Genomic DNA, 144,179 nt, shown 5'->3' on the forward strand with positions numbered 1-144,179 from the left:
CTGAGTTTATAGTTTGAGCGTGGTACCTGCTGCAAATACAACGCAATAATGCTGCAATCGAAATTTGCACAAAGAAGCGGCACATGGTCGATTGTGGGGGAATCACAAAGAGCGTCCTGGAGGATGAGTTCTCTGGGTGAAGAGTGGTGAAATGTCATGCCAAGGAGAAGGGGTAATAAGGACGAAAGTGCAGAGACAAGCAAGAGTCACATCGTGTGGGGGCCTGCACCTGGCTCAGTAGGTCTGCTGCAGGGAGTGTGGCATATGGCAGCAGAAAAGCATGCTTGGGGGGACCATAAGGTGTGCATGGGGTAGGGGTGGGGGAGAAGGAGCAGCAGGAAAGGATGCAGAGTGGGCAAAGGGCCCAACTAGGAGAGTCTTCCAGGCCAGAAATTTTAACTTTTCCTAAAGCTGTTCAGGGCCATGGAAGAGGTTTTTTTGTTTGTTTCTGTTTTGGAAATTAAGTCATATAGACACATGGCACATAATTCAAAAGTACTAAAGGTTTACAATTAAAAAGAGAGTCTCTCTCCCCTCCTTCCCTTAGCCATGGAAATCACTGATATAAGTTTCCTGAGTGTCCTTCAGGAAAAATGCTTTACACACATATGCAATCTGTCTGTGCAACCCTGCTTTGTCCACCTGACACTGTAAGGTGTTGATCCTTGTGTGTTATTGTAGAGTTTTAAGTAGAGGAATAATATGGTCAGATTAGCATCTCATAAACACTACTATCACTGCAGCATGTGGAATAAATGGAGAGGGGAACGACGCAAGATATGACTCATGTCTGACATAACATACAAGCAACACACGGAGAGAAAATGAAGACTTTAAAACTAGCCATTGTAATGAAATAACAACTCTCCAATATTTATTTAGTACATCTCTCCTAAAGAGCTCAGGGCATCTTCATCCACTATCCCTCTATCCTCAAACTGTACTGTGGCCACCTGAGAAAAAATATTTGAGCTTACAGTTTGCAGATGGAAGAGACATGGTACATAGAGAGATAACTTTAGGATACCTTGATTCTGGGTCTAATATTCTCTCCCGTGGTTATGCTAACTCTAGACTGCTGGGGGCCCCAAGCCATCAGCACAGTAAATGGGCAGCCTTCACCAAGAACCATGAGAGCCAGTTACTATGTCAGAAGAGTAAATTCATGATCTAAGAGCTCCTAGAAAGTGGAGGAGGAATTTTTTTTCTGATGCTCACAAATCCTTTAGAGACCTTGGAGTAACATAAAGTATTATTAAGTTAGAAACATTTCAAATAAATATTTTCTGAAGCAAAAAGAGAAATTAGACATGGGACAGACTCCCTGCTAAAGGTTCTCTGGGGAATTACCTTGATTCTTCTTAATGTCATCCAAACCCAGTGCTCAGGTCACATGCAATAACCATGACAGATTTCCTTTTCCAGAGGTAGACAGGGAAAGCCTCAGTAGGCAGACTTCTCAGATGGCCCCCAGGGATCCCTTCTCCTGGTACTCCTGCCCCAGTGGAATTCCTTCCCCCTGAAGGTAGGCTGGACCTAGTGTCTTGCTTCTAATAAACAGAGTAAGGCAAAAGTAATAGGATGTCACTTCCATAATTAGGTTACAAAAGATTCTGACTCTCATCTTGTTAACACATTCTCTTTATTGCCTTTGTATTAGTCTGTTCAGGCTGCTATAACAGGATGCCATAGATTGGGTGGCTTATACACAACAGAAATTTATTCCTTACAGTTTTGGAGGCTGGAAATCCAAGATCAAGTCACCAGCAGATTCAGTGTCTGGTGAGGGGCTGCCTCTTGGTTCATAGACAGCCATCATCTCGCTGTGTCCTCACACAGGGAAAGAAAAAAAGCAGCTCTCTGAAGTCTTTTTTATTGGGTCACTAATTGCATGCATAAGGGTTCCACCCTCATAACCTAATCCCTTCCCAAAGGCCCCAAATCCTAATGCCATCACATTGGAAGTTAGGTTTCAACATGTAAATTTGAAACCATAAACATTCATTCTATAGTAGCCTTCCAGGCTTTCATATTGGATCAAGGAAGCTGCCATATTGGAGAGGCCCACACAGCACAGAACAGAGGGTGGCCTGCACCCAATGGCCAGCAGGGGACTGAAGCCCTCGATGCAATTCCCTGAGAGGAACTGAGTCCAGCCACCAACCATCTGGGCAGCTTTGGATGCTGATCCTTCCCCAGTCCAGGCTTCAGCTGAGAATGCAGCCCCTAGACTAACACCTCAATTGCAGCTTTGTGAGAAACTATGAAGCAGAAGACCCAGCTAAGCTGTGCTTGGATTCCTGAACCACAGAAACTGTGAGATAGTAAATGTGTGTTATTTTCAGCTATTTTGGCATAATTTGTTACCCAGCAATAAATAACTCATTTAAAGGCAATGCCAGTATATACAAAAATCAAATCCCTGTGATTTACATACATAGAACAATGTTGTGCTGTTACACATACCTGGTACAGTTTTCATGAACTCAACAGTATAACTTAATTAGAGAACAGACTTGATCAAGACTTAGATGTTCGTCGTTCTACAAATTCACAGTCCTCTCTCCACCGCTACTGCTTCCTGTGAGCATCCCTTGCATGTTTTTCAGGACTCTCCCCTTGATTTCTTTTGAAGAGTACACTGGAAAAGCTGGTATTACCCCTGTGGAATAAATAGAAAAGAGAAGATGCTAGACTGCATGCTTAAAGCACGTGACTCAAAGGCAGAGCTGTCAGCAACTCCGACATCACCGGATTTAACTTTGGGGCTCACGAGAACCTTAAGCAGCCCTACAAAGTCCCTAAATAGGAACAGGAATACTGAAGTTGGGGAATATACACAGTCAGTCCTGACAGATAATGTCTTGAAGGGATCCTAATTTATTTGGGACTTGAGATGAAATGCTATTAAGCTCAGAGATTTTCTCTTTTTTTACTTCCAGTGGTTTCAACTTGTCTTCACTTGAAGCTGATGACTTTATATTATTTAATGAGCATTGGCCTGGGGATTTGGGAAGATGATAAAGAAATAAAAAATCAAAGTTTCTCCTGTGAATGACATTCTATTGGTGAAAATAGAGTACATATGAAAAAGATCTACAAATAACCGAACAGTCCCAATTTCACAGAGGCAGTAAACATATAGTGCTCGATACATGTAATCAGTAAGGCTCTCAGTTCATAAACTCAGTTGTACAAGAAATCCCCATTTAAAACTTTTTCTTCATAGAACTAAATCTATCTGTGGCCTCTTTCTTGCCTGGCTAGTGGAAAATCTGGTAACAGACATTATTGGGGCTTTCTCTTTCAAGGATTGCTGCAAAATTGCAGCTGAAAGATGTGCAAAAGGCCTCTACCCTTGCGTGCAGCATAGCTGCCACTGATTCCTCACTGCCTGGCCTTCAGCGGCCCTTCCAGCATGGGGTGGGTTTACAGCAGACACAGAAATCTCGAGGCACCTCAACTAAGGCGCAGAAGACAGGAGTCCAGGCCTTCTGTGTCCATCACTTACAGCATTCTTTGAAAAAACTCCCTCACCCCCTTAAAGGCCCTGTTTCTCTGTCTATAAAATTGAAGGCAAGTGCCTTTGTATTCCAACTGCCTCATGAATAGTCAACTAGGTGGTTTTCTCTCACTTTCGTACTTTCCAAATTGAAAAAGTATGGAAAGTATACGTTTCAAAATGAGTTCTTATGTATTCCTCCTTAGAGGGAAGCTGGCCAGGAATTCTTGTGGCCATGTGATAGATGAGGCAATTAGGACATCACCATAAGAGATGCGTCCAGGCTGACGTGCAGAAGGTCCACAGCCCAGCCAGGGTTACAATGAAGAGTTCGTGATACTTAATCCAGTGTTCTTTCTACTGCACTGTGGCTGCCGGAACAGTTGTTGCCAATTGTTACACTCCAAGCAGATGTTAAACTGTGCATACAGAAACAGCACTGATTATGGGCTATTCTGTTATTTCAGGTGGACCATCTCTCGTTGGAGAAGAGCTATATGTCTAGGTAAGGAATTGGGATTAATGAGACAGCAGAGAGCAGAGGCAGGCATTTGTGCTTGGTCAATAGGGATGGCTTCTAGTGTACCTTTGTTTTTAATATTGGATCTTTCTCTGCAAATGTATGGATACAGCACAGAGACATCTATTACCTGTTTCTGAAACATCATCAAAAGCCCCATGGGCAGCAGAGTATAATGCAATGTGCCAACATGACAAGTGTGAAGTGTGTCAAGTCAGGCAACACCATAAATCCTCTATTCAATTCTCAAAGAATACGATACACAAATGTCCATTCATCTTGCTCTCTCACACTTCCACTGCTTTCCAAGGAGGCATCTGATAGGTTAGGGAGGGCTCCCTCTGTGCTGAGCTCCTGAGGGCAAGACTCATTAGCCATTCGGCTGTCTCTAAAATTATTACATCCAAACACTCAGGGAAAATGGGAACCTGCGGTAACACACCACACCTTGGTAATATCATTTGTCAAAAACTGGCACCAGGTAGAAATGACACAGGATAACAAGTCCAGAAGCATCTAGAACAAACAAGAATAATTCATCACTGAAGACAGGTTGAAAACACACCCCTATCCATCCTCATATCAATTATACTAGCCATGAAAATAAGTGCTGGCTCACATTCCCAGACACTGAAAAAAATCAGGTAGGCCTTAAGGAAATTAGATCATTGTTAAAGTAGAAACCAGATCTAAGAAAAAAGTTAATGTGTCATATTTGCCTCTATGTTTGCCCATCAATAGGTTTAGGTTTTTGAGAAAAAAATAAGTTTGTAAGGAGGGAAACTTGGTATGTGACTACAGAAAAATATATGCATCCTTCCCTCTAATTTGACAACATCAGAAGAGGTGACCAGAGGTGGCAGGGACATTCAAGAAAGGGGAAGGGGTCAGTCCAGCAAAGGCTGGAAAGCCGACCAAGAGGAAGAGGTGCTCCAAGCCTCAAGAATGGGCAAAATTTGAAAATAGTAGCTAAAATTTATGAAGAGCTCACCAGGTACAAGGCCTTACTAAATTTTTCCCAGGTATTATCTCAATTTAATCTCACCACAACTCTATATTGATGGTACTATTATTATTTCATTCATAGAGGAGAAAACTGAGACACAGGAAAGTTAAGTGATTTGAAGGTTAAATACTTGAATGTTTTAGGCACGGGGCTAAGTGTTAACAACAAAGCCAGCAGCTCTCAAACTTATTCTTGCATTGGAATTCTCTACAGGGCTTGTCAAAATCCAGATTGCTGGCCCAGCTTCCAGGTCCCTGATTCAATAAATGAGACCTGGGAATTGGCCTTCCTAACAAGTTCTTCTATGATGCAGGTGCTGCTGGGCCTGGGCCCACACTTTGAGGACCAGGGCATTAAGCTGTACTGTCCCTTTAACACATGTGCATTCTCATTGAGAGGAATAACATCAGCAAATGCATAGATTAACAAGAGAACAAGTCAGATAATAATACAGAAGCACATCTAACCACAGCAATCATGTTGGAGTCTCCATGTTTTTTTTAAATGTCACAGCCAAGACTTAAAAATCCTGGAGTGAATATTGCAGTACAAAGACAGAGATGCTATCCTTTTAATACATAAAAGACAAAACTTTGCGGACCTACAAATGAGGGAAGAACAAACAAATTTTATAGGTAAGGCAAGGCATATGGCTGAATTGCTAAAAGCTATTGACATGCATTAACCCTGAGTATGCTTGAGTCAAAAGGGAAAAGATGAAAAGAATACTTCGATGCATGTGTAGCCACAAAACCGCACGCTTTATCTACATATGTGTACCAGCCAGCTTACTAAAAAAAGCAAACAAAATCAAACAAAACAAAAAAACTAAAAAAAGCTAAGCAACATGGATAATTTTCTCCAACTTCATGTCAAAATTTGAGAATTTTATTTAAGAGTCTAGTGGAATCTGTTGTCTTTGGAATGTGTTCCAGGAGTTAATTGAGATCCTCAAAAAACATTTACTTTTGAACCACAAGAGGTACATTTAAACAGAGATGTTTTTTCTTAAAAATAAAAAAGATAATGCTAGTAAAAGATTTTAAAAAATACAAAGTGCTTTCTGTAGTAAGCAAAATGTCTCCCAATCCTGGATACCATGATATTTTTATTTCACTGGTAGTTTTGACATAGAAAAGCATGTGCAAAGTAAAATCCTTCTTTGGACACTCTCTCTGCCCAAGCTAAGAAGATACTAGGGCATTGTGACTGCCATGATGAGGCTTATAGCCTAATTAAAATGCTTTATATTTTATTTATGTGTATGAATATGTCTCTGTCATTCTCTCCCAGAATGTCTTAGCCAATCACGAATGTACCTGGAATCCAGAGGATGGGGCAAAACATTCCTTTACCTTTCCCATCGAACCCCCGATAGTCCTTGCAGAGCCTACTCTGGCGGTGGTCTGTGTCTTTTCTCTTAGATTGTGAGAGGGGACGAAAGATGTCAACGAAGGGAGAAGAAAATTTTGTACATATATAAGGTCAAACATGGTAAGTAGCATATACATTTTGAAGACAATAATAAGTACATATAAACTTAGAGGACAGAGACATCATTGGAAATCTCAGGAAACTTTCTGACAGGCTATGAGACTTCAGATTTAAAAGAAAGCTGAGAGATGACAATGGCACGGAACTTTCCAGGCAGGAGGGAGTTTCTGAACAGAAGCTCACCAGCAAGACTGTCAATCTACTATATGACATTATGAAGAAGACAGTGACGGCGAAGACCCAGGTAGGGAAGACACCAGGGACACGTATAGAAAAGTACTCTTGGGCAGATCATAGAGGGATTGGGTTGTCACATGAAGGGTGACCTTTAGAGACAGAGGGAAGCCATTAAAGAATTGCAGACAATAATAAATACATGTAAACTTAGAGTGATGTAAACAAAATAATGGTTTAAACAGGCAGAATGGCAGCATTGCATGGCCTATGTCCAAGGGTAAAACTTCAGCTAGGAGACTACTGCAACAGCACAGATGTGAAGCGACAAGGACCCGAACTAAAGTCAGGCCACTGGGAATGTAAAGGAAGAGACGACTGTGAGTCTCAAAAATAAAGAGAAATCCTTGTCTTGGCTACGACTGAGGTCAAAGGCAAAGGAATAGCCAAAGAATGATGTCGAGCTTCTCAGTCTCTATGTCTGGCCAGAAACAATAACTGAGGCCCGAATGGGTTAGATAACTTGACCAGGCTCATGCTTAGTCAGTGGCAAGGTTGCACTGGAATTTCAGTTCAGCCTTTCTTCTGGTACATTGTGCCACCTTATGCATATTTCATAGAGAGCTTTTGAGTCTTGACATCCCACTACACCACAGTAACTCAAAAGTCATGTGGCATGTTGTATAACAACAATAAAAAAAGCAATTTTTTTTCTATCTCCCAAGTTTTCATTGAAATGAACAGATTTTATAAGAAATATTTTATTTTTCAAATTCTTTTGATAATATGATTATTTATTTATAAGGTCATAATTAGAGTTCTTTTTTTCTAAGCAGAAATTCTGTGTGGTGCCCCGTTCCCTAGATAGAGTAATCTCTCTCAAGTCCTCATTCTTCATTGATTCAAAGGCTCTCAAAAGCAGGGTTTCTCAACCTTCACACTGTTGACATTTTGGACTGGATAACTCTTTGCTGTGGGGGCTGTCCTGTGCATTGTAGGATGTTTAGCAGCATTCCGGGGCCTCTACTCACTAGATACCAGTAGCACCCATCCCTCCATCCCCAGTTGTTATAACTCAAAATGTCTCCAGACCTTGCCAAATGTCCCTTAGGGGACAAAATCACTCCTAGTTGAGAATCACTGCCTTAGAGGTACTTTTCAAAGCTTATATTAACGAAGATATCATTTCCACTCAATATTGTTCCTGTTGGGAAAACCAAGTTCTGTCTCTGTAGGGTGGGTCTCTTGTGTGTGTGGTCGGGGGTAGGAGGCGGGGGAGTTGGAGGAGAGCTGGGAAGATAAGGCTGAATCACCAGTTACCAAGTTCCACTTCGCAGTTCCCCTTCAAGGGAAAATCACTGCATCAGAAGCCAAACAGAAGGGGATTTGCTCAAGTGAACCCCCGAAGTCTTCTCTGGCCTTTAGGAAACATGTGACAGCAAACTGCTTTCCAGGAACCCACTTTTCACCTAAAGTCCATCAAGTTATTTTTTAGCTATTTAGAAGGGGTCTTGTATTTCGGAACAAACAAAATTGCAACCATCTTCAGCAAATTTTAATGTCCAAGTTATAAGCCCTCCAAAGGAGGGAACTCAGTGGAGGGCAGAGCTGAGCTCTCTGTCCCTAATGACCCTGGTCCATTGGACAAGACCGAGGCAATGGCCCTTTCTCTGAGCAGGATGTGCCTCTTCCTGCACACTGATCATCTGCCTCAGACAGGCAGGTCCGGGAGGGAATAAGCTAGCTGATGAGACATAATGCACCGGCAACATCAAACTCTGTAACTTTATCTTTCAGATTCATCAGGAGTTGAGTAAAGAGAAAGGGCCCTGTTACGTTTAATCCTAAACTGACAAGACATTTGTATTTATGCGGCAAGAAGTTACATCTGCCAACCAGGCTCCTGTCTTCCTTAAGTAAAAGCTTCATGTCAGCTCTTCTGTTTACTCAATCGCGGGCTGCTTTCTGGTCTCACTTGCTTTACTATATATTTATATTGAAAGAATACATTCTCAGCAGCTTTTAGGCCCTTAAATGCATTTCAAGAGGAGACCAAGTCCAATCACTGTTACTTAATTAACACAATTGTGAAGACTTAAATCTAGCTACACAATAGCTTTCCTGACCTTGCAGAAGGAGGCAGGACTTCATTATTGAGTATATTGTTTCCTATAAACATATAAAACCCCTACAATAACAATCCCATCAGCCGAAATGAAGTTATCTGAGAACAGAATTAAACTCTAAATGACCTTTTGCTCTATTCCGTAGCCCCCTATTAATAATTTCTAATCTAATCAGTGTGGATAAATGCACTAAGGCTGGTCATGCCAGGCACAGGGCCAGCCCGGCCAATTGCCGTCCATCTGATGCATTCCAGTCCAGAGCTTGTCTGGAAAAGACGCATCCCTCGCCGAGAGGCCACTGCCTGATTTCCTCTTTTGTTATCTTTTCGCGGCAAAGTCATGTCCTTGTAACTGATAGACACGTTTCTTTGTAAATAACCCTGGAGTGACTGATAGAGCTTTTGCCAGACAAAGGCAGCAAATAGCAAGGCATTACTCATGCCAAGCTGGGGAACACTGTGTCACGGCTGACAAATTTATGGGAGATATGAGCTCACCTCTTGCACAAATATATACTTTCCTGGCAAATTCATCACATGCTTTAATGGCCCCATACTGCATTTGTCAGCTGTCTGTCCCTGTGCCTTGTTGTCTTTGGTTTCCTGTCAAGGATTGTTTGTTGAAATCATCTTACAGCCCCATTCTTCAGCAGTGAGACCCAAGAAAGATCAATGATGACACCTGTATTGATAATATTTTACATTCAACTATTTGGCTGATAAATCACTTTAACAATGCTGATATGTTTATTGAGTATCTGCCGGCATCACAATTATATGGAAAGCCATGCCAACTTAAATCTTTGCTTTGTTGGTCTGGCTTTTATTTCTTTCTTTTCATTTTCCCATAATTAAATGTCCCATAGTACAGGTTTCACTTCCCCATCTCCATAGAGAGCATGTGAACACAGGGGAAGGAGTGACCTTGCACTTTCACTTACTGGTTTGCTTTAAAAAAAGAAAAGAATGGCAGCCTCCTGGTTATCCTTGGTCAAGAAGGTAGTTATCAGAAGGGAGGACAAAGGTTTTTAGGGTTCTGGTAAGGTTCTGTTTTGTGGTTTGGGTGCAAAGATGTGTTCATTTGTAAAAATTCTTTGAGCTCTATGTTATAATATGTGTACTTTTTTGCATGCACATTATACTTCAGTAAAAAGTTAAACAAAAAATTAGCAAATATTAGTATGTTACACATATGCATGCACACACATACATATACAGACTCATAGTCAGTGTTTTCTACCTCGAAACTCTATATCACCAATAATCTCTTAGGCTTCTTCCTAGAAATATCATATCATATCACATGTCCAACATGGAAATTATGTCCAACAAGCATTTTTTTTTTCTTTTTTTTTGAGACAGAGTCTCACTCTGTTGCCTGGGCTAGAGTGAGTGCCGTGGCATCAGCCTAGCTCACAGCAACCTCAAACTCCTGGACTCAAGCAATTCTTCTGTCTCAGCCTCCCGAGTAGCTGGGACTACAGGCATGTGCCACCATGCCCGGCTAATTTTTTCTATATATATTTTTAGCTGTCCATATAATTTCTTTCTATTTTTAGTAGAGACAGGGTCTCGCTCATGCTCAGGCTGGTCTCGAACTCCTGAGCTCAAACAATCCGCCCACCTCGGCCTCCCAGAGGGCTAGGATTACAGGTGTGAGCCACCGCGCCCGGCCCCAACAAGCATTTCATAGGTGATCATTTCACCATCATTCCCACAGAATTTTAAAGAAAACCTTAGGGTTCTCAAATTCCTTAGTCTTTACATTCTCTCTAGGACACTTTTGACAGGGACTCCAGGGTCTCTATGAGAAAATGGAAGAGACAAAGTCATCAATAAAAAGAGAGAAAATTCTCTCTTGGTTTCTTACTCAAATTACCTTTGACTCAAGTCACATGTTCAGACTATATATCTATGGAAACATTCAGATAAATGTAAACATTCAAATGAAAAGTGAAAAATCCAACCACCTGAATTGATTAACATATTATTGGAAACACCTGGATGCGTGGGCTTTCCAGAAGCGCTCAATAGACATTCACTTTCGTGTCTTTGGGCAGAGCTTTATTGTATGCAGCTCTAGCTGCAAGGAAGTCTGAGAGAGAGCATAATCAACTTCATTCCAGCCTCTGTATTAGAGACAGGTAATGAAGTGGCACTTAGGAAAAGGCATTGAATTGGCCAAATCATGGTTCTAAACAGGTGAGCCAAAGCCAGAGCAGGCCAGGTGAAATGGATATATAGGGAAGTCCATGGCAGAGTTGTTTAAAATCAGTGGTTTCAACCTTGGATGCTCATTGTAATCACCTGGTTATCACCTCCAGTGCTTCTAATTTAATTGGTCTTGGGTGTGGTCTGGCATCAGGATCTTTAAAAGCTCCTGTAAGTAACTCTGATGCACAGCTAACATTGAGAGCTGCTGGCTTAAACAGATAACTATAAAGACTTGTATCCTCAAAGAAAATAGCAAAGGTATTAGATATATCACCAGCTATTATGTTTGTGGATTTATAGTTGAAGATTGAACAAAGGCTTAAAAAAGAGCTTATATTTGGAAAAAGAGTAAGAGGCTGGAAAAAATTCCTGGATTTTGCAAACTCTTGAGTGACAAATGGGCATTGATAGAATATGAAGAAGTGTGTTTTAAAAGTAGTATGTTGATTAATTAACACTCACTCAATTCGATCCTTGGAACTACTAGAATAAAAGGTAGGTGGTCTTATCTTCACAATTAACTGGGAAACTTTAGCAGCGTCATCCCAGCTCCACCACTTCCCAGCTGGGTTTTAACTATAGCAAAAGCTGTATTTCCTCCAAAGTATGAAAGGTCTTGGCCTGAGCAAGTCAAAGCAGAAAACTCATCCCATGCAAGCGGCAGCCCTAAGAGTCTGTGGGAACAATGAGTATCACGACGTTCAGGTTGTCCAGCCTGTACCTGGGACATTTCTAACAGGTTGTGGTCCAGGGTCAGGTCCATATCATCCCAGCTGATTTGGGGCTTTGCTCCCTTATTTCAGGCACTCTTTAAATAAGAGACCTTGTTAGTGGCTCTTCCATCTGGCAGAAAGTGGGTGCTCAATAAATATTCATTAAACGAGCCTGGTCATTCTGATGAAAAGAGACCTCTTTGTTCTTTGGGGCCATTGGGTTTACCATTTACTAAACGGCCTGTGGCTTCCTGGCCTGACAAATTTATAGCACCTGTTTATGTCTTTCTCACCCACAGGCTTCAACGGAATACCTGTGGCCGTACTTACAAAAGGTAAGCAGAAGGACCCATCCATTTTGGTAAGTACCTCTGGTCTGAAAGGTACAAATCAGAACTTTCAGCACATTCCATCTGGCACTCACTGGTGGCGCCAACACCTCAAAAGCCCTGCTGGAGCCATTTGTCACTACGTGGACACATGCAGACCACTGACGGAAGTGGAGTTTTTGAACCAGCTTGAATGACCTGACTATATGTACAGACAGCCACAGTCACTTTTTCTCCATAGGATTAGATGTACTGATTCCAATGTGGTTCACATTAGGCTGTTACTTTCTTTTAAAAGGGAAAAATATCTTTTGCCAACCTGGAAATTTCTCAAATGACTTCACATCCATTCACTCCTCTTACCTTCCAAAATAGCTGCTCAAAATCTGAATATGAGACAATACACAGTAAAAGAGAAAGTCTTTATTGCTATTATTGTTGGTTTTTCTTTAGAATCCCAAGAAATTCTCTACATAATTTAGAATGAGATAATAGAAGGAAATTATTATTTTCTCTGTGATTCTTCCTACAGAGGTATGGATGGAGAGTCCCTGCTCTATCTTTCCTGGAAATGGATGCTAGTCTTTGAGAATAGTGAATTTTCCTCAAACTCCATAAAACAATCACTATGACATCATCAGTAGCGGGAGTAAATGTATTATTATACTCTTGTCATTTTTTTTCCTAGTACATTTCCAGGTCTTTATCGGCAGAGTTGGGATTACTTTATCATTTTTTTCCTTTCTAGCATTTATGAAGGAAAAAAATATGGAATTTGCTGGTATTATTCCCAGGTGACAAATGTCCACCCAATACCCTACACTACAGAAAGGAGGAACCAGAAAATAATTAATTATTCCATTATAACTCCTGCCTGGAAAACATCTGGTGCTTGACATCACATTATGCCCTGTGTGGAGTGTTGTGAGTCATCTTTCTTATGTACAAATCTTGTCTCCTCACTTAGAAAATAAGCCCTCTGAGGGGCAGGAAACCACTATTTACTGAGGGGAAAAAAAAACATAGCCCATTGTATATTTTATTCTATCTATTACCAACAGCCTTGTGAGGTCTTTACAGACAAGGAGCATGGGAGGTTTGAGTCATTCTTCCACAAGTACACACAACCACAGTGTGACACTTGCCTCCGCCCTCAACTTGGGCTTGTGATGAAGGTTTGCTAAGCAACAGAGACTAGTGTCAATAATGGGTGATTATGAGATTAGTCTTATGAGCTGCTACCACGAGACTGTCTATTCCGTGAGTACTACTGAGACTTCTGGAGTCAACTTTAAGAATAGCCTTAGCTTGAAATATCAATGATGGCTCGAGCCTCCATCAAACATATTTTGAGAAACCTGTTGTTCTTCACCCACACCTTACTATTCATTTACTCATTTAAACTCAACATATAGTGAGTGCCTTTGTGTGCCAGGCATTGTTCTATTTGCTTGGGAGAGAGTGCCAAACAGGACAGAGAAAGTCTGTCCTCCCATGGAGCTTACATTCCAGGGGAGGAGAGTGATAGTCATCTATTGCTGCATAATAAATTACCCCCAAAGTTAGCGACTTAAAATAAGAAACATTTACTATCTTATAGTTTCTAATAGCTCAGGATCTGGGTGTAGGTTAGCAAGGGGCAGTGGAGGGGAGACTCTGACTCAGGGTCGTAAGGCTCCAAGGTGTCAGATGGAGCTGTGGTCATCGTAAGGCCCACCTGGGAGAGGATGTGCTTCCACACTCACGCGTGAGGCTGTTGGCCAGAGACTTCCCTTCCTTGACACATGGGCTTCTCCATAGGTTACTCACAGCAGTGCAGCTTGCTTCTCCCAGAGCAAGGACTCCCAGGGAGTGAGAGGGCCAGAGGAGGCAAGGTGCAAGTCACTCTTTTTGTAAGCCAATCCTCTCACATTTGCTGAATTCTATTCATGAAGAAGGAGTCACTAGGTTCAGCCCATACTCAAGATGGTAGGGGTTTGCACAAGGGCACAAATACCAGAAGACAGAGACCACTAGAGCCATTCTATAGCAAACAGTAAGTAAGTAAATAGATAAACAAATAAATAAGAGTCAAAGGTGATGATAAGTGCTATGAAGAAAAATGAAGCAGAGTGAAGAACAGAGATTAAGGGGTTGAGGGACTAGTGTTCTAAATACCATGGTCGAAGGAGCATGGTGTGTAGGAGAAATGGCAAGAAGGCTAGTGTGGGTAGATGAGTGGGGTGGTGGAGCGTGGGAGAGACAAGGCCAAGGAACAACTGTGAGCGACGCTGTATAGGCTTTGTCAACTGAGGCAGAGGATCTGGACTTTATCCTAAAAGGACCAGGAAGCCATTATGATCAGATTTACATTTTTATATGATCATCCCAGTTGCCATTGTGGAGAATGGATTGTAGCAGGGCAAGAGAGGGAATAGAGAGACCAGTTGAGAGATTATCACAGCAACCCCTATGAGATGTGGGGGTGACTTGGACAACAGTAGAGGAGTCTTAGGGACTTACTTGTCTGCCAGTGCCCTTCTGCTCTGATATTCCACTTTGAATTCTGACTCTCTACCCATTGTCTCATCTCTTGTGACAATCTTCTCACCACTTAGGTTGACCCAATGTGGACTGAAGCCCCATATCCTTTTATTTATTCTGCCAAATAATCACCAACACAAGGAGGTGTACGTAATATAGACTCTACTCAAGTTCATGGTGCTCCAGGGGGCTTTGGTTCCAGCACAGAGCAGTGCAACAATTTAAAACATAATACTGAACTTTGTAATCATAAAAACACCCCTCACCCATACTCCCACCATTGCCTCTACCCATCATGTTGTATGCCACCCTCTCTCTTGATCTTCTTGTAGCTCCATGCTTCTGATTCTTTTGGGTCCCTCATCCCCTCTACCTCCCAGGCTCTTCACAGAAAGACATTTCCATTTCTTCTCCTGTAAGAGCAATTCGTGCCCCATTATTTTGTCTCATTCCTCTGGATCTTGACTTGGGACTTAATTTCTCATAACCAAAATGCTCCAGCAAGGTGTTCTGGCAAACAATATCAATAGAAAATATATTTTCCTAAGCAAGACACTTGGATGTTTTCACATTACTCTGATATTTGGATGGAAGATTAGAAGGAAAGGGGAGGGATGGGCTGGAAAGGACTCCAGAAGCAGAATTAGAACTTACATCATTCCTTGGAAATGGAGAAATGGATCAAAGAAGGTGAATGAAAAATAGTTCCAGCAACAATGTCTCCTTGTCAATATAAACTTTGAGTGTATGGCTTCAAAGTTATCATCCCAGAGAACACAAATGCCCCTGTGGACACCAAAGTCATAATTTCACACTTCTCATCCCCCTCACACCCATTGGCAGCCTCATATATTCTAGCCACTAAAGTTAACTCTCCAGAAATTTTCAAGAAAATTAATTTACCCTCTTTGGCTGTTTGTATTCATTTTGGCTTATTATATTAAGAGCCTGGCTACTCATAGAATGTTCAGACCCTGCTAATGATGTTACACTTCAGAAGTACAGGAATGATTGAGGAAGAATTGACTTCTGATTCATGTAGCAATGAATTAAGGCATGTTGACTTGAGCATTATTTTTGCCAAGAAGTTTTGCTGCTGGATTTTATTGACAGAATGTCATCATTTCCCAAAACATTATTGTTTCCTTTTTCAGATCATGTATTCTGTATTCTGACTAGAGCAGGTAATTTGGGGAGGATTTGCACGTAATGATAGCCTGAATCCCTTAATTTATAAAATTGCATAGTAGTTGGCCCATTAATGGCTATTGAAAATGCTAATCTAGCAAAATCAGAAGACGAGCTTTCACCTGGTGAATTTAGTTGTTGAAACCAAGTTGGACTGTTTCCCAACCATTATCTTGAGACAAAACATTGGTCCTGGTGCTAGTTGTTCCTCAAGCCTGATGTCGGGAAGGCACTGCCCTGACTGGATGGGTGATCAAGTTTATGAACTTATGTCTCAGACTCGACCTCACCCTCAGGACTTGGCGTCTGTTCACTCAAGTCCATTTGGGCAATTAAGAATTCCATTGAGGATATTGACAAGATTCCAAAAAAACAATAAAAGTACATAATGTAATCATGGTTTAGAGGATTTCAGCATCTGTCAATGCCCCAGTGATGACGCTGGACTTGCATTCTGAAGTGCATAGTAAAGTTGTGAGCTGGACATAAAAGACTAAGGATGCCAAGTAAGTGTTTCCCCACAATTGCAGATGTCAGTAGCCATCTACTTTGTGTTGTTCTCCCACCCACCGCAGGCCCTCATTTAGACCTGGTGGAAGAGGTACTCCAAATTGCGTAGAAGAATGCAGAAGGGATGCTGCTAATATACGTGATTTCTATCCCTAAAGTTTGAGGAAGAGCAGGCTCAGGTTCAGGGGATGAGGAGACACTGTTGTGGCCTAGACTGGACCTCCATTCCCTGTTGATAATCATGCATTTCTGTGTTTGTGTTTGTGTGTGTGCGTGCGCGCAGGCACACACGTGTGTGTGTGTGTGTGTGTGTGTGTGTGTGTGTGTGTGTGTGAAGAGTCCTCAAGTTATTTCCAACAATGATGTGGTCCCCAAACTAGAATGATCATCAAAATCACTTGAGGAGCTGTTAGAAGATACCTGGTACCTGGACTAACTCATCCTGAGGCCCAGGAGTCTGTGCTTGTGAAGCAGGTGCCCATCCAGGTGACTCTGATTGTGAGCCAGGTTTAGGACCACTGTTAACTACCCATTCTTCACCTTACCCTCACCATTTCTCTGCCAGCTATCTTCCAGTGATTCAGCTTCTCAGTCTTTCTGTTCTCTTGTTTCCTTTCTATTTTGACCTGTGTTTGGTCCATACAAACTGATTCTTTCTCATCTTTCCATGTGGAGGTATTATTCTTCCAACTTCTAAAAATTTGCAATAATGGGGCATTCAACTCCATATTTTATTGTATCCCCCAATCTCTTGAAGTACTAGTATGTCCTCATGAAAGAATAGAACCATTGATCTATGCGCAACTAAATAAATGCATGTTCTATAGCTCTTAGGGAAACCTCAACTACGTACTGGTCAAGCACTGACCAATGACTCAATGATATGTTCACGAATCTATCCATATGAATTCTGAAGCAAGCATGGGAGGCAGAGTTTGGTGCAATACACTGACGTTCATGTCTATGGCTCCAGCATCTTGAAACAAACCAATATTTGATTTTCAGGTAAAGTTTGGCAAAGAATTTTTCCTTGTTTAAAGAAGAGAAAGGGCTTAAAATGTATTACATATAACCTTAAAGTATGTGTTCTTACAAAACAATAGCTTCCTGAGCTAATTCTAAATAAGTTAGTTATAAATGAATCAGAAACATATGGTTGCAACTTTTCTCTAAATACAATGGAGACTAAAAATTCAGGGAAAGGTGCCAGAGACAAACATGAAGTAGATTTTCCAAAGGCGTAGACAATAGTTTAAAACACTTTTCAAAAACTCAAGGCTATCAGGTTAAATCAGCTCGATTTTTTAGTTGAGTTATCTGAACCTAAAGATAGCTACGAAGAATCAGTGTTAAATGAAAGTTTCTAACAAATTTCAAACGAGAAGTAGTTTTCAAATTACAATCTAATTATAGAAATTCACTGAGGACAGGATGCGAAATAGATAGGGACACACTCAAAACCCCAAAACTGGGGATCCCACAACTTTTAAGTAATTTTTAATAAAGAGAGAGAGAGTACTTGGAATTGAATGATAGTTGAACTAATCAATTGTTGCTGAAGAATTTTTCCCTAATTAAGTCCTGATGGCTTTACAATGCAGAAAAGAATGTACTGGGCCTTTGACAACTTCTTCCATTCCCAGTGAAAAAGGAAGCCAGCCCAGAAAATCACTTAGGAAGATCCGGACAACAGATGGTACACCAAAACTGAACAATGATCTCAGCAAGTGGGACCTCAGAGACATGAAGGTACATTCCACAGCTGGATGTTGTAAAATTTGGGTACCAGCGGTGCGCTGGTCTGAGCAGTAAAACTACATTCTTCTTGAGCCACAGGCCAGTGTGTGTGACTGGTTAAAGCCCAATTACAAGCTGGATGAAGTTATAGAAAGCACCTGGGGCCTGGGAGGAAGCAAACTTCCTTAGGTTTGCTGTATACAGTATGGCTGGTGCCTTAAGCAAGTTAAAATCTCTGTCTCAATTCCCTGTGGAACGAGGGCAACACCATCTATTCCACCTACCCTCACACAAGGATCTAAAATGAAAAAAACAAGTTGCTTTTAAAATGTAAATATGCTATAGTAAATAAGCTGGTATTTTATAAAAAGAAACAGATACATTTTGAGCTTGTATTTTAACCCATTCTTCTAGATCAAAGATGGATTCAAATTTTTTGGCCCCCTTCCTATTGAGAAGAGGTGTCTGTGACCTCTGCTCTTGAACCTGGGCAGGCTCAGTGACTCCTTAACCAATCAAATATGGTGGAAGAAATGCTGCTAATTTCTAGGTTCAGGGCTTTAAGGATGAGTTTCACTGTCTTCCACTTGAAATAGTCTTGAAATCCAGCCTCCATGCAATGAGGAAGCTCAAGTAGCCCCACCACAAGACTTCATGTAAAAAGAAACTGAGGACTCCAGCCAATAGCCTTGGTTGCACTCCCAGGTAATTACTAGCACTGCCTTACTTGCCATGTAGGGGAACCATCTTGGAAGAGGATCCTCCAGTCTCCACTTGAGATGCCCCAGCTGATGCCACTGAGCCTTGCCCAAATTGCAGATCCATGAGCAAAATAAATGGTTGTTATTGTTTTAAGTCATTAAATCTTGGGGTGGTTGATTAGGTAACAATAGATGACCAGAACACTCACTATCTTGTATAATAATTATGTACTATAATATTATCTAATAATATGTCAATAATGATAATTATTAACAGGAATAATCATTTATATAATAAATTATGTTATGGGCTTCACCTGCATACTTCTACTAATTTCTAATTATAAATTTATTTGTTGATCTATTCATTGCCTGTCTTATTCAGTAGATTGTAAGCACCAAGAAGGAAGGGACTGTGTTTTATTTACCACAATATACCTAATGCCTAGCACAATGTCTAATGTATAAATAGACATGTCAGATAAATTATTCTGTTGGATTTTTTTGTACTAAAATTTTTATCAGATTACTCTTTCATGACAAAGGAATCACCACAAACCTTGAAAAGGTCAGGACAAGCAAAGGATCTAGAGATTGAGAGAACAAGTAAGGGCTCAATCCAACAACTCAGGGGAACACCGTGGCATTTATAAGAAGTCTCTGGAAAGCTCTGCAGGCTGTGTCTAAATCAAGTGGTTAAATTTGCCTTAATCATTTGCTACCTGGTTTTTAGTGACTGATTAAAATAATCTAACCACTTATGCACATGGGCATAATCAAAAAGAGAAGGAAACATCAGGGAAAGTTGGATGGCTTTCATTTAATGAGAGGGAGAAAAAGAAACATAGTGGCTGTGTTACTGGGTGCTTACCCTTCTGGGCACCAAATCTTGCTGCACTTGAAATAGATCACACCAGTCAAGTGACACTGTTTGGTCCTTCACCCTCCCTCCAGGTGCTGAAGTGACAGCCAAGGGAAGGGTATGATTTGTACTAGACTTAAGGGTGGGATGGGATTTATCAGTCAGGGGCTTGGCATTCATTACCACAAACTGAATGGTTGCTCAATTGTCAATTGATAATACCGAAATAATCAATTTCAGATAATTGATCAGAACAGCTGGAGGTAACAGTCTTCTCAAAAGCATTTGCCACCAACTGGAGTGATTTAAGTATCCTGGAAGGGACCTTAACTTCCCATTTGTGATATTGAGGAGAAAACAGTCAGGTTGTCCGGCAGTTGCAAGGGGTAAGAGGATGGAATGACAGCTATCATTGCCAAAAGGACCTGAGGTCACTGATGTCTGGGCTAGCACAGTTGCTAAAGGTGAAGCTGATGTAAAAATCAATATTTTCAACCATGAAAGATAGATAATAAATTGGAGATAAACAATAGATCAAATAGAACTAAACCTTCAAATGGTTTGGGTTGTATCGATAGTGCTTACATTGCACGGACCCTCATGTGCCTCGAGGCTTTGGGAAGTAGGAGGCCTAAGATGACAGAGGAAGAGGGGCACAGAAGTCATTTTCAGAGGAAAGTGTATTACATCTTGAAACTGCCATCCTCCAGCTCAATTCCCTGACGGACATGGTCAAGGATCTTCTGGCTGCAGATCCATCTGGTAGATATAATGTGCCACCAGAGGGCATGGCCAGTGACACGCAGGGACCCCACCCAATCCACACCCTTCAAAGGACTCTATAGGGCAAACAGTTAGAGTGCTGCTGCTCTGGATATTTTGCCAAAAGAAACATTCAGATGTCAACACTGGTGGCGAATATGAATGAGTAAAGCAAAACATGCAAGGATGGCCTGTGGTAAGGCCAAAGAAAAATCCCCATTCTGTCCATTGGGCTGGACAAGGCCATAAATGCTCCACTGAGGACTGGGTTACACCAGAAAGAATATACAGACTGGTTCAGGTTTGGAGGTATATTTTCCTGGATGACCTCGGATAAATGTTAAAAGAGGCAGCTAATGAAAGGCTGTACATACAATGTACATCAATTTCCATTATTTTGATAAACCCACATTGTGCAGCTGGTAGATCATAAATCTCCAGTTTACACTGCTCTCTTATTTAATTAGGCCAATGCTTCATGACTGATGGTATTTTTTTCATTTAAATGATTCTTTCTTTTTCTCACATCTAATTGGTAAATCACTGCTCATCACAGTTATGGTCTCTTTATTGTACCGCCGTCTAGCCGCTGTCCAAGGTGATGTGAACTCCAGGCTGTTGACTTGCCTCACTCGTCAATGGAAGCTGTCATGGAGAATTGAGTTTTTGACAAATCAACAGCCTGTGCACAGGGCTTTTTCCTGGGTGGAACATCAAGGAATTTGGGAACTGTCTCTGGTTTTGGCCTGGAGTCACACTGCAGCTTGAGACCTTGTCACTTACATCAAGCTTGAAAATCTACATCTTAATAAACTGCAGTATTTCTCAGACTTTGATGGTATCTGTGAGCATGATGAAAAGGGTTTTCACCACCAGATTTGAAATGTTCGGCTTTTTCTTCTAATCATAGACTTCTTTTCTCTAAAACAAGTTCAGACAGTAGGAAGGAGTGAAGAGAGTTCAGATTTATTCAACATGGTATTTTAAGAAGCAATTATTAGGCCATCTCCGTTAGGCCCATGCAAATGAAAAGATCAGAGTTAATTAATCTTGTCCTGAGTAAGAGAAGTGATGAATAGCAATTAAATACTTCGTGTTCCTCAAGGAATTTGCTTACTTACTCTTTATTTCTCAAGGGAGTGAGTTACTCTCATATTATAATATGGAAAATGCTTGGTGGAGAGGGTGAAAGCTCGTGACTCATATCCTGTGGATCTTTCTAGAGCATAGCACAGTAGAAATAATGGGAACTTCTGGAGTCACACAGCCCTTGCTTAAAGCAGCACTAATAGGGCCAAACATCCTCACAGCAAAAGCAAGGCAGCCACTTTTTTTCTCCATGGGGTAGATCTAGTGTCAAAAAAAGGCTCCTAGCAGAGTGCAACTTAAACCCAAAGAGGTGTATTCAAGAACAATGAGACCAGAAATTATATTTCTGACATCATATTGCCTGTACTCTATGCACTTTATTTTATAGAGTACTTTAAGGCTATGTCTATATTGCAGAATGTTTGAATTTATTCAGAGTAACAAAACTATATGGAATAATAATGCAAAAATGATGATAATAATAATGGATGTTAGTCTGATGGAAAATAGAGGAAGAAAGTACCTTTTTTGGTTAAGTGGCCTCAAGTCACTGGCTGGTTGCCTTTTTCAATATCCAGTTGCTCTTTGAGGCACCATTAGACTTAACAGCCAATGTCTTTATCAAGGAAAATAATCAGCAAGTATATTAATTAGGGCATTGCTTACACTTTTACTGCAAGTCTAATGATTTGTTGATTTTAAGTTAGATGTCTGTCTTCATTAAAGTCATTAATACTCTAAGTGGATTTGTGCTTAAAATTCCATACGTATTTAGGAATTACACACATTTTGCTTTTTACTGTGGGACCCTTAGGCTATGAGCATTTCCCTACTGCAGACATATACTATTACAAATAGGGCTCTTTAGGTATATTAACAAATGCTTCGCCTTCACAACTGGAAATGCGAATTAAATACAGAAGTGTAAGGGACAGAATCATCAACAAAGCCCCATGGATTTACTTCTCTTTGCTGTTGGTACCTGTAAATGTCTTCTGCAGCTGGCCACAAATTAGCACAGCTGGTGTCTAAGGCATGATTGGCCTTGACATTCACTGTTCAGTCTTCCCCAGAATACCAGAACTCAGGGGACCCATCCTTCCCCGGCCTCTCTGTCGAATGAGTACCACTGTATCACCTTCATAACAACAGTGCATAGCTTGAGTCTCTGAGCCCCACACAGGGTCTTCTTCCAAATTATTTCTCTTAGGCATCCTGGAAATGGTGTGGTGGTGATGAGCACAGCTTCGTTCTGACGCCCACTGCTCTTGTGACATTTGGCTCTGTGGACCACTGATGGACCCAGGCTACTGTCTGTGAAACTGCTGACCTTCCCTTTGATGTTTGACCTCTAGAGAGCTTCTGCCACTATACCCCACAGGAAAGCCCCTTTACCTCCTTGTGATCAGCTTTATCATGGGAGTTTCTGACAGCAGAACTGTCTAGATGTTATCAGGAGGGGAGAAGGAAAGAGGGCACCGCAGAGGTCAGGGAGATGCAGCTTCACCCAATGCCTAGATAGAACTGCGCTCTCTCTTGCACCCCCTTTACGTGGACTCCCCAGCCCTCTTAACACCCGGCCTTTCCTTTGGCAGAGCAAGTGCTCCATTGTTTTATCTCCTACCCTGACAGCCCCTTCAGCAGCTACTAGAGCATCACAAAAGTCAGTAGGACTGATTTAAAATTCACCTGTTCCTTGAAACCTTCTCCAATTTCTCTAGCCCACATTGATCTCCCTGTTCTCTGTCCATGTAATTGATATCAAAATCGCAGAAGCTCATTGTTTTCTAATCTCATATGCATCAGTGGCTTTAGTTTTCCAACTAAATTGTAAATCCACTGAGGGTAGGTTCTATGTCCTTTATGTATTCTTGTATCCACACAGTATACATGGTATACTCTGTTGGTCACAAAGGCACAACAATAAATCAAATTAAATTAAAAAATACTGTCTGTTTTGTTGGTTCATCTGCTGCTATGTATAAAGCTGTGGTAGGCACTACAGGCTATATGAAAGTGGGGTGTGATATGGTCCCTGCCCTCAAGTAGCTCCCAATTTCATAGAGAAGGCAAGAAATACAAGAAGAAATAATTTGACTCTAGGGAAATAAATGCTTGGTGCAGGGAGGTGTTTCTTTGGCAGCCAGGAAGGGAGTAGTACAAGGTTAACTGAAATTAAGTAGAAATACTTTATAGCTATAAAAAATTAGTAATTGGCCTCAAAAAAATTATAAAAGTTGACGAGGCAGACAAAAAAGCAGGGTGGTTTTATTTTACAAAAACATGTACGTGAATGTTTATAGAAGCTTTATCCGCCCTGGCCCCAAACTGGAAATAGCCCAGGAGTCCTTCCCTGAATCAATGGTTAAACAAACTGTGGTACATTCACACCACAAAGTACTAATCAACAATAAAAGGAAAGAACAATATTGACACTTGCAGAAACCTGAATGAGTTGCCAGGGAATTATGCTGAGTGTAGAAAATCAACCCCAAAAGGTTACATACTTTAGTACTTCCTTTATATGACATTTTTGAAATGACAAAAATTTAGAAATGGAGACAAGATTATCGGTTGCCAAGGATTCCTCGGCAGAATAGAGATGGGTATGGCTAGAGAAAGGCAACCCAGGGATCCCTGTGGGGATAGAACTGGTCAGCATCTTCATGGTAGGTACTCAAACCTACACGTGCGATGAACTTATACAGAACTGATCACACACACATATGCACAAATACAAGTAAACCTGGGGACATCTGACTAAGACCTAGGAATTGTATCAATGTCAATCTACTGGCTGTGCTACTATACTACAGTTTTAAAAAATATTACTGTTGTAGGAAACTGGATAAAGGGTACAAAGCATCTCTCTGTATTATTTCTTACAACTGCATATGAATCTACAATTACTGCAATAAAACTTTTCAATTAAAGAAAAGCCACAAAATATCATTTCAGATGTTAGGTAGAGCATAAACCAAACAATGAAACTTAGGTCAGGTCTGAGATCAAGTTTCAGAAGACTTGGTTTTGTAAATATTTCTTACCCTGCTGAGCTACTTTGCTTCAATTTACAAATCAAAAATTTATGAATAGAAAGTAGTATGATATGGTCAGGAAAAATTAAATAAGATATTCAAATATCCAAAGAAGATGATTTCATGTCATCAGCTTATACTGATTCCAACTTGGGGAGAACTCCCCATTTCACTGAAAGGGTCAGAGGATGCAGGGCATGAGATGGTGTCTTGCAATGAAGACTGTACACCCTAACTCTCAAAACCTCCTCCCCAGTATCCAAAGAGTCTAAGGGTTCTTAAACAATGATATGCATAAAATTCATCTCGAGATGTGAAAAATATAGATTACTAGGCCCACACCTAGAGATTCACATTCAGTGGGGTTGCATAGAGTTCTGGTGTTTTCATATCTAATACGCAACAGGTGATTCTAATTTGACTGGAATAAGAAATTAGAGTCAACAAGGATGATTATTAAAAATGCAAATTCTTTTGAGACCCCCTATTTTGGTCACACCAGTCTGTTTTAACTTTATTTTGATGACTCAATGGAATTTACAGAAAGAAGTTTGGGTACTTAAAAGTCTGGGTCACGTTCCTGTATGGCTGGGGGTGGAGAGAGAAGAGGAAGCTGTCAAAGTATAAAACCTTCCCGGCCCTCCTCTTCCAATCACAACTCATCAGAGAGCATTTTGCACAGGGAGATCAAAGCCCCTTGCTGAGGAGAAGTTGAAAGACTTTGCTGTTGTAATTCTGGGGCAGAGGTGCTTGGATATAAATGAGTCCTAACTGTGGGTTTGGGGGACCCTGAGACGTAGAAATGTAAACACAGATGTCAGGCCTTTCATCCTCACTGTGTAAACATACCAGCTGCCAGGGGAAGAAGGAGAAACCCTTCAGAATTAGCTGCATTTTTTGCCATCTAGAGCATAAAAATTGGCTTCACGCTTGAATTTCCACCAGCAACGCACAGCACTGTTGACCGGAGTGGGGCTAACAATAGAACGAGACGTCCCCTGGCCTAGTGGCTCTTCCCTCCAGGAGACGTTCAGTTCTCGCCATTCTCTAACACAGGAGTGGCTGTCCCACAAGAAGAGGATGAGAAGAGAGGATAACACTCTTTCACAAAATCACTGGACCCATAGGGAGGGACTGTTAAAAAAAATATGTGGCCATTTTGGTCCCAGGATTCTGTAAACCAAGAGTCCGACTGAGATTTATACTTCCGATTGAACCAGATTTAGGGAAAATGGAAGAAACAAACTCTCGTGAGTTTTTGTGAGAAAAGCTGAATGGCTTTCAGTAAAAGAGGATATGATTGCTCCAATACATGAATGTTTGAAGGGCCACAACTGGTTTAGCCATAACCAAACCACAACAAACCTCCTCTCACACTATTAAATAATTTTTTAAAAAAGGAAACGATGAAAGAGACCAATTCTGAAAAAGAAAAAGAACTAAATGTGCAAAAAAGAATAATGGGAAATGCATTTCTAAACAAAACACTTCAATCCATGGAGAAATGTGTATTCAATTACATCTCCAACTAGCATGCCAGCTTGCATATGTGCGTACAGCTCGTGTTTTCTACAGAGCCTCAGTTCTGAGGAACCTGAAGCACATGAAGAGTGTATTTTCATTGGAACAGGGATGGGTATTTTCCCGAAAGCATACGATAATCAAATACCTACTGGCAATAGACATACTGGTTGTTACATTATTAACAATATATATCAACCCAAGGTGATTTAAAAAAGAATCTAAAATGAATCTGCAACCCACACATGTGAACTCAGAGGATGGAGGCGATTGTGGTTTAGGACGCATTAGTTTTAATGAAATTTATTCCTTTACAAATGATCCATCAGAGTGTTGTAAAGGGATTATTACAGTGGGAATTTTAAATGACCTTGTTTAAAATGGGTTGCTCATGCCAGCTATATGTAGAAGAACCAATCAATTCAGAATAAATGCTTCATAGGTATTAACCACAAATTTTATCCTGTTGGTGTTTAGCTTTGCTATTTTCCGTAGTCAGGTTAGGGACTGCAACTAAACTCAAGTCTATGTAGACAATATCTTCTACTTAGAAGTAATTAGTTTAGGATGATTATTCATAAATCCATTTGTTTCTAAGTTCAAAAAGTCACAAACAATCCATTTGTGCATCCTTTTGTTTTTACAAGAAAGTTCTAGATATTGATTATATTGCTTCTGTCTCTTCTGATTTACTTTAAAAACTCATGTATGTGTGTGTGTGAGTGTGTGCATGTGTGTTATGTATTGATGTGTATGTACTTATGTATCCAAGAAAGCACTTCAAACATAGTAGGCACACTAGAACATCTTGAAATTGCAGACTTAAAATGGCTGTGAATGATAGCCTGTGGGTGCAGTCAGGGTTGACTTTTCTTTACTAGAATCATGAAAGTTTGTTAGGTTGCATAAGTAATGTAGGTCATGTAATTCTCAATTTATGTTACGTGGAAAAAATATGCATAATGACTTGGTCTCAGCGTAACTCCACAGGCTGTTCTCTTGCTCATTCTATGCATTCAGATGGGTTCATTTTGTTGTTTTAGTTACCCCAAAGCATCATTTTTCCCTCTTCAATCAATAGTTTTTTATTGATTACCTACTGTATGCTAGGTATGGTTTTAAGTTTAGGGGATACAGCAGTGAATCAAAAATACACAATTCCCTGCCTTCTAGGAACTTATGTTCTAGCTGGGGGAAGACAGAAAATAAACAAACATGTAAAATACATGTATAGTATGTCAAATAGTGGTAAGTACTGTGCAACACTAGTGGGGAAGATGAGGCGGGTAGGAAAGGCCAAACTTAGAGAGGATGTTTGAGCAAAAACCTGAAGGGGTTGAGGAAGTGAGCCAAGTAGGTACCTGTGGAAATTACATTTCAGGCAGAGGGAATAGCCAGTGCAAAACCCTGGGAAAGTAATAATAGCATTCTTGACCTGTTAACAGCAAGGAGGTCAACATGTCAGGAGAGGAACAATGGGGGGGAGAGGGGGAAGGAGAGGTGGGCAGGAGGCAAGAAGTTGTGCAGATCATGTGAGGCTCTACTGAAAATGTAGCTTTTACTTTGAGCCACATGAAAAGCCACAAAAGGCAGAGGTGGGAGATAGGATAAAGTGGGGAGTGGGAAAAATGGTAGTGATAGGGGCAAGATGACGTAGAGGGTAATGTAGAAGTCATAAGAAGTGGGTAAATTCTGCACATATTTTGAAAGTAGAGCCAGCAGGATTAAATATGGGGCATGAGAAAGGAAAGTCAAGGCAGAATCCAAGGTACTTGCCTGCTTTTGCCTGAGCAACTGGAAGGATGAAGTCGTTTACTGCGGAAGGACAGGCTGCAGAAGCAGCAGGACTTTAGGTGGGAGTTGGGTGCAGATATCAGGAGTTTGGGTTTGGACAGGCTAAGATTGAAATGTCTATTAGATATCTGAATGGACATAGCAAAAAAGCAGTTGGACACATGAGTCTGTTGTATAGGGAGAGGTATAAATTGCAGAAAAAATTTGAAAGTCATCAGGATATAGAAGAATTTTAAAGATGAAAAATGGAAATGCCAAGAGAATGAATGTTGATGGAAAAGAGAAGAGGTTCGAAGATTGAACCTTGGTTCATGGAACTGATGACACTGGACCTTAGCACATGGTGTCCACTGGGCTTGGCATGCTCCTAGCCCAGCCCTACTATCTTTGTACAAAATTATTGTCCATGTTTTTCTTATTTTTCTGCACTTTTTTTCTTTTCTAACATCATAATGATTTTTGTGTTTAAAAATGTTTTTTCTCTCTCTAGACATACACGAATATAAAATGAATATAGCCAAAGCACTAATTTTGTACTATTTTGCATTTCCACCAGCAATGAGTGAGAATTCCTACTGCCAGAATTTGGTGTTGTCAGCGTTCTGGATTTTGACCATTCCGATACCTGTAAAATGAATGGTATCTCATTGTTGTTTTAATTTGCAATTCCCTGATGACATATGATGGGAAGCATCTTTTCATATGCTTATTTGACATCTGTATATCTTCTTTGGTGAGGTGTGTGTTAAGGTCTTTGGCCTGTTTTCTAAATTGTGTTGTTTTCTTTCCTTTTTTTTCTTTTTATTTTTTGAGACAGGGTCTCACTCTGTTGCCCAGGCTGGAGCACAGTGGCACAATCATAGCTCACTGTAATCTCGAAATCTTGGGCTCAAGCCATCTCCTGCCTCAGCCTACTGAGTAGCTGGGACTATAGGTGCACACTACCATGCTAGGCTAATTTTAATTTTTTTTTGGTGGAGATATGAGTCTCACTATGTTTCCCAGGCTGGTCTTGAACTCAAGAGACCTGGCCTCAAGCAATTTTCCCACCTCAGTCTCCCAACGTGCTGGGATTACAGGAGTGAGCCACTGCACCCAGCCTCATTGTTTGTTTTCTTATTGCTGAGTTTTAAGAGTCTTTTGTATTCTGGGATAACTCAAATGTGTATTTTGCAAACATTGTCTTTCAGGCTGTGGCTTATCTTTTCACTCTCTTGAGAGCCTTTCATAGAGCACAAGTTTTTAATTTTAATGAAGGCAAATTTGTCAATTCTTTTCTTTGTGCATTGTGCTTTTGGTGTTGCATCTAAAATGTCATTGCCAAACATAGGTTTATCTAAATTTTCTGCTATGTCATCTTCTGGGATTTTTATATTTTGCATTTTACATTTAGGTCTGTGATCCATTTTGAGTTCATTTTGGGGAAGGGTGTAAAGTCTATGTCTAGATTCATTTTTTTTTTTTTTCCGCATGTGGATTTCCAGTTGTTCCAGCATCATTTGTTGAAAAGATTTTCTTTGCTCCTTTGTATTGCCTTTGCTCCTTTGTCCAGATCATTTAACTATATTCATGTGGGTCTATTTCTGGGCTCTCTATTCTATTCCATTGATCTGTTTGTCTATTCTTTCACCAATGCCACACAATCTTGATTGCAGCAACTTTATATTATGTCTTAAAGTCAGGTAGCATCAGTCTTTCAAATTTGTTCTCCTCCTTGAATATTGTGTTGGCTTCTCTGGGTCTTTTGCCTCTTCATATAAATCTTAGAATCTACAATCCTAATCTTAAGAATCCTAATCCTAATACTAATCCCTGAATAGGGCTGAACCTATAGATCAAGTTGGGAAGAACTAATACCTTGACAATATTGAGTCTTTCTATCCATGAACATGGAATATTTCTTCATATATTTAGTTCTTTGATTACTTTCATCACAGTTTTATAGTTTTCCTTATGTAAACATTGTACATATTTTGTTGGGTTTATATCTAGGCATTTCATTTTTTGTGGGTGCTAATGTAAATGATATTGTATTTTTAATTTAAATTCCATCTCCTCATTTCTGGTATGTAGAAAAGCAATTGACTTTGTGTTTTAACCTGTATCCCTCATTGACTATGAAATTCGTTTTAGGTTCTCTGTAGATATTCTTTATCTGGTTAAAGACGTTTCCTTCTATTCCTAGGTTGATGAGAGTCTTTTTTAAAAAATCACAAATATATGTGGAATTTTATCAAACCATTTTCTGTATCTATTGAGCTGTTCATATGATTTTTCTTCTTCAATTTATTAATGTTATAAACTATATTAATTGGTTTTGTAGGGTGAAATCACTTTATATTCTTGGAGTAAATTTATTTGTGATATACTTTAATTCTATTAATAATATATTGCTGGATTTTTATCACTATTATTTCATTAGGATTGTTGTAGCTATAATCACAGGTAATTTTACTTTTTAGACTCATCACCATCAGTTTTGGTATAAAAATTATGCTAACTTTACCTATACTTTGTAACAGATTATGAAAAATTACAATTTATGTTTTCCTGAATATTTGATAGAGCTTACCTATTAAAAACTAGCTTGGCCCTGCATTTTTATGTGCATAGATATTCTGTATTCCAAAGTTTTTAATTATATGCTGTTATTTTCTTGACAATTATTTGAAATATTATCTCCTTTTTATTAATGTTATGTTTGTGCCTGTTTTTCTTTTTTCCCTTGGTTAATTTTTCCAGAGTCTTCTCAAATTAATTAATCTTTCATAGAACCAATATTTGACTGTTACTCATTTTTATTATACCTTTACTTTATACTTCATTAATTAATGCTTTTAGATTTATTACTTTTTGCTTTTGTTTTCTTCGAGTTTTATCTTCTCAAGTTAAATGATTAACATAATTAGTTTCAAACCTTGTTTTAAAATATCAGTTTTAAAGGCTATAAATTTTTCTACAGTACTGCTTTAGCTATATCCCCACAAGTTTTGATGTTGTAGTATTTTGGCCATAGTTCATTTCTAAATTTTGGGTGAAACCTTATGAAATTGCCATTTTTGTAGATTAAAAATTATTTAATGTCAGCGAGTCTGTAGTTAAATTTAATATAGTCTAATTTTCACTGTGATTTCTTCATTTACCCAAAATTTATGTAGAAATTTCTAAATTTCCAAACATATGAGGCTTTTTTCCAGTTAGCTGTTTGTTCTTAATCTCTAAGAATTTCATTGTGGTCAGAGAATGTAGCCAATGGGACAATTCATTTGAAACTTTTATTAATTAGCTTTATGGCCCATTATATGTATTCCATTTTAGTAAATGTTCTGTTTGCACTTGAAAAGAATTTTTATTCTGTATTTATTGATTGCATTGTTCTATATAAGGCCAGCAGATAAAGTTACTAATCATGTTGACCAAATTTTCTGCATCCATTGTGATTATTGTCTGCTTGCTCTTTCAATTTCTGAAAGAAGTATGTTACTTATCCTACCATGTGGATGGATTTTTAAATTTCTCCCTGTAATGCTGTTAATTGTTTTGGCTTTATATATTCTGATTCTGTGTTTTTAGTTGTTATAAGGGTGGAATTGTTATATAGTCCTAGTTAACTGCGTCACTTATATATATGCAATTATATATATTATATTATATACATCATATATATTATATAATGATCCCCTTAATCCCTACTAACACCTGTTGTTTTCCATTCTATTTTAACATGTATTTTATTATACATAAAATAATATATATTATTACTGCATATTTGTATATAATATTTTACATAGAATTTGCCTTGGCATATTTTTTTCCCATTTGATTACTTTCAACCATTATCTGACCTATAGGTTTGCTCTATCTCTTATAAACTGTATATAGCTGTATTTTGGATATTTATCAGGACTAACAATATTTTTCCTAAATGGGATTTTATTTTATTTACATTTATTGTAGCTACTGATATATTTGAATTCATTTTTAAACATCTAATTATGGGCTATTTGTTCTACATGTAAAACATATTTTTTTTCTCTCTTTTCTTGCCCTTGTTTGTGTCATTTGGCTATTTTTTCTTGTTACTTTATCTGCCTTCCTAATTTAGAGTAATACACTTTATTTTGGTTCTAGAAATTTATTTTATTTTATTTTATTTTATTTTTTTTTTGAGACAGAGTCTTGCTCTGTTGCCCGGGCTACAGTGAGTGCCGTGGCATCAGCCTAGCTCACAGCAACCTCAAACTCCTGGGCTTAAGCGATCCTACTGCCTCAGCCTCCCGAGTAGCTGGGTCTACAGGCATGTGCCACCATGCCCAGCTAACTTTTTCTATATATATTTTTAGTTGGCCAGATAATTTCTTTCTAATTTTAGTAGAGACGGGGTCTCGATCTTGCTCAGGCTGGTCTTGAACTCCTGACTTCGAGCGATCCAGCCGCCTCGGCTTCCCAGAGTGCTAGGATTGCAGGTATGAGCCACCGCACCTGGCCGGTTCTAGAAATTTTAATATGCCTGTTTAACTTATCAAAGTTTAAATTTATTCAATATCTTTACTCTCCTTCCCTCAAATACAAGAGACTCAATATTTCAACACCAATCCCCAGCTTTTGACTCAATTTTATTGTTTTAATGTAGTATAGTTTTATTATTTTTAGCCAACTAAGATATATTATTATTATCATTTCATATAATTGATACTTTTTTGTTCTTCCCATTCATTCTCAGACTTTCCATCTGGAATCACTTTCCTTCTGCTTGAAGTATATCTTTTAGCATTTCCTCAGTGAAGTTCCTTTGGGGAAAAATGTTTAGTATTTGTCTAAAACTGTTTTTATATTGCCCTTATTCTTGAAAGAAATTTTTAGACATTCGTAAGTAAGGTGATCTCATCTCTCTGAATATCTTTTCAACATATTAATTTATTGTCTTGTAATTTAATTGTTACTGTTGAGCAGTCAGTGCTCAGTTGAAATATCTCTCCTTTGAAGGTAAACTGGCATTTGTCTTCAGTTACTTTTAAGATCTTCTTCTTGTCTTTAATGTTATGCAGTTGTTCTATGATGCCCCTTAGTATGGATTTCCGCCCCCTCACCACCACCACTTGCCATTTGTTTGGATTTCTAAATAGGAGGATTGGATCTCTCATTTATTCTAGAAAATTATCTGCCATTATCTTTAAAAATTGCCTCTAATTCATGTCTATTGAGTTGGTAATGACCTAAACATGAAGGTTCAGCACAATAGAACTTTATTATTTTCTCCTAACTGTCATGAAGAGGTGCATAATTAGGCAGGGCTAATCTCCTCCATGTGGTCGTTCAGGGAACCAGCTGATGAAAGCACTACCTCTCTTCATCGTATGGCTTTCCAAACTCATCGCCATCTAAGCCAGTCACAAGGAAAACATAACATGGGGGAACACAGATAAAATGTGTTTTATGAACTGAGCCTAGAAAAGGCACACATACTTTTTTATGTCAGTTGGCTGTAATCTAGTCATACGGCCACCGTAATGCCAAGTAAGGAGAGGAAGTACTGTCTACATGCCCAGGAAATAAAGAATTTGGATTTTGCTGAGTGGTTAGCACTTTCTGACACACCATTCTTTTTCTCTTCTTCTTCTAGATGTATGCTGTATCATTTTACTTTATCATCTGATATTCTATATCTCTCATAATTTTCATGAATTTTGTCCCTTTTTCTGTGCTGCATTCTGTTTATTTTTTCAGATACATTCTTTTTTCATTAATTCTGTCTTCAGCTGAGGCTACTCTGCTATCTACTGGAATTTTAATTTCAATTGTTCCAATTTTTTTTATTTTTTTTATTATTTATTTTTATTTCAGCTCATCATGGGGGTACATAAGTTCAGGTTATATACATTGACCATGTCCCGCCCATCCCCCGAGTCAGAGCCTCAAGTGTGTCCATTCTCCAGACAGTGCGCCTGGCACTCACCATGTAGTCATACCTCCATCCCCTCCCCCCACCCTCCACCTCCCCGGGTCAGCACCTTCAAGCATGACCATTCTGGTAGAAATTTTATTTGGTACCTATTCAAATCTGTAAGGTCACTGTTTACAGTTTCTGCATCCAAAACCTATTTTCAGTCTTGTCCTATTTATTTTAACATGGTAATTGTAGTTGTTTTAAATAATTTCAATATATGAACATTTTGGGGATCTAATTATACTCTTTTGTTTCTGCTGGCTTTCACTCATGGTGCCTTGTTTCTTTGTGTAGTGTATATTATAGGTTATAAGTGAATTCCCCCAGGTGGTATTTGTGTTTGCTCCTGCTAGGAGTCTGAGAGCCCTATCAACCTGAAACCACTTTAAGCTAGCATTTTGTCTTAAGGATTATTTTGCTTTTGTGTTTGGATCACTTAAGTTGTGGGCATTCAGGATTCTAAGGTTTTGGGGACTGGCTTCAGATTATTATTTCTCAAGGGAATCTTTTTCTCTTTCACTAAGAGCTAAGATTCAAAACAGTAGCTTTATTTGCAGTCTTCTGAAGGAAAGAGACAAGAGGTAAGGTATGTTTATTTCTAGCTCACCTATATACCATTGGTAAGACCTAGCTTAATCCCAGCTTAATCCTTATGGTTGACATATTAGACTCTCCAAACCTACACCAGGATGTTTTCTGTTTCCTGCACACTATGAGTCCATTAAAACGAAAGCTCAGGTTCACCCTGTTTGGCAAATGCACTTAGGGCAAAAACTAGCTTCAGTGATCTGCTTATCTGTTTAAGTTCTGACTTTTGCCTTGTTTGGGGGCTTACCTTCTTGTCTACTCACTGATACATGTAAAAAGTAAAAAAAATTTTAAAATAGTCTATCCAACATTTTTGGCTGTTTTCAGTGAGTGGGTCAGTCAGATATTTTAGCCATTATTCTGCTGGAAAAGGTGGTTCCCTCCTACTAGTTCTGTTGGTATCTGCTTATATAAAATTTCCTCTCAGAAGCTTATCTTATCCCCCTTTCCTGAATGTTCCAGAGCCTTTAACGCATACCCTTATCTTAGTATGTACCACACAGGATTGTAATTTCTAGTTTGTCCATATTCCTTGGGCACTGTAAATTTTGAGAGACCAAGAGTCATGACCTTCTTGTTATCCATTATTTTCCAGTGATAATCAAAGTGGTTTCTGATACTTAGAAAGCAGTGAATATTCATTGAATTAATGAATACATACATGAGTTAACTTCTTTCTTCCACCTGCCTTATCTTCCATTGTGTGGCTCCTGGACATTTCCTGGGATTTTCTAAGATTAACCATAAGTTTCACCATGGTTTGGGCTTTAGGCAATATGGTGGCATAACAGGAAATACAATGATCTTGGTAAATATCAAGTAAGTAAATACATACTAAATATGTACTTTTGAAATCAACAGTTTGCCCCGAAATGTGGTATAACTACTGATTAAATGATTTTAGAATAGTCTTCAAAAGATTTTATAAATATTAAGACAGTCAGTTAACCAATGCTTAAATGATATAGTTAAATATTAGACTTTAGAGGAAGGAGCCTAGAAAAAATCAGGAAGTGACTTACTTGCCCTAAATCTCAATTTTATTATGTCATGGAGATTCCAGGAACCATGTTCCCAAGCTAGGATGGTCATAACCCTTCCCCGTGGCTAACTGTCCATTCAGAAGCATATACTCCTCCTCATCAGCGGCTACTGATCAGGCTTATTGCCATTTTTATCTCTTCTATGATTTGTTCCTGTTCACCTTCCTTTCTAGGGCACCAGCTTCCTCTCTAGTCCTCTGAGTACAGGAGGTTGTGAGTAAAGTTCCACCCAGTCATTTCATTCATCCTCTGGTGAATGCTGTTTTCAGAGGATTAAAGACCAGAATGTCCTGATTAAACACTTAATTAGACATAATAAAAAATATTGCCAGTTTTAAATAATTGATTCACTCATTAGTTTAATATGCTAATGACAGAGCCCTGAGAAAAGGAAATGGAATAAAATTTACCCTCTGAGAAAATGGGTTGAAATTAGATTTTTACACTAAGAGTTTTCAGAGTAAATTACCAGCTCCCAATAGATAGGAACTGTCTAACTAGTATTTCATTCACTGCTTGGACCTCTAATGGCTAAACTTTTTGCAAATGAGAGCACTCAGGCTTGGTCTTTTGGGTTATTTACTGTTAGAAACTGCCGTAGACCATGAATCTAAGACTGCATGAAAATGCAGTCTTCGTCTGTTAAGATGAAAACTGCAATTATTTTTGTCCTAGACAAATTTTTATCTCTGATAACACCTTTCATTGTGCCTACTGAGTACTAGGCACTCAGTATATGTTTACTGAATGAATAAAACAAGAGAATTACATTGGGTGATACTTCAAGTACCTTTCAACTCTAAAATTCCATTATTTCCTCTGATAGTCACCTTCTTACAACTTTTGTCCCAAACTTCCAAGCAAAATGACTTTTGGGGCCTGTGCAACAATGATAGATAGATAGATGGATAGATAGATATAAAATTCTGATTAAGTACCAAATGTGGTCTGTACTTGTGGGAAATGATTTCTTAATTGTTTTCATCATCTGGGATATTACATGAGAAAACTTTAAGAGTGCCCACTTAGATCACAGGTCTTATTCTTTTCCATCATCCAGCATAAGAGATGCAAGAAAATGAGGAACAACTAAATAACAAGATAGAGAGGACTGTGTTAGATGTCTGTGTATTAATGTGTTTCATGAAATATTGTTACATAAATAAAGTTGCAGAGAATAGCCTATAATATAATCCCATTTTTATAAGAAGTATAAAGAATTTTCAGTATACGTGCCTACTGTATAAATCTGGTGGGGGAAGTGTAAGTTTGTATAAGCTTAGACAAAAGCTTAATTGACTAGTTAACAAATAGTTAACATCTATTTCCAGGGTGGGGTGGAGGTATGGAAGGAAAGAGATTGTTGGGTTTTTCTTTGTCCACTTATGTGTTCTTTGGCTTGTTTTTAAATTATAGTTTGCATTGAATTACATTTGTAAACTAAAAAGTGCATAACACATAGTCAATACCTGAATTTAACTTGTTCTGCTGGCTTTCCAATTAATTGATAATTCAGACAAAGTCCATAGACTGGCCTTCAATGCCTTCCACATTCTGGCCCCTCATTGCCTCTGGGTCCTCATCTTCTTTGAATGCCTCATTCACTCTTTTCTATTGATAGCCACCTGATTCTGACATTCCTCAAACATGCTAAGCCTGCTCCACCATGGGCCCTTTGCACCTGCAGCTTTCTCTTCCTGGAGTGCTCGTCCTCCAGATGTCCACATGGACTTTTCCTTCATGTCTTTCAGATTTCTGTGTTCAAATGTCATCTTTTAAACCACTATATATTATATTTCTCTTTCCTGGCACTCTTTAGCCTGTTTTATTATACTTTCTTTTTCTCCATGGCACTTATTACTATCTGAGAAACTATATATTTACTTGTCTATTTGCTTACTGTCTGATTTATATACACTACAATGTTTCCCAGTACCCATAATGATGTCTGGCATACAGAAGACACCAATCAATATAATTAATAAATCCAAAGGCAAATAAGACAAATGTAGTCCATCCTTGGAGCATCATATTGCCATTTGGGGCATGCATGCTGACCTACACAGCTGACATGAGTTTTTCCATGTAAGGAACAGAAACAAAGAGTGCTTAACCCAGATTTTCTTCTGCTCCTAGCTTTCAACCTCTAGTGACATTGTGCTCCCAATAACTAGTGACATCGTGCTCCCAATAACTAGTGACATCACACAGGTTACTTTGCAGATCTTGAAGTATCACCTCTACCCTTTTACTTGGTACTACTATATTTCCTGGGTCAACCAGACAGAATCAGTCTCAGCAAAATCATGCCTTTAGGTCTGTCTAATCACCTAACAAGTATATTCATTTGATGTCTCCAATTAGGTCTCCTCAATATTGTCTTAACACATCTGATATGAGGCATAGACCAATTCAAGAGGCAAAGTGAACAGTGTAATTTCACCTTTATATTCTTCATTGAAACATTATATCCCCAGCATTTCCTTGTCAATAGGTAAGAATGCGCTATTTGTACTGAGATGCTCTTAGTTGCAAATGAAATAAAACACAACCCATTAGGCTTAAACAATAAAGGAGATTTATTGGCCCTCAGAACTGAACAGTCTCAAGGAAAGGCAAATTCATGGTTGATTGATCCAGCATCTCAGTCATGTCTCCAAAGACCCAATTTCTTTCCATCTTTCTGCTGAGCAATCCTCAGTATGATCTCCATCCTGACATCTGCTCTCCTTGTGGTAGTAAGATAACGGCCTGACAAAGTTAAGGATGCAAAAATTTTTGTTTAAGTCTTGCAGAAGAGATTCCTGTTGCCCACTGACATATATACACTGACTGGGCCCGCATGGGGCATACGTCCTCCCCAGAACCAACGGCCATAACTGGTGGAATGTACTGATTAGGTTAAACCAATCCAGGCCCACCCCTAGAGCTGGGGGTGGGGTCAGCTTACTCTAGACTGTTGGTAGAACAGAGGTGAGGAGAAGAGAATCCACCAATGAAATTCAGGATCTTCTGAGGACAACAAATGTCCACTACAGATACTACCACAGGGAGGGGTGCAAGTGCTGAACAGAAATTGCTCGCCTCAACTTTCCCTGGGCTTCAGAAGCCATAGCCATGGCTGTTTGATTTGGATTCCAAATGTCCAAAGTCTCTCTAAAGCATATTTATTGCTTGGAAATCACATAGACTCCAGAGGAATTAAGTCTGAGTTTAAAGGCTCTGACTTATCAGTATAGAGGGGTTTTTCTGTCAGGAACTTGTCTCTACAAAAAGACCAAAATGACTGCTGGAAAAATTTAGATTGTTTTTTTTTCTCTCTCTTGATCTCAGCTTTGAAACTGGAGAAAAATCCATTAATACAATAAAATTTATACTTCCTTTTCTTAGAAATTCTTCCCCTATTTCAGCATTAGTAACACCTTCTACCCAAGGGGCAACAGTATCTGTATCCCATTCTTTTACGTATAGGCTAAACTGTCATTTGAGGAAGTGCTAATAAAGCTCCAAGAATCAAAGACAATGTTTAAAGTACATTGACAGCATTTAAAATTATTTTTTTTTCTTATTGTGGAGAATTTAAAGCACAAAATAATACAATGAACTGCAATGTACCCATCACCCAGTTTCAGCAATAATCATTTCATGGCCAATCTTGGTTTCAGCCACTTCCCCCTCCTATATTATTTTGAAGAGAATATCACTTCATATGTAAATATTTCAGTATGTATCTCATGTATCTCTAAAAGATAATGAATCTTAAGAAAAACGTAATATCATTATCACAGCTTAAAAAATTAACAATAGATCATAAACAATTATCAAATATTTAGTCAGCATTCATAATTATCTCATAAATGTCATAACTTCTGAATCTGTTTCTTGACTTAGGATGCAAATGATATCCACATAATGCAATTCCATCTTTCTGCTGAGCAATCCTCAATATGATCTCCTCCTTATTCATTCATAAGTATTTAAAGTCTCTTTTAATCTAATGCATTTCATCTAATTTCTTTTTTCTTTCTTATAACATTTTTTATTGAAGTAACCAGGTAATATGCCCTATAGATTTTTCCACAGTCTGGATTTGCTGATTGTATTCCCACGGTATGGTTTGACATGTTTCTCTCTCCTGTAAATTGGTATCTGGATCTAGAAGTTTCATCAGATTCAGGTGTGGATGGCATTTTGAACTGTCAGTCAAGGAAATGTATTCATGTATTTTCCCATGTCTTAGAGAGATATATACTCAAAAGTGTCTGGGAAATTCTAACCTGCAGAGAGGTACCATTTTGTTTACAAATGAAGTGAGTTCACATGGCAGTGTGTTATTTTAAAACTCACACAAGCTAACATTTCCAAGTTGGAGAAAATAAGCCGCACAAGCGTGGGTCTGCAAGTGCAGACACTGTGCTCTCATTTGTACGGATGCAGTCAGATTTCTGGGTGCTTCATTGATGAACATACTTTATCGGGAATATTTTCATACTCCCGAAAATCCCACATGAAGAAAGCAGGCTAAAAATGGGATTCTCCTTCCCAAGTCTCTGTTTTCTTCACTCCCTATCTTCTGGGACCCTCATCTTTTTCATGCTTGTCACAGCTGACATAGCTCCTCTATGAGCAGCAAACTCAACTACAAACAGTCTTGAAAGAAACACCGCTTGAACCAAATTTGATGCAAATCTATATATATATTACAAAATGGAGATATTGGAAAAGACGGTCTCTGTTTGGAGGAGTTCTCTGCTGCCATCTGGGCTGAAGTCACAGAAGTTATACTGACACCATGCTGTCAAATCTCGAGCAATGGTGTGCCAAAGTCCAGAATAGGCCACAGAATATTAAAGCTTGCTCAGAAATTATTTGATCTGTTTCTCTTATTTTTTCAAAAGCTCAGAGAAGTTAGTAACTTACAATTTAAAGGCATGGTCAGGTCTAAAATCCCCAATTGGTGGCTTTCGGCACCATTTCTCTACTAAAAGATTAAAGATAGCACAACTCACCAGCCCAAAATTCAGCTTCACAAGCTGGACCGTAAGGAGCAATCTCTCTGGGACTAGGTGGTGGATGATCTTCCACCGTCCTGCTCTTGTTATTCACTGGGCCTACTGCTCACTCATGCTACCTCGGGATGGTGCAAAGGCAAATCCTTTCACTTCCCCTGAGGCTCCAGTACAAGTGAAAATGTCATCCTCTCACTCTTTGCCTCTTATACAATTACAGGTCTAAGCAGTTACCTCCACATGTCATTCATTTTTCCCCTTCTTCACTCAGTCCCCTGCTCAGATCTAGATTATTCTATCCATGAGTATGGGAACCTCTTCTTGCTCACGTCTTATTGCCACTAAAACAATCCTTTACATTGTGTGCTTGTATGGAGGGCCTACCTCAGTTATTCAAAATCTTCTAAGGACACTTGTCACCTGTTCAGTTCAACTGCAAAGTCTTGATCCTTCTTTTCAATTCTGTTCTTCGGTCCAGCCAGCTCTCCCACACTAGCCCCACTTGCTCTTTGCACTCCTGCTTCACCCCGCTGATTTCACTCTACGTCTTCCTCATAGCATTTTTGTCCAACCCTCCTAACAGACTTTGCTGAGCCTACATGCAGAGAACTAGACCAAGTTTATGAACTAGACCAAGTCCTCTTTTTTTCCTGAGAAATCTTCTCCACTTAATATGAATTCAGACTTCCTTGACACACACCCTTCTGCCAGGCACTCATGAACATCCCTGGTCTCTAGTGCATACATATGGTTTGGTCTCTACATACACGCTTATCTGGCTAAATTAACACCACTTACAGGAAAATTTTTGCCATGAGCAAATTCTGCAACTTTCCTATAAAATTGTACTCTATTGATAAATATTTTTTGAATATTTATCAAATACTATGTGTAAGGCACTACTCTAAATAATATATTTATACCAATGTACAAAACACGATCTTTACCTTTAACATTGTTATAGTCTAGTTGATACGACAAAATATGCACATTTGTAAAGATGGCTAAAAACCAAAAAGAAATAATTGCAAATGAAAAATTATTAATAGTCAGACAGTAACTACTATGGGGAATTCAGAAGGTAGAGTTTTTAATGGCAGAGAGGGAATGCCAGGGTGTGACCATAGAGTGCAAATTATTAGCAGATATGGACCACTTTCAATCTTTAGTGTACGATTTAGTCCATTTGGGCTGATATTACAAAAATGCCTTAAACTGAGTGGTTTATAAACAGCAGAAATTTATTTTTCACAGTTGGAGGCTGGGAAGTCCAAGATGTCTGGTGAAGGGACACTTCTGGTTCATGATGATGCCTTCTTGCTGTGTCCTTATATGGCAAAAGGGGAGAACTAGGTCTCTGGAGTCTCTTTCATTAAGGACACTAATCCCATTTATGAGGGCTCTATTCTCATGACCTAATCACCTCCCAAAAGCCCTGCCTCCTATTACCAACACCTAAGGGTTAGGATTTCCATATATAAATTTTGCAGGGAACATAAACATTCAGTTCACTATAGTAGACATCTAAAAAGAACCACAACTGCTGACTACAAACATGATGAAGATGATGATAACGATGGTGCTAATGATGATAATGTGAGGCAGGTGAGGATATTGGTGGTGCTGACAAATGACAGTGATGACTCTACAACAGTGAAATATGCTTTACAAAACAAGCCTTTTTAAAAAAGAAAAAACAACCAGCCTGGCTTGTTTTGTGTTTGTCAGTGTAAAATATTCTCTCATTTCAATCTACCATCCCAATACTAACTTTGACAGCAATGTTGTGGTTGATTATTTTTTCTTGCTTTATATCGATGGCTTAATGAGTTCATTTTTTCAGTGGAACAACAGCAAAGCTTATAGATTGATGTTAATTTGATCTTGCTAGAGTCTTGTTAATATACTTCGGTTTGGTGAAGGGTAGTTCATGGAGTACAGAGGCCAAGTACAAATAATTGAGTGCTTTCAATGGAGTTTGTTTTCCTTTAGTTGCCGTTGCCCCAATTTCACTCCCATAAGCTTGGCTTCTAGACTGATGAAAATACAAGGTAAGATAATGACTTTACCTTCAATTGAAAAAACAGTGTGCATATATATGCAACCAGCATTAAGATTATATGACAATGCATTTATACATCTTACCTCACAAGAGCATACACACACACACACACACACACACACACACACAAAACACACACACACCAACACTACACTTACTTTATGAAATACCCTGCCATTTTACTCTCAAGCTCGGGAAAATTGAAGACACAAAGGCAAGCATGTTCTCAGTTCCACTCGGTAGAGGCTCGAGCCAAAATCACGCCTGGAAAGCAAATGCGGTGACCTTTAAAGGAATCGAGAAGAAGCTATTTCCAGCACATTACTAAATGCTATATTTTAAAGGTTCTAACCTTATTTGCTACAAGTGTATAATACCAGGAAACCCTTGTGAGGAAAGTGTCTGCATTCATCACATGGCACAAGTCACTTACAGAAGAGATGGGGAAAGTTATTACTTTCTAACTTGTAGACACCAAAGTTCAGCCTGGCTCCTTTTGTGGTTTGCTGTATTAAATAAGGTTCAGGGATCACTTGAAGAATTATAGGCTTCTTGACCTAACAAAAATATAAAGTTTTCTGCAAATAACAACAGCTATATCATCATGCAGAACAATTTATCACACACACACACACACACACACACACACACACACACACACACACACACACCACCTTTTACAGATCATGCCAGCTGGCAAAAATTGCCCTTGATGTGTCCATGACATTAACTTTATTTAGTCCTCTAGTTTATTAATAGTAGCAGTTGATCTATAAGACCCAGCATCAAAATAAAGAATGGGTAGATTGGAGAAAATTTCTCATTGAAAAAAACTCTAAGTGAAAAAAAAAAAAACAACTCTAAAATACAGTGTTTGAAGCTGAAGTTGGTCTCCGTGATGAAGAGCTGGAGGGCTAGTTGAAAAAAAATAGAGTCATAACACTGATTATTTTAACATTTACCAGAATCCTCAGGTTTAGAATGTCAGATAGATCAATAGATTAATAGATGGATCGATTGTGATAATACTTGTAATATTGTTTTACATTTGTCTACTGCTTTACAAAACATTGGCTTTTGGCCATACTTCTGTATTCTCAACCACATTATGTTTTATAGATCGAAAGTAAAGATTTCCAGCAGGTCAGCTTCAGTGAATCCTTTTCCTACTGTGATTGCATACATAGCCCACATCTATAAAGGAATGAGTTGCCGATTATAGATACAGGATTTATAAGTCAGCCAAGCAAATAAAACATCATGTGGGGGCCTATGTGGTCACATTTATGCTATCCAGTTCACCTTTATGCTAAACAGAGTGGTCAAAACATTAGTAAATAACCCTGGTTACCTAAGAATTTGCTGGCTTCTATGATGTTCTGACTGATTTTTGATTTTTAACGGTGGACTACAGAATCCATTTCAACCTAGTTAGCATAAAATCGTTTGTTGCTGTTTATTGGTTTCTATACTTAGAGTTAAAAGACTGAGCCTACAAGCAGAAAACAACTACGGAGGCCCATGACATCATGAGTTTTCAGGCTAGAGAGAGTTCAGGATTCTATCCTGGCCAGAAAACAATTGTGTGTGGGTTTTGAAATTTCTTATAAACAAAAGCCCCAGGCAAAAGAAACCTATAAGTGTATTGAGCAATAAACAAAGTCAGACAAGGAAAGGAAACCAGATAGTTAAATGTGGCATGTTAACTGCACTCAGAAATAGGTTCAGTTTCACAAATAGAGATAGGAAAAGCTGAGAAACCCAGCAATAAGACGTTAAATCAATAAGTTACTTAACCCTAAAGATCTTATCAACAGTTCCCTTGTGACCTGGGCCACCTCTGCTCCTAAATGCCCTAGACCTAGGATCTAAGGTCTGTTGTCAGGGGCTGACTTACAACACAACACGCTCACCAAAGTGTGTTTTAGGCCACTGCTGTTGATATTCTGCAGAATGAAACAAAAGTATGCAGATCCCCATATTACTGTAAATCAAAAGTATTTCTGCAAAAAAATTCCTGTAGCCTGAGACATAACACAATAAATCTGGGGAAGCTCAGGCCTGTGAAGTCCCCCACCCTGGTCCATCCTGGATTATCTTGGGTTGTTCAGTCTGGGCATTGTTTAGGCTGCACCACTCTTTGTTCTGCCATCATCTCTAGAGGAAACTCCATGCATAAGGTGGTTTTATTTAATACAAACTCAATAAAGGTAATCAAACCTGACTGTATTAAGAAGACACATGACAAATGCTAGGCTTTCCCTCCTATCCAGCTTTGGCAAAATTGGTCATTGCATTTGCCAAGAGAGACGGGAATGTGGTGTTTTCAGTTGAAACTTTCAGTTCCTAAAACTTTAGTGGAAGGATATGTTTGTTTCTCTATCTGTAAACATGCTGTATATTAGCAGGCAGGGCTGTCCAGCAAATACACCATTTCTAGGCTTCAGGTGGATCTCACCCTGACACCCCCACCCTCTCTCTGTTCTGTTATCTTTTATAATAACAATGGTCACTTTTACTGAGTACTTCTAATATGGCAGGCACTGTTCTAAACACCTGGGATAAGAGCACTCATTTAATGTTCCAAATAATCCTTGGCAGTGAGTGCTGTTATTATTCCCATTTTTCACAGTAGGAAAACCAAAGTACAGAGAGGCTAAAGGACTTGCCAAGGTCAGCCAGCCCGCAAGTGATAGAGCTGGAACTTGAATCCAGTTTATCCATTCTAGGGTATTCCCAACCTCACAAAGTTTTGCAATTATTTTAACATTTATCAAATAAATGTTAGCTATTATTTTTTATTATTTAGACTCATATTTTATTGTTACAGGTTGAGCATCCCTAATCCAAAAATCTGAAATCTGAAATGTTCCAAAACCCAAAACTTTTTGACAGCCAACATGACACTCAAAGGAAATGCTCATTGGAGCATTTCAGATTTGGGATATTCAGATTAGGGATGCTGAACCAGTCAGTATAGATACTGCAAATAACCCAAAATCAGAAAAAAATTCAAAATTCAAACACTTCTGGTCCCAAGCATTTTAAATAAGGGACACTCAACCTGTATTATGCTCTTTTTTATTAACCAGGTTTTTATATAGTATCTTAAAGATCCTGACTTAAATATTCATTTGACTCCTTTCTTGGCCTATCTTATCAAAATGCTTTGGAATTTGACACGATGCAAATGTATAGTATTTAATCTAGCTGAAGAGTAAGCTGCTGTGATGGCTAACTTCATGTGTCGACGTGGCTGGGCCATAGTGCTCTGATATGTGGGCAAACGTTATTCTGGATGTTTCTGCAAGGGTGTTTTTTAGATGAGATTAACATTTAAATCAGTGGGCTTTGAGTAAAGCAGATTGGGTAGGTCTCATCTGATCAATCTAAGGTCTTAATAGGAATACAGACTGACCTCCCTGAGAAAGAAGGAATTCTGCCAGCAGTTGGCCTTTGGACTTGAAATGCAACACCAGCTTCTCCCAGGGTCCCCACCAGCCCACCCTGCAGATTTTGGACTCAACTAGCCTTCATAATCACATGAGGTATTTCTTTAAATTAAATCTCTCTACATATTTATACATATCTTATTTGTTCTGTTTGTCTGAAGAGCCCTGACACACTCACTAACTGAAATGTCAAATACTAGACTGGCCCAGAGGCAATATCACCAGCCTGCACCAATTTTATCATCTCCTCCATTCTTCCTGGAACTATGACAGTTACACAATCCTCCAGTTTTTCCCAAAGGGGCAGACCTCTGAATTCTCCTTTGTTTGCTCTCACTCCGTTAGGGGTTCACTTTGCCTGCAGAGAACTTCATTCAGGCTGCACGCTAAACACACATGGAAACATCAGCAGTGTGACCAGACTGCTCAAGGGACAACCCTGGTGCTCCTGGGAACAGGCCCACACAGCGGGTGAGGAGGGCAGCTTAGCCTGGTCTCCTTCCCCACAGCTGACGGCAGCCCTCCCATCTGAAAACCAAGATGTGATGGATTAAATATCATGCCAGAGATTTTATGCCTAATTATTTAAATTCTCTAAGGCTAATCTTTAAGAAAACTGTAGAAAAATAGTATCAATAGCTTGCAAAAGATAACTCTCACCCCATCAAAAGCAAGTGTAGCATTTCACCCAGTTCTACTTATTAATGCCCTAGTGAGAACTTCCTTTTTGTATGTTAAAGACTTCTCATAGTCTGGAATAAGGTGTTGTGTGATAAACAGCTGGTGGGTGGTTTAATATAGTCAAAGGTGAGTGGATCCCCCCTTCCATTTTCTCACTATTGTCATGTTAAAAAAACAAACAAAAAAAACTACACCCTCCAGAAAGCCCAAGATATATATAAACCAATATGTTTGCCTTTCAATTAAAGGCCTCAGGCTCTCAGCTTGAGTATAACACTCAGACATCAATGAGAAGATTTTTCTAAGAACTGTGAAATGTGAGACTGTGGTTGAGAGATTCATACAACTAAGTGATTCACCGAGTGTTTCTTATAGGAATCCTGTTAATGAGTTTTAATGTCCCTGACAGCTCAGATGGTTCTGGGCTGAAGCTCAGTCTACACGTTGTCACCTTGAGCGTATCTTTTTTTTCCTGAAATCTTAATCCACCAAGACATATTTGAGGTTTAACAATCAAAATATTCACATGGATTCAAATGTTCCTTTAAAAAAAAAGTCCTGGCCAACATAACTATGAAAATGGCACCCCAGATATAGTCCAAACTTCTTTTTTGACATACCTGTTTGAAAAATAAAAGGATAAGTATTATAACTCACTTCAGGGAGAAAGGAAATGTTAATTGTTTATTAAAATGCATTTGTGGAACAAAAGCTACACATTTACTAGGTGTGGTGGGCAGATTGGGGAGGTGGCCTTGAAAGAACACCAAAGAGTTACAAAAATATTATAATCTTTAATCTGATTTAATCTGGCTTAATCATTCAATGTTAAATATTGTATAAAATTGAGAATTTTGAGCATATTAGAGGCACTGCTGAAATCTAAGCCATTATTTGACAATTTCAGATTTTCCATAGCAACTTCTTTCATCCAAGACCTCAAATGATTCTGTTGACTGCTCCAACACATTAAGACAGAATAACATGGGCCCTCATCCTCAGAAGTAAAATGAAGCTGAGTAGCTATGAAAAGAATAGCTTCCTGGCGTGGTATATTCTCACGTATAAGTTCTACCTATGTTGTGCTCTTGCCCAGAGCACACACAAAGACATCGTTAAGAAAATGAATTTGCTGCTCAACTAGTTGTTTGCATCACATAATTCAACCTAATTGTTTCTATCAAACCAACCAGTCATTTCTGAACTATTTCTGTATCTCCAAATAATGTCAACTCCAGGAGGGCATCAATAGTTTCTTGTGTTAGTTCCTGGATCATGATCCTCAGTAAAGACTTGCTGAGTATTTGCCCATTTGGTTTTTTTTTCTAACAAATAGGAACTATACCCAAGTCACAGGGTGGCTATACCTGCTGCCATATTATTAATGTAACCAACACAAAAGATCTGAGAATCATCCATTGCTAATAATTCCCAACTCTCCTCAGCTATGATGACCTATGTTTCATTGGTTGATTTATCAGGGCAAAAGCTAGATTGTGCACAGCCCAACCCCAGGGGATGCCCTTCTTACAGATGGTGATGACAATGGGAACTGTGGCCCCTGGAGTTAGGTATGGTGGCAGCCCTGCCTGGTTTCACTGATCATCATCAACAATCCTTGAAAAATGCTGTGTGACCAGTGTTTACATCTAAATTAAAGAGAATTGAGATGAATTGTTCTTGGAATGTGCTTTGAGAATTTTACATACTATCTAATTAACTAATTGAAGGTACCTTGGGGTACTGCAATTCTGAGAACCCCTGCTATTTGCTTCTCTCAGATGGGAATAAAAATCCTGCCTAGGCTTCCTCACTGGTGCTCTGTGCATCTCTGGCCTCTGTTTTCTTATCTGTAAGCTCTGCAGGGCTAAACCCAGAGACCTCTATGGACCTCTCTCAGTTCTGACATTGTATAAATTTGTAATAGAATCCTCAGAACTCAGGCTCAGGTTATGATTATCATGTTTAGCATCACAGGCCCAACTCACACTGTAAATAAAATTTTGTGTATCATTCAACAAATGTTTAGAGAATACCTTTTATGCCACTAGTCACCGGGAAGGGGATAGATATGTCTGATCATCCCCATCAATAATAATTGACAATTATTACTTAAGGTAGTGTCAACAGTACTTTCTTTGCACCAGCCACTCTTCTAAGATATTATATATCTTATTAAACTTCACAACAATTCAATAAGGTAGGTACAGACAAGGAAACTGAGGCACAGAGAAGGTACACCCGCCACCAGTAAGTGGAGGAGCTGGGATTCAAATACATGCAGTACGACTCCAGAGTCCTATCTCTTAACCACTATACCATAACAAAGGATTGCAAACGAATTACAAAAGAAAACAAAGAATGTGAAGAGTTTCTTAGAGCCTTCATTGCCTACATGGATTTAACTTGTGCACAGAAGCAAAGTCATTATCTACATAATCTAAAGTAGGTTTGGTGGCAGGAATTGGGATTAAAAACAACAACAATGACAAAAACCAAGACCTCCATCTCTTTATATATTCATTTGTTCTAATATTATTTTGTTGGTTTAAAGGGAACAGATTGAGGAATTTAACCTTGAGCCAGTGTGAGGCACTTATGATGTGGGGTCGCTCCCAATAACCCAAATAAAGGCCCAAGTTCCGCTTCCTTCCTTCTTGTATTAAGTGGGAGAAGTCCGCTCTAACCCTCACAGTACACTCCAACTGTATTGACTTTGTGCCCTACAGAGGTTGGCACTCCGGAGAGATGCTGTAGCATTGTGGTTGTGCCACTGAGCTCTGGAGCGAGCGCCTCCAGCTGTGAACTCAGGGAGAATTATGTGTGGATCCTGGCTCTCCTGGAAGAGTGGTCTTGCTAAGATGCTCAGTTGCACCAATAGCAGGTTCCTCATCTGAGTCATGGGGAGAAAAATAACAACTCCCCTAATAGGATTGTTATAAGGGCATGTATATGAGATGATACATGTAAAGATGACACTAAGCCTCAGCACGTAGCAAACACTCAAAAAACTGATTGGCTATCAGCATTATATATTGCCACTCCATACTAGTCAATAATGTCTCCTAATTAGGCTGTATGCCTAAAGGGAGGGGTTCTGAGGTTCCACTTTTCAGTCTTCACCTTTGTGCTTAGTTTGTAGGATTCTCAGTAACTACATATAGACTGACTGATTGGCAAATCAGGCAAAAGCTGAGAGCTAATTTCTCTACATATAACCTCCCTACCCACCCACCCCCTGCCAAAAAAGAAAAAAATAAAGAGAGAAAGAAAGAAAATGAGTAGATTACCATTTGGTCTTTTGATCATTCTATTGCCATCCATGTGATTAGATTTCTTCTCTTTTGTAAATCACAGGAATAACTTCAGGAAGTCTCAGACATCCTCATCTAAGGTTAAATATTTAAAACAGAGCTGTGTAGAAGCACTGAAAATATCCAGACAAACATATGTTGAAAGCCTTTCATGAAGCCCCACCACAGTACAATGAGCCAAGGATGGCTGGAGCAGTCCTCCAGCTGTGTGCGCGGGGCATACGCACCCATTTGTCAGGGGCTGTCCATCTTGCACACAGCTTGCAGGCCTCTTCCCAGGAATGAGGTCACCACAGAGCCCACATGGGCAGGCAGGCGGCAGAATAGGATATGTCTGGGTGCAGATGTGGGAGGAATTAGGACTAACAGCCATAATGGAAACAGGAAATGAGAGTTAGGTCAGCCCAACTGCACAGTTGTTGAAAAAGCAAAACTTCGCCATGTGGTATAATTTTCATGCTCTGTAATGTTTATCACCTATCAGCCAACTATACCAATAGGTTGGACTGTCATTATGAAACAAAAATTCCTCAAAGGTGTCCAGCGGTTCCCTATTCCACCCCAGACAGCCTTCCTAAGTTTCTTCCTGTTCTCTGAGTCAACATATCATTAGATCTAAAAGGTTATCTCATTCAAATCCTTCAATTACGAAATCTTACTTTTTTCCCCTACTGTGTAGAGTCATTACAATGAACTTCACAAGGCCTTTGAAGACTAGAAGGGCCTCACTGATACATAAAACAGGAAAGAAAAAAAGTGAATTCAGTGGTAATAAAAAAGCAAGCCCCTTTCCCTACGGTACAAACAGACACGTATGTTCATAGTAAGCACACATTCACAAGCTCACACATACACATGCCTGAGCACAACACATGCTTAGTGTTTCTGCCCTTTAAGTGTGAAGTTATTTTGGGAAAATTGTTGCTAAGTCTCTGGGCTAGGAGAGCAGCAAATCATTAATCTCTCAAGATGGTTAGCTTATGCTTGCTGCTGCGATGCTATTGACTTCACCCTCCAAGACCACATCCAAGGCTGTCTGCTGACCTGAAAACTTTGTTTGAACACTGCCACGCTACCCTTGACCTCACAGGGACCTTGATGTCTCTTTGGCTGATGATAAAAGTGATGCACAGCTAAGACATGTGGTCTGACGAAATTACCAGCGCCAAGCCCTGCTAAGTTTTTAAAAAGCTATCTATAACATTACACTTTTCCTAAAAAAATCTTTAAAAATCCATTATTTTACTCTTTAATATACACCAGCATGTTTAAAGCTTGAGAAGAATCCTACACAAAACTTTTTTTTAATCCTGCAAACTCTCTGTGATCATTCCACTTTCTGAAAGCTTTAGAGTCTATGCGTCATTTCACCTAATTGTAAAACGTCTACTTTTCTCTCATTGTTTCACATACATTAGGCCTGTTTTCCTAAATGAAGGGGGCCCTGAAAGAGGTGAAACTTAGGGAAAATGTTTAGGAGAAAAGCTATTTTTTCTTAATTTGCTATCTTAAAATAAGTTTGGGAAGGAAGACAGGGCCTGCAAAGTTGATTACCTGGTAATTAACTGGTTATACATTAATGAGTATCAGAATTAAGTAGAATGTTCCAGATTTCATCTTATCTTTCAAAGAGACAGATATTCAGACTAGAAAGGAGAGTATGGTCAAGCTTAGGTAAGGAAAAGCAGAGCCTAAGCCAAGAGAGAAAAATATAAGACTAACAAGCTAGGAGGAATGAATTAAATCCTATGGGTCGGAAGAAATTATGCATTAAAGATAAAATTACCAAACTCTTTAGGAAACCATAATGCATAGAGGTTATCTTAGAAAAAAGAGGACTAAAGGGTTTATCTGACTACAAACCCAATACAGTCTATTATTCAATAATTCATTGACAAATACACATAAAGAACTTACTAGTGTCAGGAAGTATCTAGTATATGTCTGGAATTGTTTTAAGTATCGTTATGGAGAAAACAAGACACATAAAGTTTCTACTCTGATGGAGCTGACATTCTAGGGGTAGAGACAGAAATCAAACAGATGAACAAATAAACATATAGTGGCAGTTGGTGATAAGTGCCAGGAAGGAAAAGAAAGCAGAGTAAGAAAAGAGTGGAATGTGACTATGGAAAGATAAGGGGGGTGTGTTTTTGATAGAATCATCACGTATGGACTTTCTGAGTAGGTGACATCTGAGCATAAATGAATTGAGGGAACAACCAAGCAAGGATAGAGAGAACATTCCAGGCATAGCAAACAGCACGTACAAGAGCCTTGAGTAGGGAAGGACGTTGGTGTGTTCAAGAAAAAGAAAGATGATGGATATGGTCATTTGCTTCACTGGGGCAACCTTTTCACTATCTATATGTGTTCCATAGCATCATGTTATATACCGTAAATATGCACACTAAAAACATATTTAAAAAAAGAAGGAAGCCCCACGTGGCTGGAGCAGAGGAAAGAAGTGAAGAGTGAGGTGGGATAGGGAGGGAGAGACCAGATCATGGAGGGTCTTGAAGACAGGATTTTGTCTGAGTGTGAGCTGGAGGACCCTAAAGAGTTTTGAGTAGGAAAGTGTCATACTCTAATTTATAGTTTAAGAAGATTACTGTATCTGCTGTGTGGAAAATATGCTAAATAGGATTCCAGAGAGGAAATGCTGACACAAGCTCAGAGGCTATGCCATAAGCCCAGGAGCGAGACGAAGGTGATTTGGACTGGGCTGGTGTGGAGATGATGACACCATCTGAAGGAAGAGTAGATGGGACATGACGATGGATGGCTTAATGGCAAGGGGTCAAGACTGTTATTCAGGTGTTGGCTGAAGCAATCAGATGAATCATGGGGCTGTTTACTAAGATGGAAAAGATTGGTGGAGGAGCAAAACTGGGAGCAGGGTGGAGAATCAAAAGTTGCGTGAGAATTAAGACTAGTAACTAGGAAGTGCAATTCCTTAAAAAGCTAATCAGATTTTTTACTATATTAATGGAAGTATAATATTGAGATCATATGACACAATACACCCTCTTTACTGTATATTGTTTGTACCACATCCCAACCACTCTGCTCAGTACTAGCCAACCCTTTTTGACTAGGTATTCAGACCTAGCTAATAAGACTTTTTAAATAGTTGTTAGATTTTTAAAATTATTTTGTATTTTGTGTAGGAGTGGTGATAAGAAATCTGTTCTCTGCAACAAAAGCCCAGATCAACTCTTTCAGCCATTAATAATTGACAAAGAATCATGGTAACCAAAGACAGCACAGAACTCTAAGACGTCACTTGGTAAATCTTCTGCTCCTCAAAAAGACTGGACAGAGAAACCGCCTCATGGAGTAAGAAGAAGACAGACATCCCAGTTAGACACACTTGCCAGTGATCTCGAACAACTGCTTTTCAAATGATTGTTATAAGAATAAAATGAGATAGTTCATGTAAAACACCTAGCAGAGTGCCTGGACTTCGATAAATGGTTGCTGTTATTTTATCGCGCTAATTATTCATAGATGTTAAATCATTTCTCTGTGTTGTGCTATCTGATCTTTGGTGTAAGAGTCTCCAGGAAGATAGTGAGCAGGCTTTTCCAGAGCCTTCCTTTCATAATGTTTAGAGCACAGTGCTGAGGCTCCCTGAGGTACCATCTATAAAACAAGAAGGTAGGATGACCTTTAGACTCTTCCAGCTCTTGTAGCCAAAGTTTCTGTGAGATTTACCACTGCAGAGAATATTAAAAAAAAATGTGCTAAAGCTCAAAAATTGAAATTAATAAGAAATTTTAGTAAAAGTGGTTGACTGTGATATAAGCATGTGGAAATAAGTAACTTTTCTTTATGCTAGTTAGAAAATATCATGAAAAAATATGACATTTATAAAAGCAAAATACTTAAAAGTAATTCTAACAAGACCAGCAAGAGACCTATGTAAAGAAAACTTCAAATAGTTCCTGAAAATTATCAACTAATTATTGAATAATTGGAGACATAATGTTCTCAGATGGCAAAACTAAATGCTGTCATCATATTAATAATTGACAAATTGACTTGTTTGTTTAAAGCATATCCAATAAAACCCCCAACAATATTTTTCCTCTCTTTTGGCATGCTTGAAAAAAAAAGTTTCAAATGTTTCTATTCTCATATAAAAGAATAGTTAAATATGTCATGAAAGAAAATAAAAATGAGAAAAGACTGGATACAATGCCATAGACTTTGTATTTCACTATATGCACAAACTAAGTTCTCAATGTACCCAAGAGCTAAATGTAAAGTCCAAACTTTAAAAACTAGGAAAAAAGTAGGGGAGGGTATAAATGTCTATCATCTCTCTAGGAGAGAAGTACTTAAAAAAAAAGGAAGAAAGAAAGCAAACAAACCCATGGAATATGGATTATTTAAACAAGTAAAAGTTTACATTATTTGTCAATTAAAATAATATAAACTAAATTAAAATGTATAAACTAGAAGAATATTGGCAAGAATATGGCAGAAATTTAATATTCAAGATATAAAAAGCTCATATAAAACTTATCTTAGTCCAGGTGTCTAAGAAGCAGATGAAAAGACAGGATTACAAGAGGAAGAATTTTACGAGGTGTTATTCCTGGGGCTGCATAGCAAAGTATCACAAACTGAGCGACTTAAACAACAGCAATCTGTTATCTCACAGATCTGGAGGCCAGAAACCAGAAATCAAGGCGTGGGCAGAATTGTTTCCTCCTGGGGGCTGTGAGGGAGAATCTGTTTCATGCCTTTCCCCCCAGCTTCTGGTGGTCACTGTCTTTGTAGATGGTGCTGTCCCTGTATCTTCACTGGGTCTTCCCTTTGTAAGCATCCGTCTCTCCACACAGTGTTCTTCACTGTGTATGAGGACCTCTGTCATCATTGGATCAGGGGCACATCCTACTCCAGTGCGGCCTCATTTTAACTAATTACATCTGCAACAACCCTGTTTCCACATAGGGCCCCATTTTGAGGTACTGGGAGCAGAACTTCAATATATGGACTTTAAGGGGACACAATTCAACCGAAAACATTAGCGGAAACACCTATGAAGGAAACGCGGGATCCAGGAGAGCTGTCAGAACTGGGAAGGCTGCAGACTGTCTTACAGCCTAAGATGTGTCAGGAAGACAAAGTCGGCTGACAAAGAAGTTCTGTGTCTTCTAAGAATGGGCATGCTTTTGTGTCCCCACCACACTCAGTCATTGGTGGGGGACAGAGCGTCAGTGCTGATGCTTGGGCATAAACAGGGCAGTGGAGTTCAAGTGCTGCCGCTCCTGCAGCAGGCAGTCTGGGAGGTGCCTTCCCGTGGCTGCCACAATACTGTAAAAGACACATGGATAGAGAGTGATTTACAATAAAGGAAATATGAAAAGTGCAGCTTCACTGGCATTCACAAAAGTGCAATGTAAGACAACATACCCTATTTTGATTTATAAAATTATCAAAGTAAGAGTTCTTCTTTAAAAAGAAGTTATTCAACACTGGTGATGGTGAGGGCAATAAGATGTTATTAATGTAAATTGGTACAACCATTCTGGAATGCAAGTTGGTGAAAATGTGTCATAAAATAACTGTATGCTTGCACCTAATAATTAATTATTTAGGAACCTATCCTAGGAAATAGTCAGAAATGTATACAAAGAGATATACACAAAGATGACTGTTATAGTATTTATAATAAAATTGATGCAACTAAAAAGAAATCACAAGGAAATCTAAAATAAATGTTAATGCATTTACTTAATGGGGTAAGATAAAGCCATCAAAATTATACTTCTGAACAGATTATAATGTTAGGAAACACTTATGATAAAATAACTTAATGAAGATAATTTGTAATTTGAACTCAACTATGTGAAAAATATACAAACAGAGAAAAATAACTGGAAGGAACCGTGTCAACATATATAACAGTGATTATTCCTGGACTGCAGGGAGATTTTGCATGATTCATCTTTTCTTCTGTTTTCTTCACTGTATTTTCCAAAATGAGCCTGAGAATCAACTATTTATTCATGTTAAAAGGGCAGCTTTTCCACAGGTGGAAAAATGGTAAGAATGAGCCAATGGCGGGAGGTTCATGTGATCATGACAAAATGGAGGGAATCTGAACCTCCTACTTTCTCAATGATGTGGGAGTCAAAGTGAAAGGGGCAATACACCAGATAATTGAATGTGCCTTTGAGATTTCCCACTATTCATGCACTCCTTAGTCACTGTGCGCAAATAAAACCCCACCAGGTAGCTAAAGCAATCAGCTCAACCCTGTTCTCTACGACTACCTCCCACTTTACATCTAAACCAAAAGAAAGTGACAATCCACTTTCAATAAGTCACTCTGCATCCCAGAAGACAAAAGTGTCCTCTCACTAGAGAAAAAATGCCTAAATGCACTATGCCAAACCCCGAGACATCATTTCCTTTCCTGTCTCCCAGGGCTCATGTAACTATGTGATCCCCTCCTGCTCACCCACTTCCCTGTTCTCAACGAAAAGTGGGGGTACTGGGAAGTGAGCTATTGCTCACGTATCTCCTCCTTCCTAGTCCCTACACTTCAGACTTCATATCTACCCTCAAAGAAAGCCACACTTCTCATCCTTCCGAGGACATTCACAACACCAAAGCCATACCCTCAGTGAAGAAATAGCATGTCTGCTTAGCTTAGTGACTTTCCTTTTTAGTGGTTGATTAGCTATTGCCACAGTTTTAATAATCCAGCTTCTCAGAGTCCACAGTTCAAAGAAGATGCTGTATTTTGCAAATCAGGCAAATGGAGAGTGAAACTCAAACTCTTTCCTTTTTGTTTTTCTAACTGTCTTTGATTTGCCTAAGGAGTGAAACTCTTTTCTTTCCTTCCTTTTCTCAACGAAGAAGATCATTAGGAACAGATACAAGATCTTTCTTGCAAAATGTCCAGTCTAATTTTCAGCACAAATTGTTCAGAAGACTTTTCATGCATCTGACATGGAAGAACCTAATTTATGTTCAATTTTGGAGAAAAAAGAGTGGAAAGAGAAGGGGAAATTTACCATTCCATGAACAATAACTCGTAAACAAGTTTTAAAACTCTTGTACTGTTACGGTGGCTTGCCTCTGAAACTCCACTTTCAAATGCCTCCCGACCACAATACTCATCCAATTTCCCACCACATCCCTCCAACTCATTCCAGTTTGTCAAGACATCTCTGCTTTTAAGTAATTCCCTCTCCCTGGAGTGTCATTTCATTGTTCCTTGGATTTGACAATAGTACCTTAGTTTGTCCTATCAACCTTTTCCCTGGAAGGCAGTCAGCACATTTTAGCGGATGTTGCAGCATTAAAGAGGAAAAAAATCCCTTCCTGATGTCTGCTCTGAATCTGTCTGTGTTCTATTCCATGTACATCTCTCCTTTGTTCTGTCCTCTGAGTCAGACGGAAAGCAATCATCCTGCCTGAGATGTATCTATAGCCAAGGCTCCATGTAAATTACAGAGAGAGATGACAAATTTCATGGCCTGGTTATGGTAAAATTGGCAAATTTCACAGTATGTCATGGATTAATAGAAAGGGAAAACAAACACAAATGAAGTCATCCCAATTGTTAGAAATAATTCCAGAGTGACTATTTGATGAATTTAAACAATGGGATGGAATGCAGGCCGTTCAACACGCAACCCACGATTTTAAATTTAATAAAGGAACTTGTAGTTTCATACTCAAACACTCTCATGCTGAAGGTTGAATCCAGACACACTTGCACTTCAGCCTGAGCCCATAATGAGCAAGCCCCAAATCTCAAAAACCTGTTTCCCCTCCTTTGCAGAAAATTATAAAGTATCCATGAAATGTTTTCATGATGAACCATGGACTGCAGATTTTTAGGGTCATTGGTGACATCATGATAGATGAGAAGATTTATCTACATGTTTGAAAATGTTACACAGCTCAGTCGATCCACCTGGAAAATATCTTTAAAAGATTAAGGAACTGAACCCATCTTCATAGTTCATTCTCTTTAGTTCTCGTTTTAACTTTATTCCCTCTCTTTGCTCATTCTCAGTTACTACTGCAACCTTGTGAAAAACCTGTTGACCAGGGCTTCATTCACCATGGGATTTTGAATAGGGTCTTAAGAAAGAATTGGGTAATCCATCATCATCTCTTTAAACTCAGATTCTGTAGCCAGTGCTTTAAGCCTAGCATTCCTGCGGCTTTGGTAACTGTTTCTCCACATTGTCTAAAATCCTTCAAAAGAATTCCTCATTGTTTCAGAGCCTGAGCAGTGTTTTTGCACTGTGCCTCATTTCTGTGTCTGTATTTTGCTTATGACCCATGTATTCCTTATGTCTTTATATCACATTCATGTCTAGGGTATGAATGAAACAAATTATGAGATTATAGCAGAATTACATATAGCCAGATGATTCATTAGAGCTGATATTTTCAAATTGCCTGATACTTGTCAATCCAATCAAGTTGACTGTAAAAATGTAGTGTGAATAATTCCTTTAACCACTTTGGCTTCTTCTACAAAAATGAAGACCCTCTAAGGAGAATATAGATACTAACATATGTGCAGGAAAGTAGAGATAGGAAGATAAAATAACTGGTGACATGAGATGACTTCAAGCACAAAAGATTTAAGGACTGTCCAAAACTCTGTGGTGGAATAGGCACAGAGCATTCTGAGAGGGTTACATAAGAGAAGTTCCATTCTAATTCCCTAACAAAGAAGCCATATTTCATTTTTCCTCTTTGTATCATAATATAGAATACTATATCAGAAGCTATCATATTTGGTTTGCTGTCAGCATTGAAAATCATGACTAATTCATCTGGAAATTTAAAATAAACAGCAAAGGGTGGTGCAATAATAATGCCTCTTTTTTTTACTCTAGGGGGGGATTTTTAAGTATATGGAAAGAAAGACAACAAAGTGACTTTTACTTTCCCTTCAACCCCTTCAATGCTTACATAACAGTCTGCCCCACGCTCTCATCTTGTTTATATGTCACCTTGTAATGTTCCTGTGTGAATATCTTACTTACACAACTAGACTGTAAGTTCCTTTAGGGTAGAGCCTTTATCTTCTTTTAATCCAGCCCAGGAGGACTGAGAGCAATTCAGGAACATAAGTTCTAGCTGGCTTGAGAGACACTCCTAAAGCCCACATCAAGTCCATTAGCTGCACAGCTTGCTAATTTAACTATAGTCATTTGCAACAGGTCTTCCTAAATCATTGCTAAGGACTCAAGTCTCCAGAGCTCCATGGAACATCCCCACTTAATATTCTCAGCACTGCCATAGAAAACAGTTTCATATGCAAATATAGCCACTCAGCTTTCTGATCATAGAAGCTCCGCATTAAGGAAAGGCTGCTGGAACATCTGGTGTCCCATCAAGTTCCAAATATCACCGTCAGTAAAGAGTGAGCTCAACTTGGAGTGCGAGGATGAGGGCACTAGCCTCTGGCTGTGCCCCTGCTCCATGTTACTGATGGAATCTGAAGAGTATAGTCATTTGCTCTTAGTCTGTAACAAATGATAGAAGTTCTGGCAAATAAGGCAGAACTTAAATCTGAACCTGTTTCAAGGCCACAGAGTTTTATAAGTTTAGCGGTACTTGGAAAAAGATACAGCATAGATTCTAATCTGAATTCCATCTTCCATCTTTCCTCATTGTTTGTCTTTCCCAAAATATTGTCTTAATCCTCATTCCCCCAAAAATAAGATTGCAATTTTCTGCTGGGAGAGAGGGTTAGGGGAGGGGAAGAAATACCGTGAAGCCAGTCTAGCAGAAGAAAGTTTTTTTCCAAAAATCTGAGACTGACAAAAGCTGAGAGTTGGGTGAAAAGCTGAAACCTAAGGAACCCAAAGCCATCCCCAAGGCAGTGGCTAAAGCCAAGGGAGCCAGTGCAGAAATGGAAAACAGAGCTAGCCTGATGGATTGAAAGTGATAAATCTAATACCAATGGGCTATAATCTGAACAATGATCATTTATATTAATATTTGTTTGCTCTCATATAGCAGTTTAAACCAGAGGCTTAAAGTAATAAAGTTTAAAGAACAAAGGAAAAAATGTACATTGCCTCTTCTTTATGTTTCCTTCATCTCATGGAAAAATGTTAGTGCCTCCTAAACTTACACAGTGGAAAATTCAGACCCAGTCTGGGTATTCTTGAGGTGGGGGGCTGGCTTCCTTGATACTCTTCAGTGCACCAAGTTTAGGACACAGCCTTATGTCTTTTTCACCTACATCCTTGGGGCCCTCTTTTGGGGTTTCATGGCTGCATGAGGGGCAGGGCTCAGTGTTACTAGGCAGAGTGCAGGTGGGAGTGGCAAAGATGTGGTTGACAACCTTAAATGGAGGTTATTAAAATTAAAAGTTGATACTTACAGACTGAGAAAATAGCCAGAGGTCTCTTACAGTTCCTTCCTCTTCTGCCTGACACCTGCCAGGGGAATCTCATCTCACATTGCTCTTCAGTTGGTGGATCTTCTTAACTGACCTAAAACGTCTCTAGGTATTCTGCTGCCAGAGCCACGGTGGCAGTCAGAGCACTGGTTAGCGGTTGACAGCATAAGCTATGAGGTTAAATTAGTTTACCTATAGTAGGGCAGACCTGGGTTTGCCATTTACTAGCTGTGGTGCTTCGAGCAAACTATTTAATCTCTTTAAGGCTAAGGCTCCTAATTTGGCAAATGGGTATTCTTTAAGATGTGTATATTAGTCAGGTAATTAAGCCTGGCTGCTATGATGATGAAGATGATGGCTCTCAGCTTCTTAACCCAACAACTGTTCTTTTTTACTGGTGTAGTTCAGCCAGCTCTGTGCCAGGTAAGACTCAGAGGTCCAGGCTGTACCTAGTAGATGGTTCTGATTTGCAGCCCTCTATTGGATCCTCTGCATATGCCCAGGAAAGGAGGAAAACAAGACAGCAGAGACCCTTGTGGAAGATTTTAGAGGCCAGGAATCTGTTTAAATCCCATTGACCACAACCAATTAGGTTCAGTGGGGCTGGAGAACATGCCCAGGAAGAGGAGAGGAAGTACACAGATTGGCGAGCACTGTCAGGATCTGTCCTAGTCACTGCAAAGGCATTTCATCTGGCCATGGCCTGGGATTTGTGGAACTGGGCATGGAAGGTCTTGAACACTCAACACCGGGATCTGAACCAATGGACCAAGGCCTATAGTGGAGATAAGAAGGAAACTTCTTTGTAGATGGGGAACTAGCAATGGATGAATAAAGCCATTTTAGTGAACGTGCTCACCATCGCCCTCTGCTTCCCTGGATAAATTAGGGCAGGGATCTCTGCTCAGTCCAATCCTAACTAATGTGACATGAAGCCCAGATGTCCTTGTAAACCCACTTTTTCAAACACTGCTGAGATCACTATAAATTGGAATAGTCAGGAAAGGCTTCAAAGCAAACAAAGAACTTGACCTAAGTTTTCAAGTAGGCAAAGAACTAGACAATTGATATAAGGATAAAAAGTTTATATGGTGTTATCTATATTTGCCCCATAATTACCAAGGAAGACAATGAAAATTAAAAAAAAAGGAGGGTCATTAAAAAGATTTGTCATAGGATGAAAATAGTATTGATGTAAACAGAAAAGACTAGCTTCTTCTATTCAAAGCGATTTTAAAATTTGATAAACAAATTATTTTTTTAAATGATAGCCCTTTCAGGCACAAAGTCTGAACTTTACTTTATAAGCTTCATGTTTTCAGGTAACAGAAGAGTTGGCACATGTAAAATTGCCTAAGAGCATCCCTGGTCTGCTTTCAGAACTCTCTAAGTCTCATGATGCAGGTGCTTTCTGTGTAAACTGAACAAAGAAAAGGGGAGGAAAGTAAATAGTGTGAGAAAACTAGACCTAGAGGAAAAGAAATACTTAGTAGCAATCAATAGTTCTTCCATATTTTCTTCTTGGGTACAAGACGAAAGTAAAGGTCTTTACCACCAAGTTTAGATAAAGTCTGGTAGTTTGAGAACTTTTCATGCTAAAGCATCAGTGTTCCATTCCCTAAGGATACTCTATGTATGTTATTAAAAGGAAATAGAACAGAATTACAGTTCATGCACCTACAGATCTTCATCATTCAAGTGACTCCTTTTCAATTATTAGAGGTTCTGTAGATGAACGAAAGTGTAATTCTGTTAAGTAGCACCTGATAACAGGAAAAAATATGTAGGAGATGATATGTACATATTACCTAGTTGTTACACTTATTATATTTTACTTCAATTAGCTTTTCCTTTATGTTAAAACATGATTATAGGCAATGGAATTTAATTAACTTTTATAGGTCTATTCCAACAAATAATGTATCCTATTTTTAATGCATTTCTGAGGGCAGAGGCATTTACCTTTCCCTGTGATATAAGTCATCAGTAACTAAAACAACTTATTTTCTCTGAAACCATTTATTCCTCCTGAAATTTCTAATTCTTATAATGTTTTCTCCTCTGCTGGTTATTTATCTTTTGTTTCGCAGCCCCACAGCCTGACCTTCTGTACTTTGCTGTGTATTTCTGGGGCTGGAAGCCTACGAACTACATTTCCCAGATGCCCTTGCCAGCTGGGCTCTTGTTGTTTTCTACCAGTTGGAGGATCTGTTGGAAGATTTAAAAATGGGAGAAAAGGCAGAAACAGAGTTTTTGTTTCTTTGCTTCTGATTTTGACAGCATGGCTGTTGCTAGGGGTTTCTGGTGATATGGGGACGGCAGGGGAAGGGGAATTTCAGCTTCTAGAGCCTCAGGATGGGCGGCCTCTCATGCACAGTTCTGGTTACAGCCCAGGCAGCACCTCATTGGCAGTTGTAGCAGCTGCAGGTTTAGGCCCCTGGGCCCAGTCCAAGGGTACCAGAAACTCCCTTTTTACCCATTAGTTCAAGTTCAAAAACTTGAGGTCATTCCTAACTATTCTCTCTCTATGTTACAATTTGTCAATGTTCTTTTTCTTCATAATGTGACTCATATACATATATTCTTTCTTTTCCATTCTAATTTATCCTCCCCTGGCTCACTCCCCAGTAGTTTCATAGTTGGAGGGACCTGGGTTTCAATTTGAGTTCTTCCAATGACTTGCTAATCATAATACTTAGGGGGTCTTAAGCATGTTATTTAACCTCTTCAAGACTCAATTTCTTCATCTATGTTAATAGCAAAGAAAAATTGCTAACAGTTATTGATCATCTACAACATACCTGGGGTTTTGCAAAACACTCTATGTGTCTTGTTTACCTTAATATTTAAAACAGTCCCATGAGGTGTGTGTTATTGTTATTCTCATTTTTACAGCTGAGAAAACTGAGTTTAGAAGAGTTAAGTAATTTGCTTAATTAAACTGCTAGTAAATGGAGGAGATGGGAGTTGAATCCAAGTTTCTCGGACTTCAAAGACCATTCCTTAAGCCTATGTAAGGGAAAATCATAACATAGATATTGTAAGGTTATTGTGATGATTAAATGAAATATATAAAGCACTTATCAAAGGCCTAGCACATAATAAGCATTTAATGAATGGTAGATATTATATCTGAAAAGTGCTAAAAAGTTCTTTATATCTTATATAATATCACGTGTGTGTATTAATAGCCCAACATATTCTGCTTTGATCATTTTAACCCAAATAATTGAATGTTTATCCCCATACAAACATATAACAGAGTTAATGGAAAAACAGGATTCGCTTTAAAGTCATTTTTGCTGGAATATATAAGTTCTGTAGACAGACTTACACTAGCATTAAATATACCCTTATATTTCCTTATGTATTAATTTTTTCATGCTCAAATATATTTTTTTCTCTTTGTATAAGTACCGTCATAGTTGACACTTAACAAAGCTTGAATCTTTAACGTGAGAATTTGACACTGAAAGAATAATTGAGACAAGCGGAAATGCCGAGTGCCCAGGGCAGGAGATGGCCAAGGGAGGTCAGAGAGTAGTTCAGTTGAAAAGAAAGTGGGGGAAATCTTAAAGACAGATTTTATTCAAGTTTAAGGTTAGAACACATATCCAGGTAATTCTCTGTTTTAAAACATAGTCAGTATATCTTTTTAGGTTGTTTAGCTTTGTTCTTTTCTGGAATACTAGAATCATTTTTTTAATAGGAACATTTTATACCCAAAAGTCAAAAATTAATAACCAGCAACCCCCAAAAATCTTCTTGATATCTTCTGTCACCAATTGTTAGAACTTTTGGACATTACCTTCTACTTGAAGGATTCTGTTAATTTTTAAAGCAACTTCTCTCCCCTTTTCTGCCATCAGTGGATAACTAGAACCAACATGATGCAGTAAAAAGAGTAGTGGACAGGTGTCAGGAGACCAGGAGTCCAGTGGTGACTCCAATGCTAAATACCTCTGTGAACTTTCTGAAGTTATAGTATCATCCACAGTTTCGTCCTGTACAGAAATTTCAAATACTAATTAAGAATAATTTGTTACTGATTTATTATAATGAATTAAAGCGCGGCTAAAGCCTAAATTTGGCTGCCTTCCAAAATGCTGCCCCTGGAAGCCCTAATCTTAACAATTTTGGAGAACACTCAGTTGACCAAACACTCTTTGAGCAACTACAATGTGATGTGTATTTGCTTAATGTTCTGTAAGGTATAGAATCCAGTACCAACCCTCAGGGATTTTATAGTCTAGTTGGTGAGACAAGACATACCAAAAAGAAGATGTAAGTCCATGGCAGAATAGGATATAAATCAGTACCAGAAGTGGTAAGCAGATAATGTGGTGGAGAACGATCGCTGACAAAGAAAAGAGCATGAACCATTTGAAGGAGAGTCCAAAAGCAAATTTGAGCGAAGTGGAGCGTGTGATAGAAGGGCAGGCAGATGAGCCAGAAAATAGTTTGGCCAAATAGTGAAAACCCTTGAACACCAGTATAAGCAAACTTGGCTTCCTTCACTATGCAATCGGGAACCACTGTTAGGTTTCACACAAGAAAATGATAATTTCTAAAGAATCATACAGGATTTGAAAGTTGTGTTATTAGTCACAACACACAGATGTTTCCTACATCTGAATGAACTGCTAATCCTTCAGAATTTTTGTCTTTATCTCATTTAAATTGGATGGGCTGGAGAGGGTCTTATAATCTAGAAGAGCTTTATTTCAAACATACAAGCCACACTTAACAGACATTCCTTTAAGTGACTTTTGCTTCAATTAAGATACTTTCAACTTAATGTGAATAAAGATCAAAACTAGTAGCTAGCAGCAAAGTAAAAGCATCAAAGACTTGCAGTATCTAGAGCTTAATCTTTCTTCTCATTTTTTTTTAACTAGATATCATTTCATAAGGGGGCTTTGAGCCCTCCCACACCCCTATATATGTGTTGCTTATTCATCTCTGCAATCTTACAATAAAGTTAAAACTTCTTCATTGCAAGAAGACAGTTGATTATATTTTAAGGGGTAATCATCCCAACCACTTGGGTGGCTGATGGACATTAGTATTTAAAAGAACCAAACAAAAAGCTCCCAGCATTTGCCTCCAACAAGGGTTGGAGAAAGAAGAAATCTTTATTAGCATGAAACTTTGCTGTTTTCTCTACTGAATTAACTCCAATCATTTTCAAGAAAGAACATTTCAATACATTTTTCTGACAGGTAGGAAATTAACTACATACCAGAAGCTATTGAATTCAACTTTAACAGTATCAATAAACATTTCTGATTAAATTATGAAATTGATTTTATAATTTTGACCATTATGTTTTTACATCAATATCATCATATGACAGTAAATGTAGTTACTGCTTCCTTATTGATCTCAGACATGGCACTCTAAAGTACTCATTTGACTATATTACAAAATCAAACTTGATTTCCTGTAGTATTGCTGTAACTTCAGGTCATAATCTAGTCTGAAGAATCAAAATAGATGAATTATTCAGTTATTAAAAGATATATTTTTCCTTGGAGGAAAAGGAACACTTTGGTCAAGCCATCCTTAATGGTTGTATTATAGGATATTTCTCCATGTGGGATTACTTTGTGTGGGTCTCACATAAATATACCATCACCTCCCAGCTTGTGTGTTATCAATCATGTTTCTGGTGAATAACATAAACACCATTTGAAGAGAAAGAAATGTTTATCCTTCATATATAGGAATTCAACAAAAATGTGATGTTTCCGTGACTTTAAAACCTATGTTTTGATCTCACCAGCCCAACCCATCAAAATAATACTAATATATTGAGCCATTGCATTTCCCGGGAGAGCAACATGTCTTATGTATCTATAGATAAATTTTAAAAACAACCCAAAAGATGATACAGTGAGTGGTCTAGCAGAGCTAATACAAAACTATGAGTGCTCACCCTAGATAGAGGTCTAGTATCCCTGGGTAGTCCCACAGAAAGACATTTCACACTTGTCAAAACTTTTTCACAAAAGAATTGATTTTCAAGTATTTTCAATTCATAGAATGTAGGGACATGAGAGATTCTCCCAAATTGTCTAGTCTATTACCCCATTAGGTAGATAAGGAGAGCAAGGCCTAGTATCATTAAGGGATTCATTGATAGAGACATATCTGGTTCATAACAGCACTAGGACTAGACTCCCAGTTTCTTGTCTCCCGGTCCAAGTCCTTTGTTTGTTTGTTTGTTTGTTTCAAGAATATACTAATTATAATTTTTGAAATAGCCTATGAGGTGAGAGTTAAAATATCAAACCCAAGGAAAATTACATCCACCCTAGAACAAAACATTAGTCCATACTAGAGAAGTTCTAAGGCTGAGATTTTTTTTCATTTTTTTTTTTAATTTTTTGGTCAGCTCCCTACTCCCATGGAAATGGAAATCTTGTATAAGGACTACTGAAAATAAAAAATAAGTCTTTTGTGCATTTCAGGGCTCAAGGTACCAAAAAAGATAAATACGCCTTTTCTATGAGAATCTGTAAGTCGCTACTGCAGCCCAGATAACCACTCCCTCTTATTTCTCTTCCTTCTTGCATTAGCATTTGCTAAACATATCTTCTTGAAAAGGGCTCTGTTATATAGCCAGCATTTAAAACCAATGAGAAGAAAAAGGTCAAATAGTAGACTTTTAATTACCAGAGCTGCAGAATATTTGAGTTAGAAGCAACCAATGAAATTCACGTCATCCAGCCTTCCACAAAGCAAGAATGTCCTGTGCATCATCCCAAAAGATGCCTGCTGATCTGTCTCAGCTCTGGAACTAGGGGACCTTCTCTTTTCTAAATAGGTCATTTATGAATACTAGTGAACACTGGAAGTTTTCCCTTATAAAATGCTAAAATTGATTTACTGATTGATTTAATGCCTCCAGAAAAAAAAAAGTTTATTAAATCTGTCACTTTAATAAAAGTGAGTCTAGCCCTAGACATGAGTCTCCTGTTTTATTATAAGAACATCTACCTGGTTTAGTTTGTGCAAGGTAAGCAGATTTCTGAAAGAAAAGATACTTCAGGAAGCTTAGAAAGATGAAACAAAAGAAATCTAATTTTTAAAAAAAATTTTTTACTGGCTTGGATGTTGGGTTTCTACAAAGCAAGAGACTTGGAAAGGGCACGGTGGTGGCAGGGCATGGCGGCACTTGTTGCTCCAAGCTAATTATAGGCACTATCCTAACTAGGGTGATACTGATTCGGGGCTTTACCAAGGTCCATTTATCAAATGAATAGGCTCTTGAGATAGAACGATTAATTCAATAATTTATTTGTTAGGCAACTTTACAGAGTGTCTTCTGCGTCCAGCATTCTACGAGACCCTTAATTACAACATGAATGTAATCCCTCCTCTGAAGAGTTCACAAGCCAGTGAAACAGACATGTAGACCTACAAAATAAGAATTAAGTAAGTAGATAAGTGCAGAGAGAAGTTTCAGCAATTACAAGGAAAATGCCTGGTCTCCACGAAGAGTTTCATCCTTCTTTGCTTCCCTTGCCTGGATTACTATCATTGGCCTTCTGGCTATCGTTACCAATTCAACTCTACTCCACTCAAATTCATTTTCCACGCTGGTTCTTAATGATCTTTCTGACATGCTAACTTGGTGATGCCATTCCGTCACCTTCAGGTAAAAGTGCATGTTTCTTGGCTTGACATACAAAGCCTCTTGTAAGACAGTCCCTGTGTTCCTCCAGCCACTTCCTTTAGTACCAGCCCCAGCTTATATCCTGTCCTCCACCACATTAACCTCCTGGTGGAAGCCAAGATACGCAGGGTCTGCTCTCTTCATCCACATGGCTCTCTTCACTGAGGATGGCAGTCTTGCCTTGTATCCGTCATGGAACAAATTCTGGGTGAAGCTTCAGATTTCAGCCCAAGTGTTACCATTTCAGGAAGCCATCCTGACCCTCCCAGGCTGGGTCCAACATTTCTCTTCTGGGTTCCAGAGCACCCTGTGCTCACCTTAATAATAGATTGTAGGCTGTTGAAATCCTATAGCTGTTATGGTCCATACCACTTAGGTAACCAGTTTTGTGATCACCTCATCCAAAGAGAGTGAAAGAGAGAAGGAGAGGAGAAGGAGGAGGAGGAGGAGAAAGAGAAAGAGAAGAGGGCGGGAGGGAGGAAGAAAAGGAGGGAGGGAGAGGGAAAGGGAAAGAAGGAGAATACCGATTTCATAAGTTATCATTAAGGAGCAAATGAAAACTTCTATGTAGATAAAATCATTATTTAACTTTATATTTTCTGTAGATCTCAACATAGCTTGAATGTTGATAATTATTTAACTGATAAATATTTAATAGATGAATGAATGTCAGTGGCTTTGAATGGCCCCAAGGAGTACTTACAGTGTCCCCAGATTATATTCCAAGCCCTGCCTGCTCAGACATCCTTTCAGAAACTTAGTGCTATGAAAACTCCAGTTTGGCTATAGCTGAAGGACATTCAGCATGGCTTTCTTTGGATCTAAAGTAGCTCCAGTGCTGACAGAGGGAAGGTTTGGCCCCTCAGATGTCATGGGTAGCCCAACCTCATTCTTTACTTGTTACTATATTGAGGTTCATTCAAGGATAGGAAGTGGTGGACAGGTTTTCATGGAGCAGTTTCTATAACTGCAGCATCCGCAGGAAAGCTGAAGATGTTTATCCTTAACTTTCTACAGAAGATAAGTCATATTCTTATAAAAGTAAACATTGGTATTATCCCTAGGCCTCAGAGCTTGAGTACGACTTAGAAAGCAACAGGGCTTTTTATTTTCTTTCCTCCTTAACTGTTTTTTAACTTGTGTTGTTTTAAAACTTTTAAATAAACTGTTTATTTAATTTTCACAACCAATTTTTCTCCAGTAGTGAAACTTCAGCTTTTCAGATCCAAATGGCACAATGGGTCAAATACCCTTTTTACTTGTGTTTAGGATGCTCCCATGGTGAGGGGAATAAGCACCATGAGCGTGGGGACATTGGAAACTCACTCTGAAACGTAAGTAACTATTACTCAGAACAGAATTTCCTCATGAAAATTCATAAGATCTAAAATGAAACATTAAGAATTTCCTTTTATAGACAACCTACAGAATGGAAGAAAATATTTTCAAACTACACATCCAACAAAGAGCTAATATTCAGAATCTACAAAGGACTTAAACAAATCAGCGAGAAAAAATAAACAAATAACCCTATTAAAAAGTGGGCAAAAGACAAGACCAGAATTTTTCAAAAAAGGATATACAAATGGTCAACAGACATATCAAAAAATGCTCAGCATCACTAATCATCAGGGAAATGCAAATTAAAACCACAATGAGATACCACCTTACCCCTATCAGAATGGCCATTATTAAAAAATAAAAAAGTAGATGTTGGCATGTATGCAGTGAAAAAGGAATGCATATATACTGGTGGTAGGACTGTAAATTAGTACAACCTCTATGGAAAACAATATGGAGATTCCTCGAAGAACTAAAAGTAGACCTGCCATCAGATCCAGCAATCCTGCTACTGGGTATCTAGCCAAAAGAAAAGAAGTCATTATATAAAAAAGGCTCCTGTACTCAAATGTTTATCACAGCACAATTCACAATTGCAAAAATGTGGAATCAACCTAAGTTCCTTCCCATAGATTGATGAGTGGATAAAGAAAATTTTATACACACACACACACCCCATGGAGTACTACTCAGCCATACAAAAGAATGAAATAATCTCATTTGTAGTAACTTGGATGGAACTGGAGAACACTATCCTAAGTGAGGTATCTCAGGAATAGAAAAACAATCACTACAGGTTCTCACTAATAAATGGGAGCTAAACAATGGGTACACATGGTCATAAAGTGGTGTAAAGGACATTGGAAACTAAGAAGTGGGGAGGTTGGGAAAGGGAGTGAGGAATGAAAACTTACCTCTCAGGTACAATGTATACTGTTCTGCTGATGGACACACTACAAGCTCTGACTTAAGCATTATGTAATTCATCCACGTAACAAGAACACTTGTACTCCCTAATATGTTGAAATAAAAATTATTTTAAAAATCATATAGCATATAGTAGAGAAAAAAGAATTTCCTGTTATTACTTAGCTTATACTTGGTTCATGCTATATAGATTTATCGTAACTCTTGGAACAGGAATTAGGAAGGAGGTAATCGAAAACAAGGTTTGGCACACATCTCTGTAAGGGGCCAGAGAGTCAATATTTTAGGCTTTGCAGGCCACATGATCTTTATTGCAACTATTGTATGCAACTCTGACATCATAGCAGGAAATCAGCCACAGATAATATGAAAACAAATCAGTGCAATTGTGTTTGAATAAAACTTTATTTATGGGCACAGAAATTTGAGTTTCATGTAATTGTCCTGTCATAAAACATCCTTCTTCTTTTGATTTTTCCCCTCAACCATTGAAAATGATTGTTAGTATGCTGGATTTGGGCAGTGGGGCTATAATTTATCCATCTTTTCTCTAGAATATACAACAATATACCTCTGGGCTAATAGGTAGAAGTCAAGCTTTTCTGAAGGTAAGATAAAAGAGGACGATCAGACTGCTTCTTCCCAGGGCTATGGGGTACCTGTGGGAAAGCTTGTAAGGGCATTCTAGGTAATATCCTGCCAATTCCCAGAAAAGGGATAAAGATGAATTCAAACTTTGTGCATGCCCATTGTATTTTGCTCTTTTCATATATTGCCTCATTTGATCCTAACAATGGCCAGTGGAGGGCATTTTTTTTTTATTTTCCCCTGTTTTACAGAAATATAAACGGAGGCCCAGAAAGGTTGCACAACTTGCCCAGGGTCACATACCATGAGCAGCAGGCACAAGATTTTCACTCAGTCTGCCTGACTGCAGAGTCCATCCCTTTTCCACTCTACTACCCATAGCATAATGCTCCCAAATGTCACTATGTTTGAAATTCATCCCTTATACCAGCAAGCTGATGAATGGTATGGATTCACGGACACTGGCATTTAAAGCCTTCCATGGTTGTGAGGGTCTATGGTGCAATGGTTAGCCCTCTGGACTCTGAATCCAAAGCGTTCCATGGCATCCCTGATCTGGCTTCAATCTTGCTGTCCAACTTTCTCTCCCACCATTCCCTCCCATGAACTGTGAATCCACAGGATGTCCTGCCTCTGTGCTCTTGCCCTGGCCACATTCTCAGCCTGGCCTCCCAAGCCAGTTCAAATGCCATCAGTACCATGAGCCTTGCCTTGATTTCCTTTCATTAGAACTTCAAAGTGATCCTGTTATTAAGTGACTTCCCAAAATACCTTGTACCTCCCTGCCATCCTCAACATTATAGTCATTGATATTGAGGCTTATTCACCTATTAGTTCCTTAAGGACAGAAAAAGTATCCTATGAATCTTTGAATCTTCATATAGATTGTAAAGGTTGAGTGCTTGATACATTTGTTGAATGAATTAATAATAAAAATCTTTATTTCAGCAAACATGAAAAAAAGCACTATTATCCTCAGTAAAATAAAATGTAGATCCTTTAAGATGAGCAATGGAAGGATGTTCTCCAACACAACTAGCCCTCTTAGTTTCATTTCTCTCACATCTGACATTTAACTCTCCCTTGGCCACCTAGCTGAGCTATATTAGCCCTGGGAGAAGAGAAGGAGCTGTTCCCTCTTTAACACTCTGTCCCAAGCATGGACACTTTACCTTTTCCTGAATTCTCTGTAGCACAGCTGAATGAGGCAGAAGCACTTAAACAAGAGTTTATTAGAGGATAGAGGATGACAAAAGGGAAATAAACATGAAGGGGGACTAGAAAATGTGAGTGTATAAGTTACACGCAACTACAGGGAAGCCCGAGTGGCTGAGGCTATCTTATGTCCCTGCTTACTTCCAGGAGTGCAGGATTCTCTGAAATGGACACTCAAGAAACATGGCCCCAGGGAGACCCTCACTTGCTTTTATTCTGGTCTTTTTACTTTCAGGTCTTTCATTAGAGAATCTTCACCTTTATCAGAAGAGTAAGTTCCAGGGTATTCACCTTCTTTAGGTCATAAGGCATCATGCTCCAATGCAAAAATCTCAAATTTGGGGAAGGGGAAGTGGAAATAAACAGAATCTGATATTGGATAAAAGAAGAGAAGAACTCTTTGCTAAGTTCGTTGAGAGCAGAATAAGGAGAAAGTAGTTCAAATTGCAGACGGAAAAATTTAGGTTAGTTATAAGGAAGACTTCTTAATGAAAGGATATTTCAGCCAGGAAAGGGCTGTAGAAAAGTCTGGATAAGGGAAATTTTGTCAGCAGAATTGAGGTCATTCACTCTCAGACTGTCCCAGTTTATGATAGTTTGAAAGCAAGGACTGAGAGACCAGGGTACAGGCCAGGTGACATTTAGATTTTTTTCCAGCTTTGGGTCTCTTTAGACCATAGATCATAGGATATGGTAGTTGAAATGAGAACTGAACTTTTAACATAAAACTATCGGCAACATTTCAATATGATTATACTCTTTTTTAACTATAAGAAAAGACATAGAGTGGTGTAAAGTAGAAACATTAATAAGATTTGTAAACTTTAGTGAGTTATTTAGATAGTTGAGAGAAATAATGACAGAGAGGGAGAGACAGAGGCTGGTTGTGTGATCAAGAGCAAGTCAATTTCTTCTGGATTTCCCCATCTGTAAATGGGAAATAAAGTGTGTCCTAGGGCCGAGTAAATATCCAATGAAATAGAGGTGAAAGAGCTTTGAAAAGTAAAAGACACTCCCCGCCAATGGACAGGATTATAATTAGCTAAATGCTTTACAGACTCAGCAGCGTAAGGCAGACTCAACCTCTCGGGCAAACAGCAGTCCAACAGGTGTCTTGAGTAAGGGTTGAGGTTGCGTTTTGATTAACCCATGTGAAGCCCTCACATCACATAATGCAACACGATACACCCGAACGAAGCCCCTTGGAGCCACGTCAGGCCTCTGGTTTCATGTTGTTATGATTATGTTTTTCATTAATTTCAGTGACCTTTGCAGTTCCTCATCTAAGGAACGGGAGGAGGAGGGTCCTTCAGGAAGACTGGGACAGAGGAGAAGTTTGGATGCTAACACAAAAAAGACATTAATTTTGCAAAGGAGTAAATTAAAAAACAAAAATAGAACCATTAGGTTACTTAAATAAGCAGGTCACTGGGACTTGCCAAAGCATGTAATGGAATAGATAAGAGTAAGTATGTTTGGAGGAGTGGTTTTGTTGTTTGGTTTGTCCCCCAAAGGAAATATCTGGCAGAGTTTTATGCCTTGTTATTAATTTATCTTGTGGTTGATCTCTTTGCTTGGTTTTATTGTATAAATAAAACAAGGAGCCAAATCTAATTTACTTGGCAATATGTAATACAATTCCTATTAGAAAAGACAGGAGTGGTGGAGAAGTATTCTTTAAATACTGTTTTTGTAAGGCCCTTATCACAGATTTTTAAAAAGAGATAGGGAGACTATTTGTAGAGAAAACACTAACCCAAGACCAAAGCACAGAAAGAGCCCTGCTTTAGACTTGTTTGTTTTGAAAAGTAGCATTCAGTTCAGCATGAGTAGCAAGATAACCAGGCAAATGATTCATCAGGCTCGTAACTCAGCAGGTGTATTGCTGTGCACCCCGCCAAAGAACCGTTCACGACTCGTTTCAAGCTGTGACTTTCTCTGTGTGGCAAGAGAGGAATATCAGGTGCTCAGGTTTCCTCCTATGGGTGCATCTCACACCATTCTATTCAACTCTACTCAGAAAATACTTAACACTCATTCTGTGCTACTTACTAAATGACACTGGTTGCTGGTGGGAATGAGAATGGAGGTGAGAAAATCAGGGAACATAAAAGGGAGAAACTATGCCTGCGCTCAAGGAATTTGATCTGATTAGAAAAATCTGGTTTTCTGTCATGAAAAATTAACTATCAGGCAGTGTACAGTACAAATTCAAAAGCGAGACCACACAATGTAGCACTAAATAAAAATATACAAAACTAAATATACACTCTGAACCAAAATGTGATTTAATAATTATACTATATATGCACTTGTGTGTGTATCAAATGTACATACATACTCATAGAGCAATAATTACAGAGTTGCATACCCAAATGTTACTATCAGTTATCTCTGCATATGGGATTATGGATGATTTTTTTCTTATTTATACAATTTGTGTATTTTAACTCTCCTGCAATGAACAAAATTCACTTTCTATACCAGGAAAAGAGATGATCGAAAAACTGTGTATATCCTGGCAAGCATCAAATACATGTGGCAAAGATAAGTGTAGTAAGAAGAGTGAGGAAATGTCCTAAAGGGACGACGGCTGGGAGGAGCAGGGCCACTGGGAAGTGAGTGACCCCTCCCAGGAGCCTCAGAGGGAACACTTTCCATCTGAGAGGTCCGTGTGAGGAGTGGGCAGTCAACAGTAAAGGCTACAGGTCAGCCAAGAGGGTGCCACGGAGAGTTCTGGATTCAGATGAAAAAGACAGGATTGTGTAAAGGTGAGTGGTTGGTGAGCCTAGCCTCAGTGGTGTAGCTATGATCCAAATGATTCATTATGGAACAGGAACAAATGGCGTGATTTTGCGCAGCCTGTCAGCATCCTATCTGTGCACCCCTTCTGAGGAAGACCCCGTGTCTGCTAGCTTGAATCCTGTATCTTCTCTTAGGTTATTTGATAAACAGTGGAAAGAGCTGAAAATTAGAATGAGCAGGGTCAGGGGAGAGTTTTTGGCGTTTAGATTTTTTTTTAAAAGGGGCAAATTAATAGCTGGAGAGGATTTGATTCAAAAGAAGGTAAATGAACATAGAGGAGTTAGGAGCCACCTAGGCTGGATTTGGAGGAGGGATTTTTGAGAGGAAGTTGAGAGAACAAAATGGATTATTTTCTTCTTTGAGAGACTAGTTGTCCCTGTAAAGGTCACTGAGTGTGGCAGAAATAGGGAAAAAAGGTGTTTTCTTGTACATTAAGAATGCTATCCCACTATGACATCTTCTAAGACAGGGGTCATAAATTTTTCCTGTAAAAAGCCAGGTAGTAAATACTTTCAGCTTTAAGTGCCGTCCAGTGTATCACAGCTACTCAACCCTGCCATTGTCACTTGAGAGCAGCCATGACAGTATGTAAACAAATGTGGCTGTGTTTTGATAAAACTTTATTTAAAAAAAAACCCCACATTAAAACAAAACAAAACAAAACAAAATAAAACAAAACAAAACAGGTTTGGCATGTGATCCACAGCTTGCCAACTCCTGTTCTACAAGATTGGTAAGGGTTAAACATCTATTATTTTTCCCTGAAAGATTGCTCTTTCTTTGAATCTATATTATGCATAAGTAGTGCCGCACGGCGCATTAGCTACATTCATAGTACAGCAAAAACCACAGCAAGTTCTTCCAGTGGCCACTTCAGAGGAAGCCAGGGCTACAGCACAGGAACCTGACCACCAGAACGTTGTAAGATTGTGTTTGTGATGTTTGTCTGTGATTTCCTACAGTGATCAGAAGGGAAATCTGGACAATGAGAGAGGATTTGTCCTCGGGGGCAATAAGGAAGAGAAGAGCTGGCTCACGGTGGCTCCTCAGTCCAGCTTGCATGAGGAAGCAGCTCAGGGGGCAGAAAAAGTAGTGACAGATGAAAAAAGAAAACTAAAGTGGCCTGAAGAAGAACAGAGGGCCTGGAACAGGCCAGTCTCACTTAGCCCAAAAATGTCTATGCTGTTTCCTTAGAAAGCTTCAGTTACTCCGTCAATATCTATAACACACCTTTTATGTGCAAGGTGCTAGGGCAGGTCCCAGGGAACAGGCAAGAGGGTATCAATTCCGTCCTTGAGGGGCTAGGATCTCACAGGGAGCGAGAGGAGTCCAACGCAGGAGAAGGAAAAGTATCACTCACAGCTGGTGAGGAGCGAGGCTCTGTACAGAAGAAAGTTGTGCTGCTCCTTGATCAGGAAAAAAGAGATCTGAATTGCCTGGCATTGCCTATTTTTCCATCAACACATATTTCTTGAGCCACTGAATACACAAGAGGCAGAAAGGAAAAGCCAGTCTTTGCCCAAGGGTATATTTGTAATTTGGGGGCAAGACAGGCCTGACCTTCCAGCCGCCTCACGGGAGATGAGTCTGGGTGGGTATTTCTCAGCCATCTACTGGCAGGAACTCAGGCATCTATGGTGACAAGAAACCATAATTCCCTCCAAGACTAAAGTGCCAAGCAGCTGAACAACTATTTACTGTATGTGCTGCTAAACATCCAGATATTTAGAAATGTCTAGTTAGTTAGCAGACTTTTTCATTTTTCAGATTTTTTTTAAATTTTCTTTTTATTTCAGCATCTTACAGGTGTACAAATGTTTAGGTTACGTGTATTGCCTTTGCCCTGCCTGAGTCAGAGCTTCAAGCGTGTCCATTCCCCTGATGGTGCACACTGCACCCATTAGGTATGAATATACCCATCCTCTCACCCTCCCTGCCATCTGCCTGAGACTCGATGAATGTTACTACTATATGTGCACTTAAGTATTGATCAGTTAATACCAATTTGATGGTGAGTACATGTAGTACTTGTTTTTCCATTCTTGTGATACTTCACTTAGTAGAATATTGGCATTCCTTAGAAACAAGTTGAGATGGGATTATTTCTACACAAGTAAAATTAAGTATATTATTTTCCAAGGAACTTTCCAAAATATGCTGTTCCACATTTAAATAAAGGTGTGCTTCTTATTTTTTTTTTTGTTTGAGACAGAGTCTCATTCTGTTGCCCGGGCTAGAGTGCCGTGGCATCAGCCTAGCTCACAGCAATCTCAAACTCCTGGGCTTAAGTGATCCTACTGCCTCAGCCTCCCAAGTAGCTGGGACTACAGGCATGCACCACCATGCCCAGCTGACTTTTTCTATATATTTTTAATTGTCTGGTTAATTTCTTTCTATTTTCAGTAGAGACGGGGTCTCGATCTTGCTCAGGCTGGTCTGGAACTCCTGACCTGGAGCGATCCACCCGCCTTGGCCTCCCAGAGTGCTAGGATTACAGGTGTGAGCCACCGCACCCAGCCAAAGGTGTGCTTGTTATGAACCTTTCAGAGGTAGACATGACCGTGTCTGTGCCATCTTTTCTCACCATGGTCTCCAGTCTGGTGCTGGGAAAGCACTTCCTGTTGGCAATGAATGATTATGGCAGAGAACATATGGGCCTTTTCTTGGTTTATGTCCACTCTGTTGGAATGCTTTTCCTAAACAGCATGGCCATGTTTTGTACTTGCCAATGTATATTCCGCTACTGCAGAAAATTTCCAAACATCAGATTTGCTGAAGGATTCTACAGCTCCTAACACCAAAGAATGCTTCACAGGCTTCTGGCATGTGTCAACCTAATACGTGTTTCATTTATATGTTGCAGAGTTTTGTGATATTAGAGAAGTGCGCAAAGAAAAGCAGAACAAAGAACAACTGTATTGAATTGCGGGGAGAGGGCTGAGGCCCTATCCCCACCTACACAGGCAGAACACGCCTAGGCAGGGATCGGTGGAGCACTGCAAGATTGCCATAACATTTGTATCTCATTGCCTTCTTTCCTACATCCAGTTGCCACAGACACTTATGATCATTATGGTAACTTGTGTTGTCCTGCTTTCTATACTTTATCAGCAAGGGGATGGCGGCAATTTGTAAAACAGAGAAGCTAGGCAGCGGCAATTTTCAGGGGGCTCAGCACTTCAGATTTGAAGGGGTGTCGGCTTTAGTTTTGTCCTCCTGAGAGTGCTGGCTTTCACATACAATTTTTCCATCCCTCTGCTCCCCACTTTCTAGTGCACACAAACCTGTCTGGGAGGAGAAATGACTTTCAGATCACCCAGGGCATGGATGGTGGATAGAAGTCAAATGCTCATCCATTGTTGTACTCTAAGACTCAATGTCTATTCAACAAGAACCACTTTTATGCTCAGACCAGAGCTGTTTATTATTCCAGCATACCTCAAGAAAGGCCCTGTGTCAAACATGTTTGAAAAATGCTCATAGCATATCTGATTCCTGTGTCAAAGACACAGGGAATTGATAGTGTGTGTCAAAGGCTCTGAGAGTGCCATGATCAAGAAATTTGTATTACTTTGTTTAATTTCATATTTATCAAGCCAATTCGGCTATGCAACTCTTTTCCTAACAATATACCTATTGAAATCTTGTAGAACACATTTTAGGGAAAAACAGTTCTAAAATCCATTTCTGTCTGTCTAGATCGCTCATCCTTAGTTCTATGGACTATCTTTTTAAGTTTCTACCATATTAACGTACTAGTAAGGGCTTACTGTGTCCTGGAAAAGCACTGAATGTGGATTCTAAAATGAGTTGAATCCCTGTTTCTCTGGCTACGTGACCTTGAACAAATAGCTTTACTTTCTTTGAGCATCAATTTCTTCACCTATAACCTCAACATCCTAATTTTTGCTCTTGCCTATTATCAGTATTGCTGTAAGGATCAGCAGAATAATAGATGGGAAAGCATGTCATTCGCTCTTGAAGATGGTATAAATGTTCAAAATTATTATTATATCATTATTAATGATAATGGCAATGAGGCTAAACGTCTTCCCTTAAGTAACACATTTACATTAGTGTCAAAAGTTCCCAAAGGGGAGTAAAAACTGGTCACATCGGGTACAATCTGTCAATTGAGCATTAGGAATTATAGAAGAAAAATCAAAAACAGAAATTAGCCAGTTTTGAAAGAAAAGGAGAAGGGAGGTGTAACCCTGGAGTGTGTTGGGGGAATTGAAACTCGCTCTCTAGGGAGGAAGAGCTCTTGGAGAAGGTCAGTAAGAGATTCCCATGATCCAGCAGTGGGATAAATGGTGCAGCCGGGAGCTTGGTGCCTGGTGCAGCCATACACAAAACTGTCGCTGAAATGGAAGCGCTGAACAGCCAGGATCAGCGACCCCTCCCTAGTGACCCGAAGCCAGGAGCCCTATGAGAACAGGCAAGAAACAGTCTTTCATGAGACATGGCAGAGATTCATCCTTTTGGCCCAGAAGGAAGAAAGCAGATAGGACTGGAGGTCAACAACTTAGAGCCGAGCCAGAGAAATACTGGTTTTTCACCAATAGGTTTATATGAGTGCGTCCTTCTTGTCTGACAGGCCGGTGGCCGGGAAAACATCTGTTACACATTTTAATAGGGGCCTTCTGAACACATGATGCTGTAAGCCCAAGGAGTGAGGTAAATGGTGGGGAAATTTAGAGATCACAGCCAGCCAGAAACTAAACGTGACACTGGCCCTTTAAGGCTTTGTCCTTCTGGCCATTCCAGGTTCCTAAATCCGCCTGCCAAGTGGGCTGGGAGCCAAAATATTTCTTAACTTTGCATTTATTTCAGGGTGTTAATCTCATAGGCAACCAGCCCCTATTTAATAAACTCCGACTCTCCACGCACAGTCCTCCAGGACGCCCGTGCGTGCTCTCCTGAAGGCTCAGTGCACATGCGCCTGCCCCTGTCGTTTCCTGCCTGGGGAGGGTGTTGACACGGCAGTGCCAGGGCACCGTGCAGCTGTCATCAGCCCCGTGCTGCAGATGGCACCTCAATTATGCATCTCCTTCCCGTGGCGCTTGCTTCAGCCCAGAGCAATCTACCTGCCTTTGGGTCTCACTTTGGGCCCCAGAGGCCAGCGGGAGGGCCAGGGTACCTGGACTTAAGATGGACTCAAGACCCTGTAGCTCTGCTACCAAGCACGGAAGGAGTGGGCTTCTCTTGCCTTTTCCTCAGCCCCATTTTTAATCACTAACCATGGAAGGTAATGAGAAAGTGCTTGAATTACAAAGATTCCCATTTATTACTCTGGGTGCCCGTCTACAAAGCGTCTCTTTTCCCCTTTGGCAAGAACAGATCACTATTGACACTTTTAGAAGGCCCTGGGCCCCTCTCAATTATTGGCCTAATCTCTGCCTGCTCTGAAAGCAGAATTCTTTTCTAACTAGATTTTTTAGAAAGTCAAGAGGCTACCCTTTGCTTTATTCATTGGAATGACTTCACGGGCTAATGTATTCTCCTGTCAGTATATTTCATGGGTTCAGCAACATCTGCAGGATGTGGAAAGAACAGAAACAAACCAGATGTTTCAAAAAGGTAGCTCCACTAAGCCTCCTTAACATAATTATTGCAATATCACATCCGCATTTTATTGTACCTCTTCTATATTTATATGCTGTTAACTTTTCCTGTAGAAATCCAAACCAGTGGATCTGAGTTCCTTCTAAACAGATTTGCAATCTTTAAAAACAATTTTGACATATATCCTCCATTAAATCCAAATTTCCTTTATCAAATTTTAGAGGGGGAAAAATAGATTAAGGAAATGTAGATATTTATCTCAGCCTTCAACATTTACACTCATTTAGTTAATTAGCACTTAATTACACTGTCAAAGGGGAAAATTTTACCACGGACAGACCGATCCCCACCCCTCAGGCCCTGGCTTCTTTAGAGAGGCAGACCTTTGCTCAGAGCCAGCTCATTCCTCCACGAAACATTTGTAATGATTACTTGACAAGGAGTGCAGATACAAAATTGCGCAACGGAGAGTCATCAGTCACCAGAGCCCCGCCGGAGTTCTCAAACTGGAGCAACAGTGCCCCCCAAAGCAAGCAGCCAGAAGCACCCTGCAAGCGAACACCGGGCTGCCCAAACTTCTATTTTCTGCTTTATAAGCCAAGGAGCTATTTTAAGAGTTGCTGGCTAAAACGCAGGCTCTATTACAACCAGCCCAGCATTCCAACCAAGCTGGGGAGCCTCGGCTGGAAACAGAGAATGTTTCCACCTATTTTAACTCAGATGCCGCCGCCAGGAATTCTCAAAGGAGGAGATGAGGATGGGGGAGCGGGAGAGATATGATAGAAAATTGGAAAATTTTTGAAGTTTGCCAAACTTGAGAGAACAAAGTGTAACTAGATTAATACATAAATCTTATTAACCAAAATGCAACTGAACAGAGTTTCTCCATCTTTTAACCAATGGCAATATATTTTTTTTTTTTTGATCTTACAGGTTCCTGCCAAGTAGAAGACCTCATTAAAGCTGTTGGAGAATAATAGTGCTCTAATTAGTTTAATTATGATATGATGAATTATCAACCCAATTTTTAAAAACAATATGCAATTAGCCTTTTTTTAAGTCAAAGACTCTGTTTTCCAAAACAGGAAATGAAGCATAACACCCTTAATTTCATCATCGTTAAGGCAAAATCCTAGCCACCCCGATGCAATGGTATAATGAGCATGTAATGAAACCAACAGTCCCCAGTGCTCCAGTGACTCCCTTTGTGCATTGACTAGACGGCCTTTTGGCTCCAAGAATGGAAACTGCATTAAGCTGGAGGCTGACCCAAATTTTCTCTTTCAAGTTCTAAGTCCTGTTTTCTATTTTCCTTTCTACCCTGGAATAGGGTCACCCTATAAAAGATGAAATATGACATTCTTAAAAGACAATGAACTGATGATGTCATATCAGCTTGCTTGGGTTTTATACTGCTCTTGGGGGTATTGCAAGGGAAAAAATTATGTGGTGTTGGAAATAGGGAGAACAAGCCAGGAAGACTGAAATCCAAACTTTTAAAATCAAGCCACATAATCAATGGTATAATCATAAACACCTATGAGAAGGCAGTATACTAGGTACCTGAGAGGCAAGACTGGTATACAAACAGTATATATATATATATAACCCCTTCCTATTCCCACCAAAAAAAATAAAAACTCACAATGAGACCCCCACCCACTATACTCCTGTCAAAATAGCTAGAATTAAAAGGACTGATAATACCAAGTGTTTATCAGGATGGGAAGAAGTTAGAATTCTCTTGCATTTTTAGGGGAAGTGAAAATTGGTACAACCACTTTGGAAAACTATTTCATGGTATCTACTGAATATTTAAATCCTTAGACCTAGCAATTCCATTCCTGGCTATACACCCAACCTAAATGAATGTACACATCCATCGAAAGGCATGTACAGGATGTTCAGAGCAGCTTTATTCATAATAGACTGAAATCAGAAACAACCTCAGAGTCCATCATTAGTAGGATGAATAAATTGTGACACATTCATACAATGGCATACTACATAGCATACTTCCCAAACACGAAAGAGTACATACTATATGATTTCACTTACATTTTGTTCAAAAATAGGCAAAACTAATCTGTGGTGATAAAGGGTGTCATGATGGTGGTGGAGGGATGACTGGGAGGGGCATGGAAGAGACTTCGAGGGTATGCAGGGATTGTTCTGTGTCTTAATTTAGGTGGCAGTTACGTGGGTATATACATGTGTAAAAATTCATGCAACTGGATAGTTAAGATGTGTAGACTTTGTGTACAGTATACCCCAATTTAAAAAAAAGGAAAGAAATAAAAGCAAAAGCAAGACAAAAAGAAATCTCCCCCTACAGGCTAGAGTCATCTGCTTCAACTATGTGTCATACAATGCACTTCCCTACATGTAGCCCTGCAGGACTTCCCCTTCCTCTGTGAATGATCCGCAAATCCTTCACTAGGGTCCCCAAAAGTCACACATTTTCTGGGCCCTGCCTACCTCAGCAAATTCATTTCTCACAGCTTCTGCCCTACTTTGTCTTCCTGACCCACTTCTAGCCACATTGATATTTTTCTCCTCTGATGCATCAAGTTCAGTTTGACCTAGGTCCTTGGCACTTGCTCCTTGCTCTGCATGCACCACTCTCCTCCAAGATGGCCCCATGACTGTCTCCAACCCATCACTCGGGCCTCAGCTCCAGTACCATCTCCTTGGAGAGGCCTCTGCTGACCACCCTAGCTCAAGTAGCACCCTCACTTCACTACCATCTCTCTCCCCTATTTATCCCCTTCAATTCTATACACAGTGCTTAGCACTCTCTAAAATTATCTAGTTTGTTTACTTGTTTATTTTCTGTGTCCTCCTCTAAAATGCGTGCTCCTTAAGAAAGTAGATAAAGTCTGTCTTGCTCACTACTAAATCTCCAGTGCCTAGGATAGAGCTTGGCATTTAGTAGACGCTCAGTAAATATTTGTTTAATGAGCAAATAAGGACTTAATAAAAGAATAAATTACTCCTCCCAAAAGTTAATAGACATGGGAAAATTAATAAGGGACAGCATGGCAGAGTCAAAAGAGCACTGGATTAGGAGTCAGAAGACTGAGATGCTTGGAGCAGATGATCACCTGCTTTAACATCTTCCACAGTCATGTATCTACATCTAGCTAGGAGATTGGACAGAAGGACACGAAAAGATAATGAATAACCCAAAGTAACAAAGGGCCAAAGGAGAGAACTCAAAAGAGGAAGCCATCAGGTCAGGTTGGTCAGGTGACCTTGCAAAGAAGGTGAGGTTTTAGCTGAGCCTGGAAGGCTGAGTGGAAGGAATAGGAGTAGATGGAGAGAAGCAGAAGATCCTAGATGGTGCACTTGGGTCGGAAAGTGTGCAGAGGTGAGAAAACCCAAGGCCTGCCCAAGGCCCAGGAGCGGTTGCATAGCTCTCAGAGTAGAGAACTGCTTTAGGAGATTGGATCTCACCGTTGTCCAAACAATGACCTTGTCTTCATTTTTTTTAACACACACAGATCTTAGAAGGGGGCTTGGAAATTACCAGTGGTCAAATCTTTTCCCAAAGGGAAGCAGCTTGTATTATATTAATACAATGGATTCCATGTACAGTGCCCCCAGCCCCAGAAACTGGGGCCTGAAAGTTGATATGAATCAAAGGTCAGAAATTTCTGTTATTGTCTCTAGCAAGATAAAAACTTAAAACATGCATCTCTTATGGGGGAGGAAGAGGAGAGGTTTGTATACAAAGCAAATAAAAATCTGTGGAGATACATTCTTTTACTCATGTGTTCTAACAGTTTTGGTTATATAGAGCTAATGATATTATTGCTTAATATTGAAAGATAAAATGTTACCTTACTATCCCCATCTGCTATCATCAAACCAGTCATGAAGTTAAAAACACACAAAAAATACATGGAATTAATTTTCAAACTGCAAAGGTTTTAAAATAAATGATTTGACATTTTTTTCAGAGTAGGCATCATTTGATTAGACTGAGCATGTTGTCTGGGAACTGTGAAGTATGTATGTGTATATGTGCGTACACAGCCAGAGTGTGACGAATAACTAGCACACTAGGCCAATGATTTATAGGTTAAAAAAAAAGTATTTAGAACCTACACAAGCTCAGACTACCAGGAGTGGGACGCAAGCAGAGATAAAAAGGATGTTTACTGACACCAACTGTCCCTCATTTGAACACAGCTTGGAGTTTGATGTGGAAAAAAAGAAAAAAACAGGACTTTATTCAGTTGTTATGTTTTCAGAAATGATTCATTTTTTCTTACTGCACAGCTGGAAACACATGGAAAGAGGTGAGTGTCTCACTGTGGAAGGTTCAGTTGGAAGCAATTTGCTGTTGAGCTGGTAAATTGTGAATTTCAGACCTCCAGTTCTGAGGTTGAGACCTAAGATTGACAATGGCCTCCTTCTGGTTACAGAATCAAATCAGTGGGATTCCAGTGGGTCATTTCCTTGTAGACTCTCTCCCTGACCCCCTAAGACTGGCCAAGTTTGAGGCTACCTTCATAGGATCAACCTTTTGAGTCACCCCATTCGGTTAAACTTTGTTGCCTTTGGAGTCTGCTACCTATTTCAGAAACATCCCAATGGTTAGAGGTACTGCTGTTCATAACATCTGTATGTTCTGATAATGCTCAAGAAAGTTCCAGCCATCACAGATCACAGACGACCACCACAGTGAGAAGAACCCATGGCACATTTTTATTTAAAGAAGAAAGTGAAGGAGAAGAAGGAGAGGATAAAGCAAAGGGTGAGAAAGGAAGGAGGGAGATATCTTTTGTTTATAAGAAGTGGTAGGAAAAACTTCAAATGATCAGCAAACTTTCCAATTTTGTTTCCACCACTTGTGTCAGGCTGCATCTACATGCTTGGCAATGAAACCCTGCTCTCTAACTTTTACTTAAAATGATAGCTGTGGTGCATGTGATGTACGACATCAATTCTCCAACCTTCCAACCCTAATCAATAGCTCCACGAGGATGATAAATTGGTCTATCTAAAATTTGCCATTTACAGGTTTTGCACTACCCTTCAATCACTTGAGTTGCCCAGCTCCACCCACAGCTACCTATACAAACCCACTCTCTCCAGGGTTTATTTATTAATAAACTGTCCTGATTTACTTATTATTCCCTGAAACATCTATGTGAATCCCCACGTCCAGGTCTTTGCTAATAATGTTCACCCTCCGGAAAAAGCTCTCTCTCCTTCCCTGTCAAAGCACATTCCTCTGAGTCTCCATTCCTTGGCCCATCCTCTTTCAACTCCTCTGAACTCCTATAACAATTGTTGGCATCATTTAATTCCTAGTATATGTTTATTGTCAGCCATACTGTCCTTTATTGCAAAGACTATGGTTTTGATATCCTCAACACGGATGAGATATATGCCATACACAGAGGATATTCAATCTATCAATGGCAGCACTGAATACAAAGAAAAGTTTGGACTCAGACAGAACTAGGTCAAATTCCATCTCCACTGCTTGGGAGATTCCTCCTGTCCCTGGCCCTCACATCCAATCTGTGAGGTCAGTTCTACTGTCAGTTCTCCTTTAATGCATGTATTCAATCTATGTATTTCTGTTCTTGCTGCCATTGTGTTTATTCACACCACCATCACCTCTCACCTCAACCATCCAGCAAGATAGCCTATTAACTAGTGTTCTTGTTTCCATTCTTGCTTCTTCCCTTCCCTTCTCCATACCACAACAAAATTATATTTTCATTTAAGATAAGCCAGAATACCTTATTTCCTTGCTATAAACTTTTCCATGTTTTTCCACTGAGCTTGGAATGAAGCCCAGACCTCAGACCCTGGCTTCAAGGCCCTGAGTGACCTGACCTCTGCCCCTCCCTCTGGCATTTTCTCATACCTGTCTATGCCTCTCTCACTATACTCCAACCACACTGGCCCTTGGACAGCTCCTAGAAATGGTTGAGTCCTCACTCACCTCTGGAGACTTTGCCTGGACAGTTATCTCAACCTGGAATCCTCTCCCTTGATTCTCAACCTGGATGGCTTCTTCTCATCTCTCAGGTTTCAGTGCAAATGCCCCCTTGTCATGGAGAACTTTCTTATCACCCTATCCAAGGTATTCCTATCTGCCTTATTATTCTCTAGTACAGCATCATGTTTATTTCTATTTTGCCACTTACAATTCATAATTATCTCATTTGTTTGCTTATAGGTATCTGTCAAGTTGGTGAAAATGTACAATTCCTGAGGTTAAACATCATATTTGTTCTGTTCTCCATTGTCTCTGTAACCACTGGATAAGCGTTTAATGCATAATAGCTACTAAATAAACAGTATTGGCAACCTTTACTAAACAATAAATGTTAACTTATAAATGGAATAATGATGTATAGACTTCCATTTTTACCTTCCTAGCCTTTGTGCTATTGTTGTTTTACATTTTATTACTACTTTTTATTATAAACACCACACTGTATTGTTATTATTATTTTTCAACAATCTATTATCTTTTAAAGAGATTTAACTGATAAGAACAAACCTTATATATTTATCTATGTAGTTAATGTTTTCAACGCTCTTCATTATGTTGCATAGGTCTATATCCCTATCTGGTATCATATTCTTTCTGCCTGAAGAATTTTCTTTAGCATTTCTTGTAGTATGGGTCTTCTGATAACAAATTCTTTCAGCTTTTCTATATCTGAAAATGTCTTTATTTTTCCTTCATTTTGAAAGATATTTTCATTGTGTATAGAATTTTAGATTTTATTATATTATAATTTTAAAGATATTGCTCCACTGTCTTATTGCTTGCATTGTTTCTAACAAGAAATCTGCCATATTCCTTATCTTTGTCCCCATCCTTATCTTTTTTCTATGGCTGCTTTTAAATTTTTTTTCTATCATTGGTTTTGAATAATCTGTGATGTTTTTGGCATTTTCTTTATGTTTCTTGTGATTGGAGTTTATTGAGATTCTTGGATCCATGGACTTATAGTTTTCATTAAATTTGGAAACTTTTTTGCCATTATTTCTTCAAATATTTTTATGTTCCATCCCACTCCCCTTTTTAGGACTCCAATAACATGTACATGAGGGTAATTAAAATTGCTCCACAGTTCACTGACAATCTCTTCATTTTGGGGGGTGAGATCCTCTGTTTTTTTTATAGTTTCTATTGCTATGTCATCAAGTTCACTAATCTTTACTTCTGCAATGTCTAATATGCTGTTGATCCCATCAAGTGTGCTTTTCATCTCAGACATTGTAGTTCTCATTTTTAAAAGTTTGATTTGATCTTTTTTACATCTTTCATATCTCTACTAACATGTTCAATCTTTTCTCTAGCTTCTTGAACATACAGAATACAGTTATAATAATTGTTTTTAATGCTCTTGTTGTCTATTTTTAATATCTTTGCTAGTTCTGGGTTGATTTTGATCAATTGCTTTTACCTCATATAGATCATATATTCCTGTTTCTTTTCATGCTTAGTCATTTTTTTTTTTTTTTTTCCGAGACAGAGTCTCCCTCTGTTGCCCGGGCTAGAATGAATGCCGTGGCATCAGCCTAGCTCACAGCAACCTCAAACTCCTGGGCTCAAGCAATCCCACTGCCTCAGCCTCCTGAGTAGCTAGGACTACAGGCCTGCGCCACCATGCCCAGCTAATTTTTTCTATATATTTTTAGCTGTCCATATAATTTCTTTCTATTTTTAGTAGAGATGGGGTCTTGCTCTTGCTCAGGCTGGTCTCGAACTCCTGAGCTTAAACAATTCACCCGCCTCAGCCTCCCAGACTGCTAAGATTACAGGTGTGAGCCACTGTGCCTGGCCTGCCTAGTCATTTTTGATTGAATGCCAGGCATTGTGAATTTTACCTTTTTGGGTGCTGGCTATTTTTTAATTCCTGTAAATATTCTTAAACTCTGTTCCAAGATGCAGTTAAGCTACCTGGAAAGTTGATTCATTGCTGGCTTGCTTTTAAGCCTTGGTAGGTAGCCTTAGGTCTAGGGCTATTAATTCCCCACTGTTGAGGTAAGACTCTTCTAAAGACTCTATCCAATACCCCATGAATTGTGAGGTTTTCTATTTTGGCTGGTGAGAACAGACACTATTCTCTGCCTTGTGTGAGTGCCAGGTACTGTTTCCTCTAATCCTTCCTCTTCCTGGGTAGTTTTTTCACACACATGTGATGATTAGTATTCAGCTGAATATTCAAAGGGGACCACCTTTGTAGATTTCTAGAATTCTGTCTCAGTCCAGCATTTTCCTCTTTAGTTCTCTGCCATGTGACTTCCACCTGCCTTGGTCTCCACAGATTCTCAGCTTCATCTCCTCATTCAGAAAGTCTTCTCTTCCTGTGCCAGAGCCTGGGCATTTTCTCAAGGTTATAAGCTTTAGCACTCACAGGACTCAAGTCATTTGTTCTTGTCTCTCAGGAATCACTGTCCTTTAATGCTTGATGTTCAAAGTCTTGAAAACTGGTTTGTTTTTTGCTTTTTGTTTTAGGATTTTTAACTGTTTGGGGGATAAGTATGTCTGGTCCATTTTACTCCATCTTGGTTGGAAGTAGAAGTCCCACGGTGCACATAAATTTTACCTAATCCTCTTCTTCATGAAGCTACTATCTGGGGAGTAGTTCTAATGGATAATAAAATGGAAATAAGGAATATATGGATAAAAAAGCAGAGAAATAAGAATGTACTATAAAGTCCCACACCCTAGTTATGCTGGAGTTGGTTAGTAGGAAAAGGAGAGGGAAATAATCTCTACTAATTGCCATCTTATTTTGGAGTATACGGAATAGGCCATGCTAAATGAGATTGTTTTCTATTTTGATGGGAACTAAGGTAGGGTTCAGTAAAGTGAAAACAAAGCCAACTCTCCTTCCCAAGCCTCTTATCTCATTAAGTGATGTGACCCTCTCCACAAAGGAGGGTCATTAGCAAATACAATGGTTTGTGAGCACATCACAGGATGTGCTCATTATACCACAAACATAGAGTAGGGACCAAGCAATCACAGGGCAACACGGAAAATTGTTTTATAAGCCGATTTTTATAAATTGATTTCAAAACTGGGGAGCAATTACCATTAAGCAAAATAATTTGCTGCCCCGAAGAGGGTAGGGCAAGGCAGTAGGTCCAAAGATAACCTAAGCCATCATTAGAGAAATCCAGTTATTTAGTCAATTTTACTTATTTACAGGACTAAAGATTAATGAGTTCAGATACTCACTCAGACAGTAATTAGGTTTCAAAAACATACTATAACACAATCAATCATGGCTCTTGAACATAATGGCATTAGGGCAGAGCCCTCTTTCAGCTCCAGTTATTAGCAAGTGATTGGTGAACACTGGGCTTAAGCTGAGCGGTCACCCCAGGGCCCTGCAACAAAATGAAAGAAAACCTTTGAATAAGAAGAAAGTATATCTTTGATCCTTTGTCCTTTGCTTGAATATTCTGAGATATTATGCTCAGGATGTAAGACTCTGTAACAGAACTTCAAGACTGGTAGCATTTCAAAATACGGTTGATATTTCACTTTCAATAAAACTTTACTTGAGAATCTGCCTATTTTTATTTCTTGAAATCTCATCTTTGAGGACTGTTACTACTTTCTTTTAGATTTTTAAAAATTTATTTTCTCATGACTTTATAAATAAAGATAACTTAGGGGTTTTATAAATATACTAGGAGCTCATGGTACCAAAGAAAAGGCAGGAAAATAAAAAATAAAAAAGCTTTTAAATGAGGTGGAAATGTCCCTTGTCTGCTTTTACTTAGCAAAGAACAACTTCTCTTGTCATGAAACAAGGAAATTAGGTAAAGGTATAAGCGCTGGATTCATAGAATCTAGGGTGGAGAAGAGATAAGAAAAGGAAAAAGAAGTAATTATTTATAACAATTTTTGATTTAAAGAAAAGTTGCAAAGATAATAGAGAGTTCCCATATACCATTAGCCAGTTTCTCCTAATGTTAGCATCTTACATTACCATGATACATGTGTCAAAGCTGAGGAACTAACACTGGTGAATTACTATTAACTCACCTCCAGACTTCATTTGGATTTCACTGGTTTTTCTTCTAATGTTGCTTTTGTGTTTTGTGGGGTTTGCTCGTTTGGTTGGTTGGTTCCAGGACCCAATCCAGTATACCATTTTGCATTTAGTCATCCTGCCTCCTTAGTCTCTTCTGGTCTATAACAACTTCTCAGTCTCTCCTTGTTTCCCATGACCTTGCCAGTTTTGAAGAATACTGGAGAGGTAGGTTGCAGAATGTTCCTCAGTTTGTGTGATGTTTTCTCATTACTAGGGTAGGGTTATGGATTTTTGGAAAGAATATCACAAAAGGTGAAGTACCCTTCTCATTTCATCATATCAGCAGGTATAAGGATATCAACATGGTTTATTACTAGTGCTGTTTACCTCAAACACTTAAGGTGGTGACTGCCAGATTTCTCCACTGTAAAATTACTGTTTTTTTCTTCCCGTACTCTATTCTTCAGAAGCAAGTCATGTGCACAATTCCCATTTGAGAGTGAGGGAGAAAATTAAGTTTTATCTCCTGAAGAGAGAATATCTAATTATATTATCTGGATTTTTTTCTGTAAGAAATATTTGCCCCTTCTCCCCCATTTATTTATTTATTCAATCATTTCATTGACCTGTTTTTAATAAACACTTTCTCCTAGCTGCTTCTCTTTATATATTGGATTTTACAACAAAGTATGCAGCAAACACAACAGCTCATGCTGTGGGGCAAAGACTCACCAGACCTCCTTGGAAGACACATACTTGTCCTTCATAAAGCCACTGTGCAGTTTGTTGAATTTGTAGTTTTACCCTTTACATTTTTTTCTTGATTTTTTTAATGGAAACCTTATTTTTCTATAGTTGTTTGTATAGATTCCATGCATTTCCTTTTAGAGTGTTAGGACTTTCTCTGATGCAATTCATTTTTTTTCCCTACAGATTATACAGGCTATGAAATTAATCTAAGACTGTGTAAACTTCAGCTTCTCCACAAGTTTCTATGAACTGGTTGAAAAATAAAAATATAATATTTGTATCATTCAATCCAGCAGTTGTTTGGTTTCCATAACAGCAAACAAAGCATTTGACTTTCTCTAAACTGATCGTGTTTCTCTCTGTTTCTGTTTGGACCTACAAATTCTTTTACTATGTGAAAGTCCTTGGAAAAAAATATGTAGAATTGACAGCTTTTCCCCTTTATAGTTTCCTCCCTGCCTAACACTTCCCTAAGGAGAAAAAAAAAAAAGCCTTCTTTAAACCTTTAAATTCAGTCCTGAGATGGATAACTTCAGAAGAGCATAAGGATTTGCATTTGATATTTGGTTTATCTGAGGCTCAATCAATTGGCTTCCTGAATGAGCCAGACCAAATTTCTCGTGTCCTATGCCAGCCTTCCTGTGAGTCATAAGTCCAGCACTGGTTTCTCACCAGCTTTTCCAGGAGAGAGCAACATGAGACCCACGGGACCTCCTGCATTCCAGCTCGAAGAAAGTTCTGTCAACAAGGCATTGATTTCAAATATGGGTAAAGGCATCCCCACAGTATGTCACTCTGCACTAATATTGCCAATGCTAACACATGCTGTGAGCCAGCCTTCCCCTCATTCTGCCAACAATAAGAAGTGCACGGGAGCTCCAAGAGGAGCAGGGGCGGCTGCCACCCCCGTGGGATGCCCGTCGAAGCCTTGGCACTGACTTAGACCTGCTGAGCATAAAGAGGACACAGACCCCTTCATCCCTGCTCCTGCCCACTGTGGTTCCTCTTGTCAAGAACTCCTCAGCTCTTTCCTTCCCAACCTCCTTCATCTTTCAAGGCCAAAACACTCTATCTCCTTTTGAAGTTTTTCATAGCATATGAATTTCCATTCTTCAGGAGTTCTGAGTGTACAAACACATACATTTTTTATTATATACCATTTTGTATTTGCTGTTTCAAATGTGTTCCTTTTCATCCAGTCTAGCTTATAAGCAGTTTGAGGTTTAAATAAAAATGTTTTCCATATTTTATCAGTCCTTTCTGCTAGAATGTAAACATCAGGAAGACACTTCAGACTTGTTTACTGCTGTATTGGTTGTGCTTAACAGGGGACCAAGAGGATAATATGAGCCCAATAGCTATTTGTTGCATAGAAAGGAGAAATGAAAGTCTCCTCCCAGTGCCTGGTACATCGCCTGGATTCAGTTGTCATATCAACTGCCTGAATGACTCACGGCTATTCTCAAGGGGGTTAAGGTCTAGCTTAGCCATAGGTAACCATGTCTAGCATACTTCCAGTAACAGTAACTGCAAATGTTATATTTAATATTTACATAGCCATTTAGAGCCCCCTTCCCCCCCAAAAAATGCTTTCTTATCTCATTCTCTGAGCAATTCTATGATATAGGTTTAGTGACTGCTTTCCTAGCATTCTAATTTGGACAACAATAATTGAACCTACCCTCAACCCTTTCGACCCATTGGCCCTGACAACACCAAGTATTAGTCATGGAAGAACTGGCTGAATAAGGAAAGTTAACTTCCGTGCCCTTTCATATTCATTCTAGAAATGTAAAATCATAAAGAAAAATCAGAAGTCTTTCTCAAGTGCCTTTTGTGGTTTTCTAGAATTAAAGCACAAGCACTTTCTTTACATAAATTTTTTGTGCCTCCTACTCCAAACCTTGACATTTTACCTGCCAGTATGTAGGTCTGGGTTGAGCTACTCTCTCCCAGTCACACTCATTCCTTGTTGAAGCCTCGTTCAGGTCTTCACCTCCCCAGGGGAACCAAGCATGATCACCTGGCGAACGTTCAAAATTCTTCCTATATTTAAATATATTTCTGTATTTATGTCTCCAACCTGACAAAATGACTTTAAAGTGGAATGGAACTAAAAAGATATGCATTGTGTATTTCCATAGATATGTATTTTGTTTCTTCTCAAAATTTGTTTTTTCTCTCAGTTAAAAAATCATTGCTATGAAAGATGTAATTTTTTTCCAGATTTGTAACAATCTCTTTCATCCAATCCTTCTATGCAGTTGCATTTTCTGTGCAAAAAGGAAGCAAAGTTTTTAAAAAATCATTCATATATTTGATCTGGTCAAAAGACTACATTCAAATTAGAGTCTCAAAGGCAAGTTGGAGAGAGTTCACCTGTTATGGTTTTGGTCATGTATGTTTGTGCATATGTATTTGCAAAAATATCTATACCCACACTTTCTGACTTCTCGTTAGGTTTCCCTCTCCTCTCCCAATATCTCCCTTGTTCTCTTATCTTCCAACTTTATCCCACTCTCGGATTTTCTGAATCTGGAACTTGTACCCTTATCTATTTGTCTAACTTCATGACAAATAAATTAGCTAGCAAGGCCTACCCAAATCTCCAGTTTAAATACATATGTATCATGTGGGGAGAATCTCACAAGCTTATCAGAACAGCCAGCTGAACCCAGAGTGAGGAGAGTCAGGGTACCAGCGTTTCAAAGGAAAATAGTGATCAAGTCACTGGGATCAGCCTCCATCAGTACCAGAGTGAAGAGCCAGCCAGCACTCATGGCAGGGCCGGAGGTGCGGGTCCCTGAAAGGGAGACTGCAGGCCTTCCGTGTGTCTCAGCTGTGCCCAGAAATTCCCTGATTCAAAACTCTCCCCTGCTCCCATATCCAAGAAAAACAAACTCATATTTCAGGGTTAGCTATTTTTCACTTTCTAGAAAAAATTAACCTTCTATCCTCACCCAGTGGGTATAATGCCTATTCACAAAGGCAAGTTGGGTGAGGATCACTGTGTTTTCCTCTCTGCTGAGACTGGAAAGTCTTTCCAGACACAGCGCTGACCCTCAGACTGAAGCTTGAGGTCAGTCCTTCGTGTTCAGAGTTTCTCACATGCTGTCCCCTGCTCTCTGCCAGCCTGTTTGGTGACAAGGAACCCGGGCAGAGGGGGAGTGAGAAGGGGGAGGGGGCCAAGTCAGAGCTTTCACTTTCAAAGTATAAAAGGCAAACTTTGGGCCACCTAATCCAAATCCACAGCCAGACAGAGCCTCTGTACTGGTTTGAGCTGTTGCTCAATGTTCTAGGCTTTAATATTTTAAGAAAAGTTTATTATGACAAGTCAATGACAGCACTTTTAGTAGGTCAATAAATCATGGACGTATTATATCACAGAGATGACAGCTATGTAAAGCATCACAGGAAACCTGATATTATTTCAACAAAATAGCAACTAGAGCGTCTTGGCACTTACTGTAATTTTAAGTCAAGGTTTAAAAACATATGATTATTAATATTACTGAATGAGAAATTTTCTTGGATGAGGTATTGAGAAATGAAACAGTTCATTACCAAGTTTAGTGTGAGAGGGAATAAAGTATTATGTGGGGAAGGGAGTTGCAAACTCAGCTTCTTATATCCATGTGCTGGTTCTGTTTTTTAATTTGCTAGTAGCAGGTTAGGGGAGGGAAAGAAACTTAAACCAGATGAAAAATAGGATAAAAAGATGGTTGAGAGCTTTCTTTCATGGCCTTTTCCTAAGCATGTGGGAAGAGAAGAGATGTTAATTTTTTAATAAGGTTTGGTGCACGGTAGAGTAGGAAGTGAGGGCCGACCCAGTCTTGTTTTGTTAGTTTCATCGTGGAAACTTGGAAGCAGCTGTCAGAGCTGGGGGTGACAGATGTTAGCAGTAAAGGGTGCAAAGGCAACAACTTACTCCTCCCTCCAAACTGTGAACATTATCCTGCGCCAACATTTTTCTGTTCTTGTAGAGGAGAGGGCAGTGGAACGGCAGGATTAAGAAAGAATAAGAAGCCTTGAATAGTACTTTCCAGGTTACAAAATGCTTTTACATATTTTATCTCAAATCGACTTTCGACAATAAGCAGTCCTGAATTAAGCTCTGCTGTAATTCTTTTCCCAGGAGAAGTTGAAAGCTCGGGGAGGGTAAGTGACTTCCCCCCAAAACCTACATAACTGCTGCTGGTGGGAACAGGACAGGAACCTGGCTTGCCCATGGCCAGGCCAGAGCTTTCCCCACTATGTGTGTTTATCTCAGTTTTCATCTGGTTTGGGTTTCTTTCCCTGTTCCACCCTGATATTAGCAAATTATGAAACCAGAACATCAACACAGGAAGTCACAGTTGCAACCCCTTCCCCACGGGATACTTTATTCCCTCTGGCTCTAAACCTTGCAATGAATTGTTTTATTTTTCACTTACCCCATCCAAGACTATTTTAATCCCATGTCACTATTTTTTTTAACTTCTTTTAACCTCTGAACACTAGGATCGAATAGTTCAGCGGCCATGGTACCTTGTGCCACGATCCCTGGAGGGAAAGGTGACCCCTCACATTCTTCCTTCTTAATCCTGGCTGCGGAGCTGGCTCCCTTCCTCTGGTTTTGGACAACAGAGAAGGGTATTTTACACCGGGGAGGGCTTGTTGTGCAGAATAACATCTTGGCAAGGGCAGAGGCAAAACTGCAAGGGCAAAAGAATCTGTTTTCAGCTCTCTCGGCTCCCAAAGCTCCCATTTCTGGGTTTATCCTTCGTCCTGTCTCTAGGTCTCTCTCCCACCTTCCAGGAATCCAGGGAGCTTCTCTACCACACAGCCACATCCAAAATCTGTCCAGGAAAGAATCCAGTATTGGTCGCCTAAACCTTGGTCTAAATTTAAATCTATATTACTTCTCCTAGGGATATTTTCTTACCAAGCCTCTATTTAATTGCAGAATAAAATTTGCAGAAATAATCATCACATCATCATCATCATCCTATCATCATCAGGAACTACAAGCATGAAAAAGTTGTTTAGTGATTTTCTTGGGGAAGGAAAGGGAAAAGTTCCCCAGATCCCTGACAGTGTGCTGCACATAGGCACCTTTTATAAGATGACCCAAGTATTGAGAGTAATGCCATAGCATTGTGTATATTCAAGGTAGCCTTTAAAGGATAATAGCTGATTCATCATTGCATTGCACTGGTGATCATCTTGAAGGTTTGTAACTGAGACAGAAAAAAATGTAAGTGATGGCCATCAAAAAAATTTGAAAGTCCCTTGATTCTAAAACACTTTCTAAGACATTAGGACAGAGCTATCATCTTAGGGATCATATGCTACAAATCCCAGAAAACTTCAGAGTACAGCTTTCAGATGACTGGTGATTGGAAATCTACTAGAGAAGGTTTTAAAATGTTCAGCATCAATGCAAATCTAGTTAACTATTAGTATTGACATGTTCCTTGCTTTTCTTTTTTATTGCTTCCTAAGACTATGCCATTTTGCTATCAGGTGTCACCAAAACAGACACCAAGGGTTAAGGCATTTACCCTAGGGTGACCTAGGAGCAAAACTGAGAGTACAACTCATGCCCGCTGAAAGCAATGGATGCTTTAACTACTGCACAGGAAATCACAATGCAGAAAATCTCTTTAAAAGTCCGCCAGTAAAAAAGTCAAGACTTAATAAATGGGTGGGAACCATGTCCTTCAAAGAACTGGTTCTACCAAACTATGGAGACATGGACTGAGTCAAAGTAATTTTATGGCCAATCCTTGTGCCTATCCTCAGAAAGGCTTTGGAACAATGACTGGATGAATGAATCCCAGAGGTTATCTGGGTAATCCATACACCACCAAAGTACATTTAGGGCCTATTTCTTATTCCAAAGCACTTCTATAACATCTCTGGAAGAAGATCAAGTTATCTATATTACCCCAGATGGCACTCATGACTGCTTTCATCCTGGCTTTGCGCATGAGTGTCTGAGTTTGGGGACATTGCCTTTATAAACAGCGTCAAAAGTGGCCCTATACACACTCACACAAAACCCCAGACATAGAATCAACTTAAATAAACTGGGCCTTTTAATGTGAGCTTTTATTTATAAGCTAGAATGTGAAAGAGATTAAAGCTGTATTTATATAGAAAACTTTCTCTATCCCATGAACTAAGTTAAGAACTCAAAATTGCTTTTCTTGAAAAAGAAGGACAAGCAGGGGTGGGAGGAGAGGTGGAAGAGAAAACTTGTGCTGCTCTATAATGTTACTGAAAAGTTAAGTCTCTGTGAGTAGAAGAAACAGTCTAGAAGTAGAAAGTGGATTTTCATGGAAATAGGCACTCCCTAGGGATTTTAACATCTTGGGGCTTACCCAGGCTGTGCTGGGGAAGTGAAATCTTGTGAGGAGCCAGACACTGGGAAATTTTTATTTGCAGCCATAAGTTATCCCATATGGTTGCAGAGTGATTTCTTACACAATGGATAGGAACTTGAATTAACTTGGCTGTTTTCTACAAGGAGAAAGGAGGGAAAGATGGGTGGGCCTGATTTCTGTGTCATAACCGGGTCTGGGGTAGTGGCAGCAGCAAATCATCTCAAGTCAGACTAGTCTTAGGTAGCTAAAAAATTATGGCAGGAGTGACAGTGGAATAAAGCAATAGGATGGAAGGGAGAAGAAAAAATGGAAAAGTGAGATAAGTGATTACCAGCAAACAGGAAATGTATGGTAATAAATACCAAAGACACGGGAGAGGGAGGAGATGAGGGGAGAGGAAGTTGGTGGCAGAAAGATCAGTCAGGGGCAAGGAGAGGGCACATGGCCAGGAATATCAGGTAGGGGAGGGTCTCCACTATTACAGAGAAAAATCAAGATAGTGTAAAAAAAAAAAAACAGTAAGACAAGCAAAGGTGGAGAATGAACACAAGATAAATTACATAAGAGATTGAAATAAATAAGACTTTTTAAGTAGATAAGGAACAAGAGGTCAGAGAAATGGCAAGGGAAATTTATTGCCAGAAGAGGCAAAAAAAAATTAAATGAATTCTCTGCCTGAGTGTTCACAGAGGACAAGGGTGGAGGGGTGTAGATGCCAGAAACAGGCATAAATTTTCAGAAGGAGGAAGGAGAAATGTTTAAAGAAATCAAGATCAATAGTAGGACCAGCCATCAAGAAATTGCAATGTTCCAAAGCTTCAGAAAACTCCAGGGGCAGAAATGGCATCCATCCCAGAGCCTAAAGGGATATGGTGGGTGGTATCTCAGGAATCTTCTAGCAGAATTTTGCAAAACTGGAAAAGGAGAGGCAGGCGCAGTCCGGCAAAAGTGACATGATATCCACTGAGGCTGATGCATGATCCATTCTTGGGTTACCATGTGATGCAACCTAAATACAGATGAGGGGTGACACTCAGCTCATTCTTCACGACTGGCATTTCCCTTTGACAAGCAGCTGTCAGTAAGGGCTGTGTGTCAGTAATAAAATGGCTGGTATTTGTACACTCTCAAAGGCCAGTTGTTCTCGTCCTGGCCTTTAGCTACAGCACCAACAAACTGGCAGCTAAGTGATCACTGTGCCTTTTGACCCTCAAGCTCCAGGAAGCCTTCGCTGACGTGCTTCCAGGGAACAGAAACCACCAAGGCAAGCAGGAAGGAAAAGAAGGGAGTCTCTAGGGAATCGAACTAGTGGCTCGAGTTGGTAGACTCATCTCACTCTTCATTCACGGCACATTTTCTATTTGGAGTCTCTTTGTGTCTCACTTTTTAATTTATTTCTTTAACTTCACTCTAGTGTAAACACCTTTGCAACCTGCCTTAAATGCTTTCTGAAAACAACCGAGAAAGGAAGAAGTCTAGAAGAAAGAAGAGGAGAAAGGAGAGAGGAAAAGAGTAGGAGGAAATTGTGCGTTAATTTCTCACAAGAGATAATGGGGCCCAGAAAAGAGCAAGAGCATTGGTCTGAATGAGGAAGAAGAATGAGTTGGAAATGAAAAAAAAAATCTAAGAATGAGAGAAATCATCTAACGAGGTGGGGCTGAGAGAAGGAAGAGTGACCTTAAAGATTTGAGGTATAGAGTTAAGAAGGAAGCAGCCCAGAGAGAAAAGCAGAGAAGTGTGGTAGGAAGAAGACTACCAGGGTTCAGAAATGGAAAGTTGAAAGGAAAAAACTGGATAGAAAGAAGCAAATCATTAGCAGATTTGCACTTGGCTTTGAAGAAAGTCCCTGGAGACAAGAAAGCGAGCTGATGAGACAGAGGAGGAGAGATGATGTGAAACCAAAACAGAGAGCAAGGAGGAAGAGAGAAATTTAGGAATAATCTAAAAATCTTAGCATCCATGAAAGCAAGTGTCTTTTAGTGAACTTTGGCCACAGCATTGAGCCTGTGAACATCAAAAGCAGCTCTTTCAGGAGGGACACACAGACACACGGACACATAGACACACACACATACCCCACATTTCTATCAAACTAAATCAATTTAGATTCCCTTTTAAGAAGAAAGAAAGGTAATCTATGAAATTTACTAGTGAAAGACAGAAGTTACTTTAATATTCTACTTATTTGACACCATAAAATTTAATAGCTCAAACTATAAATTTTACACAGGAATGATTGTAATTCCATACACAGATAAGTGAGAATGGCTTTAAAAGATGTTTTATTTACTGACTTGATCAAAAATTCTTAGCTTAGTCTAACCAGCTCACCAATAAAGAAAATAATCCAAAAATCCTAAAAATGTCAATCCTTTGACTTCATGAGATTTCAGGGTTGGAAGTGAGAGAAGTTGTGGTCACGTAGGTCATTTCCTCACTGGGATATGTCCGTTCCATGAAACATGTCAGAATGATGCGCATGTTTTTTATGTTGATTATATCAATAGCCAAAAAGTTATGTTTTCCCCCTTCTCTAAGTAGTCTTGTTCATTGCACACTTCTCAGCTGGAAATACATGCACCTACTACTATATTTTCTAATATTCAATCTGAAGTACAAGGTTGTCCCCTCTATTACTGTTTTGTAGTTAGGGAAATGGAGTCCCTGAGGAAGGAAACAGATGAAACTAGTGTTAACTAAATCAGAGCAAGAAAAAGGGTTGCCCTATAATCAAATATAAAAGGAATTGGTTTACTCTAGTTTATGAAAATAATTTCAGTCCTGAAAATAATATCCCTAATATTTCTTTCCTCCCCTCTACCCCTACCTATGCCCCAGTTCACAGAAATGCACTTATGTAGAGTTTGGGCAATTCATGGTGACATCCAGTCGTAGATATTTGTTTGCTTTTTGGGCAGCCGAATTTTCAGATTTTGGTTCACTAGCCAACCTTTCACATCTCCTGGTGAAGTTGACCTACTCCTTTTGAAAAATCAGAACTCTGACAACAATATATTCTCTGGTCAACTATTGCCAGTTGCTGGGTATGCTGCCCACTCGAGACTGGACGTGGCTGTCCGCTCCAACCCCAGCCCCATCCAGGGTGCACCGCCCATTTTGGTAGCTACTTCTCCCCTGTAAACACCTGAGTTTTTGATGTGTGCACTGAAGAATCCATAGGACCCCTAAACACATTGCACAGTTTCTCAAAATGAAGGTCAGTATTCTGAACTTCTCTAAGAAGGCTGAGAGAGCAGATGACAGTTCAAAACGACCCCACCATGCACAGCCCTTGGTACATACTTACAAACCACGATAGCCACAGGACAAGATGGCAGGGCCTAATTGTCCCCTGCCTCACTTTAAATTATAGAATAAAGTTCTGATGTTGGCATTCCTTGACAAATCAGACTAGAAATTACATTATCTTTTTTTTTTTTGTAACTTAGCTACTTACATTTTTCTCTTATTTTATTATTATTTTTCTTCATTATTCTATCTTAAACCTGATGTTGATAACCTTGCTAATAATTATATTATGGGACATTTACTTTCTAATATCTTCTTTCCAAAACTCAATATATATTTTATTATGACTTTATTAAAGATTATACAAATAAATGAAGTTTTTATGATGCTGTTATTTTTCAACATTTACCTTGAAAAATAACACTGGGTTTTTTAAATGTAATGACCTGAAATTTCTTGGAATAAATTGATGATTCATTTCAAGTATTATCAACTAAAAGGATGATAAACAATACTGAAACTCATGACTCACTTCATTATAAAGTCTCATTCTGTGCCCAAGGGGAAAATGACAGATGAAGCGGCTAGGCCCTGACCCGTGGTAACCCTACTGCCAGCAAGGCAAGCACTGGCTAGAAAAGGTCAAAGACTGGAGTCTCAGGATCTACAAGCCAAAAATAGTATAAGGCACTGAGAAATGATTAGTCTTTTAACTCATAAAGGTGAGATGCCAAATGCAGTGTAACCACATACTTTTCATATAGTAAAGATCTTTTTTAAACTCTAAATTAAACATATATTTTTATGCCAGAATAGTTTTTTATAACAAAGCTGGCAACCAGAATGGGTCATAACTCCCTTACAAATATAACTTTCACAACCCACTGTCACCATAAACACACATATCCCAAAGTGGGTTGCAGGCTTCATGAGCTATGTGATTTGCAGGACTCGATGCAAAATGAAAATGAGGGACCCCATGTTCAAAAATAATTGAGAATTTTAAGATGGTGACACCAGAGCATTAAACCAAGGGAGGGACCCTTCTGAGCTGGGTGCCCTGCACAACTGCAGAGGTTGCATGCCCATGAAGCCCACCCTAGTTACAAGAAAGAACTTTTGAAAGTTAAAAAAAATTTTTTTTTTCCTTTCAAAGATATGCAACCATTTAGCTTTCATTCCTATATCCTCAAATCTGGCCTTAGGTAAGACAGCATCTATATTCAGGAACAGAGCACAGGGATACAAGAGAATCAACCTTCTAACCAAGTACTTTTCCATTCTAGCCTCCACCCTCCATATTCTGATGGGCATTTTCACCTCCCTCCCCAGACCAGGGAAGAGTTGGTTGCTCAGACATTAACTCTTTTGGCATGCATAATGAGCAACTGATTAAGTAAATACCTTTTGAACTTCAGGGCAGATTGTTTGAATAAAACACAATCAAATCGTTTGCATTGACAATGAGAAATGTGAGCAAGAGGAGAAGGAAATAGAAAAGTGAATGTCCTATCAAAAAAATATGGAGTAGCTCTTCTATAAGGGCTCTTTGCATACCAGCGCAAGCAAACCAGACTTTAAAGTGTCAGCAGGGCAGGGAGAACACAGTAGATTAGACCCTGAAGGGCACAGAACTGGTAACAATTGGGACTGTCTGAGAAATTCTAAGAATAGAGCCTCAAGCATTTAGTGGGCATCATTTTGGGAGACGCGGGCTTTGGTGAAAACCTGCTGCCTCAGCTGTTGGCAGGGTCTGGGAAGGGTTGGTATTACTTCCTAGGTCTATTAATACCATAATTTTCTGTTTCTAAAAAACATTCTAGTTATTCTTTGGGCTTGGCCTACTTGATCACTTGTTAGCTCTGAGAAATTGGTACAACAGGATTTCAGGTGCAGTCAGGTTTCTTAGCGTTGCTGTTCGGGGTTTGGTTTGTTGGCAATGGCCTGAGAATCCAGATGGCTGGGCTCTGCTCCTAATAGGATAGGTGATCCTGAGCAAGACCCAGCACCTTCCAAACACAATTCTCAGCGTCACCAACCAATAATGTGAGGGGACACACCAAGGTCAGAAGTCACTTGGCCCCTCCTTAACAAGGGCCCTGGGGATCGGGGATGCGTGGATCAGGTCTGGGCCACCCCCCACTCCAGCTTCAACAAGAGAAGCTTCCTGATTTTCTGTGCATTGTTTGATCGCCCCAGTAGAGCACAGAAGGGAGAGCCTATGTCCGGAGAACAGTCCCACGACATCTGGTTCTGGTAGTGCCAGCTCTGACATCAGCGGCCAGGGCTCCGATCCCAGCGCTACCTCTTCTTAGGAGGTGACCTCAGACAAGCTTTTGCACCTCTGTGCCTTGATTCCCTTGTCTGGAAAATGAAGACAATAACCCTACCTACGTCCTGGGGGTTTTGTGAAGACTGAATGAGATAATGTGTGTGTAAAAAGCATTTAGTTCCATGCCTGTTTTACAAATGTTTCCAGTAGCAATTTTGTTTGAACAAAGGATTTCATGGCAAAAGAAAGACTGAAACGCACTGGACTCTAATCCTTGAAGATCTCTCTAGGGCTAAAATGCTATGATTTTTCCACCATTTCTTCCCTTATTTTCTTTATCCTTCACTCCCTCTCCACAAAACCTCTGCCGCCAAGGTTGAACAAAGGTCAAAGGGGAATCTTTCCCTTGGCCAGGGCAGTGGTGACGGTGTGTCTATCAATTTAAAAGTGTGCCTAGGGGCTGGGCGCGGTGACTCATGCCTATAATCCCAGCCCTTTGGGAGGCTGAGGTGGGAAGATGGCTTGGGTCCAGGAGTTTGACCAGCCTGGGCAACATAATGGGACCCCGTCTCTATAAAAAATTTTAAAAATTGGCCTGGAGTGGTGGCATACCCATAGTCCTAGCTACTCAGGAGGCTGAGGTGGGAGGATGGCTTATCCCCGGGAGTTTGAGGCTGCAGTGAGCTATAATCGGGCCATTGCACTCCAGCCTGGGCAACGGAATGGGATCCTGTCTCAAAGAAATGAAAGTGTTCTTGGAAATGCAGTTTGGAAACTTAGTGTCATACGATTTTGCCCAGCCTTTTTCAGTAGGTGTAACCAAACCCTCTTTCCTCACCATCCCATTTGTGAGAGGAATCCTGATAGTCTTTGTGTGCACTATGGGCAGGGCCTACCTCTCTAATTACCACTGCAGACAATAATGCTAATGCCAGTGGCAAATACCGTCACAGAGGAAAAATCTAGGACACGCAGAGGCAATAGCTAAGGCCTTGTAGAAATCACATAATTTATGTCCACTTCATGGCGCTGATGCACGAATGACCTCCCAGCTGGCAGTTACCTTCACCGGCTTTTTCCTTCCACCTGCTTAGTGAGAAAACAGCCGTCGATGACAGGAGCCCAGGATAAATCTGTCAGCGTGACTTACGGGACAAAATCTCCTGAGAAAGGCTTGAGGAATCCAATAAATAAAAATCTCTGTGTCCCCAGCAGAAGCAAGGTTACCCAAGTTTTATAACGTCTCCTTTTAACCCCTCTGGGATGAGGCATATTGACTGCAATTATCACCCACCTCTGATGACACCCTGAAGTGGCATGTCTTTTGCCACCGTGAGGACCGCCCCACGCAGACCTGCTTCCCACATAGCAGCCCCAAGAGCAGCAGGTTCTGGACAACAGGTCATGGTTATTTTTTATCTGACAGGTAAATTGGATGCTTGATTCTTTCAGGGAAGGAGCTGGGCATTGAAAACAGATTTCAGGCATTTAACAGAAGTTGGGAAAGGGATTTCAAGATACTTAGAGACTTACAAGACAAGAGGCCAGCAGGGTCTCTGGCTACAAGATAACAACAGTTCTGTGGCTGTCACCCAAGCCTGCAAAAGGGTCTCAATTGCCAGACTGCGCCAGATACTAGATGGTGATTCTAAAAGAGGTTTGAGAACACCTGGAAAGTTTGAAGCTGTTTCTTAGAATTCCACCCAATTTCTTCCTTCACGGGTCAAGGGCACCTACAGTGATATCCAAGCTGCAGGAAGAATGGAATTCAGTACCAAGACAAGACAAGAGCACCTCAAAAAGCTACAGTGGCTACACAAGCAAAGGAAAGGGTGGAAGAAAGTGGGGTATTTAGGATTCCTTACTAACTAGGAAATAAATCCCAACTCCTACGCCTGGCACCCAAGGCCCTACTCAACACAGCCAGCCTAGACCCAGCCAGGAATTGCGATATTTCTAAGAGACAGGTTACCCAACTGGACTAAGTTTTGAACCAAACTGCATTAAGACTAGGGTGGTGGTGTTTATTTTCATTCCACCAATCAGGTATAACTCATCATGGATATCAGAACAAATTTAGAAAACATGGAAACTAACTTTTTCTGCATGTCTCAGTAAGAGTAATTCTGTGACCCTAATGTGTATGAAATCACTGAGTAGATAAAGCTAAGAGGACAACAAAGTATGGGGTGTGTATGATGTGTCTGTGAGGAGGTGAATGAATTTAGGACAATGTTCAAATTCTATAAAGAATTTGTTGTCAAAAAATTACTTTAATGATTTGGCCTTGACCAATATTCATTTTGGACATCTTGTTCAAAATAGCATTCATTGAGCACCTGTGCTAGCCACTGCAGATACTCTATTAAATAAAACATGCTTGAAAGGAAGGCACTTATACCTTGGTACCATTTTCTCTTCCAATGCTAGAAGTCTACCTACCAAAATCTGCTTTCATCATAGCCTTGGTGCCTGTCGTGTACACCTTAGTATAAATTAACTTAATGTGTTAACTCTTCATAAGTTTTGGTTGTTTGTTGTTGTGGTTGTTGTTTACATTTTTATGTCATTACCAACTATATAGAACAAAGCTTCAATCTCTGCTAAAGCAACTTTTAGGCAACAGTAGACATCTGGTGAGCTGTATGTCTTTTCATACCAGGAGGTCTTCTTCCCTGAGATTCATTCAACAGATACTGATTAAGTGCTGGCTCTCTTCCACATCCAGAACTAACTGCTGGAAAGACATGGATGCCTCTTTGACATCTCTTGGAAGTGCCATGAGCATCTCGGATGGAATAAGTCCTAGAGAAATACCTGATTCCTGCCCACCCCAACCTGCTCTTCTCCAGGTTTTCCTATCCCAGTGCATAGCAGCGTCATGGACGCCATGTGCTCCAGTTGGAAGCCCTTGTGTAACCAACTTCCTCCCTTGTGCCATCATTGCCCCCCCAGCAACATACACACTTTGACACACAGACCCACATGTGTGCATTGGCCCTGCCTCCAAATCAGGTCTCGAACCTGAGCTCCCCTCTCTGTTCCCACTGCCGCTGCTGTGGGAAAGCCATGCCCTCTCAACAGGGCCACTCAGATGGACTCAGGTGGGTTCCCCACCACCCGGGCTTCTCTCAGCACTCAGTTCAGCAGGCACATTGCCTCAGTTCCCTCCCTGAACACTCACTGGCTCCCCAGGACTGCTGGAATAGAGTCTGAACTCCTCCCCTGTCCCCTAAGGCACTGTGTCACCTACGCTCCTTACCTGCCCATGTGATCTGCCCCACAACCAGCCTCACCTGCCATCTCTTTCCCCACAACCTGCATGCTCCAGACTGAGGGGGTTCTCAGAGACACCCGCATTCTTTCTGCTTCAGACAGAAGCACTTGCTATTCCTTCTGCTTAGAATTTGCTCTCCATGTCCCATCACAGATCTGGGTCCTTTTCCTCTTGCAGGTCTCAGTTTAAATGTCATCTCCTCACAAACATTTTCCCTGACCAGCCTAGCTAGGAGTACTCCCTATATTTTTCTATCAAAGCTTTCTGTTTATTTTCTTTTTTTTTTTTTTTTTTTTTTTTTTTTTTTTTTTTTTTGAGACAGAGTGTCACTTTTTTGCCCGGGCTAGAGTGAGTGCCGTGGCATCAGCCTAGCTCACAGCAACCTCAAACTCCTGGGCTTAAGCGATCCTACTGCCTCAGCCTCCCTAGTAGCTGGGACTACAGGCATGAGCCACCATGCCCGGCTAATTTTTTTGTATATATATTTTTTAGTTGGCCAGATAATTTCTTTCTATTTTTAGTAGAGACGGGGTCTCACTCTTGCTCAGGCTGGTCTCGAACTCCTGACCTCGAGCGATCCACCCGCCTCGGCCTCCCAGAGCTAGGATTACAGGCGTGAGCCACCGCGCCCGGCCTGTTTATTTTCTTAAAAGCAAAACCATAGGTCATAAATATTTGATTGACTTACTGAATAGCATAACATAGTACTTAAGCACCTGGACTGTGAGGCCAGATTGTCTGGATTCAAATCCTGGCTCCACCACTTCCAAGCTGTGTGGCCTAAGAGAAGTTACTTAACCTCTCTGTGCCTCCATTTCCTTATCTCTAAAAATAATGGTATCTGCTCCCGAGAGTTGTTAGAGGATAAAATGAGTCAATGCAAGTGAATCACTTCAAATAGTGTTGGTTTGTAAGCAGCATAGTATGACTGTTTGTTAAATAAATATAAAAATAAAATATGATGATGGCAGGAATTCTTTCTGTCTTCTTCACACTGTCACCCCAGTCCCATGCCTAGCCCACAGTAGACACCCATTAAATGCTAATTAAATAGGTAAATGAATAAAAGAATGACCAAATAGCATGACTTCTGTCCTTGATGTTTTTGTGGTAGAGCCCTCCAGGTCACAAACTTTAATGTGCAAAACAATCACCTGGGGGTTTTGTTAAACATAGACTCCCATTCTGTAGGTCTGGGGTGAAGCCTGAGTCTGCATTTCTAACAAGCTTCAGGTATCGATGATGATGCTGGTCCACAGTCTACACTTTGCATAGCAACAGCTGATTGCCGGCAGACCTAGGTCTAGAAATTTTCTCCTGAAACCTGCCTGTCGGAAACAGCCTTCTTGTTGCCAGACGTTTATACCTTATAGACAGCCACTTCCTAATCAGGCCATGCCAGAGTTGGAATCTTCTGGAAGTACTGATGAGGTCTCAATGGACACTGCCCATGATCTTACTCAGGTGTGGTGTCACATGAGTCAATAACCATCCTACCTTTACTCTTGATCACCTGGGAAGGTCTGGAAAGGTCTCCTAATATACTTCCCCTTTATCATCACTGGGCCATCTATATATTTCATCTGAAAAGAATCTTTTCTCTTTAGGGCTCTCTTTGGGGCCTTAAAAGGTGTAGTAAATGTGTTCCCTTTGTACTGGCATTTTCAGTAATTTATTCCAGATACTGGATCTTGTATTATTTAATTCTTAAATGCTTTCAGATTTCAAATATGCTTTGTATCAGCACATACCAACTATGTATGTTGGCACTGGCATTTTAAGAACAAGAAAATTAAGTTTTCAAAAGCAACACCCTGATTTTTTGGACACAACTAAGGTGTGATTATTTTTTCCAGGGAGGGGGCAGGGAGTGGTGTGTGGCTGGAATTACTCAGAACTGCTCACTGGTTGCCTCTCAAGAGCATTTGAATTTTAAAATATTGCCTTTGCCTCTAGTATAGCGTGTGCTCCAGGAAGGAAGTCCTGCTCCTTTCCAAACTCCCAACCGAAATAACCCCAGGGCACTCTCAAAAGTAGCATAATCTTCATGCAACAAAGACATCTCACAGCACCATGTCTGAAACCTGAATGTTTATCTTCTTTAAACAATCACAGCCTGCAATGCCTAATTATCTGCTTCCAAAAGCGTTTGGTTAGGCACGCAACACATCTCAGTAATGGAAATGGACTCTAGTCTCCCAGAGCCAGTTCATAAAAGCAATGGAGTTGTTTTAATATTGTCGATTCTCTCTCTCGGCCGTGCAGTCGAGTAATGTAGCAGAACTGTCTGATGGCCAAGGTAATGATCAGAAGGGATATAACGGAGAGAGACATCCACTGGCTGAGATGGTAGAATTAGCTCATTTATTCAGTTGGAAGGGTTTGGCTGGAGGGCCTCGTGGTGCTCGCTTCACATGCCGATGTCCCCTCCCCAGCAACATCACAGTGCGGAGGATCTGGGGATAAACCTCCAAATCCTCCTTACCTGCTCCTTCCCGGAACCACGACTCCACCTGTCACTCTGGTGAAACCTCGTTCTCTCTCCCACAGGCACACGGGGCCTTCATTACTGGGTAAGAATTGTCTGAGTCTTTGAGGATGCTAACTGTAGCTTTAAAAAAAACCCAAAGCTGTTAGAATTTCCTACTTTACGGCTTCTTAAGAATTGACCACATGTGTCCAGCTCAGCTCAGCAAAATGATGGCTTTTCTATTCTCAAGTCCAATAATGTCACCAAGCACTTCTTAAAGCTTCAAAACTCCATGAAGCGCTGTAGCACCTACCACAGACTGATGTCCCTTAGTCCTTGTTTTATCCCAAACTAATTCTCCCCTCCAAAAACACCATGATTTATTATTGTTCTTATTGTTATTGGCCAATGCCCATGTTAATTACTCATAATTCCCTATCAATAATAATGCCCCACCAACCCCAGAGAACTCGCTTCTCTGTACTTCTATTCCTCCACCCTTGTCTAGAATCAAAGACAAAAGGGGACGTCCAGAACAGAAGGACACACTGGAGCTCCATGTCTGTCCTGCCTCACATTATTAGGCATAAAGGGGTAAAGAGTGGTATCCACCCCCACTCCCGAGTCTCAGAGGCGCACTTTAATAGCATCACATAGGCAGAGTCATCACATCCACGTTTGTCTACAGCAGGCAATCAGAGTGCACCCAAGACAGAAGGGAGGTTATTTATTTTCCTCAACAAATAGATTTTCAAGTAGAGGTCACTAATATTACAGAGAAAATGAGGATACAGCATAATCAGAGAGACCCAGATACAGCACCTGGCACAGCCTTTGCAGAACATACTAGATATTGGTTGGTAAAGATCTCAGGCTTAAAGCCTGTACTTTCCATAAGAGAATGAGCAAATATTAAAACTTCATATTTGATATTAATATTGCTTGGAAGCAAGTAGTAGACACCCTTGCCCATAAGGTTTGGGACACAGAGAAGGTTCTAGACAGTGGTATACTCCATTAAGTAGCCTTTACATAGAGAGGCAGGTCCCAAACTGTGTAGTGTTCTCATTATAAGATGTGCGCTCAGTCATCATCAATTAACTTTTCCTTATCTTCATATAAGATATCACTGCCTGGGGACATGCCAGACTATTAAACAGGTCAGCAGCTCCTTGGTGAACATCTGTTCTATTCTTCGAATCCCCGGGAGTGCTACCTAGTACACACGGGGCGTAACTCACGTGTGGCCACAGATCTTCTCCCTCTTCCCCAGGGCTTCCCCAGGCAACCGTGGCCTAAAGCATGGAATGCTCTTGGTAAATATAAAGGGCTTTATGAATATTAGTGTCAGTTGCCATTGTTGTTGTCAATACTACAATTTGGAGCTATAAGCATATGATTGGCCACTTCCCCCAATTATGACCACTACAAAGTGGACAAAACAGCTTTTCTCCTGGAAATCTTAATCCCTTTCTTGAAGAGTAGTAATTCTCAAATAGAGTGATTTTGCCCCCAGGGGATGTTTGGCTACGTCTGGAGACATTTTTGTTGTCACAACTGGGGGTTGGGGGAGGCTACTGGCATCTAGTGGGTAGTAGCCAGAAATGCTGCTAAATATCCTACAGTGCACAGGACAGCTCCCCCCACCCCAAAGAATTATCCTAAATGTCAATAGTGCTGAGATTGAGAAATCCTATCGTATAGGGTTGCAGAAGGAGAGAAAAGATCTTCTAGCCTTATTCTCTACCTGGAACCCCACTGTTGGCTTTCTAGGTTAAGTGGGAATGGGTGTAGCACAGAGTACTGGGCTTGGGCTTGAGAGGGGAAGACTAGGTGCTTATTCCTGCCACTTTGCAATTGTGTAACTTCTGATGAATCAAAATGACCAAGTCCTAATTTCAAATACTCTGTTTCTGTTGTCAAATATATTCTAAGCTGGTCTTCATGAACATTTTTACTATAACTCACATGACATTATAATGCATCGTCCATGTTTGAGGGTAAAAGAGGTGCTATTAATAATTATGGTGGGACAACAGGAGTAAATGTGGACTGTTCTGGGCACTGGGACATGTGGCCATCCCAACCAAAAAGGACAGCCAGGAAGCAAAGTAAACAGTATTCCCCTGTGTTTACCTAGTATTTTGTCCACTCCATGAGTCTGGAACACTCATTAGCCTGTCTGGTCGCTATATCCACCCCCTTATGTAGGAGGGACAAGGATTGTTATCTCTAACTACAGGGCAAGCAGTCTGAGAAATAGAATGGGAAGCTGAGCGCCCATGTGCCCCATCTCCTGATTTCTACCCCAGTGTCCCTCCGTCTGTAATAGTGTCTATCCTCTTCCAACTGTGGCAGGAGGGAGATAGGAAGCAAGGGGCCAGGACTTCATGGTGCCAAGTTTGTGGGTCCATGCCTATTTCCTTAATGAGTTTAACAAGACTGTTATGTACATTAAGTACCAGCTGCAGAAGAGAATCTGTGACACTGTCTTAATACTAACCAGGAGAGAAGCTGGTTAGCATTATGTGCCCAGGACGGATGGCCATCTTGTCTTCATTAATGTTCAACTTCCTATGGCATCGCTAGATAGCAAATCACATCCATCTTTATGGGAAGTTTAGGGAGAATAAAGGAAGCAAGACACTCATGGGTAATGGAGAACATCCTCACACAAAAAACTGTCAAGTTTGGTCACCTGATTTAGATCTGGTCTGCTAACCTCACTTTCTATTTGTTGCAGTGTCTGATCTCTTAGATCCTGATAGAGTGCAATGGATTAGAGTCTTCCTCCGCAGTTCTTGATTGAAGTAAGGTCAGTTACCCTGATTCTTCTGTTGGCATGGCCTCCTGGGACAGGGGTTTTAGTGCTGGATCATACTCTGACTCCAGCGGCCACATAAAATAGCCTCACTCCTTTGTCCTAATATAAGGTTGCCAGAGAAATACAGGATGTTCAGTTAAATTTGAATTTCAGACAGACAAATAATGATTTAGTATAAGTATGTCCAAATATTGCATTAGATATACCAATAAGTTATTAGTTGTTTATCTTAAATTCTAATTTAATTGGGTGCCCTGCGTTTTTATTTGCTAAATGGCAATCCTACCCTAATTTAAAGGTGCCTGTACTTCTTCCATAGAGCTGTCCTCTGGTCTGGCATCACTTAAAGTGAACTATAGTACAGATGACCACAGAACAACCTGAAATGAGGGAAAGCCATTAAAAAGAGGTTGTTTAACAAATATGAAGATTTTTAGGCACAAGGCTGGTGGTGATTGGTGTGAAATAGGGAATTTCTACTTTTTACCTGAAGAGTTTAACCAAACACTGTTTGGTTGGCCTAAGGTTCAGGATTTCACCTACAAGAAAAAAAATGGTCTTGATGAAGCAATTTGCTGACTTGTAACCAAAGACCAATAACACTTTCCAGGGCTGGCCAGAAGAGATTGAAAAAATGAAGCATCTAAAAATAAAAGTTTCAAAATGTAGAAATATAGAAAGCTTCTTGTGTGGGTAAAAATCTATGGACAAAGAAGCCATTTGGGTGGGAGCGTTAATGTGGTATGTGTCAAATGGCAAGTTTCAGGTGACAGCCTTATGTCCACAGGTAAGTAAAGGACACAGTGAAACAGAATGGTGGAAGAGGCAACTGGGGGTGGTTTTATGATTCTAGGCGATAAAGTTTCAAGGGAAACAGAAGTCTTTTGAAATTTGTTCTCATATACTTTTAGCATATAACTACTTCTCGTTTTTAAAGGGAAAATATATTTGTAAAAGCCTATAAATTGCTTATTTGGATTTTGGATTTTTAAAAACACAAATAATATTTCAAGTGCTTTAGTACAATTGAATAAAAAGTATATGGGGGCCATTTTTAAATAAAAGATATGAGCCTAAAAACACAGACAACATGGGATAGTCACCAAACATCTCGAGTGGAAGAATAGCCTACAATCCAAAAAGGGAGAAGGGATGTTTGATCAATCATAAATGAAACAAAATTCTATCCTCCCCATATTTAAATTATCCACAACTAAATTTAACAAAGGATTCCTGAGCCAATTCTCTTGCAGAACAAATGTCGGATCTGTAATTTATTTTCAAGGAAATGATTTGCATACCAGCTCCTTCCCTGGCAGTCTTGGCCTCCCCCAGCTCAGACAGGCAGCTGCCAATTGCCAGCCCCAGGCCCCACACCAGGCTTGTCTCCCCAGAGGTCTTCCCTCCAGTCCCCACAGGGCCAAGGTGCCGGCCGAGGCAGTGACCAGGACGTGCGCGGGTCCAGAGCCACATGCCATTGCTCACCTGTGTCAACTGGAAACCATCTCTGACCACAGTGTTTGCTCTCTACAATTCTGAACTTGACTGATCAGCCACTTACTTGATCACATTTGGAATCAAAATATCTCCTCTTTTTTTCAAATACTATCTAAATTAAAATCCATGCTAAAGCATGATATACAATATGTATCATTTAAGTCAAAACCAAACCAAACCACCCCTCTCTCTCTTTCTCTCTCTTTCTCTTATTCCTTTAAGCCCAGTTTCTCCAACAACGGTGAACAGCTGTCCTGGAGCAGCCATTTACTATCATTATTTTATGATTCAGCCCATTCCATCATCTTGCCGGGGAGGGTTTGTGAGTCTGTATGCATGAGAGATACTCACAACATGGCAAGGCCCTCATAATCACCTGTGATTAATGCTAAGAACCCCCAGTGGTACCTCCTTTAACGATGCTCGTAGAATCATGATATCTGATCTTGGTTCTATTACTGTCAAAAGTGCTTTAATCTGCCCTGGGTTAAGGGCTCATACATCTATGCTGGTGCCTATCCAAGGAAGCAATTGGTGATTTTTTTCACTCCCTGCCCCAAATATTCATTCTTTTTTCTATTTGCCTCATAACGTAGAAATGAAAGAAGCAAAGAGTGTGTGTCCTCTGGAATCAATTGTAACTACTGCTATTACACAGGTCATTTGGCCCAAATTGAGGCATACAGCCTGGTTTTTCTACGCCGTGACTTCAAGGCAGCAGAAACAGGAAAGAGTAGTTCAAAAGAAATAAAGTGCTATGGAGGCACTTCCTGGGAGAGGTCAGCAATATACAGTGGGATATTTCAGGGCCAATTTCAGGCAATTGTTAATACTCCCAGACATAGAAACCTCCGATGCCATTTGGTTATTTCAAAACGCCTTCCTGTTTAGCATGTCGGATCTTTCCCCAGCAGGAGTTAGTGACTAGCAAGTTAAGTGGGAGGCCCTTTCTGCATACCTGCTGTGTTTTTAAACAACACGCATCCAGTCCAGGGCTAGCGGCCAGCACACATCCCATTGTTTCTTTTGATACAGTGAGACAGTGATACCGAGCCATGTAACCTTGGGTGGATCAATTAAATTTTCTAGACCTTGATTTCCCCAGGTGTCACATGAGGATTTTAAACTACCGTGACTGTTAAACTTTGAGTTCTGAATCACTGGGGCTCCTGTCCCCACAATAATGCATAAAGAAAAAGAATCATGTCTTAAAATGCATTTTTTCTTAAAGACGGAAGAGGTCATATTTTCATCAGGGAAAGACCTAATGTGAAACATTTCTAGTTTTTTTTCTTTTTCTTTCTTTCTTTCTTTTTTTCTGAGACAAGGTCTTGCTCTGTCCCCCAGGCTGGAGTGCAGTGGTGTCATCATAGCCCACAGTAACCTCAAACTCCTGCACTCAAGTGATCCTCCTGCCTCAGCCTCCCTAGTAGCTGGGACTACAGGCATACGCCACATGCTCAGCCTTAAACATTTCTTAAACTATTTATCCCAACCTATTCATATCCCAATTAGGTCTTATAAAAAACATATCATATAGAAATTACTCCAACAATGAAGAATGAAATCACCAAGCGTAAAGATGGTTACTTGACTGATTAGCCTTGGTTTCTGAGCTCCATAGAGAGAAATGTTGATGTCATTTGTGCATGTGTGTGTGTGTGTGTGTGTGTGTGTGTGTGTGTGTGTGTGCATGTTTCCTAAGCTCCTCAAATAATTCAGATAAAGGGGAGAAAGTGGAAATAATCTGACATGAATATCACGCAGAGACAGCTGAACTTCAAGTGTACTGTAAACTTGAGAATCGGAGTAGTGGTAACAGTTATAGGAATGACACAAGTGCAGGAATTTGGAGAAAAGCACCACTGGAATTCAGCAAATAGCCATGTTGGGTGACATTAATTCACTAAAAGCTCTTTCCTTTCTTTAGGTGCACAATGTCCAGCACAGACCTAAGTATTCTGAGAAAAAAGAGTAAGAATACTTAAAATCCAAGGCACTATTTTTGCTTTTGCTCTGTTTTAAGGTCTTCTTTTCTGCAATTCACTGCTGAATCTTCAATTGCGTAGATGCTCAGTTCTGATATTGTGATTTCAAAAAGTTACTTCCACGGTCTAAAAATTAGCAGATCTTTTAGATTAAACTGGCTTTCCAGAGAAAATTTGAAATAACTATTATAGTCATGTTTAAACATCAAGATTCAGAACTTACTTTTATGGAATAAGATAAATGTCTGGTCTCTGAAATTGCAATAAGGATAGATGTGCCTAAAAGTTTAGAGAAGAATGTTGTCATTATTTAGATAAATGAGCACCCTAAGCTTTTCAAACTTCAGGATGCATTTGAGTTCCTTGGGGATCTTGCTAAAAATGCAGATTTTGATTCCGTAGGTCACCTCTCCTGGCCAGGCCTGAGAGTCTGCATTCCTAATAAGCTCCCAGGTGACACTGTGGCCACTGCTGCCACAGCTGGAAGCCAAACCACACTTTGAGTAAAACGGCCTCTAAGTGACCAATTTTCGAAGAATTTCACTACAGCCATCTACACTCAGATTATTTTGAGGACAATTTGATATTTGTTTGATGACTTGAAAGATACTTCTAGTCCCTGCTGGGTTTAGTTTCATCAATGATTATTATTACTTAGGCTTCCTCATTGTCTAGATTTTGGACCATTAAAGGTTTGTGCTTTAGGAGATGAAAGAAAAGGCAGGGCACGAATATGGAAGTTTTTATTCCCCTATCGTCCGCTTTCCCTCAAGCTTAACTTCATGCATAAATTTTAGCTTGAAGAATATAGCAGGCATCAGAGTGGGTGGAGCAAAAAAAAAAAAAAAACTGGATTATTGTCCTGAGAAATGTGGTGACAGACCTCCCACATCAGCCTATGGGGAAGAACTGGAACTGTCCCACTGGAGAAGACAGCGCCAAGTTTACCTTGTAACACTCCACTTTTAATGTTGGCTTCAGACACCTAAAGGAAGCAGAGAATAAGAAAAACTTCGGGGAATATATCTGAGACATCCCTGGAAATGCGTTAGAAATAATGGGGGGAATGTTAATAAAGCCCAGCAGAATGTGAGTGTTCCTCCTCCTCTTTTGGTGGTCAAGTCTGCTGGGAAATTTGGTTTTTTTGAAGGAATTCAAGTTGTGTGTGTGTGCTGAACAGACTATAGGATGCCACCAATCTGATCAAGCTCTTCAAATCAGCTTAATTTTTGTTCAGTTCTCTTATCCTGTGTGTGCTTCAGTTTCTTCTTAAGTAAATGGGGGCAATAACACCTACCCCTTTAGAGTAGCTGTGAGTGTTGAATCAAATAAGAAATAGAAAATGGAGCAGCTAAAAGTCCTAGCACAATGAACAGATAATCCTGACTACTCTATTCTTTTCACTGTCATTTTATTACAGAGTTCTTGCCCCTCTCCACCTTGGAAAAAAAATCTGCCAAGAGTCTGAGCAAAGGAAGGCTCTAAAGTTAGGTGTGCGATTTATTTGTCATGGTCCCTAATGAGGAATTTTGTTTTAAATCCTTACGAAACATCTGTTGCATTTCTCCTCAGTGAGCACAAATAATAGAAAAATAGTAGCATCTGGGCTAGAAATGAAAAATATCTGCTCCCTTTTAAAAAAAGAGAGGAAGAGCTAGAGCGAGGGGGTCCAGCAGGGGGAGGCTGCTGCATTTCTCACCCTGAGCACTTGATCACTGAAGTCCTGCTCTACCTGTCCGGCAGGAAGCTGCATGATTGATGTGCACGTGCAGCTGTGCAGCTGCGCATCTGCGCCCCAAGTCCCAGTGCCCCTCCGCTGGGTCAGCACTTTCCTCCGCGGGTGCTGAGAAGTGACTTTCTGCATACTGCCTGCCTACGTTTCCCACTCCCTCCCTTGTGCCAGCCTTTGCTTCTAGGAAAGCAGGAAGAAATGGTCCATGAAGTTTCATTTGCCTTGAAAAAAACAGAAACGTCTTTGGAGAAATGACAAGTAGCCTACTGCAGAGTACAGCAAAGAGGGGGCCCGTGGCCAGCGCAGTCTGCTGCCGGGGAGAAGCAGAGAAGGCCGGCGGGGACAGCAGCCCTAGGGCCTCAGAGGGCAGGGAAGGAAAGCCTAAAAAAATAAAAGGAGCTCATAAGTTGTATAGGTTCCCCATACTTTTTTTTTTTTTTATTTCAGCTCTTCATGGGGGTACAAAAGCTCAGGTTATATACATTGTCCATGTCCTGCCTGTCCCCCTGAGTCAGAGCCTCAAGCATGTCCATTCTCCAGACAGTGCGCCTGGCACTCACTACTTTTGAATGGGTTTCCTGGAGTTGCCTGGGGTCTGGCCTGAGGGAAGCCAGCTCCCAAGCAGAAAGGAGAGCTGGCCCTAGGCAGGCAATGGCCCCACGACTGGACAGCAGGACAGGCAGCTGTCCTCACAGAGGGACCTGATCCCACTGCAGGGAGGCCAGAGACAGATGCTGGGGTGGCCCAGGGGCTCGAGAAGCAGGGGTCCATTGTGGGGCAGTGGTCTTTCCTGGGCAGGATCAAACCCAACTCACCTCAGAGTCCTTCCTCCTGGCTGTTCCCTTCCTGAGAGGCACGGGGACACTTACACGCGTACTTCTTGGGGCTCTTCCAGTCTCATTAGATCCCTTCTGGGCCCAATATTTTGCCCAGACGTTCACAGGCAGGTGGGAGAATTATCTCATTTATAAGGAGCCTGGCTTTTCTGGCCGGAATTGGTAATAAGGAACATCCTCACAGTTGGAACCAGGGCTGATTACATGAAGTTCAAGGACCTTAAACTGTATTTGGTCTGACCCCTTTTCTTGCAGATGGGCACCCTGAGGCCACAGAGGCTGTGACAGGCCCCCCACATGAGTTCAGAGCCAACCCACGGCTCTTTGCATTGCAGCAGGACACATCCAATCTGCCCCTTGGATGTTCATAGACCAATACAAGGAAGGCTTCACTGACTTGAATCCAACTGTACACTTAGAGGAACTTCCAGATCCAGTTCCCCCAAAATAGAGTGTGAAGGACACAGGAAACAAATGTCTGTGATTATCTTCAGCTAATAATACCTGGCTTGAGGCCACAGGGGATGGAGAAGAGAACAGAGAAGAAGGGGAAGGGGCCACAGGGTGTGGTGTGATCCAGAGAGAACAAAGGAAGAAATGAGGATGGCAAGGTATGAAAGCAAAGGAAGCAGGAAGAGGCAAGCAGGGCCCCAAATCTTGGTCCAGAGTGGAGAGCTGGAAGATCGCAGGTGAGGGAGGGCAGTAAGAGCTAAGGAGAAGAGAGAAAGTCAAGGGGAGAACTGGCCTGACCTTGAATTGTCACAAAGAATCAGTTTGAAAGGTCAGAGAAGCCACACCAGGATCTTTCTGCTGAGAAGCCCGACAAGGGGTGTGTGTGTGCATGTGTGTGTGTGTGTGTGTGTGTGTGTGTGTGTGTGTGTTGTGTGTGTGTGCAAATGTATTGCCTTGAGATCCTACCCCAGTTTTTTATCACCAGGGGTATAGAGGTCCCTGGTTAATAAGACCAATCCCCGCCACGTGAAAATCCCTCCTCCCTGGGGCATTTCCCCTTGCAGAGCCTCCTTGCGGCTGACTGCTGGGAGGAGGGGAAACTTGAGTTACACACCAGGGGCCAATGGGGCTGCACAAAGCTCGTATTATTCTTACTTTAATCATGGTTTTTGCTACACAAATCCTGCTTTGAAACCATACACGGTGCTGCAGTTTTACGGTGGCACTTGGGGAGGTTTATGGCTTTGTCAGAGATTGTATTTTTTTTATTTCCTAAAGATATCACTGAATTTCCTATTTTTTCTCCTCAAAATAATTATCGACAAACATGTGCAGTGATGGCACCACCCCTTGGATTTTCTCCCAAAATAAATTAAACCAAGCCCTCTGCTTTGCCATTCACTTATTCCTTTATGAAAAAGAGAGACAGAGAAGGAGCGAGGAGGCAGAACAGAAAGGGAAGAGGCAAGAAGAGGAGGGGAGGGAAGTACCTCTTTTTAAAAAGTCAGAAAACTAAAGTCTCACAATATTTAATGAAGATTTTTCCCCTGCATAAGGATTGAAGGCTGAATTGTGCCAAGGTGTGACAATTAGAAAAAAATCTGAGTCAGGGGAAATTTTCCTTAGTCTGATTTTATGCTTTCAATACATGCTTATGTTCTAAGACCTGCACTTAGATGGGGATTTGAGATATTAGAGAGTAAGATAAGAATCCAAAAGACGCATTTTTCTCTAAGTCATACAAACGATGCTTCTTTTCTTTTACTGGAAAATGTATCTATGCAAAATTCAGTGAGGACTTAGGAAATCTTTTCTTTTACTGGAAAAGGTATCTATGCGAAATTCAGTGAGGACTTAGGAAATAAAGGCCACCACCTGGCTGTGACTCCGCATGGCCCTAAGCCACCTTCACCCTCTCCGTATCCACCCCCCATCTCCCACCATGACCAGGCCAAAAGCCTCCCCCAAATATTTTCTCTATTTTCTTTTTATCTTCCCTTTTGTGTCTTTCCCCACTCAAAAGTCAGAGCGATCTTTTACATTATGCATCAGACCATGTCACTCCCTTGCTCAAAATCCTCCAGAGTTGCTGCTCACACTGGAATGCCACCCACACTCCTGGCCCGTGACCTGGCTGGCCTCGTCTCCTCCCATATTCACTCCCCTTCTCCCACTAAGTAAGGTCACAAGGCCTTTTTTTGAATTTCTGTTCCTTCAACAAACCTACCTTGTTCTCACCTTAGAGCAGAGCCCTTCAATTATTTTGGAGACTCTTCTTGTGACAAAAATGACTGGAAAAATTATGGACCAGCCCAAGGTTTCAACCCATGGGGCAAGTATGAAATAGTCTAAGAAGCAGTTTCAATGAAACAGAGGAAGGAAAAACTATGAAGTCATTTTCAAGTTCAGTTGATTTAAAGTATCATAATTGTATTTGCTGTTTATATTTCCCCTTCCCTAGAATGGAAACTTAGGGGAACAGCAACTTCATCTGTCTTCTATTCTCACCACCTAGAACCATGCCAAGGACTTAGTGCACATTCCCATAAATAGTTGTTGAAAGAGTGAATACATGGAAGGAAAATAATAAGACACTTACACATTACAATTTTAAATACCAATACACAGCAATTGAGTGATTAGATACAATTATGAGAGGTAAACATTCTAAATTGGAAGCAAAGTTCCTCTTGCTTAAAAGATGCAGTAACAAAAATGGTGGCATCACCAAACCATCATGAATCTACCAGTAGAAGCCCAGCTTCCTGCAAATCTTCTGGCTATGGTCTTTTGCATACTCTAATTGATCATTCAAGGAACTCATTTCTTCAACAGGAAATACTTGACAAATGGCCTTGTTCTCATCTGATGTCTTGATTTAGCTTTCCAAGACAGATCCATTTGCAGCAAGGCTATGTGGCCAAGTGGAAAGTTTTGTAGCGATATTTGCAGTGGTAACAACTATTGCTATGTGACTCAGGACAAAACCTTTGAGTCTCAGGATTTATATCTGCAAAACAGAAGGATAAGATCAACTTCCCTCTAGTTTTGGGGGGGATATATTAGATGTAGATAAAACTAAATATACCTTATAAGTGAGTCATCTTGCCAAGTTATCTATTTCATTAAGCTAAAGGTGACATACTCTTATTTCAGCATGGTGGCCTCTGCTAAAAACATAACTTGATTATTGCTCCCAGTCCACAGAAACCAGAGCTCCAAAAAGTCAATTAAATGAGAGAGAGAGAGAGAGAGAGAGAGAGAGAGAGAGAGAGAGAGAGAAGCTCAGTTTAGACTATGGCCTTATAGAAATATAGGGGTAATTCCCAGCCAAGAGCCAGGTTAAAAATATGAATTCAGTTTCCTATTCCTGCTGAGTCGGCTCTCCGTGGTGTATCCTTGTGGTTTTACTTGATTTGATACAAATTTCAAAAACACCAATCCATTCATATTAAAACGAGCATGTAAAGGCAGACTGCAGTAGTGTCCACACAACCCAGACCACTGGCATTACTTGGACTACCCCTTCCCCGTGATGGTAGCACAGTTGCCTTTCTCCCTCCACAATGAATCTTAGGCGGATGGCTGTGGCAGTCCCTGACCATTGCCTAATTAACATGCATTCATTCGACCTTCCTTGTTCACAAAGTTCTGATTGTTTTCAGGCAGCAGCATGCCCAGCCCCAAGTGAGGTACTCATTTGTCCAGCTTCTTTAGAAATTCAACGTGGCTATGTCAAGCAGTCCTGGCTCAGGAGATGAAAGCAAGCGTTTATTGCGAGTCTCTGGGACAGGTTTGCTTCTCTTGATGTGAAGGGGCAGGTGCGATGGCACGGTCCCTCTCTTTCTGTCGTGTGCAGGGAGGAGATGGTATAATGATGCAGTGGCCACTGGTAACCACCAGCAAACAAGCATGAGGGCACAGCAGAAAGATGAAAAGAGTTTGAGTCCCTGATGACATCACTGACCTGCCAGATCTGCACCAGAAACTGCCTACGTCTGGTGTTCTTGATATCCGAGGTCAAAAAGCACCTATTTGTTCAAATCACAAAAATTAGGTCTTAGAATACTTACAGCCCAGATCATTACTAGCTGATAGGACGACCGTATTATGTGAGAGTAGAGAAGTGGTCCTGTAAGTAGAAACAGCATCCTGGATCAATAGGCGTGAAGGGCCCTTGAGAGATCCCTGCTTCCAGGAAAAAGTGTTCCTAAATAATCTCTACTACTGGTCCCCATCCCTCAGCTTTCATATGTAGACATGCAGAATTGCACCTTGGATTCTGAATCTTTAGCCTCTGCAGCCTCACTGTTTCCCACTGGCCAATTTCCTCAGCTGTTCCATATCCGGCCTTTATTATTTTCCACCCATTAATCACTTGCATTGTCCAGGTTTACAATTTTCCAAAGTCTGCCCATTTCAATTAGATGCCAGGGTCCCAGACATAACCCGGCAGCCTCGACCTGCGTGGGCCTAACGTCGGAGGCGGCTGGATTCCTGCAGGCTCTATTTCCATGTGAGCCGTCTTGAGTCCAGAACTAGATAATTTCACTCATCTAGAAAATTAAGGTGAATCAGAGAAGAAAAAACTGGAATGGCATATGGTCTAGCTTCCTGAATTTGTGTGATTATCCATTATCAAATCGCAGGCACTGAGTTATTAAGTCTATTGACAGATGCAATGTAATTTTCTTCAAACAGATAACTGATCCGGGAGCTGATAAGGTCTGAATGTGCCCTGCACACTCCCTCATATTTTGATCATTCTTCACTCTCTTCATTCATTGCTGTGTAATCAAATTACCAGTACAAATACATACATAGAAGGAAAGCAACATGCCTTACATTTATACTCAGGACTCTCATTTAGTGACTTAAAATTTTCTGAGTCTGAGCAGCATTCCTATATAGGAAAAGAAATTAAAAATAAGTAGGAAAATTACAATACAAAATGTGCAAAATTGGAATCTAGAAGATGTTTGAAATAAACTGTGTAGAAATAGGTGAGTTCCGGCTCTAAGCTTAGATGATTTTAAGGATTTCAAAGTTGAGAAACAACACTGTTCTGATACTGCTATATGTGTAAAGGACTTGCCTTTTCCTTTTATAACTCTTGGCAAGGATAGTCTCACGCGGGTAATAAATCAACACTGAACTCTAGCTCAAATTACAAAAGCAAAATAAAATTATTGGGACAATACCTTATACAAACTGACTGGAGAGGACACTTTGTAAACATTTTAAAATTACCCATCTGAGTACACACACTTAGCACTCAAAAGCATAGTGAAATGGCACAACTGCCTCTAGCATTTGGGAATAACTTTCCATACTTGTGAAACAAATAAGCAAATAGCCTACTTGTCCCACAGTTTAGCCTCAGGCCCTATTTAAAACTATTCTATTTTTCTCTGATTTTTTTCTCCACACTAAGATGATTTGTCAATGTTCTAGGTTCCAAAGAGTTAACAATAACAACAAAAAAGGGAGCATCTGGATGTCTGCTTTAGGTGGGCAGATATAATATACATGCTATTATTAAAATACAGATAGCAGATTACGTGACCGCTTTGGGAGGGAACATATGAATTGGTGGTCTAGTCACTCTTTGTTGGTGAAGAAAGATATGAGTGAGACCCTGTACCTTCATGCAGGCACGGGAAAAATGACTAAGGTTGAGTTCTTACCGGGAACCAAAATATTTTAGAAATTCGGACATGCTACCATTTGCTTGAGACGGTAAGTCACTGTGTGCTGAACTTTAAAGTAAATCACTGATTACATCTGAATATAAGACTCTAATCAATGTAAGACTGTATAAGGATCTTATTTAGTAAGTGTACTAACCGGATACTCAGTTTTTATTCCATCTTCAAGAGACACTGGCTAGGTGTCTTTTTCGTGGTTAGCTTACTCGAAGCCTGTGGTATTTCTTCTAAGATTTCTTGTAAGAGTTTCTGTTTTGTAAACCTACCAGGAAAACATTCTATTTCTTCTGGGCTGGTCATTTTCAAAGACTAAAGGCATTTTTTAGGCTGCTGGTTTTCTCTAATGAGTTGAGTCTGGTTATTCTATATGAATGGAGCTCCACAACGAATGTCAGTTAAACTTTTTTGTGAAGTGTTTTTAGTGTAATAGAGTTCTGGATGATTTCATTTGCTTCAGAATTTCTCTTGCTTCTGGAAGGGCCACACTGAGATGTGAGTGACAAAGTTCAGTAGAATAATAAAATAAGAATATTAATTACCCAGAGTTGCCTGAATCGTATTAATAACGGCTGTGCTGAGTGAGCGGGCCACTGGTGCAGGCATCCAGGGGGCATCAATATTTATTATGAAGATGTGCGTATTGATTAAGCTGTAAAATGATTCAAAGTAATATATGCCATCCCAATAATTGAACTCCATTCAAAAGAACACCATCGTAGCCACAACAAAAATTGAAAACAGTGATTTTGATTTATTCAATTATGCTATGCAGCCACAGGAGAAAAAGTTAATATAAGTCTATATCATGCTGTCTTGTTGTTAGAAAGAAGGAACAGAAGTATATTCCCAGCGTGACTAAGGGGCACTTGGTTTTAAGGGTCTGGCCCCACATTACTTTGAGAACAAGTGCTCTTTTGAAGTGAGCCTTTGGTGGCCCTGGGGCAGAAAACCATTAGGCCACAGCTTCCCTTTGAAAACCCTGTCCCCTTGTCATATCACTTCTCCCTTTCATAAAAGGTTCCCTGGTCACCCAAACATTCACATCTCTCAACTTTGAACTCCTATGTCTGTAGGTGGATATTGGCATAAGGAGAGGTAACAAGGATGAAATCCATATTTAAGGAAACTTAACCAGGTCTACCTATTCAAAATCCTCAACAAACCAGAATCTTTCTCTATGTTCTGCTTCAACAAAAGACAGATCACATACACTTAACAACACATTCAGGGAGGACTCGGGGTCCCTTTGCTTGTTTTTAAAGGACTTTGGGAGTCTGTACTGAGGTCAGTAAACCCATCTCAAACTTTTTCAACTCTCTATATCTTTATAGTACAAATTCATATTCAGATGGAAAACGCTGTGATATTATAAAGATACCTATTATTAAAGAAACATAATTATCTTCATAATACCGTAATTATGAAGATATAAAAGTAAACAGAAAGTGTTTTAAACATAGATTTAAAAAAATTTTATGCAACCATGAACCAAAAATGTTACTTCTTCAGCATACCGCCACCTCTGTGTTAAGCTGGTTAATTGGGGTGTACTGGTTTGGCACTCCCCTGCAAAGACAAGCCCACCAGCAACTGTGAATGTGACCTTATTTGGAAAAAAGGATCTTTGCAGATGTAATTGTTAAGGATCTTGAGAAGAGATCATCCTGGATTATCCAGGTGGACCTTAAATGTAGTGACAAGTGTCTACACTAGGAAGAGGAGAAGACACAGAGGAGAAAGCTTTGGGAAGATGCAAACAGGGCTTAGAAATATACAGCCACAAGCTAAGGAATGCCTGGAGCCACTGAAAGTTGGAAGAAGCAAGGAAGGATTTTCCTCTGAAGCTTTCAGAGGGAAGGTGGCCCTGCCAATACCTTGATTTTGAACTTCTCCCCTCTAGACCTCTGAGAGAGTAAATTTCTGTTGTTTTAAACCAAGTTTGTGCTTATTTGCTATGGCAGCCGTAGGAAACTAATACATGGGTTTTATTATATTTGATTAAATGCTACTCAATAAATGCAAATAAAGCATAATTAAAGATGAAGACTTCAGTAATTCATTCAACAAACACTTATTAAGAGCTACTATGTGCCAGAAACTATGTAGGACTCTGGACATACAGCAAAAATTTAAAAAGACATTACACTGTAAGACCCTCATTGATCTTACAGTGAAATCTGAAAAAGTGTTGTTGTTTTTTTCTCAGTCTTTATAGAACAAGAGAAAGAAATATCAGAAAATTTAAAGAGGAATCTATGAGCTGCAGTGAAGGAGTGGGATTCTTTTGATATAAAAGTTATGAAGGCAACATTAATGTGTGGGAAAGGTATTGTTACCAAAGAACTACAAAAAGGTTTAGAGACATTTAATTAAAACTCAGAGTTTATCAGTCCCCAAAGAATGCAAATGTTTTCTACACTACCTGTTAATTACAAATGCAAAGAGAAGCACGTTCAAAGCCCAAGATCTGGATCTGAACCTTTCTCCAGGTAACTATCCTGATTTAAGAGATCTTTTTCTCCATCGTATTAAAAAAAATTAGAAAGTAATAGTGGCTTCCAGTCCTCTGTTGTTTTCTGCATTTTCCAGATGATATTTCACATTATTATGTGTCATCCCATGTTGTATCAATCACATTACAATATGTCACTTAAAGTAACATAAAGCAATATGATTGACACCATCTACTAGGGCTTGTCACAACATTGCATGTCAACCAGGACATTTTTGTGGGTTTTGTAAAGAAAAAACAAGTCAACATATTTCATAGAACACCATATCCAAGGTGCAGGGGGAATGGGAAGCAAGGCTCCTTTGAAGATTTTTGCAGCATTCCTGTTGAGGGAACTGATAAACATCTGCTAAGTAAATGGAGTCAAATGTGTTCCCTATCCCCACATTGAGTGGGCTTGATAAACTATCGCCAGCCTTGGTTCATGGTCAGCTCCTAAGTTCCTGCTTGCCACACTTAATCCAAGACACCTTATAAGATCACCTTTAAATGAAGGAACAGAATTATCAGATGGAAGACCCATGTCAGAGTCAAAAGAGTCACTAAATGTAGGCAGATCTCGGAGGTAGATTGAGAATGTTCTAGAAGCCATTATTGGTACAAATCCAGTTGTAAGTAACACGTCAAAACAATTTAAACACAAATGGAGATTTATTATAAGGACATGAGGAATTTCCAGAGAACTGAGGGCAGGAATAGAACAAGACCTCAGGAAAAGACTAGAAGCAATAATTAGAAACCCATCAGCAATTTCTCCTCATCTCTGTCTCTGCTTCTCTGTCCCACCTGCTCTCTTTTTCACTCTCTTCTGCTACTCTGTATTTTTGCTAGGATTCACCCCAAGACAACCAATAAGTCAGAATCCTAAAGATGGGGACCTGTTAGTTGGTACTTGTTGATTTCCCCTGTGAGATGTATTTCCTCTTTCCTAACAGAATTCCAGTTCCTCGGCCATGCAGTATGTGAGGGGTGGACCTCGACCCTAGCCCCAGAGGAAAACTCGAATTGGCTCCAGTCAACCAGAAGATCTATTACCTTGGACAGCGATCCATTCAGGAAGTGCTCTGAGCCTACATGAGCCCAGTTAGAGTGAATCTAGGAAAACTTTGTCTAGAATGCTGAGACACAGACTCACTCTTCTCCCCCAGGCCTTATCTGAGTGAGAAGTGAGCTTGAGACTGCTGTAGTCTTTTTTAATACCATGAGTGAAGCCAGCTTGCAGGGTCAGCCAACTCAGAGGAGGGGAAGCCAAGACTCGGATCCTGGTGACGCCATTTGAGTTCTCAGTCATGTCACACCTGTAGCCCAGATCTCTCCTAGAACAGTTTGTATACATGAGTCAACAAAATCCCTTTATGCTTAAGCCAGTATGAGTCAAGTTTTCTATTCTTTACAACCAAAGGAATATCAACTTATATAAGACACTGACTTACTATCTTGCAGGTACTGGGAAAATCTCTAGCCAATCTAGCTTGAGCCACTTAAGCTAATCAGTTATGACAAGGGTGCAAGCCCCATGGACTGGGTGGGAGAGCAGTTCTCAGAAAAGGGAGTGGTGGTATTTTGAATAACATCTATTATCACTTAAGATACCCATCTGCTGGATGAGTCTGGATAAATATCCCTCTGTGCTTTGGTTCTTTTCATTTTTAAATTGGTTGGTTACATTTCTGCCCCTAAACTCCTTCCTGGTACTCTGATGGAAGGTTAAGTTGATATTCACTTTAAATAGGATTTCATACAGTTCACAGATAGGTTCTAATAAAAAATACTTTGCATTCAGATGGGCTTTTACATTTCTGCAATTCTTTTCCTCTTTTCCCTCTGCTGTTGCTGTTTGTGCATATAGAAATCAAGGAAGTATTTTTAGATTCTTGCATTTTATGATTCCACCCCTGCACCCCAGGTTTCTATGAAATCCTGCCTTTAAGAGCATCCCCTTTAAGGGCAGTCGTGTGGCTCACCCACTACTGCTGAAGGTGCAAGTGGCTCAGCTTTTCTGGTCTTTCTGCATGAATCTTGGGTGTGCCATAACAGCAGGCTGAAAGCTGCTCACACATTGTATTGAAGGAACTCCTCTTGGAATTCAACACAGAGAAAAAATCAGAGATGTGCAAAGACAGTTATGCATAAAGTTTGCTGTTCATTCAAGTGTTTTGCTTTTAAAAGTAATGATTATAATTGGAAATAATCAAATGATAAAAATATTAACCCTGATAAATAAAGTATGATTTATTCATGTGACAGGATTCTATGAAACAATTAAAAATCTTGTTTTTGTAGACTATTTTAGGAAATGAAAAAATGCTTGTGAATTTAAAACTGTAAAGTGAAAAAAGCAGGTACCAAAGTATAAACGCAATATAATCATAAATGCCACACTAATGCACACTACAAACTAGAAGGAAACAAGTGTGATGTGGTTACCTTGAGAATCTCAAGATAGTAGGATTATAAATGGGTTTTATTCTCTTTTAATATACTTTTTTTTGCCTTTTACAAATTTGTCCATAGTGAGTATCACTTTTGTAATTAGAAAGGAAAAAAGGTTATTAAGAGCTCATTTCATTTGTGTAGATGGGGAATATGTTTTATTCTCTAAATTTTAGTTTTAGAGACAGTAAAAGCATGTTGACATGAAATAGCTTTGAGACAATGCAAGTGTGCCATATCTAAATCACACTGAAGAAACTGCAATAAAACAGCTTTTAAGAATAAGAATAAAAATAGGCATTGCCTACTTATGTACAAAAGGGTATTTTTGTCCATTATATTTCCTAGTTGAAGAATTTTGTTTCTACTGGAAGAACAAACTGTTCATTTTAATTTCTATCTTTGAAACTCCTCCAAATCACAGGTTAGAACGACTTCCTTTCTGCATCATCGTATTATGGTAGCTGTACGATTTATAACTGTGATTACACTCTCGTCTCGTACAATATGCTAAAGTGAGTGAGGTCAGAGATTCTGCTGTTATTCAGTTTTCTTGTTTTTGTGGCTTGAATTCAAATTATTCATATTACTTTAATGCAGTTTTGTTTAGCTTAATTGTACACTGAAAGTCGGGCACGCATAATTAATCAATGTGTTGCTAGTGACTGTTGAACAGCCCATATCTGTTGGAAATTTTATTGTAAAATGCCGGATGCGAGGGGAAAGAAGATGGAACAGATGAGAGAGAAAAACTGTGCCATCCTTTCCTCAGACGAGTGTTATCCAAGTGGTCATGTGTGTTGAGAGAAATCAATTTAGTTTTACTGATTTGTCCTCGCTTCTGAAAAATCCAAAATATATCTTCCATTGTTCTTTTGCCTGCCGGGCTGACACACCAGCAAGAGCCACCTCATATATTTTTGACTTCTCCTTATACAGATAAAACAGGGCATTGTTTTTCAGGTCACACAGGAGTATTGGGAGCAACCAGTGTGATTAGACAATTCAGTGCTTTAAAAAAAGCCTTCTCACTTTCACCCCAGCAGTCGGTCATGGCTCTTAAATCCTCTCCCTAATTTCCTATGAGAAATTTGGGGAGGAAAATGGCAATCCAAAATTTTTTTTACAATGAAGTCCTTTTATTTTTAGTTCTTTAGATTTCATGGACTTTTAAGGAACTCTGTTTTAAGAGTGTGTGAAAATTGATTTAGAAATTTATCTCAATGTACATTGCCATTGATATGTAGACATTAGCAAATATAGTATCCTTTTGAGCACCCCTAGTAATCATAGAGTTAAATTTGTCCATCATTTTGAAGTTGCCTTAAATACAGGACTAGCACTGTTGTTCCTACCCTCAAGGAGCTTCCAGGCAAGTGATGGTATAGCCAAATAACCCAGGGTTACATATGGTGTAGCAAGTGCTCCCACTGAGGCGGGCAGGGAGCCACTCAGCCTTCCAGTGGGCCAGGAAGGCTTCCCTATGGAGGTGACACATGGCTGCATTTTGAAGGATGGATACAAGGTAGCCAGGTAGTCAAAGGGAGCACTTTAGTCTCCTGGGTCCTCACTGATCCTTATAGAAATTCTTCAAGAGTACTAAAATAGGTACTATTATTAGGTTATTAAGTATGAAATGTCTGATTTCCTTAAGTACTAAGTTTGACAGTTGGTATCTCTGACATTTCATTTTGACATTTCTTATTTTATTTTTATTGTGAAGGTACATCCTCAATCTTTCAAATGCATGGTTTGGCTTGTGATTATCCTTCAAATTTTTTTAAATCAATTTTTGTGAAACCACGAATAAGTCAAAAATTGATGTTATTTTCAAATGAGTTCTATCGTGGAACCAATGCTGTGTGGACAGCTTGAAATATCAACAAAGAGTTTGGGAAGCATGTGGCTAATGAACACACAGTACATCGATGGTTTGGGAAGTTCTGTTCCAGTGATTTTAATCTTAAAAATGATGAGTGCAATGCGTACTATCTAGGGGATGGACACGCTTGAAGCTCTGACTTGGGGCGGGGGGAGGGCAGGGCAATATACGTAACCTAAACTTTTGTATCCCCACAATTTGATGAAATAAGAATAAAATAAATAAATAAATTTAAAAAATGAGCCATGTGGGTGTCCTGAGACCAAGGTGGATAATGATGAGCTAAAAGCTGTAGTAGAAATAAATTCATCTCAACCTATGTGTGAATTCGCAGCAAGGTTTAACATTACTATTACAACAATATTGGACCATTTGAAACAAATAGGCAAGGTAAAGAAGCAGGATAGATGGGTTCCTTGTAAATTAAACAAGTGTCAGAAGAGAAATCGTCTCGAAGCTTGCCCTTCTTTGCTGTCGCGACATAAAGATGCTGGTATTATCCACTACAGCTTCATGAAACCTGGTCAATCGATTACAGTGGATGTCTGCTGCAACCAACTGGATGAAATGATGAGGATGCCTGCTATAAAGCAGCTAAGATGGGTCAATCCTCTTGCAAGGCCACAGGTCACACAAACAACGCTGCTCAAACTACCAAGTCTGGGCTTGGAAACTCTCTGTCATCCACTGTATTCACCAGACCTTGCACCAACTGACTACCACTTCGTCCAGGCTTTGGACCACTTCTTGCAAAGAAAAATATTCAATTCTCAACAAGCTGTGGAAATGCCTTTCGAGATTTCATCACCACTTGCTCTCCAGGCCTCTCGTCTGAGGAAGCATAAGCAAGCTATTGTTAAGATGGCAAAACTGTGTTGATAGTTTAGGTGCATACTTAGATTAATTGTACTGCTTCTTATTTAAGGTATAGTAAACTAAACTTTTGATTCGAAATAAGACATATCGTATTTAATGATCTAATAACTCCACTCTGGAATTGAGACTATTGAGACACAAAGAGGTTAAATGACTTGAACACTGTCACACACCCAGAGAGTCGAAGATCTGTATTCAAACCAGGTTATCTGAAGAGTAACTTTTGCTCTTCCCACAAGGCAAAAGAAAGAACGTATAATTTTGCTGGGGTATGCAATGCCCACACAACGACACTTCACAGAAAGTGCATTATTTGTAAATAAAGATCTTTATTATCTCCCAGAGATAGCAAATGAACTTAAAAAACTGCTTCCTCTAAGCACTTTCCTCAGCCAAAATCAATGCAGCACACATTAAGAACCTGGCCCAAGATGATGATAATGGGGAAACGGGGGACCCCAGCACACATTCTCTTTCACTCCCCTGAAACTCCGACCATTCTGCAATGGGCTCATGGGCACTGACCTGGTTATTTCTTATTTTGCATAACCTCAATCTTGCACCTACAACAAAGTCCCTTTTTTCTTCTATGTAATTGTTACAGTCATTGCCACTGTTGAGTGAAAAATAAAACATCTCTGTGCTGGCATATTGCTTTATTTTGTTCTGCTTTATTAAAGAAAGAGAGAGGGAGAGTGAGGGAGAGAGGGAGAGAGACGTAAGAAGGAGAGAGAAGGGGAGAGAGAGAGGGAGAGAGAAAAACTAAAACCAGCAGAAAATGATCCTGTTTGATGAAAGGTAGCAAAATTATAAAAGTGGTCAAATTTCACACAGAATCCAACCAAATGTGAAGAAACTGGAAGAGGAATAGGCTTCTAATAGAACCACTGGCTTCAAGAAGTGACTACTTCCAGGATAAGTCACTGCCCCAAGTCCCAGGCACATTTCAGCAACTTGGATAGGAACACTTCAAGAAATATGGATAGGAACATTTAAGTAGGGTGCCTGGATCTGGTCACCACAGTGGTGGTGACACTTTGTCATCACTGAAGTGTATTTAGGAGGTGAAGACCCCACCAAGAATGAAGAGCACACAGCAGAATGGATGGTTCCTCTGCTCTCAACAGCAAATAGTGACGTCTGAAGTCCATTTCTGGATTTTCCATGAGTCAGAAATAATCTAATCTTAACCTCATCTTGCCCTACCCTTCGGAAGTTTTCAGAGACCCAGAATAGCATCTATACTGAGACAGTTGGCTTCCATTCTCTCTCCAGTACAAATTTTGCCTATGAACAAACTTGTTGTTTTTGTTTGTGTCCCACTTTACTTTAAAAAAACTTTTTAAGCATATCTGAGTCAAACTACAGTTTGAACATAGCCAGTTAGAAATAAATATGAACAAAATCCCTTGGTTATTTGTCCTATTAAATAGTTTATGTAAACAAAACAAAAACAAAACATACGATTGGGTTCTTTACCTGTAAGACATGCAGAACCACGACCCTTCCATCTGACACTATCAAAAATGGATGTGTTGCCGTGTAAACCAATGAAAAGGCACTTTCTACTAAACATGGTTCTTTATGGTATCATTCATGGTCTCTGCTCTATACCAAGACACTGTGTACTTTTGCTGGGCCAGAGAATTCCACTGGGAAAGGATGATCCTATGATTTTAGCCAAAGTCAAAGTTTTCTCTTTAGGATATGATTTCTAATATGTTAATGTTTTTTATCCCTCTCTCCTTTCTCTAATAGTTGAAATGGAACTGAAGAATAGAAACAAAATGGAATATCTTTCGTTAACTCTATCTATCCCAGAAATAAAGCCATGTGTGAATAAAGAAGAGAGAATAACAACAGCAGAAAGATATATCGGGTTATGATGAGGGGTTGTACCCGTGGTGCACACGCATGCACACCCGTGCACACGCTCACTCCCTTATGCAAGTGTTAATCCCTACCCCTTGTCCTAGGCAAAGATAAAACACAATCCTCACTCATTTACAGTTAATCTCAAAGGTTAATTTTGTTGCCCATACTCTATAAACAAAGAAGATATTTCTTTCCCAGCCCGAGGCCTTTTGCCATGAGCGAAACAGAGAAGAAAGTCAGCGCGTCCTGAGGATTAAGGAGAGGTCGGAAGATCCGAAGAACCTGGTGCTGACAGATTTGCTTATTAAAAAGCGTACTCCGGTGGACAGGCTGCCGCTGATGGCCTGCCACGGCTGGACTTCAGAAGGCCAGCACACAATCAGTGGACTGTGCTGCCCTGGGGACAGCGGGGCACGGGGGAGCCTTTTCTAATTTGTCAAAGTTGTATCTAATTCCACAGAACAAAGTTCGCAAAGAGAGATGAGCAGAATCCACAAATTATTGCTCATTCACCGAGCCCTTGATGGAGCGATAGAAACAGCGCACAGCTAGGGTTTTGTAGAGTAACTCGACCCCTGCCAGTCGGCGCTGGGTAATTCCTCCTTGTGGGCATAACAGTTTCCCTTGTTTTTTGTTTAATAGGATTATTCCTCAGAATATTAAAAAGATAACATCAACATCTTTCAGTGGCCCCATAAACTATTTCTGGAAATAGAAAAAGAATGGTTCAGGTGTTTTCATGACTCCTCATAGGACTTTGTTCTCTCATAAGCTAAAAAGAAAGAATGGGGTTTTGTGAGGGGTGTGCCCGGAGCAAACAAAACAAAAACGTTAAGTTTTCTGGAGAGGCAACATCATTCAGACTGACATTGCCCATTGAAACTCCTGCTAGCTTATTTGGAAAATGAGACTCACTTTCAAATGAGAGCTTAGAAATTTAAATCCTGAAAAATGGAAGAGTTGTTACGAGGGAAAGCTCAGAGACATTCATTTTTACTCAGGAAAAGCTACTTAAAGGAAACACATTCTCTGGAAGAAAGCGTATCGAATCATCTTCAAATGAGGTCTCCAGGAAACTATTGCCTTGTTGTTGGTAAGGAGCGGCACATTCAAGAAGCAGGCCCAGATCTGTCTGGAGTTCTGTTGGTCTGTCTGCCCACTTCAGGAACCAGAATGGTGAAGCAACATGGTGGCTGGGTCCACCCAGGTCAGAGACTTTCCATAGCAATACCTGACGGTATGATAACTCAGGGTCTTACAACAACCACAACAGGGAGAGTTGGGAAGAACTAAACCAATCTAACACAGACTGGTCACTTTTCTTTGTTTTAACCTAATAGCAAAGACTCTCAGTCTAGACATTTAAAATTTACCAAAATTCACTCTTTGCCTTCTACCAAATTCACTGACTATGGCTCCCAGCTCTAGATATCCATTTCCTCATTGATCTATGCAGGTGCAGCGATTTCAGAAACTGTGACTCTCTTCCAACCTGGGTGGGCTTTCCTAACGGCTTTTGCAAAAATTTCTTATTCCCAACACCTTCTCCAACAATGAGATTGATTTTAAGGATCACTTTAGTTTTAGCAAAGAAAAAGAAAAACCTCCAAGTAGAATATACCTGAAAGACAATTCTTCTTGCTTAGAAGCCCTTTGCTCTTGCCTGTCTTCTTCTATCAAGCCGATCTTTGGACGCAGGGCCAGAAGTTAAAGGAGAACCTTGCCCACCGCACTCCTGAGGTTAGGTTTTGGGGAAGTGGCCTGGAATAGTGGACAGGACCTGGGATTTTAAATAAAGGTCTGACTTTAAATCCTGGCTAGCGCAGTTACTTCTTGAGACCTGGAGCTTGACTCCTACCATTATCTGAGCCTCTGTTTTCTCATATATACTACAATGAAGTTGAAAATAATGCTTCCTACTTTGCAGGACTGATATGAGAAATAATTGGTCAGGATGTACGAGGTCTGTCCAGAAAATATCCAGCCATTGTTAATATAATGAGAACGGTTTGCATGACATTGATGTAACCTGATAGCCAAGGAGAGTGGACTGGGATGTGCATGCGTGAACAATGACGACTCCCCTGTACTAGTCAGTTGGGCACTAGGTGCCACCATTGAGTGAGCATGTGTATTGTGTGGCTGTCACATTCAAAATGACTGAGTAGAGCAATGAATCTGCATCAGATTTTGCATTAAGCTTGAACATTTCTCTGCAGAAACTATTCGGATGATTCAGAAGGCTTCCGGAGACGATGCAATGAGTGCAGCACAAATAAAATTGTGGCACAAACACTTCAAAGATGGTTGAGAATCTGTTCAAAGTGACCCACATTGTGGAAGGCCCGCAACAAGCAGAATACCTGAGAATGTTGAACGTGTATGGGTTAGGTAGGTTAAGAGACGCTGGGGGAACTGTGTGAGGTCCCAAGGTGCCTACCTTGAAGGGGACCAAGGCATCATTGTCCTATGTACAATGTTTCTTGTATCTTTTACCTTCTTCAATAAATGTCTCTATTTTTCAGATTATCTGGCTGGATAGTTTCCAGACAGACCTCGTATGAGGATAGCTTGTAAAATATTCTATACATGTTAGCTGCTGGTTTGGTTTGTTTGGTTTGGTTTATGATTATTAACTGTTTTGGCTCATTAGCAAGTTATGTTCCCACCTGGTCAGCCCACCTAACAGACTAGACCAATAGTCCCTATAAGTTCTTCCTTCCCCATTTCAACTAAATGGCCTATCAGGGTGAGACTCCCATATTCCATTCTTTTAAACTATAAAATTAATATTTACATAAAAATCAACTTTGCCATTTTCATTGGATTTTTCATAAAATAAAAGCTATTTCAAGCCAAGTGTAGAAAACTGGGCATAAGGTACATTTGTAAGAAAAACCATGGATATGACATTATTTCATAGTTACTTACATTTCTGTCCTCTGACTTACAAAAAAGTTTTGAAAAAGGTCAAAATATAAAGCACAAATATGACTAAACTAAAAAATCATTAAAATGAGTAAAAAAAGGCAAAAAGAAAAATAAAAAGTGGATCTATGCTCTCACAAATTTCTATAGCTTAACACAAAACTTAGCACTAAGGTTATTGACTCTAAGCAAAAAGGAAGAGGTTGTAAGTGAAACAGCTTTCTTTCCCAAGGTAAGAAAGCTTCAGATGGGGAAAAAATTATTCCTTAACTCTAAATTCTGGAAAGAATTTTTTTCACAGGCATCTCTATGTGACTGATTTTGAGCAACAAAGTAATTGCCATAAAGGTTTTTATAAACACAACCACTTTTTATCGATTATTGACCCATTGTGTTTTAGCCCTACTGAGAAGAACTGAGTTTAGAAAGCCAGATTGGAATAAAAGATTTGCTATTTGCAGTAAAATCTCGGTAACTCTTGAATCATATATCTTGCTGTAATTTATATTTTCAAAAACAGTAAGTTGGCACCATACAAGTTTTATAATGAATTTATTTTGTTTGTTTTAATTAGCTAAGATATATTGGATTCTTGTTATGAGCTAGGCTAAGCCCTTTATCTGCATCGGCTCATTTAATCCTTCCAAAAATCCTACCATGCAGGGATTATGATTTCGCTCATTTTACACATGGGAAAACCGAGACCTATGGAGGTAAAGAATCTTGCCCAAGGTTGCACAATTTGCAAGTCATTGTGGAGTTTGAACTTGAAGCCAGCTCAAGATTATCTGCCTGATCCCTCACCACTGTGCAAACTTGCCTCACACTTTCAGGCAGACCATCATAAGTACTTCAACTAACTATCAAATGAACTCAAAAGCGTATTGGATTTGATCAGAACAGCAAGTTGCCAGCCAACACAATTCTATATTGTACAAGGAGAATTTATTAGAAGTAAGTTTATAAAGAAAGAAAGGGATTATTTCATTTCTGGTCTACTAGTGGCTGAGACTGAACAGCCAACCAGAGCACCTTAGGGGAAGTGTGAACTTCATTTGAAAGTTGGGTCAGAAATCCACTGAACTTGCACTTTGCTTCTCTAGAAAGTCAAGTAGGCCTTCTCCCTTATGCTACAAAGTTCTCAACAGAGTTGGAGCCATGTGTGCCTGATTTTTGTTTCATGAGCCTTCTGCACAATGTGGTTATATCAGCAACCTGGTGAGCAAGTCACTTTGCCTGTCTAGGCACAGGCACAGTGCGGTCTACTGTATACATCATGAACTCCCAGCAAATGTCTGATGATTTCAATGGACCTTCCATCTCCCTTTCCTCATCTATGAGATGGCAAATTAGTATGAGTGAGAAACGGATCATTGTACTTTAAAATTCTGAAATTATATGATTCCATGGTCTCGTCTTTTTTCCTTAGAGAATACAATAAGGTTTTACAAATTCCTTTTCCTCAAATCTAAACAAAATATTATTTTATAAAGGAAACACCCCAATGTCAAATACCTTTCTTCTTTCACCTTCTCTTATTGAGACTTATTTTGGTGAAGAGAATAAGCCTCTGTGTACCACCCACTTATAAACTGTGCATACTAGCCAGTTATTCAAGCTTAGAGTCTCCGTGTAGTCATCTATAAAATGAATATAATAATAAGACCTACTTCATAAGATTGGTATGAACTTTAAATGAGTTAGGAGCTATAATGTGCTTAGAGCCATCCTGCCAAGCTAGTAAGTAATCAGTAAATGATAGCCCTTGGCCATCTGTCTCTAACTCAACCCTCCCATTTTTCTCAAGCCAATATGCTTACTGTAAACATTTTCCAGTTCCCCCATCCCTTATGGTGGTGACATATCCCAACCTGACACACGGATCATTCCTTTTCATATCTCAAGCCTGCTAAACTCTTTCTCTTCAGCCACTCCAATAGCAACTGGAAGGAAAAAAAAATTTATGAGACTTTCCCAGATAATAGGACTTCATGGAGATAACTCCTCTAGATTTTAAATTCACAACTTCCACTCCACCACTTTCACTTTCTTGCAAATACATTTACCCTTCGTATATGTTGCATAGCACTTATTTTAGAAGGTGCCTATTTGCAGATAGGGTTTGAGGCCAGTACAAGAGTTGACTGACTTCCATTTTAGTCAAATTTAGTTTTTATATGCATTTATAAGAACATCAGATAAATCATTACACCAAAGTGTGAATAAAACCTTAATATGTGGTTGTCTTGAATTACAGAAAAATATTATAAAATTTTATCTGAACAGGGAGCAAAATGTGTTGTGGCTATGATTCCATCATTCAGAGGTACTGTCTTTGAAATGCAGAAGTCATCTTTGACTTATCTAACTGTCTTACTCCCTGGCTCTAATCATGCCAAGTCCTATTAACACCTGTTCCCTAAATATCTCTCTGAGATGCACTCAGAGTATGTCGCATGACTCATGCATCATCTCTGGTTCATATTAAAGTTATTTATGCACCTGCCTGTCTTCCATAGTATATCTTTTGAATTGGGTGGCGTTTGAACCTGATTTTTCTTTGTATCTCCAGCAGCATCTAGCACTCAAGGCTGATGCTATTGTACACTTCTACCCCCACCCCAACACACAAACACACACAGAACTGGTTTTCTCTTCCATGCTTTTTTTATTGCTGTTCCTTCTGTCCCAGATGGCCTCACCCCCTACTTTCTCTTCCTGGTGAAACTATTCTTATGCTTCCAAGTCCAATTCCTATTCCCCACTCACACCCACACTCCTCCTGCTGGGTTCCATTGTCCATATGACAGACCAGTGAGCATTTCATGGCACCAGGGTTTGTTCTATACTTTTCTGTTGTCCTTGCCTGATTGTGAAGTCCTTGAGGAACAGAACCATATCTTCTTCATCTTTCTACCCCATACAACACCTATCTTAGAGACTGACACACAATGGCCACTAAAAATATTTGTGAAGTTGAACTATTTAGCTTGAATCCTTTGGGCCAACTTCAGGAATAAATGCCCTCTTTAAACAATGCCCCTGGCCTTCCCAGAAAACTTGCCAGAAGAGTTCTAAGGACAGTTTTCTTATTCCTATATGTTCCCCTACGGTGTCTACACATGAACACTGAATTGGGGACAAAAGCTTGAGCATGAATCAACAGGAAACTTGTACCCAGAAGTCTGACTCCACTGTGGGTTAAATGGCCAGTGGCAAATTGAGAGAAGGAAAAAGACAAAGTCCAAAGCTCACATAAATTCAAAAACAGAAGCTTAAGAAATGCCACAAAATGAGCCACATGTTAATTTCCAGTAAATAAATGGTGACCCTGCTGGAAAGAGCCCAAGATTCTGCTCCATGGCATGGCATCAAAGGGGTTTGGATGCCCTGAAGAATAATGTGCTTTGTGTCCTCGTCAATTATGTGGGCTCTCCTGGAACACTGGTCCCTTTGCCCCACAGGTAACTTCAAATCCCACTCCTAAAAGGTCTTCAAGAAAAAGGCCATGACTCATTCCACAAGAACGGAAGCTGTTACCCTGGTCTCCAGAGCACAATGATACTAACCTTCTGTTTTGATGTGCACTACAATTCCAAAAATCTGCCCCAAAGACATTTGACAACTGGACATATGATTTTGTAATTCTTTTCTCAGATTCACAGAAAAGGTTTTGTAAAGTCTTTGGGTGGCATTTCTACCCCATTTCTTTTTTATTTTCTTGAATTAAAACATTTTCAGTGTTTTTAGAGAAGGTTCCTCTTAAGAAGATGCAAATTTATACCATCTTTCTGCATTCTTAGGATCACATGCTCTGCTTAAAATCCACACTCCGCTTCAGTTACACACACGTAATTCATCCTGACCTAGATGGAACGGGATACTCACAGCAAATTGAGAATACAGCTCAGGACCGAAGGCCAAGGAAAGAAAACGAATGGTTTGCACATCATCCTCACATACACGATTCGTGGGGACTTTTGTTTTTAATTGTGCCTCCTTTTAAAGGGAAAATAAGCTGTTCTTTCATTTCTTATTACAGCCTAGGAAAGATCAGCACCTGAAAAGGGAGATTGTAATATTGAGAGACACATGTGGAAATCGCTTCCATGATGGCAATTTCCTGAACTGCTTTCAAAAGCCCTTTTTTGGCTTAAAAAGTCCATGGAGCCCTTTTAAGATTTTATACAAAGAAACTGATCAGTTTCATAATGTTGTGATGAAATTAGAGCCCATATTGCTTAGCTGGAATGACTTTGCACACAGTAGCTATCCTTCGTTTATAGATCGGCTGTAACCGTCTGGGGGAAAATCACCTCTCTAGAGGGCCTAAAACGAGGCAGAAAGGTAAGGACAGACGTTTGAACCTAATCTGCAATAATTTGAAGGTTTGAAGAGACTATTCTGACTCCCTGATAGTGAGGCCTGTTTTAATTCTGACACTTGGGGAAACAGTTTTGGTGAAAGAGCATCTGGGTTTCTCTCTTCGTATTTGATGGGGCTAAATACATTTGTAGTCCTTGTACTCAGGGACCCATGAGGCCAAGAGGGTCAATGCATGATGAATCTAGGAATACCAATGTAGCTTTACATTTAACAAAATGTCTGGTATTTTACCCAATCCTAGAATTTTTTCGTCTTGGTGGCAAATAAATTCCACATCAGTTCTCTGGTCATGAGTAAGTATAAATAGAAATATCTAAAAGACTTTTCTTCGTGGGAAGACTGGGTCATCTTACCCACAACTGCCTCCCTGCTGTGGAGAAGAAGCACATTTTAGTTTTGGTGACTGTAGCAAGTTCTCCTTGCTTGGAAGTTACCTTCTTTATGTGATTCTGCTCACCTGTAGGGAATTTACTTGTAGTGAATGAAAGACAGGAACTTCTGTTAGAATGGTGATATGTCTATTTGTAGCAATTAGGATTTCCAAGGCAGTGGTCATGAAGTCATGGCAAACAGGGCCATGGATGACTTTCATTGGCCATTGAACACTTTCTCTTGTGTAGCCTCTTCCATATATGTACACAACACATATATGTACACACATACATGCATGTATTTACATACACACACACACACAGTTTGAGCATCCCAAATTTGAAAGTTCAAAATCCAAAAAGCTCCAAAATCTGAAATTTCTTGAGTGCCAACCTGACACTAAAAAGAAATGCTCATTGGAGCATTTCAGATTTCAAATTTTGGATTTGGTATGCTCAACCAGTAAGTATATAATGCAAATATTCCAAAATCTGAAAAAATCCAAAATCTGAAATACTTCTGGTCCCAAGCATTTCAGATAAAGGATACTCAACCTGTATATATACACATATATAATTACATTTTATAATTGCATTGGTATACACATGAATATGTTAATATAAACATGAATATGTTAATATTATGCATTCAAATGTTCTCTCCAACCTAAAATTTCACTTTTTTCTTTTGATTTTAAAAGAAATTGAGATATTTTCATGGAAACTTGGAAGCATAGCACTTGAGAAGTCAGCCCTAGACTCTGTGCCTACTGTGCCTATTGAGTAAGTTGGCCCTGATGGCAGATACGTTTCACCATTTGGATGGTTCTAATTCCCAAATCCCATCCCTGGCATTGGCTGAGTGAACCCTCAGTTTCTTTCCATGTGAGATGGCACCACTTAGCCTTCCTAGCCTATGTTATCTCAGTGACCCTCTCCTTAACCCAGTGGAGTGTCATTTTTCCCATTTTCTACAGGCAAGGAGATTTTAAGAGATTGTCTCTAATTGTCTTAGCTGGGAATGGACAATGTTTCTTGGGAAAGGAGAGGGAATGAATACCAACATTTGCCTATTTTAGGCATTTCACATAGAGAGTCCACCACTGGACTCTCAACAACTCTGGGAGGTAATGTCTGAATCTCCCACCAAAGCCAATCAACTGATGGAAAGCTTGGTCAGAGGTGGGGTCTAGGTGTCAGTGAAAAAAGCTGTGAAAACTTGATAATAGCTCTAAGTCCAAAGTGGGGGAACAGGGCTCCAAACAAGAGACAAAGCCAAGGGCCTCAAGCCAGATTGAAAATGGAGTGAAATAGAAGCTTGGGGGAAAGAAGAAAGATGATGACTTGTGCTGCAAACAGGCCAGCATGCTCAAGTGGCTGTTTCCTGGCTGTCATCAAGGTGTAAAGAGGGAAATCAGAATGGATAGCTCGGTAATATCATCCCCATTCTTCAGCTGAAGAAACTGAGGCATAGAGTGCGTAGTCTCAGGCCACACAGCTAGGAAGTGGCAGAATTGCACTTGACTCCTGATGCCATGTTCACTCATAGAACAGATGTCTATCTGAGCCCAGGGCTCCATTCTGAGCTTTGTCAGTGGCTTCCTAGAAAGATATCCCATTCTTGGGCACAACCATTGAGAGCAAGGCATTGCCTGAGATCTTGCTAAATTGGTCTCCATGAATATTTGCGCATGTCCCCAGTATAATCCTTGTAGGTCAAACGCATGAAGAAAGCATGCACCAGCACAGCCCTTGCCAGCGTTCCATGTTGAATGAATGCACAGAAGGCTATGGAGAATATATTTTCTCTTTACATCTTTTCAAAGAAAATCTTGGAGAAAATGGAGTTCTAAAGAGACAGAGAAACCTGACCATTCAGTCTGCACAGAGAGAAAAAAGGGACCTGCAGCATATAAAGTCATCTATGTATTCTGTGTTTGACATTTCCCAGTCAATGGGAGCCCTCAGGATCCACATTTCTGTTGAGAAAACCAGCTCTAATACAGGCTGGAGGGGAAGTGTCTGCATGAGAGTCCATTTCAGCTGTCTGCCTCCAGCCAGCTTCTCAGATTCTGAGCGGCCAGCCAGCTGCTTGGAGCGTGGAAGGCAGAGTGCCGCAGGGAAGGTGACTAGGATGAGCTGGCCCAGAGATCACGGTCTTGCAGAGCCCTGGCACAAAAGTTAACCATATAAGGTCTCTTTGATTCCTGCTGACACTGATTCCTAAAAATCCGAATTTTTTTTATAGAATTTAAAAAACGCACTTCACCAAAAACTACATTCATCCTGTGCTTATTCTTTTATGCAGTCTTCCTAAGGGTCACTCACATACCTGAGATGACTTTCGTAACTATGAGGGAATGCATCACCTGATTAATTTCCTCATTTCATTACAAACCCAAGCAGAGAGAGGCCTTTTACCAAATGCCTACACACTCTGATTCAGCTAACATGCAAGTGATCTAGCTTAATCACTCAAGAGCTACGTCACACCTGTAAATGCACAGATATATTTTTCACAAGTCAAACAGATCCCTGGAGCCTGGTAAGAACTATGTTAAAGGCCAAAAGAAGACATAAAGCTACATTATCAACTGCTTTCAGGAGGAGCGGTGGGTTCCAGCTTCTGTCTCAGGGCTCCTTCTCTTGCTGTGACTGCTTATTGAATATGTTCTCAGTAGAAAGCAAGAACAGCGCACTGCCACTGCGATGTTATTGTGAGAGTTGACAGCACCCGCTCAGAAGACCCCACGAGACTTTGAAAAGTTAGCCACAGTCAGGCCTCCTGTCTCCGTGCAGGACAGAACCCAAGTGGTCCCACAAACCAGACCTTACAGCTCCCCTCAAATCTGACACTCATTTACTTAAGAATTTATTATACATCTGCTAGCATGTGTACGTCTTGGCTTTGGCATTGGCTCAGGAATACATGCTGGGAACACTTAACCGCACTAACAGCCACATAAAATAGTGAGGAGTCCACCACCGAGAAGACCGGCAGTCTTCCCAGTGCAGTCAGCCCACATCTGCTCAGCACGCTCGGTGCTCTGTTTACTTGGTGTTCAAGTTGGGATCCAAATGCTAACAGACCATCCAATGCCACATTAACTTTCATAAGGAAAGTTCGTGTGTGTGTGTGTGTGTGTGTGTGTGTGTCTGCGCTCGTGAAATTTTGGGTAAGGAGGAGAAATTGAAGTCATAGTTGACAACATATGCAACTTTCAGATGTGTCACAGTTGTTCCCACTGGCATTCATCCTCTGACCGGGGAATTCTGGGACATCACATTTTTAAGGAGTCCATTTTCGTAGTGCACTGTGGCATCTCAGAACGCTGTCTTGGAGAACAAAGTCAATCCTAGGTCACTATTTCAATGTAGCTTCCTTTGTACTAAATCCTACTTTCAAGAAAATTCCTGCTATGGTTCACTGGTGTTTAACCTATCATATAATATCCAGGTTTACTGTGTTAGAAGAAGCAGAACAGTATTAAGCTTTTCCCACAAGCCTGTGATTGCATTTGACCTAGTAACCTGTATTAG

Source organism: Lemur catta, chromosome 4 (genome assembly GCF_020740605.2).
Source record: "Lemur catta isolate mLemCat1 chromosome 4, mLemCat1.pri, whole genome shotgun sequence".
NCBI lineage: Eukaryota > Metazoa > Chordata > Mammalia > Primates > Lemuridae > Lemur > Lemur catta.